General features: G+C 46.4%; 5 protein-coding genes and 1 long non-coding RNA gene across 7 annotated transcripts; 5 read left to right on the plus strand and 1 right to left on the minus strand.

Moving 5' to 3' along the window:
• The first annotated feature begins 19,187 nt into the window (after positions 1–19,187).
• Positions 19,188–51,011, plus strand: LOC135372639 (uncharacterized). Its single transcript, XR_010416044.1, has 3 exons — positions 19,188–19,205; positions 50,681–50,870; positions 50,968–51,011. It is a non-coding gene; the product is annotated as an uncharacterized LOC135372639 (long non-coding RNA).
• On the minus strand, positions 33,186–38,108 carry LOC135372636 (uncharacterized). Of its 2 annotated transcripts, none has more exons than XM_064606147.1 (10): positions 37,747–38,108; positions 37,255–37,358; positions 36,785–37,046; positions 36,382–36,449; positions 36,222–36,308; positions 35,918–35,995; positions 35,466–35,651; positions 35,223–35,351; positions 33,447–33,666; positions 33,186–33,303 (listed from the first exon to the last, which is right to left on the minus strand). In XM_064606147.1, exons 1-10 carry the CDS (start codon positions 37,925–37,927, stop codon positions 33,191–33,193), a joined length of 1,428 nt encoding a protein of 475 aa, XP_064462217.1. In that variant the 5' UTR covers positions 37,928–38,108; the 3' UTR covers positions 33,186–33,190. The 2 variants fall into 2 exon arrangements, with proteins under 2 accessions (XP_064462217.1, XP_064462216.1); XM_064606146.1 differs by having other exon boundaries at positions 35,223–35,354; positions 37,747–38,105.
• Positions 38,329–44,537, plus strand: LOC135372635 (uncharacterized). The gene is made up of 4 exons (XM_064606145.1): positions 38,329–39,979; positions 40,134–40,391; positions 41,016–41,276; positions 42,612–44,537. The coding sequence occupies exons 1-4, from the start codon at positions 38,485–38,487 to the stop codon at positions 43,394–43,396; spliced, it is 2,799 nt and encodes a 932-aa protein (XP_064462215.1). The 5' UTR covers positions 38,329–38,484; the 3' UTR covers positions 43,397–44,537.
• Positions 51,012–63,035: 12,024 nt separating the features above from the next.
• Positions 63,036–63,953, plus strand: LOC135372676 (uncharacterized). The gene has a single exon (XM_064606172.1). It carries the CDS (start codon positions 63,036–63,038, stop codon positions 63,951–63,953), a length of 918 nt encoding a protein of 305 aa, XP_064462242.1.
• Positions 63,954–83,553: 19,600 nt separating this feature from the next.
• On the plus strand, positions 83,554–115,810 carry LOC135372638 (alcohol dehydrogenase [acceptor]-like). Its single transcript, XM_064606148.1, has 6 exons — positions 83,554–83,713; positions 86,892–87,036; positions 90,682–90,845; positions 93,041–93,218; positions 94,337–94,553; positions 115,580–115,810. Exons 1-6 carry the CDS (start codon positions 83,669–83,671, stop codon positions 115,734–115,736), a joined length of 906 nt encoding a protein of 301 aa, XP_064462218.1. The 5' UTR covers positions 83,554–83,668; the 3' UTR covers positions 115,737–115,810.
• A 4,681-nt stretch (positions 115,811–120,491) lies between these two features.
• LOC135372677 (uncharacterized protein K02A2.6-like) lies at positions 120,492–121,913 on the plus strand. The gene has a single exon (XM_064606173.1). It carries the CDS (start codon positions 120,492–120,494, stop codon positions 121,911–121,913), a length of 1,422 nt encoding a protein of 473 aa, XP_064462243.1.
• The last annotated feature ends 22,266 nt before the right edge of the window (positions 121,914–144,179 follow it).

Consider the following 144,179-nt stretch of genomic DNA (forward strand, 5'->3'; position numbering starts at 1 on the left):
ATTCAAGCTTTTTCTTAACCCTCTGTTACAAGATCCCCTTGTGGACTACATGGCCACTAAGCATTCCCGAGCATGGCATTTGCATATTGCAATTGTGCAAGCTTGTTCTTTTTACCTTTTACTACGTGTACCTTTTATGTCATTGTTGCAGATATAATTATTGTAACAGAAAATTCAACTACGCTAAGCCTGTGTGCCTTGTTTTGTATTATTTTTTCGTGCCCTCAATACTTTCTAACAAGAATTTGGATTTCCTCCTCACTACCTTCTTTGTTCCCTTTCTCTAATGTACATCAGTATACATATCTGTACCATGTATGTCTGTATCATGCCTAATGAAGGACAGACTTATTTGAAAGCTTGTGTTTCAGTAAGATTATTTTGATGTTTCAGTCTCTCATGACCGTGAGTTCTGATAATCCTACCTGTGTCGGTAAAGGGAGCCAGCAACCTTTCTAGTAGGTGTTGTAGGTGAGGTCTGTTGAGGTGACTTTAATATTAATCAGCTCGAGTAACCACGGAACCTGGTCAGCAGCAAATACTACAATGTGTCATTTGAATCTGTGAAAACATAAGGCGCTATGAATTTACAACATGGCTGCACTGGTCCCATTGAAAAGGATTGTGCAGGACAGCAGGATGTTCCCTGCAGCCATCTTGTTCACTTCAGGCCGAAGTTTCCAACATAAATTGTGTTCACTTTGTGGTGAGAAGCGTGATGCGAACATCTGTGGCCACCTTGTGAGATGCACCGGAAGTTCTGAATGTGATGCACATTTGATGTACTTCTTCTGGTCTGATGAAGCAGAGGGCACAACACTGCAAAGTAGAAGAGCTTTTGGTATCTGCAATCTTGTATCAGAACGCCATTCAAAACTGTTGTCTTCAGATTTCCAGAATTACTCAGCAGCTGGCTCCACCAGTGGTGCAGATATTGTCATATCATGCATGCATGCAAGGCATGCAGAAGTTAAAATGTTAAACAAAACAAGAGCTTGACCCACCTGTGAGCATGAGTGTATATGGACAATAGATGCTGAATTCATCACTGGATAAAGGTTGAGAGGTGTTGACGGTAAATCATCCATTGACACGCTTTTACTTCTGAGTTTCACATTCTTGCCAGTCACGATGGTAGCCTGTGTCGCTGATATGAATGAAGAATGCGGTCAGTGTCTATAGCACATTTTGACACTTATATCCTCCTGCGAGAACTCAGGGCTCCCCAGGGGAAGGAGGATATTTTGTTTGGTACATTACGCAGCGTAGGCATCACAAAAATCGATTTGAATTTCAAGTGAACCACATATATGTATCATTCCTGTGTATCGGTACATACATACCTCGTCAGCACTGGTGTTCGCATCGTCAGACGTCACACGTTGAAACACTGGTGTCGGGACTGCCGTCCGTCTGAGAAGTTTTCGACCGTCCGCTGCTACCATTTCGTACAACTCGTCAGAGAAATGGGTTGAGCAACTACGGCGTGGCTCACGAATGTCTTGACCAAGCACTTGCAACAACTTTCGTTTTCGTGCATTTTTCGTTGGAATCTTGTGGTACACAACGTCCCTTGTCGAAAGAGCACACTTGGTGTATCCTCGAACATTACAGTAGATACCTGGCATAGCTGTCAGGTGAAGCTTGGTTCAATTTCGGCAGGAAATGAACTTTTTTGCGTACACAAACCTCGCAAGGTCGCAATAAACGCCGTTGCCGTCGCCGTGCAATATGGTTGGGAGGAGAACAAAGAGAGGGCGCTGACCGCGCTGACAGTATTTTGGTATACTGTTTCTTCGATATTTTGAAGAATTGTCTCAGTAATTCTTGTGATTCTAAAAGTAGTGTTTATTGGAGATTAGTAGCCGGTCATAAGTTCATTGTGTATTACTTAGTTATCACGTGACAGGAGTACTCCCATCATGACTTTTTTAGCTGTTACGGGGCGCAACCTACCGTCCGATTTATTTTTTCTGATTTATGTTGTGCAATAATTATCCCGCTTTGAGTGCTTAGGCCCTATGTGAGGCATCACACACTCAAACATTACCAGGTCGCACACAGAATCAGGGGGGGGGGTCAAATTTCACTTTACAGTTCCTTTAAGGTGTACTTCATTACACCCACTATGTTGGGTGTAGCTGCAACGCTTAAACAGTGTGTGCGATATGACGCCCCCAGTTGCCACCAAAAGGTTTTTGTGTGCGGAACGTCAGTACATAGAGGTTGCGGGCTCTTGAGAGTGTCAAATGAAACCTCGTTGAACATTGTCACTCTCATGAGAATAAGTATGCTCAATGGCACGGGTTGCCTCTTTTGTTTTTTCCGCGATTTTTTGGTTTCTTTATTATTCTTCTATCCATTCAGAATTTCCAGAAAACGTTTTTTTGCGGAGATATGACGTCAATTCTCGTCCACGAGCGTAGACATAAATAGTCAGATACCGAGCGTCGTCAGAGGAGGAGCGTCGAGTCGAAAAATGTGCGCCCAACTTTTTTCACGCGGATTGCTAAACCCTGCGAGGCCGACGTTGTCTTGATCAATGAGGTGGCGATGTCCAGTTTACGCCTTGTCGTTTTTTCGTCTCAAATTTTTGCCTGTGGCACTGCTTCTGATTCGCATTCCATTGATTTTGCTAATGCCTGAATCAGTAAGAGACAGTTAAAAGTAGAACGTGGTGGGCAGCAAAAGCAGAGAAGTGGGAGAAATCTGCGCACCACTATAGGTTCATCAACCGCGTCCCAGAAAACAATGCGCGCACTTCCGACAGTTGTGACATCACCACTCGAGTCGCGACGCTGCAAGGATTTTACCTCAGCAGTTTGAAAATTGAATCCTTGCGTTTGGTGTCCGGGTGAAGGTGTAATGTTGACATAAAATGTTCGGAAACTGGTGAACTCCGAGTAAACTCGGAGTTACGACTTCAGTTGTTCGCGTGCGTCATCGTCGCCATAGATTGAGCGACAGTTAAATGAGCAATCAAAGCTAGGTTGAGTCACATGAACATAACGTAGACAACATATCATATGTATTTAGCGCGCCCCGTAACCAGTGCTCAGCTTTCAAGCCTGAAGAGTCTGATATCCCCGTCATCACAATCACGGTCCCTCACAATCGACTTCATCAAATCCAAGACGGGGCAAAAACTTGAGGGAGGCGTGGTAGGGCCCAGCAGTAACACCTCCCAATATAGAACCGGTAGCTATAGACTGAGATAGTTCACACAGCACTGGACACAATGTAAACGTAATATACCGAACCAATAAAAAAATCTTGCGTTTTCGCAGCCCACGTGCGAAGAATTAACAGCGATATCTGTATCGTGCACGCCCAATCACGGCGAGATGAGGCTCACGGTTGTATTGTGCACGCACATGTAGACACATTTTTTTCTTAAAGTTTCACTCGCATTCTGCCGTGAACTCCCTGGCCAACAGTTGGCAGCATTACGCGCGTGCGCATGCCAAGTGGGTCTGAAACCACAGGCCGTCGCAAACGTCACAAACATGTCCAAACTCGTTCTTCGAAAACTTATCTGCAAAATCCGCGTCGGCCAGTGCGAACTGCGAGAGACACGCACTCGTTTCAGGAGCACACATCTGGGAGGGTTTACATCTCTTGGCCTCGGTCTTGCGTTCTCTAACCCCCCCCCCCCCCTTTTTCGAGTCTTGCAAGCTTCGTCTCATCGCAGCCGCTTTGCGTTTCCGTCTTGTTTCCCGTGCCTGGCTGCTGCTTCCATCGCTGTGCTATACGTATACGTTGTACAGCGCGTGCCGAGCCCTTCACTTCCTATCCCAGTCAATAAAGAAGATTGACAGAATCCGAAATACACGTTGAAAGTGAACATATTCGACACAAGTGTGTCTGGTTGGGTGAGAACTATGATAGTAACGCCTGGTTTCTATGGTCTCCCTAAGATCCGCAAGCCCGGTATCCCCCTTCGCCCCATTGTAGACTTCAGATCGTCCACTCTTCGGGCGTTATCCTGCTACCTACACAAGGTTTTATCCCCGCTCACCGGAAACACCCCAACTCATGTACGAAATTCTGCCCACTTCGTGGAGCGCGTCTCACCACTCACCATCAGCGCTGACGAGTGCCTCGTTTCGTTTGACGTAGTGTCTCTCTTCACGAACGTGCCGGTCCCACTGGCAGTGGACGCTGCCAGGATGGCACTTGAGAGGGACAACTACCTGGCGACTAGAACCAACCTCAGCGTTCACGAAGTGTGCCGCCTCCTAGATTTCTGCCTCACCGGAACGTACTTCTCATTCAACGGAGAGTACTACAAGCAGACTACCGGAACAGTAATGGGTGCGTCAATATCTGTAACCGCAGCGAACTTGGTGATGGAATCAATTGAAGAAAGGGCCCTGCAATCCCCCGATATTAAACCGAAAACATTCTTACGGTACGTAGACGATTGCTTCTGTATATTGAAGAATTCCGATGTTGACGGGTTTTTGGCACGCCTAAACCGCATCGAGACATCCATCCAGTTTACCGTGGAAATCGAGAGGGACAACGTTTTGCCTTTTCTCGATGTACTCGTAAAGAGAGAAGGAAGTGACCTAAAGTTCACCGTGTACAGGAAGCCCACTCATACGGGACGATATCTAAGGTTTGATTCCAATCACCCTACGTGTCACAAGGCTTCGGTGGTTTCGTCCTTTTTTCGAGAGCTAAGAAGATTTGTTTGTCGGAGAAAGACAGGAAAAAAGAAGCAGCAGCAATCACTTCCGATTTAAAAAAGAACGGATACACAAGTAGCTTTGTTCAGAGAGTCGCCCGTCGTCAAGCTCGCGGTCTCCGAAACCGACCACGTCCAACTGACGACCAGCCCTGTCAGACTAGACGAATCACCATGCCATATGTCAAGGGAATCAGCGAGTCTCTGGCACGTATACTAGCGAAGGAAGGAATACGTGTCTCAGAAACCCGTCTCAACAATCGGACACTATATACCGCGGCCGAAAGATCGCCCACCGAAAGAAAAAGCACAAGGTGTAGTCTATAAAATTCCATGCACCAAATGCAGCGCATCATATATCGGCGGGACAAAGAACTTCCCCGAAAGGCTACGGCAACATAAGGATGATGTACGGAAGTCGGACATCGAACGAAGCGCTCTCGCTGAACACTGTCAAGTTCGAGACCATCCTATCGACTTTCAAAACGCCTGCATCATCGACCTTGAGGGTAATCAGATCAAAAGAATGTTTGTAGAGTCCTGGCATATACAATACACACCTGGAAACCTTAACCGATCGGTTGGAGCGTTACCCAGCGTATACGTCAGCGGCCTCCGTCACGTGACTGAAAAACAATCCGGCGAATCACGAAATTCGAACCACGGCAAGAACGCTGCTGCCAACGGCCACTACAGTCACCCCTGAGGAAGGAGCCGAACTGGCTCCGAAACGTCGGGTATCCCCGTCCTGTAACTTGGTTGGAGATTTTCGTTACTATCATCGAAATACACGTTGAATGTCGTTGTACTATTCAGCACCCATATTCGCTGGTTCAGCTTCGCAATCTCGGACGTAACTACCTCGCGGACGTCATTCCGTCACGTCACCGATTGGATGCTCCTGTTGACAGCAGACGACGTTGCCTTACTGTCTGGGGCACCTGTCGACGTTTGCGCGGTTTTGTCACTTTTTTGCACATCCCAAATGCGAACACAGTGTATGATTCACTGAAATGGAGGACAATAAGCCCGAAGATGTATCATTTCATCGGCGAATTCCAGGTATAGTTGTAACCATCAATATTGGTTTCCTTCGTGCCGCATGACCCATGGTTGACGCTGTATGTTCTGTGGATGACGTGAACATGATGCAAGGGCTTTGGGATATTTGAATTCACAGTGGCCCTGGCGGTGTCAAGCATAAACGCCTACGTCGAAGCGTCCTGCAAAAATTCATGCTATCTAATAGAAGTTGAAAGAGTGTTTGAGGCTGGGCACGTGTAGACTGTCGAATAAAACCCTCGGACGGCATGGAGTTCCAGTTTGTGGCTTACGGGCATGCAGTCAACTTTTCAGTTCACACGAACTCTCTGTGACCATTATCTGGGACAGACACGTGGAAAGAGCTGCATGTTCTTGCAAAGCAGGGTGAGACTGTACCCAGCGATCAACCAAATGCGCGTCACACCTTTATGTTTCTGAGCACTGTGCTTTCGATTTTCAGGAGCCCTAGATGCAACCATATTGTTGCCATCTTACTACACATCAACTCCGGAAAGGCATTTGGTGTGTTGTCCCAGACTCACGTCCCACAGAAGTGGAACAGGTCCTACAAAGACTCTGTTGTGGTGCGTTCGAATACGACGCTGAAAGCTACAAGCACCAACCACTAGTGCGCGCTGGCGCGTGTATTTAATCATTCAGATTTCGTTCCTCTGCCGTACGAATCGTGACGTCCTTGTACCGATACGCTACAACTGGTGACCCGAACGGCAGCCTAGTCCACAGACCACCTTGTCCACGCTCGCCCAACACGCGCATTTCCCGGCGATGACTGACCAGCAACCAACCCAGCGGGCAGCGCCAACCCTAACTCACGACCCAGCATCGGACACTGCTGTCCGCCTTCCTTCATTCTGGAAGGTTAACCCCAACGTATGGTTCTCCAAAGTCGATTGCCAGTTCCACCTCGCACGAATCACCTCCCAAACTATCAAGCACTATCACGTGGTTTGTTTTACGTCCGAACATCGCCGCCGAACTACCTGACATTCTTTGTAGGTCCACTCCACCTTCCCTGTATGATGAGTTATGCTACGTTCACACTACGTCAGTGAATGCCGCCGAATGCCGGGAACTCGCTCACGGTTTTTACGACTTTCGTGACCCCTTCGTTCACACTGTGTCGCGAGCAACGTCAACACCGGCTTTCCGAGCCAATCAGGGCACGCCGATCTTGACCAATAGGAAGGCTGTCAATATGAGCAGACGACATCTGTTTGAAAACATGGCGGTCAGCCGCCCCATTCGTGACATTCGTGAAGTGGAGATGTTGGAGGCTGAGAACGAACTGATTTCGCTGTATGTGTTGTACCGAAGGCGGTTACAACGAAAGAAGCGCCGGATATGGGTTGAGGAAATCCACAGGGACCGCCCTGTAGACGGCGATTTTCACAACTTGCTGAGGAAGCTAAGGCTCGGAAACGTCACTTTATTAGGAACTTTACCCGACTGTCGCCAGAGCAGTTTGACTATCTTGTGCAAATGCTCGAGCCCCACTTACACAAGCAAGACACCCACAAGCAAGACAGTACTCCGTCCGCAGGTTATGCCGACGCCGGACAAGGCTATGCTGCAAAGGATCGCACAACAATTCTGGTGGAAATAGAACTTTCCGAACTGTATAGGTGCTATCGATGGAAAGCATGTGCACCTCCAAGCACCCCCAAACTCAGGCTCGTCTTATTACAACCATAAACATACGCACAGCATTGTGCTACTTGCATGTTGTAACGCAGATTACCGGTTCACCTACGTGGACATTGGGAACTATGGTCGCATGAGTGATGGTGGAGTTTTTGTTGACTCAACCCTGGGAAAAGCACTGAGTGACCCAGAGTTACTTGTCCCTCCTGAAGCTCCTCCTCCGAATGAAACAAAACCATTGCCTTGTGTTTTCGTTGGGGACGCAGCATTTCCTCTGAAACGTAATTTATTAAAACCGTACCCGGGCAAATACTTAGACAAGTACCACCGCATTTTTAATTACAGATTGAGTAGGGCACGAAACACAATAGAAAATACATTTGGCATCATGTGTGCAAGGTGGAGAGTTCTACGGGCAGGAATGATGCTGTTGCCAGAGAATGCGGAGCTTGTAGCAGGAGCATGCTGCTCTCTCCACAACAATGTCATGCAAGAGGGAAACGTGCAGGGGGGATACTGCCCCGCTTTGTTTGCTGACACTCCCAGTGAAGCAGGCAACATCATACATGGAAGATGGAGAGCAGAAGGCACCCCTGAAACGCTGTCCGATGTTCCCACACTTGGGTCAAACTTCCATGCAAGTTCCGCTGGAGAAGTTCGTGATGCTTATGCAGCGTACTTCAATGGCAATGGTGCAGTTTCATGGCAAGATGATCGTATTTGGAGGCGTTACCTAAATCCACAAAATGGTAATATCCCAATAAGCACGGCAGTAAGTTAAAATGCTGCTCAGGGAGAAATCTGTAATCAGTGGTCATGCGAGACACGAGTAATATTTATGAGATGTTTACTGAATAAACAATATTTCCATCTGTTGAATAATATTAACTTTGACATTTGACTTCAACATTTTGTAAGCAAAATTCAACTACATCTATAACCTGGGAATGTGCAGGAGGCCAGAATACCAAACATATGAGACCGAGACAAAAAAGATTACTGAATTTACAGACTTAAATTACTGACAAATCAAATAACTTAACATCAGACTGACTAAATGAAACATTTACGTGTAGGAACATGTACATTTATGACGAGGCTAAACAAAATATGTAAGCAATATGAACATGCTAAACCTTACAATTATTACACTGAGATTCAGTTGACAACACTGCCCCATAGACTCATCACCAAGGTCAACATTACGTTGAGGAAGAGAATGTTAGATGGGTCCTGAAAACCATAATTTCACAGCTAATCAATATTGTTCAAACAATACACACCCTTGCACACTTGGTTACAACTAAGGTACCCATAACAAACGAAACTCACTTGCACAAAATGAAAATTACCATGAACACGCTACTCATGAAGTCAGGAACTTATTACGGTTCTCATGCTCTCGCACAAAACAAAAGAACTGAGGTACACTTTGCCCAATAGGTTAAGGGCGGACATTTCACTTGGATCTCTCAACCAAATGGCATGTCATATGAATAATAGGTAAGCTATGCAAGCCTCCTTGTCAAACAATACATTAAGGTGCCTTCACAAGTGCCGGACTAGGTAATGTAAACATACACACACACGCACATGAAAAAACATCTCGCATAGCTGCTGCAATAGCATGTCTTATATTTTGTCACAACCCAAAATGACTAGATTGTCTAACCGCACATATTAACATCGCACTTATTAAACTAGACATTAAAGTAGACTTACGTAATGAAACATTAACACGTAGGAACCCATGCTTTTATGATGAGGCTAAACAATATTCTACAAACTCTGTGAACATTTAAAGCTTGATAATTAAGGCACATTTGGAAAAGGGGGGAGGTTGCAGCCAGTTGCAGACGAAGACCTTGCCAGACAATAGTAGACGGTGAGGAACAACATTTCAATAGGTTGTGCATCTTTTTGTAATATTGTACTGTAGGGCACACGGTTATCTAAAATCAGAACTCCGTGGTTTATCGCATCTCAAATACCCAGGTGTTGAAAGACTAATCCTTTCGAGTAATTAACATGTGCTGCACATGGTCCACCTTCAAATACAATATTGGCATAACACCTTCAAGCGCAACCGAGGTCATACGGGACAGTGAAGTACTGACAGGCGATTTCAACTAACTGTGTCCCCAACAGCACTTTAACAAGATTGTTTGACACCGTTTTACCAAGGAACATAACTGATGACTTTACGTGGCAAGACAACTATTTTATACAGGGTGTTCAAAATTAAGCTTTCACGAGCGCTACGCAAACACAGCGATGACAGGAAACCGGATGATAACTTTACGCCAGTGGTTCCCAAAGTGTGGTCCGCGGACCCCCGGGGGTCCCCGAGAGTGTTCGTGGGGGTCCGCGACGATCGAAGACAGCCCGAAGACCGTCTTGGCGAGTGCTGGTCACGTCATCTCTAACGGGGACGCGCGAATCTACATCGAAATATTGAATCGAAATATACTACCTTCTCATTTCCTGCATGGCGGTGCCGTGTTTGTTTGTTTTTCCTTTTCTTTCTTCACGTCCCTTATTTATGTCAACATGAATCGTACTTAACGGGGGTCCTCGAACGGATTCGCAGTAGTTTTGGGGGTCCGACACAAGGAGAAGTTTGGGAAACGCTGCTTTACGCTACTTGTGTAAGAAACAGGTGCTGCTAATTATGCAGCACCTGTTTCTTACTCAAGGAACAGAAAAAAATAGCACCAGTTTTCTTTTGTTCGCCTATTTATAAAGTGCTAGTGAAAGCTTAATTTTGAACACCGTGTATATATAATAATAATAAAAATAACACATGGCTTTACATCATGAGACAACTACGTTATCAAGTGACGGATAACGAACGAGCAATTAGGCAGTGAATTTTCTTGAGTTTGATGATTAGTTACATGGAGATCGACCCACAGCACAGGGACAGGGGGGGTCTTGTCTTTCTGTTGTACGTCTCCTCGTAACTAATCCTCAAATTGTTGAAATGTTGCCTTCATCCGTCTTGTCTTGCATAGCATCTTGTGTTATCTTGCAACGTCTGCATCTAAATTCTATACTCCCTGGAGAAACCTGGCCTCATACAACATCTCTAAGATTTTCATTTTCATTTTTTCTTTCTCCTGGGGTCCAAGGGCTGATAAACTGCACCTCAAGCTCAGCAAAAAGTGTTCGTCATCGTCATATGGTTGTGTCTTCAACTGTGCCAGCTTGTCTCCATTTTTAACTAGCTGTTTTAGCAAAAGGTCCTCACAGTTCTTTTTCTGCTTTTTCGTACGTGGGCAGCTTTGAGGTGTCGGAGACTGCTCTTCTAAAGTTGGTAGTGGTGTTCCGTCCCCTGTTAATGACGGCTCCTTTCGCACTGTCGGCTGCACACGCACACCATTGGCAGCCGTACTTGTAGAGCCGTTCCCTCCGTCAGAAGTAGGAGTCCCGGGTCGCGTTTCAGCCTGCATCATGTTCGAAATTATTCTCTCAACTGAGCTGTTGCTCAACTCTGGTGCAGTCTCCTCCTGCTCCTGAACCCAGGTGTTTCCGTCTGAAGCCACGCTAGTAATTGTGCTGCAATAACGCAGACTTTCAGGTATCCACCCTCCATTACATCGTGTGAAACTATCGGCTGCCCCAGACGGTCATATTTGTGCAAACTTTCGTGCAATACTCGTACTTACACTCGGTTGCGTACTGTGTCATTCAGAAACGCCAGGTTGCCCATCAGCTGCCAAGTTTCGGACGTGCCGGCACCGCTTCCACTCCTCGGAACCGTCCTCCGTAGCCGTATAAATTTTTCTCTCAAATTTTTCCAGCGGTACTCGACGTCGGAAACTGTAATACACGAAGGACCCTGCACGTCAAACTCTACGACGCTTTTCTAAAGTATAGTAAACTCTCCCTTGCGGAGATAGTCATAAAGATATACACATCGTATCTGGGCAAGCGTTTGCAATTCCGGTAGCCTCACCTTCACGCCCCAAGTATGCAGCCACTTCTTTCCATGCAGCAGACTTCTTTTGTACATTCCTTTACTCTTTACACCTGCTGTCATACAGGATACGACGCTCTTTCACAGCTTCTATCAGTAGCTCGTCTGCAAGCCACCCGACAGCCGCCATCTTTGCAGGGGAAGCTGTTTACATTCCAAGCATTCTCGCTCGCGGAGCGCGCTGATTGGTCCAGACTCGCGTCTTTTCCCGGCACTCCATTCAAAAGTAGAAGCAATCTCTACTCTCGCGCTGGGGCTTTCGGCACCTTTGCGGCGTCCGCGGGATTCACCAATTGCTGTGTGAACGTGACAAGTTCACCGGCATCTCCGTCGTTCGCGACATTCGCGGCGTTCACTGACGTAGTGTGAACGTAGCATTAAAGGTTGCCATCATCGAACGAACAACAGCCCCCGAACGACGGCGACTCCAACAACTTTTGTTGGCCGAAGACCTTGGTGACAGACAGCTATCTCGGTTCCTACGTCACATACACAGTCTTTCTGTGGGATGGTGCATCTAATATTGACCAACTGCTGTTGAGCGAACTTCTTCTGCAGCGGCTTCCTCTTACAGTTCAAATGCTGTTGGCCACCGCGACAAATTTGCCTATCGGGGGACTCGCCGCACATGCGGACAAGATCATGGAGGTTGTTGTCCCGGCGATTGCTGCAGTGAACTAATCAGACAGCAATAACGCGTCGTCGGCTGCGAGCATTAACATCATACGATAATAGGTATTGCAGCACGTCTTCTTTGAAAAAGAAGCTGCACCGTGAAAGTAATTTGGCCCTTCATTGAATTTCACATTAAAGCAGAAATTCTTGGGTTCGTTTTCATATACACAGGAATCTGCTGAACGTACTTTTATTAGCCCCATTTGCAGCTGAACTTGCGAAAAATATCTGCTAGATGCCTTTATAGTTGTATTCTCCCTATCTCCGACTAATTCTCTCTTGCCCAATGCCTATGGAGCGCTTAACTTGTAGAACCCTACCAGGACAGTACTTGCATGTCACTCACCCGTCTGGACTGGCTCTTGTGTATGGCTCCTGTGTAAGAGTCCACATTGGTTGATTTGCAGGCTTGTGTGACCATGGTGTAATCCCTTGTAGGTAGACTTTGCTACACACTCAAGATCCACTCCCCGAGTCATTGCACTCGTTTTGTTGGAGTTTGCACGTATCATGCATTCCGCCATTAGTGGATCGCCCAGGGCGGTTCCTCCCTGGGTACCACTAATGGCGGAATGTGGATCCCCCGCTACGTCAACCAACGTCAGGCGCCTTTTCTACGTCGACGTCTCACGACGGCGTACGTCGGCCTACGCCGTTCTTAAGAAACAAGTTTCCGCATACAGCTAATGCTGTAAGATGCGGCATTATGCATTTCAGCAAACTAAGTGCAATAAAGCTTCCTCTCGAGAGAAAAAAAAACAAAAAAAAGAGATGGCTTTTGATTCCCTGCTAGCGCCGCGAAGCAACTGTGGATGACTTTTGAACACTCTCAAATGAGGCACCTGCTGTACATAGACAAAAATACTCTCATATATTTTTGGAGAGCTTCACTTCTTCCCTTCAGTTGAAGGGATCCCTTTTTTATCAGTACCAGCGACAATCACCATTCCCTGCACCCCCCCCCCCCCATTCCTGTGTTCGGCATTTGCCGACAGGGCAGGTGGCAACCCTATAGACGTTGCACCTGGTGTCATAAAATGGGAAACCAGGTATGACGAGCTAATACGTGCTCCCAAGGTGTATGTCGTCTAGACTTTGCGCACCAAGAGTGTCAACGGCCAGGACGACCTTCGATGTTGGCTCATAAATAGCTAGCATAGGATATTTTGCGTCTTTATAACTTGCAGTAATAACAAATAATAGGTTACTTGTGATAACATTTTCGTGAGTCTGGGGACATATCTAAAATGCATATCACCTTTCGTGTGTGCCATTTATGCGTATCTCCTCAGCCTTTCTCCAATGTGTATCACCCTTGGCGATTAAAATCACCATTCATCCTCTCCAACAACAACAGCAACAACAACAACAACAAACAAAAAAAGAGCAGTTGGTGTTGTTACCCGGTCTCGTGGAAATGTTATCAACTACTTATAATTATATCCATAATTGATATACCTGGTGTTTCAGTTAAATCCCCGGGCTAAATAATTCGCGATCCGGTGCACCAGTCGAATAGCTTTCTTTCTTACAAGTATGTGTCCGATATCGCCTACAACTTGTGCAGCGTGTGAATGAGTTGGAGCCGCTCATTATTTAAATAAAAACTCAAATGAGTTTCGTGAAAACACATAACTTCAAAAGCAGGGCGCCGTCAGCATTAAAACGGCTGCTACCCCTTTTTGGTACCTTCTGTGGATACCTTTTGGAGAAAACCGTGCCACTAAAGCGGGTCATTTGTTGCAGTAATTAATTAGTTTCGGTTTACATATTTTTGTCCCCGCTTGTAGCGGTGAAGCGCAAGAAGGACGCTCTTCCACTCATATTTTCTATATTTTTATTTACTTTTTAAATAAATAACAAATATCCAACAACGAATTACGCCGCTTTGCACTTCGCCGCTACCAGCCGCTATGTGTAGATGCACGATAACTGTGATGATGCATGAAACAGTACGAGTAGCTCTATTTAAAAAAAATTGTGCACCTTGGAAACCTTGAACATGCACACGGCAAACCCTCGCAATTGTCCGTTAGCAAATCTTGGAGCACTACGAAACATATATTATAGCAGGGCGTCTTTCAACTCGAAACGATGAGATGATTGCGTGAACACGGCCGATGGTAACCACAGTTGCAGCTACAACTTTATTTTGATGATGATGATTGATTTACAGCTTTTACTGCTCATGGCTCCTGTCTGACTTCTGTGCGACGACCACGGCATATTTATACGTAGTTCAAGCTAAAATACGATTTTGAGATACAAACAGTATACTGTTGAAAGAAGGGAATCACTGAAAAGGTTAGCCAGGTGTAGGACTCGAACTCGTGTTCGATTTCGCTGGAATTCATGAAACAGCTCTCCTGGAAACTCGTTCAGGAGGATAAACTGTTGTCACCCGAATGCATCATAAACAATAGGTCACAGCACACGCCTGTTGGCCAGATATTTGTTTTCTTTTTGTGTTTATCTTCCCTGGGAGACATACTGTTATAGGTCGCGCACATTGACACGAATTAAGCAAAGTCCTCACATGTTGTGTCCCTGTGCTTATAGCCCAACCTGTGGCCAGGTAAGAGTTGACCATAATGCTTTTGCAGGTATTGTCCTTCCTACGTTGAACAATGGGCTTTGCATACATACTAAGTTTTTCAACTGTGGTTCTGCAAAGCTTGCTGAAATTGTTGTCTAACATAACGGATGTTCCACCACCGAGCATCTACTACGAAAATGACATCATTGGACTCAAGAGTCAATATGATTTCGTCGTGGGTAAGTAACACAATCTGTTTTTGCTTGAAACCTCCTGTTTTCTTTTTTTTTTTTTGCAAACATATTCCCCTCCCCCCTTCACTGAGTTTTTCGTGGGAGAACCCTGAGCTTGATCATGATGGTATACAGATATAATACTGCTTCAATATGTTCACGTCTGTTGTTTTATTAAGTTCTGCACTACTTAACCTATATCAGTGATGGTCTGTACTTGAAGTACCAAGTACTCAAGTAGTACTTTGAGTACATTTCTGTGCACTTGTACTTTACTTTAAGTGCATTTTAAATCGTGTACTTTGTACCGTGCTTAAAGTACTTTTTTCGGAGTACTTTCCCATCAAGTACTCAAGTACCCGAATTTCGACTCCAGACAAAAAATCACAAAAGAGTATCAAAAATGCACCCTACTAAAAGCTCTACAATGACAACAAAACGAAAACACACAGATACCGCTATTGCGTGTTTTCGTCTTCCTGCCGTCATTTTAGTGCTTTTAGTGGGATGCACTACCAAGAGTCCCAATCTGACATTTTACCAAAAAGGAGTGTTGTTGTGTAAAGAGTATATTTGTTGAAGCAAATTTATTGTTGAGAGGCTTGAAATGTTGAAAAATTATCAACGCTTCTATGATTATGTAAAACGAATGGAATGCAAAGACATGCACACATTATGACACTGCAACCGGCATCACAATGACTTGGCCCAATTGTCATTTCATTTCTCCCGATGCAGGGTTCTATGCTTGTTTTTTTTATATATCGTTTCCTTCATTGTCAATTAATAATCCTTTTAGATCACAATGTGTGATTGCATTACATGATGAACACTCGGAAAGACACACATTCTTTTATTTTTACATTTTACGTTTTTTTAATTGGTCAAATGGAATGGATTGGTGCAGATCACAGTCGTATAGACATGATGGCTTACATTGTGCTTCATCCGTTTTCACTTTCTTCATCTTCTTTTTTTAAACATGCTGTATTTCAAAAAGCAACATAGAATGCCCAGAAATATACGCTTCCGCGTACGCGGTGGGGTGGGAGGGGGGCGCAGAAAGGAAGACTGCTCTTATTTTTAGGGTGAGGGCACCTTTAAACTATATATAGCTTACGTTCATTAATTAACAAATGTATATGTTTCGTAAGTATGTACTTTCCGTTAATATCACCGTGGCTTCGTCACTTCTGGTGCATCAGGTGAAATAAGTGCACATTATGTTAAACTTTAACATCAAAACAACGGTTCATTGACGTCCCACATTTGTTCCAATATCCTGAGGTGACATCGCAGGAATATACGTGCGACGTTCAAACAGTGCCCATATCATGGTCTCCTGTATGTTGCAGGGATATCTATGGGATATTCAGGCTGCTTCCAAGGATATCGCATTGTCCAAGACGGGATATCCTGCAGACTTCGGGAGGACGTCTGTTGTTTCTTCGGTTAAGGAGGAAACAGGAAAACACAACCTTTCAGTTACGGTCAGTCGTGTTCCGGTAAAGCGAATGCCTCAACGACTGAAGGCGCTTCCCTCTGATTGGCTGACACTGAAAGGGATTCGGAATCGGGAAGTGCCGCTTTCCCACTAAAGCTCTAATGAGCGTACCTCATCCGTAGCTCTCCCGTTGAACCAATAGCCTGTGTTTCCTTAGCATGTGTCCTGAAATCACTCGCTCTTCTTACGAAAATGCGCCTACCCGAAAATCGGTTATACGTGTACGTCGCTCCATTACGACATTCCAAGTTCCGATGAGGTGGTTCACGTACTGAAGCCATCTTGCTGAGCAACCTGATGACCGGACGGTTCAAAGACGGCAGAACATGTGACGCAGCGCCGTGTTCATAGCACTCGAGCTCTCCTTTGCAGATTAGAGCTCACTTTTTAATAACGTCGTGGAACAACTCTAACACTATTTGTTCCAAGCATGTCCGCAGGCACCTTGAAGCCTGCGTTGTGCTTATCTGTGTTTTTTACCATTGCATCATAGAGCCTCAGTACAATACTTTCCAGTATTTGATGGTTAGTCTTTAGATTTTCAGCACTCATTGTTACACAAACGTCTTCCAATGTTCAGAGCAGTCGCACTGGTATTTCTCTGGAACAACAAAAACGACTTTAATGATGTTAGTATTAGGCCGGAGTCACACTGGTTATACACGTGCTCCAAACATGTATGACAACATGTCTTGAAACATCTATAGCGTATGTATAATGCTCGGTCACACTGATTATACAATTCTTGTTTGACAACATCGTTTGGTCCAAACGCTTGTATGATTATACATCGTCTCGAACATGTGTTGTTCAAACACCGGTCACACTGGTCATACAACTGAATTGGAGGAATAATGGGCGTGGCTTAAACCCTGATGTATGGCACACGTCAGTGTCACAGTATCCAACCGAGGAGTTTATATACTTTCCATTCACCGACATCGCTATTCAAAATGTACGAAGACGACGAAGACGGAGTTGCATTTGCTGTTTCTCGATTGTCTCATGCTCCATGTGCGCAGGCAAAAAGTTCGCCATTTTGAACACACGTGCAACACAATGTCGCTGACACAGACTTTACTGGCTTATAACTTAACTCGTGAAGAATAGCTCACGCGCATCACGATGCCGTCGGCTAGATGCCATGCTAGATGCCATGCTAGAAGTCGGCCCAGGACGCGCATTTCCCCAGGGCGTCAGTCGTGACGTTGCCCACACACGTGAGGCCGACAACGGCAAGCCCTTTCACCACCACCACCACGATGCCGTTGACACTGACTCGTGCGAACGAAAACTGTTGTGGCGAATACGCCCGTTTCTCCAACTTGTCCATCACCGTTTTTCGACAGTGCCCAAATACATCGCCGTGTGTTTGACAACATGTTGTCAAACATAGTCAGAGGGCTTGCTTGTATGACGGCACGGTCACACTGGTCATACACACGTGTTTTAAAACATATTTTGCCGGTATAGAAGCAGTATGACCAGCACTGTATGATCATACATGTTTAAGGGATGTTTGCTATACACGTTCGTTATACATGTATGACGGGATGCTGGTGTATAATGTATAACCAGTGTGACTCCTGCCTTAGGGTCCTTTCTACGAAAGAATGACGGCGTTGTCTGTCTGTAGCCACGAAACTGGAGAGGGGTGTCAAGCGAGCAGAGATGAGAGTAGGTTGGGGAGAGGTGAATCGCGTGGGGAAGTAGGCCACGGGGGACAGGAGGACAGGAAGACACAGCACAGCACGTGCGCGCTGGGAGTGGAGAGGAATGAGAGGAAGAGAGGACGCGTGGAGAGCGCGCCGCGGCGCGCCGGCAGTGCACCTGTGGTGGTCGACAGGTCCAGACATGTCTGCGTGGGCGCGCAATGGGTCATGAGAATGGTGCGGAGGAGCGGCGGCGAAGGAAGGCTGAGGCTGCGAGACAGCGCCTCCAAGCTCGAAGTCGGAGGAAGCCCGAAAGGCTCATTTGGCCGCGGATGGTGCCTTGCGTTAGCGTTGTGTTGGGTCGTGTGAAGGATTGTGTAGCGTTTGTGAAGGGTCGTTGAAGGGTTGTCTAGCGTTCTGAAGGAGAGTTCCCAAAGGGTTTTAATGCGATCTACCAATGGATCGGCCATGATTTTTTTAGAGCATAACAACGTGAAAACTATTTTTGTTATTTGTTTATTTCATCATGATTTTATCACGGTACAAAGTCATAGAAACAGTGTGGTCCAATAGCCGTGGTTCGTAACAAGTCCGCTAAAGATATTCATCATTGGTGTTGGCAACAGCAGCATTTCACAATACAATGTGTCAAGAAAATCTCAGAAAGGGACAAGTACGTTACCGTAGGGACGTTGTAGTACATAGTACATAACCACTTGAGAGCATATTGCGAGTAAGCACATTCTAATGTGCTTAATTACTTTTTCTCGAAGGCCCTTTACTTCAAAGTGCGCACTGAACAGAAGTAAGAAGTTATCATAGCCGATACTCGCTCACTGAGGACAATTTCACGTAAAATGGTTTACTTGCACATAACTGGACACCCTCTGTCAGCGAATCCAACATTCGTTGCTCGTGTGAGCACCCGAAAAGGCTTGTCTTGGACCTTTTCTCATCTTGAGCAAATAATGAATTTGTTCTCAAACGTACGCACTCTTCTTGCATGTCCTTGTGTGCTCTGACACAGTGGGTGGCGGGTCAGCCGGATGTGTTGTCGCCAACAGGCTTTCCGCTAACCCAAGCGTCTCGGTACTTCTGATTGAGGCTGGTCGGGCTGAAGATGTCCTTGCTCAAATCCCGCTGGCGAGCATTGTCCATGTGTCGACAGACCTATCCTGGAGGTCACGCACCACCCCGCAGAACACAGCATGCCGTGCATATGAGGGCAACGTAAGTACAAACAACACACAACTATAGGTGAAGCTGGTGACACAGTTAAATAATGGTCATAATATTTCTCGTGTCTGGAATCACAAAATCGAAAATAGTCCTGAACAATCTTCCCCTCGTGGTCATGGTGAGCCCATGAGAGTATGTTTTCAGTCTTCATTGAACATTAAGCAATGGCTCTCACTGCTTATACGATTCACATGAAAGAGGGCTTGTTCTGGACTGTAAGAAGAGAAAAAGAGAAAGAAAAAGTCATACGTTACTCTCTTTGGGTTAGTGAAACCCTCACAAATATAGAACCCCCTTCTGGAGCTTTACCCCTTCTGAGCACTGGAGCTCTTTGTCGCTCGGTTGACTGATAGAAGCCTGTGCCATCAAGTCATTGTGCGTGTGTTTAGGGTCACTCTTTGACAATTTATTCTATCACTTTTCACGGTGGACAGGTTAAGTTGAACCCATGGATAACACAGCCTGGCCATCGCAGCAAACAAACAAGGACCACAGAGATGTTTGCTGTTCAAGTTGAGGCTGTGTTCTCCACGGATTTCGTCCACCATTTGGCCTGGGTCTGTGCATCCTCCTTTAAATTCGACTGTATTATTAGTGGAAATGCATCCCTTTCGCGGTTCGCGGCTTTAAAAAATATCTTGACGACAGCAACAGCACAGATGCAAAATAGAGAGCAGAAAAAATATCGTTTGCATGTACTAGAGATGGGACGAATCCAGAATTTTCCAAATCTGAATCCGAATCAAAATGCACGAGTCCTACGAGTCTCGAACCATTTCGTAAAGAGCGTTTAAAAGTTCAGGGGAGAAGCAATTCTACTGAAAAGTGTTTTGAAGCAGAATTTGATATATTTTGTTAAACGAAAAACAAATAAAATGATAGTTCACATTCATGAGAGAACATAGTCACATACGTATTCTTAAATGTAATTTATTTAACATGTTGTTCGTCAACTACAAGAAATACATAAACTCTCGAGTCTGAATTCTTTCCATCAAGATAAAAACAATGAAAAGCAAAACCATATTCATTTTAAACTGGTAATGTAAGAGCTCCTGCCTGAATTGTTTAGTCCAGAGCAATGTAAAGAAACAAACAAGAAAACAATGCTGAAAAGTTTAAATTAATGCGGATTTTTGTTCCAAAACACCAGGATTTTTGCTTACCAATGATCCAGCCCACTGCTTTTTTTTTATCAGCCGGCACCCGATGTGCTGAAGAGTCCTTCTGGGACTACTGTCGACGGAGGTGTAATGAGTAACTTCTTAGGCAAATCAGGATTCCGGCCGACTCCGGAGGCGCCAATTTTGTGGAGGAACAAACAAACGTGGTTGGTGGATTGGAAAGGATTGGTTGGATTGGATTGGTTGGAAGAACTATTGAAGGAACAGCTACATGCGAGAGAGCAAGAACAAATTCGAGAAACTGAAACAGCGAAAGCCAGGGCCGAAGAAGTAAAACTTAAGATTAAACTGCATTAAACTTAAACATTAAACTGCAAGAGCTACACAACCAGGGTGCAACTGGATCAACGCAGAGCGCTACGCGCGACGTAAGCAGCACGCTGCCCATAAGTCCTCATAGGTGGCTTGCGGCGTTTGATGAAAAGAAAGATGATCTCGATGCCTACTTGCTGCGGTTCGAACGACTGGCGACGGGTCAACGGTGGGCAAAAGAACAACGGGCTACAGCGCTCAGCGTGTGCCTAAGCAGAGATGCTTAAGGTGTGTTTGCCAGGCTTACCCCAGAAGATTCTGCCGATAATGAGAAAGTGAAGCTCGCGCTCCTTCAGCGGTTCCGACTTACAGCGGAGGGGCTCAGAGAGGAATTCCGAAGCGGGAAGCCTACGGAGGGATAAGCAGGTACGCAGTTTGCAGTACGACTGAGCAACCTCTTCGACCGCTGGGTTGACCTCTCCGAAACGAAGCATGACTAGGTGAACCTACGTTATTTGCTCCTGACCGAACAGTTCATTAAGGGTTGCCAGCCTAAGCTTGCCGTGTTCCTGCGGGAACGAAAAACCGAATCGCTGACCGATTTAGCTACACTAGCGGATCGCTACTTGGAAGCCCACTGTCAGAGCAGTCTTGGGAAAAACAAGAGCGAAGAAGTGGAAGTAGTAGGAGAACCAAAACGAACGACAAACGTGAAGCAAGTACGGGACAGAGAAGAAAACCGTAACCCAAGACGTTGTTATTTGTGTAACAAGATAGGGCATGTGGCCTCAGAATGCAGATCGCGACAAGGAAGACAAGTGGGTGTAACGTGCTACACGTGTGGTAAAGCAGGGCACACCGCAAGACAGTGTTGAAAAAGCACCGGCCAAGCCCCAGGCATCGTGCATCGTAGCCCCGAGGACGGCGAAACGCAACTCCACAGAAAACTGCATCACTGAAGGATACGTTGAACTGAAAAATGGAGTGAAGCTGCCAGTGGTGAACGCCTTCGTCTCGCCAAAGACTTTGCTCCAGGTCGAGGGTATGCCAGTGGTCACGGGAAAGTTGGGAGAACATCGCGTGACAGTGCTGCGCGACACGGGAAGCAATACCGTTATTGTCAGAAAGATGCTCGTCAAGGACGAAGACATCACAGAAGAAGTAGGCCAAGTGTACTTTGTAGACGGGACCGTAAGAAACCTTCCAGAGGCGAGGATATCTGTGAAGGCGCCGTTTTTCAGCGGGATCCTGACGGCCAAGTGCATGGAAAACCCCCTCTACGACGTGATCCTAGGAAACGTGCCAGGAGCCTGAGAACCAAGCGACCCAGACCCGAATTGGATTGGGAATCATGTGAAGCGACAGATGCCGAGAGGCTGCAGACGCAACCAGCCAAGGAGGAACTGAGTGCCGCAGTGGAGACGAGGAGACAGGCGAAGGAAAAGGCTCAAGGGATGAGAGAACGGGCATCACTCCGAGTACCGGAGATACACGAATGGCCAGCGCAACCGGGATAAATTGCCAAGGAGCAGCAAGAGGATGTCACTTTGAAGTGCTGTTTTGATCGAGTCCTGCAGAGACTTCAATGCCGCAATGAAAACAACGGTTATGAGTTCGTCGTAAAGAAGGGTATTTTGTACCGGTTATACCGGATGGGCGCTGGAAAAGAACTTCTGCAGATGATCGTGCCAAAGACGTTCTGGGAAGCTGTATTGAAGCTGTCACATGACGGCATTATGTCAGGGCATCAGGGTGTGCAAAAGACTACGGACAGGGTCCTAACGGAATTCTTCTGGCCAGGCGTACAAGCGGATGTCAAGCGATTCGTGAAATCCTGCGACCAGAGTCGACGGACAACCCCAAAAAGAAAGGTGGCCAAGGTAACTCTCGGAAAGATGCCAACGATCGAGACGCCATTCCAGCGCGTTGCCTTCGAAATCGTTGGACCAATCTCGCCAGCCACCGCGAAGGGGAACCAATACATCCTCACGATGGTCGATTATGCAACACGCTACCCGGATGCCGTGACCCTACCTAGCATCACAACGGAAAGGGTAGCAGAAGGCCTTGCAGAGATGTTCACCCGGACGGAAATCCCGAGGGAAATCTTGAGTGATCGGGCACCCGCTTTTGTGTCGGATGCCATGCGGGAAGTGAGTCGCCTGCTGTACCTGAAGCAACTTCACAGCTCTCCGTACCACCCGATGGGCAACGGACTTGTTGAAAAATTTAATGGGACCATCAAGATCATGTTGAAACGCATGTGCGAGGAGCGACCGAGAGATTGGGACCGGTACCTGTCGCCGCTGTTATTCGCCTTGGTTCCGTGAGGTACGAGGAGAGAGAAGAAGCAGAGGGAGGACAGACAAAAGTGTGCAGCGTCGTGTCGATAGAAGAAAATGAAAGGGAGGAGACAGTACCGATGCTCAGCCTGGAGAAGAAAGAGGACCACAACGACATTGTTTTGGCAGGAAGGTTGAATCATCGACAACGCAGCGAAGCAAGTCAACTGGTACGACAGTTCAGCACGATAATGTCGGACGTGCCGGGTAGTACAGATTTGGAAACATATCGGTTGGAGTTGTCTACGGCGAAACCGGTACACACAAGGCAGTATCCGCTACCGTTCGCTGTGCGAAACACTGTGGAAGACGAGATCCAGAAGATGTTGGGCCTGAGCATCATAGAAAAGTCAAGTTCTCCATACAACTCCCCTGTATTGGTAGTGCGGAAGCCGGATAGCACGCATAGGCTCTGTGTTGACTTCCGTAGGTTAAATGAGGTGCTGAAAGCAGATGCGGAACCAGTCCCAAGGGCTGACCATATGTTTGCAGACATCGGGGCGAAGAAGATTTTCACCAAACTGGACTTCAGTAAGGGCTACTGGCAGATACCTTTAGAAAGAGAGGAATCTTTTCGACGGAATCCGGCCTGTACCAATTCCGGTACATGCCATTTGGTCTAAAGACCGCTCCAGCCGTCTTCACAAAGGTAATGCGAAAGCTCTTCGACGACCTGCCAGACGTCCGTCACCCTCTACTATGATGACGTTTTGGTGGCAAGTCACACGTGGAGCGAGCATATGGCGACACTTAAACAAGTGTTCGAGAAGATCCGCGATGCAGGCCTTACAGTGCGGCGAACGAAATGCGAGATAGGCCACGACGAAGTAAATTTCCTGGGCCATAAGATTGGGAAAGGGAAAGTGTCTCCAGTCGCAAAGTTAGTCGAGAAAATCCAAAAAAGCAGAGCGGCCAGTCACTAAGAAGCAGGTTAGATCATTCTTGGGACTAACCGGATATAACAGGGATTTCATACCGCACTACGCAGAGGTAGCTGCGCCGCTAACAAGCCTGACGAAAAAGGGAGGAAGCAACACCGTGGTATGGGAAGAGGCACACGAGGAAGCCTTCAATGACTTGAAGCGAAGGTTGACAGAAGCTCCGATTTTACGGCTGCCTGATCTAGACAAGGACTTTGTACTGCGAACCAACGCATCGGAAAAGAGTCTCGGGGCTGTGCTACTGCAAGAGTAGGGCGTGTTGCATCCGGTAGCATATGCTAGCCGGAAGTTGTTGGCCCGAGAAGCAGCGTACGCCACCATCGAGAGGGAAGGGTTCGCTCTTCATTGGGGAATTCATCGGTTCCACCCGTACCTTTACGGGACCATCAGCCCCTTCTCCACATCAACCGTAGCCGACACACAAACGCACGCGTGATGCGTTGGAGTTTGCAGCTACAGGAATATGATTTCCGTGTGGAATATGTAAAGGGAAGAGAGAATGTCGGCGCAGATTATTAACTCGGATGTAATGACTCGTAAGGGGTCAACGGACTGTATACATTGAACTATAAGTGCCTCGAAATGAATACTGTACTTTATAGTTTCTTGTGCTTCCACATATTTGTAGTGATTATCCCTTATTGTTGTGTACACTTGCGTTGTATAGTTGTGTATGCTTGTGGCTTGCGTTTGTATATACAGTTAGCGTAGTGAGAATGTCATACTATATCATGTGACCCTGTGTTATAACTCTTGAATGTGATGTTTTTGCAGTTGTTTCGTAGTCTCATTTCCACTCTGTTGAGACGTTGAAGTGTATGATACCGATGCTTTGATTTGTCTGCACCTATGAAGGTGTTGAATATTATTGTATAATATTCTTGAAGGGGGGAGTCGTGTCACAGGGGGACAAATTTTCATTCATTACGCAAAGACAGATGCGACCAAGTAATTTTCCATGACCATCACATGCAAGACTCGTGGTCAGCCACAGAGAGAGCACGTGTCCATCAGGACCAGAATAGCGGTACAGCCGTGAGAACGTCGTGGTTCTCACGTAACCAAAAGGGACTTCGGCATAGAGTCCGAGAATGTGCACTCGTGGTGATCGTTTTTCATAGGGAAGAATGGGTGCCCACTCTTCCGAGGGATTTAAAAGGAGCGACCGCCCGAAAGTAGGTTGTCGTCCCATGGTCACCGGATAGTGAAAGTCGTAACGAGATAGCGAACATTAGCATTAACAACATCCATGCCTACAGAAACTCAACACTAGAGCGTCTCAGGTTTTCATCAGCACATTATAGAAACTTAGAGATCAGTACAGAAAACAAGATTATTCTGCACATCACATTTATTTCTGGTAACTGTTCGTTGAGTAATACATGTGTTACTCAACGAAGTTTACAGTGCTATGTTAAACATCCATAATCAACCCTGAGAGTGAGGTACACCAGCTCGTCTGATTCATTGCCACGTTACTATGATGTTACATAGGCTGGAAGTCACCAACTGAGGTACTGGAAAAAGTGGTAAAAGTCCGAACTCAACATGCCATTTTTTGTAATGCAAAAAAAAAAAAAGAATTAATAGAAGTAACTGTGCCACTTGAAATGCTCCTTGTTCTGCTGCTGGTAATCTGTCTTCTTCGGAAAGGAACTGTCTGATCCGCCACCTGGACAGAGCGTTCCCAGCTGTGCAGGCTCCGCTGAGAATGTGGGCCCACTTGCATACGTGTCATACCTACCTACGTATGTCGCATACAACTATATGCATGTGCACCCAGGATCAAAGGCAACTAAAAAACAAATGGAACTGTCGGCCATCCAGCCACAGCATGTATGCGCTAATCATGCAGTGTTTTATGAAAGTAGATATATTCAGCAATGGCAGTACCATGCAGCATATGATTTTCTAGCACTACCACAAGCTGTACATCTACGTATATACAGATTATACGGTACACATGTGTAAGTCCGTCGAACACAAAACGTCGGGGGCGCCCGAACTTGGCAGAGGCCAGAAAACACACGACCACTTCGTAGCTTTGAAAAGAGTCGACTACTTCTATTCTGACTCCGTCAAAACTCGAAGAAACTGACCAGTCAGAAAGTTAAACCTCGCAAAGAGGTGAAAAGGCTGTGCTTATTTCTCCCATAATAGATAGCAGAAGAGAACGTCTGAACAGAATGTTCAACATGGAGTTATGCGCGTGAACTCTGAAGACAGAGATGAAAGCATGACTAATGTGGTGGCGCCACCAAAATCTACTAAAATATTAAAAATGGAGTTGAAGTTAAATACAACAAACAATGTTGCGAACAGGACAGAACCCCCCCCCCCCCCCCGGTATCCCCACGATACCAGACTATATGCACTTAAACGAGGTCATGTGTCCGAAACCTACAGTCACTGCTCCGACGACAACAGAACTAGATCGGAGACTGGCCGCTCGAAGGTTTTCTCCTTGCCGTCTTGGGCCGTCTGTACTTCAACGTTCCGCACCTTTCCATCTTTTCCTGGGTACACAGCGTTGATTCTTCCCATGTACCACGCATGGCGTCCGCTTGCCGCGTCCTTCAATAGGACAACGTCGCCGACCGTAAGATTACGTTGGTCGGTTAGCCATTTGCGACGACTTTGGAGGCTGGGCAGGTACTCATTCCTCCACCGGTGCCATAACGTGTTTCCCAGAGCCTGTACTTGTCTCCACTGCTTGACGTGGATACTTTTGAACTCTCCTACTGGTGCCGTTGGCGGTCACGGTTTCTATGTCAAAATCATTGCCGGGGTGAGAACTGGGGCACACTCCGAGTCCGAAGATACAGGGACTAAGGGCCTGCAGTTCCTCGGTCCGAACGGAACTGCTTAACTGGACCTCTAACTGCGATGAACCTTCGTAGGGCATTAATAAAGCTGGAAGTGTCCATAGATTCTATCCCTTCTATGTGCACAGCACGGACGGCTAAGCACGTGAAGAGGACTGCACACCTCTTGTTGTGGGTTAAACCACCTCTTGTGCGTCGTGAGGCGACCACCCAGGGGCCAAAAGCGTCCAATCCCACGAAAGTGAACTGGAGGTCTGTGCAGAGAAGCCAATCCAGAAGTCAGCGGCTCTAACAACCCCTTCCGTGAAGTGCCTTCCCTGATGCTTCACGACTTTTCATGACTGATCCGAAGCAGTAGTAAACCCACGTGGTGCCGACCGGAAACAATGAGCGGATGTTTTTCTTGCTCGTTCAAGTTTGCATTCCGTAAGCGCCCGCCAACTGTTAACATGTCGTCGTTGTCGATGTAAGGATCGAGCATCCACAGAGATCGTTTGGTTGAGAAGCGTTTTCGTTGAGGTACGTCCGTGCGAAGCCGAACGATGATCTCTGCGAATTCCTCGTGTTGGACACTGCGTAGGATGGCCTTTTTAGCATGCGCTAGTTCGTCCGCGGTCCGAGGTTTGTTGCAATGGTGCCATCCGTGACAAGTGGGTGATGGGTTGAGAAACGATCTAGACTCGCTAAGGCCCTTACAAGTGACGTCCATGACGAAAAGCGCTTGAAGCTATGGGCACCCAGTTGTTGTTTCATCATGAAAGTCGCAGAGACGGAAACTTGTGGCCGTATATCAGGGTCGACTTCTGGCTGGTGGAGCGGGAAAGCTGCGCTTGCCGACTCCGTACTCGAGCGTTCGTGAGGGAATTTGGGTCCTGTGAGCCAGGTTGTACGCGTGAGAGCTGCCGCAGCAACTGGTCGGTGGTGTTGTTGTGGTGTCGCGCAGACGATAGCGCGCGAGTGTAGGAAGCACCATGGGAATCGCTATCAATAAAGGATTCTGGAATGGGATGTCTGGCTGAGCGGACACAACAGTTGTCCGCAGGGCTCTGGTCAGTCGGGACGTAGTGCCACTGTTCGGGTTTCGTGGACCTCCTTATTCTGTTGACGCGATTGCTGATATAGACGTAGAAGCGCCTCGACTGGTTGTTGATGTACCAAAGCACGACCTTGCTGTCCGTGCAGTGCCCGACATATTCGATGCGAACATCGATTTCGACGGCAAGTGCAGCGGCACATAGCTCCAGCCTCGGGGTGGTTTGTTCAGGCCGCGGTGCCAGCTTCGCTTTGCCGAACACAAATCCCACGTGGGGCGTCCCCTTGGAATCTGTAACCCTGATGTAGGCTACAACGACTATTATCTTCTCTGAAGCGTCGAAGAACACGCAGATCTCTCGTCGGCGAGCATTGGTGACGGATTCAGCAACATATCGGGGTGGTACCTCGACTCGCTCAAGGCCGCGTAGCGAGTCCTTCCATGTTTGCCATTCGTCGTCCAGTACGAGAGAGGCATCCCAGTCTGTGGCACATTAAGTTATCTCCCTAAGCAGGAGTCTGCCCTGTACGGTTACCGGAGCCGTCATTCCCAAACGGTCGTAAATTAGGCTGTTCACGGTCGACAGCACGCCCCGCCTTGTGCTCGGAGTGTCCTTTGCAGGCAATCTGAAGGTCAATGTATCTGCCCTCAAATTCCAGCTTAGACCGAGACTCTGCTGCATGGGTAAGTTTCCGCCGCTTAGGTCCAGGTTTTTTAGATCGATTGCGTAGTCTTCCGATGGGAAAGCATCCATGACGCCAACCGAATTTGAAGCAATCTTATGCAGGCGTAAGTTGGCGCCCACCAACATCTTTTGCGTCCTTTTCAGGAGTTCGATGGCTTCCTTTTTGTCTTGACAGAGATATGAGGCCGTCGTCCACGTAAAAGTCCCTTTCGACAAAGCGCCGGACGTCGGCTCCGAATTCCGGCTCTGCTTCTTGTGCAGTTCGTCTAAAACCGTATGTCGGAATGGCTGGAAAACACGTGTTTCCGAAGACGTGCGCGCACATTCTGTACTCGCTAACTTCGCTGCTGGTATCGTTATCAAGGAACCAAAGAAACCGCAGGTAGTCCCTGTCCTCTTCACGTACGAAGAAGCAATAGAACATGCGCTGGATATCTGCGGTTACAGCCTTTCCTTCCTGAAACGGAGTAAAACTCCGACCAAGCTGTTAGTCATGTCCGGCCCCGAAAGAAGCAAGTCACTTAGCGAAGTACCTTGGTGCTTGGCACTGGAGTCGAACACGACACGGATCTGACCTGGTTTCTGTGGGTGGTAGACGCAAAAGCTCGGAAGATACCAGTACTCTTTGGATTCGTCCCTTGGTGGAGCCGGCTCAGCATGACCATTTTTCAGCAGATATTCTATGAAGGCAACAAAGTGCTGCTTCATCTCCGGTTTTCTATCCAGGATGCGACATAGCGAGTTGAACCTAGATAGTGCTTGTTCCCGGTTGTCAGGAAGCTTACATCTAGGTGTACGAAACGGCAAGGGGACCAGTTGCCCAGTCCGTGCATACAGAATTCTCTATTCATAAGGTTCAAGAATTCTTGGTCTTCCACAGACGGAGCAAATGTTTCGTCGTCCCTTGTTGTCTGGAATAGTGGGTCCACTCCGTCATTACTCGGTGGCGATATACTAGGCAGGACGGCTTCTCTGTTGGGATGCTGACAACTGAGGTTTTCCTTTGCGAGAATGTGATTGAGGCATGCCGTGAAGGAAGACGGACGTCCATTCCCCAGTACAGTTGTAGCGAAAGCGTCGACCTTCTCTGGTGTGCGTAATCTGTCGGCACAGACGTCACCAACTATGACCTACCCGAGGTCCAGCTTCTGGGCGAAAGAAGCGCCATTGGGTCCATTCCGTTCCTGGCGCACTTTATGTGCCTGAACAAGGTCCCGGCCAATAAGGAGCAGCATCCGCGCTTTGGGGTCCATTGGTGGAATGACGTTGGCTAGTGCTTCGAGATTGAGATGTCTGCGTGCAACGTCTGGCGTTACAATTTTATGCCTGCTGTTTGGATTCTCATCACTCTCAATCACGTGGGTAGATCCAGCCGTTTTCCCGACGTGACGCTCTCGACTGCGTAGCCATTTGCTAGTCGCCCTGTCGTTTCCACCACGCCGGCGCAGGTTCTCAGTGTGTACGGATATTCACCTCCACGAATACCAAAGCGCTCGACGAATTCTGGCCTGGCCAGAGACTTATTCTCTCGTCGTCAAGCATTGCGTACATCCGGACTGCCTGCTCCGGTTTGTCTTCGGGTACACTTTAACGATGCAAATCTTCGAACATGATATTCGAGAATTCAAGCTTCCGCACACGCCCGTACAGCTTGACGTGACCTCTGAAGATTCTACATCCAAGCAGCTGCTGCCTGCGAGGGCATGACGTTTGTGCATTGAACTTTGGGATGAAGAGCTGTTACATGCTGGTCGCTGTTACACTCCCTACATTGCATCGTCGAGTTACGGTTTCTGGCGCTGTGTGTTATCGCGCACCATCTGAAACAGGCGCCGTAGTTTGCTAACAGCCGTTTTCGCTCATTCAAAGGTTTGTGCCGAAACGCACGGCAGTCCGCGAGCTTATGCGGTTTCTTGTGCAGGAGGCATATCGTGTCCGACTTCTTTGAAGGATTTCCCTTCGTCGTACCGACCAAGCCGCCTTCCGGAGAGGTAACTTGAGTCCCGTGCACTTACACAGATGTCCTCTTCGAGCCATGCGTAGTTGATGGTGTGTCCTTTATGCTTCTGTTGTCGAATACAGACCCGATTATGAAGTTTGAGTCGTTGTTCATTTTAGCTGTGCTTCGGACGAATCCCGAGAAGACAGAGAAAGGTGGGAAAGACACGCGGCGCTCTTGCTTATACTTGGATCCCAGGCGTATCCACTTCTATTGCAAACCTAAGGGTAGCTTCGCTACAATGGGATTAACGCCGCGCGCCGTATCCAGATAAGAAAGGCCAGGCAAGTGAGGATCCGCCTTCGCAGATTCCAGTTCTTGGAGCAAGTCTGCCAGCTCCCTGAGCCTCTCCCTGTAACTACTCGATACTTTGGGGAAGTTCTCCAGCCTACGAACAAGCGCATTTTCTATCGCCTCTGGGCTACCGTAGGCTTCCTCAAGACGTTCCCAGATTGATCGAAGGTACATGCTTGGGTCCTCGATGTACACGGATCTCAGCCTCCTATCGTAGGCAGACGATCCGCTTCCTAGCCACTTCACCAACAGGTCAATCTCCTCTGTAGATGATAGCCCAACGTTCTCAGTGGCGTTACGGAAAGCGGATTTCCATGACCTATAGTACTCTGCACGTTCGGTGAACGTTGAGAGTCCAGTCGTGACCAATTCCCGATGAAGAAGGTATTTAACGATGTCGCCCATGACCGGTGCTTGGTCCTGAGGCATAGGAACACTTGCGTCACCTGAGGGGTGGTCGTTGTGCTGTACCCAACAGCACAACGCATGCAGGGATGCAACGTAAGCAGGGATGCACGGGACGTCGCATTGTAGCGACGCGAGGGTTGCAGCGTGTGCGGCGGACTCTCCTGGGACCAGTGAGGTGCTCTGTGGTACGGTGTGGTGCAGAACGTAGTCCCTAGTTCGCTCTGACGAGTGAACCAGCTCGACTTCAGGAGGTCGTGTGCCACCTTGTACGAGTGCTGCTTCCAAAACCCCAGCTTGTGCTTCTGCTGCGGCAGCTTGTTTGTCTTTCTGTAGTGCCTCGAGGTCGGCTTCTATGCGGGCTTTTTCCAACTTCATTGCGGCTTCTCGCTGGCTGTATGACGTGAGTGTACGTGTTGCTTCTGCATACGCGCGAGCCCTAGCTGCTGCAACACTTGCTGAAGAACTAACGCTAGACTGCACAGAACGTCGTGATGAGCGTACTGAAGATGAGCGTACTGAGCCCCCGGAACGCCGCGAACCCGTCTCACGATGGCGATCGAGGCGTTCTTCAATCTCCTGGATTATGCCTCCTACGAGGTCGTATCGGTCCTTGTCGATTTCCTTCTGAATATCTTGTTCGGTTAGGCTGTCCTTCACCAGACTCGTTCGCCTTCACCAGAAACGTGGAATACCTTTCTGCCTGAAGCTTGTAACGCTTGTAACAGGTAGCGAGTCTCCTGATCTCTTCGTGAGACACTTCGGGGATGCAGATTCTCTCCAGCTCAGACTCTGTTTCCTCCCAAGCATTTGCTAGCTTTGCACGCTGTTCATCCCTCCCGAGTTCGAAGTTCTGTTGCGCCTTTTCAGAGAGGACTACTCTACGTTTAGGCCCTGCGCCTTGCTGCTCTGCAGACGATGTTGGGGCCGTCTCTTCCAAGCTGTTCGTCTGATTAGCAAGTGGGGTACCATCGGTATCTTGTCTGGACATCGTGGTGTAAGCTAATGTTCAAGCTTGATCCCTTCGAACCTTCTGGCACGCCGATAGCAGGGCAGGGACACCAGCCGAGCGAAGCTTTTCGGGTAAATTCTGTTTCTGCAGGTGCTGCTTCAAGACTAGGAGGTCCCTACGAAAGCAGCGTCGAATGTGAAAGCTCACCCAATGACGATGTGGCTGTATGTTTTCGCTGACGTGGACGCCGAGGTGCTTGATATGCCAACGTAGCCGACGATACTTTAGTCTTTTCACTATTCTGACTCCATCAGAACTCGAAGAAACTGACCAGTCAGAAAGTTAAACCTCGAAAAGGGGCGAAAAGACTGATTTCGCCCATTATAGATAGCAGCAAAGAACGTTCGAACAGTGTGCTCGAACATGGAGTAATGCGAGTGAGCTCTGAAGACAAAGATGAATGCATGACTAATGTGGTGTCGCCACCAAAATCTACCGAAATACGAAAAATCAATTGAAGTTAAATACAGCAAACGATGTTGCGAACAGGAGAGAACAACTTTATTTACAAAAAAGGAGGGAGAGACAGAGGCACGAGATACTGTGACCAGAAGCGCCTCTCGGAAGACGTTGCTTTGGGCATCAGGTTACACTGATTCATTCGGGGACGTTCCAACTAGGGGTGCAGGTGCAGCGCCCCATAAATCACACGAACTGGTTGACAAGCCCCCGGGGCTCACATGAACAGTCGAAAAACACAGTTCTACTGGCATCGTCAACAACACCCTACTGGAAATTCCGATATAATTTTTTCCAATATAACGTCATATCGTATTCTTGGTCCCGGTATGGGATACATGCATATCTGCCATATCGGTATAACTGCTGTATCAGCATACATGCCATATCGGAATACCAGCCATATTGGTTTTGTGGAATATGGCGCACCTGTAACCACGGAACCACAGCACACTAGCTAGCGTGTCAAACACATTCACATGTGTGACACTTATCTGTGCTTGTCGAAATGAGCAGACATAGCAAAAACATTCTTTTACTTGCTTTTATTTTTTCCTGTTTATATCAGACAGAAGGTTTCTTATATGGAATGTTACTTGCTTGAAGCGCTCCTCCTTCTCATGTGACCCAGTCCGCTTCAAATACTCCCAGAACGCATCTGAAATAAATGATGTAATCTATCAATTCTGATAGCCTGTACACAAAGCAAGGTGAGAAAGCACAGATCTTAGGAGTTACCTCGAACCCGGTGTACAGAATAGTGTAAAAAAAGTGAACAGAGGCTGCCTCTGTGGAACTTACTTCCTAGCGCATCCATCTTCTTCGGTGTGAGACGTTTTTTGCCAACTGCTCCACTCTTCGCGTATCGGCGACATGCCTCCCCCGTCACACTGCGTTCCGAAAGTTCCTCCCCAGTCCACAGGAGCCTCGCAACCTCCCGACAGAAGAGTGAATCCTTGGCAGCTCCCAGTGCCCACTCGAGCCTTTCCTTGTTCACCGTTATGTTGTCTTCAAGGGCAACCTATCACAGAGAACAAAGCACAAGGTTGGACCTGGAGCCACAGATAAGGTACATAAAAAATAACAAAAAATATCCAGCTTGCTCTCTGTAAACAAACAATAGTGAGCTGCGAATCCAGCTCATTCTCAATGGACAGTGATACAACTGGGTAATTCCATTTTAAATCGACCAAGGTCCGCCGATGACATTTTTTTATTTCAGTGAAAAAAAAAAAGTTATAAATGACCTTGAGTGAAGACGAAATCAGGTTCCCAACGCGCGTTTCCCATTTCACAGGGCCTTCGATCACCCACCGATGACACTTAGTTGTAGACATGTCCACGTCGGCATTCTTATTTACGTGCAACCCTTTTATATGCTGTTGCGGGACCAACAGATGGCGTCTGCCTGCAGCAACTGAGAGCGGAATACTGACTCGCGATATGTAGCCGAGTATAACAACAACTGTTGCAGCAGTTTTGTTAATACTGCACAGGGTGTGTGCTTAAAAAAATTCTGTACTCGAAAGTACTAACAAGTGGCTCATTGCTGGAGGTGCAGTCTTTAATACAGCTGCAAAAACAAGTAACAAAAAAACTGTCCGGCTACATTGTATAGGTAGCATATGCATTCCCTGAGCCCCTTCATTATTTGGTCACTTAGAACGGATTTGGTCGATAAAGAAGAAGGTTGCACCACACCACACAAGGCGAGCCCTTGTCTTGAGAACGTGTCGTTCATTCTTTTTTATTAATATATGTCACAAGTACATGTCACGATAATCCCCACTGCAGAAAGGCATGATACCTATGCAGTGCGTTACTTCTTTTTGCTGCTGTAATAAAGATGGCACCTCCAGCAGTCAGCCACTCGCAGCGCTTCCCAAATTTAAATTTAATTAAAAAATTCACACCTTGTGCAGCATTCACAAAACTGTTTCAAAAGTTGTTCCTATACTGAGCTACATAGCGTCAGTCAGTACTCCACTTTCAGTCACTGCGGTATAATAGACGCCATCAATTGGTCTCACATCATCATGTAAAAGGGTTGCTCGTAAATAAGAATGCTGACACGGACGTGTTCACAACTAAGTGTCATCAGCGGGAATCAACGCAACATCAGAGAGGCCGAAGGCCCTGTGAAATGGGAAACGCGCAATGACATGCTACTCGATGGTGTGGTCGGAGTGAAGGCCGCAACGGGGAGACCTGGGCACAGAGAAAAATTTGCTGCGTTCACCCTACTAAAATAGTGCAACATACTTTTGCAGCTGGATTTAGAGGATACTTTGGCCTTTTAGTAACTCCAGAATTATTGGAACAAGTATTGCAAGGGCTGAGGTATGCCATACCAAACATCAGCAATTTTCTGCTTTCACCTAACTTTACTGACATCTCTTTCGCAACTATGCATTTTTCTATGTTGAACGGTTTCATTTATGAATATGTGACTTGTTGTCAAGGGGCTATCATCACTAGTAAATGTGCAATTTTTGTCATATCTGCTGACGGAATGGTGCCATAGTACCCCGAGGCAGACTGCTCAGCTGGTCATGGACTGATGGAAGAGCTACTAACCTCATCGCCATCAAAGTTCAGGCTTGGCCGTGTTGGCATGCTTTGTGCACACGACCGTCCCAAGAAAGGTCGCGATGCGGGCTTGGCTGCACGACTACGGTGGGGAGTTTGCGGCGTGGAGAGGTTCCTCTGCTGTAAAAAGAAAGTAACATCATAAGTAACTGCCCCCATGACATGTCACTAGCAGTCCAGTAGGACATGATTCAAAATGTTCTGCGCATACGCATACAAAGCATTACACACCTCATCAATGACGACTGTCTGCACTGGTGTGGTGGGCGGTGCGGTACCGAGCGCCATCTGTGGTGAAGTCGCACAAGCAACAATGGCGTCACTTGTTGGGTGTACAGTACAAGGCTCATCCTGGACATGGAGTGAAGCCTTGCTAACAGCTGCAGGCTCACAAACAGCTGTTGGAATTATCTCTTCCTGTAGATTTAAGCACATTTAATGTGAGGAGCCGACACTTTCAATGCAAATGTATTATGCTAATCAGTATAAGCAACTGTGAGTGGTGCGTTGTGTTAGCGATTAAGGAAAAAGGAAGACAAAGTGCATGATCCCCATAGGGGAAGTGTGACAGCTCCTGAGATTCTTTCTTTTTCTGTCGGCGTTTCGGCAATGGTTTGAAGCAATCAACATCGAACACCTGACTATGTTACTAACAATTTACAATGATGTTCGGAATGAATTACCTCCTCACAAGGGCCACCTTCTTCAGGAACGATAGGAGCATCTGATGCAAAGCTTCTGCACCTCTCAAACACATGTTCCTGAAAGACACGTAGTAAATAAATTCAGCTAGTTTACAGCATATTAGAAGATGACATAGTACTGTTAAGGAACACACTGAAACTGTGTCATTACATGGAGATGCAAAAAGAACATGAAAATAAAAAATTAGCAAGCACAGCATTGTTTATCATCACTGACAAATATTCAACAACGAAACATGCTTTCACCTAGCCTTCTCCCGTGCAAAGAAAAAAATGTATTTACATCTGGTGATCTACTGCTATCATTCAGTGGCTCCGCAGTTTGCGGGACAGGAAGCAGAGGTGGTCGCCCACGGATGTGCTCCACATGCTGCAAAATTACATATAACACGTGGGAGTGCTTTAGAAAATGGTAAAACAAACCACAGTGGCATTCAACTAACCATGCAATCACTTTTAGTGGACAGTGAATCCGCAGCAAGCGCAACATTCAAGGAGTTTGTCACTGTTGCTAAAAAATAAAAATAGAGAGAGAAAGCAAAGCCATGTGATACAAGCACAGTTAGATATTGCATCATAACAGTGAAAATTTTAGGTGGGATAGCTTGATACCAGGCCAACACAGAATGACACACATGTGCAAACACATCTGCAATAGCTAAAGCCAAGCAAAGGGCAAGCAAAATAATGATGCAAGCAAATGAGAGGCAAAGAGAATACACAGCAGCTAGCATTGCATGTGCCACCACCAAGAAAAGGGCCGGCACTGTGCGTCGTGGCATGCATTCCAGTGTTTTGTTACGTCTTCAGTGTCAACACTTTTGTGTCAAATGCTGTATACTGTACCATGCTTCTGAAGTAGAACCTGCTGTATCTGGCGGCAGAGTTTACGCTCAGCACTGAGCTCCTCTCTCAGACTGCGATTTTCCTGTTCAAGCTCGAGGCGCTTCTTCTTTTCATGAAGAAATACCTTGCGTGGAACAGTTTCTATGCTCTCACTCCCACCCTCAGCAGCATTTGCAAAATTCCTTTTCCTCATGATTTGGTTCAGCTGTTTGCCTTGGGCTTCCTCTCGCTTTTCCTTCAGGACTTTGGGATTTTTGGCAACCTAAATTAGGGTATTGAGCAACAAAAAATGTCTAACTATATATTATCACAGAAGACCAACGAGATACGTAGGTGCGACTTACATAAAGTAGGCTACATGACAAAAGAGATTTTAAGGTTTCGCATAGAATGTAATACTGTCGAAATGCAAGGCACAACTCAGGCTTCTCATAACTGAAAATAGGAAAGCAAGATAAAATTGTCCGTACCTTTGATGTCATCCCACTGGTTTGTGCGCATTCTGGAGGATCTATAATGTCAGGAATTCGCATCCGCTTGTTTGACATATCTTGAATAAGTTCACCCAGAGAGTCTGAAACGGGAAAATAAGAGCTTCAGGAATCGCGCCATTACAATTTCACGAAGGCTCCACGATCGCTTGGCCTACGTGTTCGTGAATAACAAGCGTCGAGTGAGGTCGACCCAAGCGCAATTGCTTGCAACTCTACGACAGCAGACGCACTTCGTTTACACGAGGGGTATGTGAACCCGAGCTTAAAGAAGGGATTTTGCGTACTATGTGACCAGCCTCACTAAGCTACATTCATGTACACAGTTAAGCGTCTTCAGTACTGTGATGTGATTTCGTCATACAACGCAGCTACTTTCATGTGAAGCATTGCAAACGGCGTCCTTCCCCAGCATGAAAGCCTCTGAATTAAAACGCCGCGACTGGAATTTGCACAGAAGATGACACTTACTTCCAAGCAATTTGACCTTTGTATTGTAGTAGCCTTTCCCGTCGCCGGTCTTTGACTGCCAAAAAGCTTTCCTGGTGGTGCCTTGGTCGAAGTCATCAGTAGTTCGCGGGTTGAAATTCTTGATCAAATGGATCGGCAAGATGGCGTCTACCTCGTCTTCATACCGTACACACGCATACATGTCGCGCCAGACAAAAACAGAAACACTGCAGCACGAAAACCACAAAGACAAAACTGCGGAAAGCAAACCGGCAAACCCACGTGTTAAACCGTTGTTCACTGTCCGGCTATCACCCCACGGCTGTCATGTAACGTTGCCAGACGTGGTAAAAGCGTCACTGACGTTAGCGGGCTGTTACATGAGGCAGCTACTTCACAAATTTATCTTTCTTCGAAAGCTATAGCGACCTTTTACCACAACATAGGTGTAATACCTTTCTATTTGCTCTTGTATTTTTTAACGCTACGCGAGGATTATTATTATTTTTTTTTTTGCATTTAATATTTCACAATGATTCGCAGATGGAAAACGAAACGACTCGGTTGGGATTTATAGTCGTCAACTGGCCAAGCCCAGTCAACGCACACTGTTATGCTAGGATGGCGCTATCATGCTTTGTTTAATTCCTGTTGTTGTCTGTGTTCGATAATATTGTTAACCGGCTGCTTTTACTACTGTTTGGCGATTTATCGTGGACAGCTAGTACAATAGCGGAACTGTATTCCACCTCTGGGAATATGCCTCCGAGACAGCGGAGACTCAAACAATATTTGCACAGAGATGTGGAATTTAAGGTTCCTAGACAAACTCGCTATTATCGACGAAACCGCATGGGAAGAGTCGACTCTGAAGGTGGTGAGCAGCACATTTTATCAACTCACTCAACTTCAACGACTGAATGTGTTCCTCGTGGACGTGAATCCCTGCAAGATGTGGCTGGTGTACAGCATCTCGAAGCGAGTTCCGACACCTACCAACTGCTTTGTGCAGGCTCTACCAACGAAGAGTACCCAGAGGATAGCGTAAACTCTCCGTGTTTTCGGACAAGTGGCGACTCGACAGAGGTGGTTGGCGAACATAACAGTGAAGTGCCCACGAGCGTAACAGCGCAAGAGCATCATCCCGAAATTGGTAGCCCTTCTTCCTGCTTCGAACATGATACTGTTCACGTCACTGATGATGAGAGCGACGCCATGCCCACTGTAACACCAGACAATGAAGAGGACGCTTGCAATTCGGAAATGGAAGATATTTTGTTGCTGTTAAGCGAGAGTGAAGAAGAAGATGCAGGTAGTCCTAGCAATGCTCACCAAAGACATGTACATTCTTCTAATACAAGTGAAAGTATGGATGAAGACCCGGAAGACCAGCTTCCGAGCGGTACACTGCCAGGGACTCAAACTACTGTAGCTGCTGCAATAATAATGATTATGGCATTTGTGGTTGGACATGGCCTTTCATGGGTTGCTTTGCAGGACTTGCTCACCATTATCAACACTTTGTTTGGCACAACCGTGGTACCACCAACACTATACCTGTTCAGAAAACTCTGGTGCAAGAAGAATGCATCACTTGTAACATATCACTACTATTGTGAATCATGTGAAGCACTTCTCAACAGTCAGTTCCGGTGTGACACATGCAGAAAGACATACAACCAGAAGCAGCTAAGGGCGTCTGGGTGCTTTTTTGTAATTGCCAAAATAGCCAAGCAGATAAAGCACCATATCGAACTGTCAAAAACAGAGCTAGTGACTAATCTACTGAAGCTATCATCTGAATTGCAGTTGGGAAATGATATCACTGACATTACAAGTGCAGCAGCGCACCGCAAGCTTCGAGACAATGGCACCTTGAAATCGACAGATCTCACAATAACGTTCAACACTGACGGCAGTCCACTTTACAAATCTTCAAAGACATCAATTTGGCCAATACAGTTCACCATAAATGAGCTGCCACCAAAATCTCGTTTCAAGAACCCAATCCTAGCCGGCCTCTGGTTCGGGAAAACACACCCGAATATGACCCTCTTTCTGAATGAGTTTGTGGATGAGCTGAACAACATGGAGCCTGTCACGTGGACTTGCAACACGGAAACCTACACATCACGAGTGTATGCTCTCTGCTGCTGCGTCGATGCACCTGCAAGGGCAGCTGTGCAAAATTTTGTCCTCTTTAATGGCTACTTTGGATGCCCATGGTGCCTGACAAAGGGAAAGTACACCCAAGGTGGGTACTGAAATGTCACTTAATTTGACTCTGATACACTGTTTCTGACAGGCCCACCTATTAAGGGTGTTTTACGTTGCCTCTTCCCTAGTGATAATTCAAAGCAAATTCCATGGCAAATTCGTAGCAAAAACCATATTTGTTCTTCCTCCAGGGAGCATGCGGTACTTGTGTGATGATCGAGGTGCTGAAAGAACAGCAGACGGTGTGGCAAGAGATATGGGCCTCGCCCTCCAGTTCAAGACCACTGTCAATGGTGTAAAGGGGCCTTCAGCACTCCTCAACTTACATGCCTTTGACTCGGTGTGGGGCTACACTGTAGATTATATGCACTGCGTCCTGCAAGGTGTTGCCAGGCAGTTCGCTGAGCTTTGGTTTGCTTCATGCCACTCAGAAGAGCAGTTTTATATCGGTAAGTATATATTTCATGTCTGTAGTCTTAGGCCACAGGGTTTCAAGACACCAGGCACTATGCAGGTAATGAGAAGGGAATTGAGGATTGGCATTCAAAGTGCATGGACGGAAAGAGACTTTGGAAGGAAGAAAAAATCCACGTCCCAGGTACCAGCTAAAACGGCTGGTATCCTGACAGACGTCCTGGGTTTGTTTCATATCCTGTGTAGTCGCCACAACAAAGTGTATTCAGGTTGAAAAGACTATTAATAGCTTTGTTAATACCTACTTTGGTATATATAGCAGGTAGTGATGCTGGTCACACTGTTACAATTTGCCTGAAGATAATTAGCTTAGTTTGCTTTGAATCACAACTAAAGCCGATAATTGTTACTTATGCTATTGTTGCTTGTTTATTGAAGATATTTGCACGTTAGTGCAAAGTTTTTTCTGTAGTAAACAGCGAGGACTTGCTGTTTGTATTGTTCAGGCTTGATTTATACTTTCTTACCTTTATTCATTATTCGTGTGCAAAAAGTGTATGGGTCTTGGAGGCACTTGCGTTTGAGTACGATACACTGTTTGAGCAGCAGGACACATTTTCATAGGGTGTCCCCTTGCCCTTTGGGATGTCATTTTCCAGGGAACCCTGCTGTCCTGAGCACTGTAGAAAGGCGGCTTCTCAGCATAAAACCACCTCATTGCTTCACACGTCTGCCCAGGACTATCACTGAGCGTGCCTTTTGGAAGGCAAGTGAGTGGCGTCTCTGGGTGCTCTTCTACAGTCTGCCTTGCACCCATGGCATACTCCCAGAAAGGTACTGGAGGCACTTTGCAAAACTTTCACATGCACTGCACATCCTCCTCGCTGAGAAGATCACACATCAGATGATACATAAAGCGGGTAAGGAGCTAATAATATTCTTATATATGCTATACAGGGTGTTTCACGACAATCCCCCGGCTGAATAATTAGTGGACAGGTGGCGCTATCAAAGAAATTTCCTTTTGGTAAAGATCCTTTGGACATCGACCATGAATTGAGTAATGAGCGGCTCATTTGCATACGCTCACTAATTAGATAAAGGTCTTAACTTTTACTTCGCACGCTTACGGAACCTCTGTTTTACGCATCAGGAACTTCAGTGAAAAATATTGCAAGAAAAAAACTGCATCAACACTTAGTGATTTTTTCAGGTAATTAATTGGTTTAGCTTTACACATTTCTTGCGCACAGCAGTGCACCAATGTGCTCTTTGGACAAGCTATCCAGATGTCAATTTCATGTTCATCTGCCTGGTTGACACACTGGGTTGACGGAAGATAAGGAACAGCCGCAAGACCACAGGAGAAGCTTTGATGTTCCCTCTCCTTTTCTATACTCTTAAAATGAACTTCACAACATAGCACGATCAGGGCCAACCATCATCCCCGATGGCAACGCACGTGCCTTGAGTTTGACAAGTACGGGAGGCGTGTGCCTATCTTTTTTAGTACCAATGATGCTGTACATAAGGACAAAAAGAAAGGCTCCGCCTCCCCTGTTCAACAAATTAGACGAGAATGTTGTCATTCGGGATAATGGTTGACTAGCAGCGTACTATGTGGTGTAGTTAATTTTTAAGAGTGTACCGACTAGTTCCCAGCGCTTGCGGCGCATTCGTAATCATTCATGATAACAGCACGCTATCTCACCTACGGAACGACAGAACTGGCTGTGCTGTGTCCTAGGCGCTTTGAGAAGGAACATCAAAACATCTCTTGTGGCTGTTCCTAATTTTCTGTCACCCCCGTGTGTCAACAGGCGGATGAACACGAAATTGACAGTCGGATAGCTGATCCAAAGTGCGCATTGGTGCACTGCTCCGTGCAAGAAATATGTAAACCAAAACAGATTAATTACTCGAAAAAATCACTATGTGACAATGCGTTTTTTTTTTCCTTGGAATATTTTTCTCCAAAGGTCCCGATGCGTAAGACGGCAGTTCCATAAGCGTGCAAAGCGAAAGTTAAAAGTTAATATCTTTATCTAATTAGTGAGCGTATGCAAATGAGCCGCTCACTACGGAATTCATGGTCGACGTCCCAAGGATCTTTACCAAAAAGAAATTTCTTCGATAGTGCCACCTGTTCACGAATTATTCAGCCAGGGGATTTTCGTGAAACGCCCTGTATATATTACATTATATATGCTTGCTCAGTTATTGATTAGTTCTATAATTTTCTTTTGTTTTTCAAGAGCATCTCCTTGAACAGTTTGTGTCAAGAGCAGCTGCCCTTTATGGAGAGGGCTGTATGCGGTTCAACGTCCATCAGCTGCTCCATCTGCCCAAAGCAGCTCGACTGATGGGACCCCTTTGGGCACATTCAGCTTTTGTATTTGAAAGTGGTAATGGGACACTAGTGAAGCTCGTCACGGCATCAAAGGGCATTCCGCTGCAAATAGTGGAAAGGGTTGCTCTATCGCAAAAGCTCTATATGCACCTTGCGGCAAACATGCTCACCAGTCGTACAAAGGCTTTGTGTATGAGAATGCTGGGAGAAAAGAGGCTGCAAAGTGCTACTTACGTCGGAAACGTCTGCATGCTGGATAAGGAAAAGGCCACGTGCCTTACAGCTGCAGAGAAGGCTGAAATTGCAAAGGTGTGTGGCAGCTGCCCAGATGTAGCAAGTGAGTTCAAAAGGGTTGTGTACAATGACCAAGTGTATCATAGTACAGCTTATGCACGTGCTGTAAAAAGCAATTCTTCAGCTATAAGAACTGTGGAGGGGGAATATTACGTAGTTTCCCGGATAATTGCTGTAAATACCAGCTCTGGCCGGAAATGTGTACTGCTCTGCAAGGAAATAATAACCGTACATAGTGCCTTTCCAGACCACATCAGAGAGTGCTTTATAGATCCAGTGCCATCTGTGTTGGTCGTTGACATGCTGCGTGTTCAGAAACCCTGTGTGCTAATTAATTTTGCATTTGAAGAGAAGACTTTTGTTTGTGATCTGCCAAATGTTATTGAACGTGACTGATAACATTCAAAGCCACTCGGCACAACTTATATTAAGTAACGTGAGAGAACTGATGTTCTGCGGCTTGAACAACTGAGGCTTCTTCGTTATATTAAGTAACTTCAACCGTACCTCAGGTGTTTTCCTAATGAAGCAGTATCTGGGACGACATCCCCAGGGCTGCCGTCGTAAAGCTTCTCGCTTATCTCTTTTTTGCAAGATATTCTGTCACAAGTGTCGAATTCTCTCTTCATCTCCTGGTTAATAATATAATACAGCTTTTGCCGACCTTTAAAGGGAGACTCCGCAGCAAAAACGTGTTGAGGTAACAGTGAGACATCAATCCGTACCCTATGGTATTTCAGTCAATACAATTTCTCATCCCCATGTGGCGCAGATGATTAGAAAATGAATCTTTTCCTTCGAGTGATTAGGCGCTTCTCCACGGAAAAGCAGTCAAGCAACGCTGTGCTTCACCTCAACGGTATTCCTCGTGTACAGCTTTCTGTAGCTTTTGCTTTTACCACTGGCGAATATTTTAGAACGAAATCGAGGAAGCAGACGACTGGTCATCCATGCAACCCGAAGTTACAAAGCACGTGCTCGAAAAACAGCCAGTGGCCCACACAAGAGTATTGGTGACGTCACGCATGGTACAGGAGGTAGTAGAGGGTACCTGCAGAAGTTTCGGTTTCGTTTTGAGCTTCCTAGCTCTTTTGCTAACTAATGAGTCCCATATTGCCAAACCAACTGTATTTCTCATTATAAGAGTTTTGGATTGTCCCAGATTCTCCCTTTAAGGTTCTTGTTAAGGCTGTTGCAGAGTTACCTTTTTCATAATATTTCAAACATGAACTCATTCGTGCCTCTCACGTTACCATCACCCACTTTTTTTGGGAGCGTACGACTGTCGCTTTTGTTGCGTTTTAGAGTATATTGATATTTGTGATACTGATTTTACCTGTGCGCATTGTAGTACTTACTGCTTCCAACAAGTTTATATCCTATGTTATTATGACAGTTTTCATTATCATATATGCTTAGGTTCTATGTCATTACTACAAGTGCGCATTATTGAATCGTACCTCATATATTCCCAAGTGATATTTTTCTCATTGAGTGTAATTCGGACTGTGTGAACTTGAGTAAAACTGCTTTCAATAATGAATATGCCGGCTTCCATGTACTGCTGCAATTCCCTGCGATAAGGATGATGTGTCGATGACGACGCAATGCAACTCCTCAATTGAAGTGGCTAAATAAGTATTATTCATGCATTTTATGCACAATACATGTAGTAAAATATGCAGTTAGATGAAACATGAAACACTTCCGATTCATCTCAAACGAATAGCACAAGCTGTCTTAAATCATGTGATGCAATACCAAGGGGAAAATACGCATTTGCATGAAAATCCATACCCTGTATGTAAGTAATATTGGGGTCTGAGCGACAAATCATGGATGCACAAGAGGACAAAAATATATCGCCACAAACGTTCTCTTTTTGACAATCATTTTTTATTCGCAGCCTGAGGAATATTAATTATCAAGTACTGGTGTCGCTTTCAGCACAATTATTTTCCTGACAGCTTCAAGTCATATGCGCAGGCACGAAGAGTCCAGATTACATCCTATCTCCGCATACATGCACTTTGTGACAACTGTCTTTTTCATTCACAGTCTGAGGGGTACTGATTATATGGCACAATTTTTGCTTTCATCACCATTTCATTTCATCAATCGATTCACCACGTTGCTATGCACCCGCACCAGTATTATCGGTATTATCAACAGCCGATATGTTGCAATGTCATGCATATTATGAGCTTATGTATTGCAATATAGGTAATATCAAGGGCTGATATGTCACAGTGTCAGACATATCAGGAAGCATTATGTTGGAATATCGGTAATATCAGGAGATATGCTGCAATATCAGTAATATCAGGAGCTGATATGCTGCAATATCAGTGATATCAGGACACAATATGCTGTCATATCAGTAACATCAGGAGCCGATATGTTGCAATATCAGTAATATCAGGAGCCGATATGTTGCAATATCAGTAATATCAGGAGCCGATATGTTGCAATATCAGTAATATCAGGAGCCTATATGTTTCATATTGCTAATACCTGAAACAGATATATTTATACTTGGAGCTGATATGTTTCATATCAGTAACACCTGTTTTGATGGAGAAATCATATTGGATTTTCCAGTAGGGCATTCTTCATTTCGTGGTTACACGTTGTGTATTTGCCACATTCGCCCATCCTTATAACATTTCGTCCTGGAAATTTCCATCATAGCAAAAACGTACACTTATACATCGGTAATTGAAGACACATAAGGCATATAACAGGCTATGCTCTTAAACACATGGTATAGGTACTACATCAAACATTGAACATGCCATGCTTTCATTGATTAACATAGCATTTCAAAACATAACGTCGGAAATAAAACACTTCAATATGAATTGAACATACGTGGTAAAATGCAATATGTTATACGTTTACTCGGATTCCGAGTCTATGTCGTCATCATCATCGTCATTTCCTGAGCGCTTTTCAACCCCATTGCTTGAGTTGGTCCGCATGCGCCGTAGTGCTACAACGGCGGCCTCTTTGTCCGCTCGTACAAGTGACGCGGTATGTGTCGTTAGGTAACATTGCTTCGACGACCAAGGGACAACGATACTTTGGTTGGATCTTGGTTGGTTTTGCGCCGCTTACTGGTAGTCCTCGCAATGCGACGATATCGCCAATTTCGTATCTTGGAGCTTTCGATCTTTGCAAATTGTGCTGTCGAGATTGCCTTTCTTGTTGTTGCTTTGTCTGTCTTCTTGCTTCTTGGCCGATCGTTTGTATGTTTTTGCTTAAACCCTCGTCGAGATCTAGGTATACTTGTCTTGGAGGCATCGGCAATAGCACAATAGCACTCATATGCTCTGTTTCGTCGTGCGTTGCTCGATATGGTTTGCTGTACACTGGCATCAAACCATCAATTTCTTCGATTTTCACTCCAGCCATCTTTGTTTTCCGACTTCGTGGATGTCAAATACAAAACAATCTCGGCAAGAGGTAATCACTTGGCTCTTCTGTTCTCGTGTTACCGTCGGCCAACATTGTGCTTCGTATTTCATGGTACGTCGCTCACTTACGGTACCCTCGACTGTGAGGACTGGAGAAACATCGTCGACTTGTTCTATGCTCTGCTCCTGTGTCGTGCCTTCGTCAACGTCGTTGAACACGCAAGCGGGCGTGGAAACTGGATCCACTTTCACCGCTTTACCGAATGAAAAGTTATGCTTTTTTGTTATTTCATCAGGGCTTCTGTGTATGATCGGTATTTGCGTCGTTCCATCTCGTAGCCCAAGCAGACGTCCGATATCATGCTCATTGATGTTAAGCTTAACAGTCCCTGAATTATGGCTGCATTCGGCCTTTAAGTTGATCAACTGCACGGAGTTTAGCGATGTTGTAATAGAGCTTTCGTTCCTCAGAGTATATTTAATGTCCCTATCGTCCAGTGTGAAATCCTTAAACGGGCCGTCCTTTCTACTGTCGATTAGTTTGATGGAATTCTTCGCTTTAATCATGACAACGCTGTCAAGGTCGATCAGCGTTCGTCTCACGAGTACATCGTAATGAAGGACATTATCGCTCACAACATAGGCTGGGACTTCAGCTGTGACGTCGTCGATGCATATCTTAATGGCGGTCCTGCCAATTGGCATGGTTTTCTTTTGCGCGAGTCCATATAGCGCATCCTTCTCGGAGACATGGAGAATTTTTAGTCCACATTTGGCTGCTGCGGAAACTGGAATCATGCTTACGGCACTACCTTGATCAATAAATGAAGTCACCAATATTTCGTCGTTGATGATGGCTTGTTTTACGTATTTGCTGGGTCCATTGTCACCAATGCAGAGGGATTGTTTCGTAGCCTTTTCACTTCGTGACTTGCACTCTCGATTTCCGTGACCGTACTTGTTACATAAAGTGCAAAACTTTACCCTCTTCTCTTTGGGACAATGTTTAGCGATGTGATTGGCGTATTCGTTGCAATTGAAACCCTTTCGGTTGCCCTGCGAGTCCTTTGCTGGCCCACATTCCTCCTTTACGGGTCTGGACTGAATTTTCAGGTGCATTGATGCTGACATTTTTCTTGTTTTCGGGCGTTGATTTTTGAGTTCCTGTGTCAAACATGCCATATCTCTCTTTTTCCAATCGATCGTGACGCCTGAGATCATGCAGTAGCTGTTGTAATGAGTTCTGGTGTCTAGGCATAAGCATTTGAAATGCTGGCCTCTCGGCAATACCTAGAAGGATCATTTCTTTCGTTTCGTCTTTCTTTAGCTCACAACGTTTACAGAGATGCATCTTATCCATAAAATAATCAAGCACCAATTCGCCCTTAACTTCAACTCTGTTGCGCATTTCTTCGTACTTACCGTATTTTCACGCGTATAAGCCGCACTGCAGATAAGCCGCAGGACGCGTTTTTAGGAATGTTTTGAAAATTTTCCGGCAGATAAGCCGCACTCGCAGATAAGCCGCGGGCAATACGAGACGACTCCTATGTGCGACAAAGGAGACCTTAGAGCAATGCCATAAACCCTGTGGTCCATACTCCGGGATCGGCATAGTGTACAACAAAGGAGGTCAGTTCTAGAGTTCTACCAAGATCGGATTGTGCCCTTGTTGGGCGCTTTTCATGTATTGATGGGTCAGTGGTCTTCCAGAAGGCATGAATCACTGTCACCACTTTCGTTAAAGCTGCATGGGGCAATCTACTCGAATGTGGACCCATCCCTGTTAGGCACCGTTCGTGCATCAGCAGGGCAGTGCTATTCCAGAGACACTGTCGACTCTTTCGTTAAAATCAGTGTATGGGGAAAATACCTGACAAAAAAAAGTCATCAGATAAGCCGCACCGGTGGATAAGCCGCACAGCGCCCATGAGAAAAAAAATCGCGCATAAGCCGCGGCTAATACGCGTGAAATTACGGTAGTTAGAGGATTAGTGACAGGCACAAACATATTCCGAAAACAGTACTCAAAATGTTCCCACGTATTATTCTTATTGCGATACCACGTTGCTGCAGGTCCCTTTAACTTCGTGTGTACCACGGACCCACATGGACCTCCTTGGAGATATCTGGCATGATGGGTGCAGAAGGGGCTTGACCTTCTTCTAGGGATCTCCTGAGATTAAGTCGTAGAGCATCTTGTCACGAACTTCGTCACGTTCTTGCATATACTTGATACGTTTTTCCAGCTCAGTCATCGTTTTCGCTGGAACGTCGTTGCCATCGTGAGCTTCGATAATCGTTGATGAGCTGTCGCTGGTCGTAATGTTATCTTCGGTGCCGTTAGTTTTCGATCCCTGAGGGCGTCTTCGTTGCGATCTCGGCATTGTCTACCTTCGATGCCTACGGGCTGAAGTCCAGATGAGTCAAAATTAACCTGTTCAACAGCTCATCTGTCCAATCAGTCCTTATCCCACTTCTGATAAAAATGTAAGTCCGTCGAACTCAAACGTCGGGGGCGCCCGAACTACGCGGAGACCAGAAAACACACGACCGTTTCGTAGCTTTGAAAAGAGACGACTATTTTATTTCTAAAAAGAAGGGAGAGACAGAGGCACCAGAAACAGTGACCAGATGCGCCTCTCGGAAGACGTAGCTTTGAGTATCAGGTTACACTGACCCATTCGGGGACGTTCCAACGAGGGGTGCAGGTGCAGCGCCCCATAAATAACATGAACTGGTTGACAAGGCTCCTTGGCTCACACGAACAGTCGACAAACACAATTCGACCAGCTTGGTCAACAACATTCTTCACTACGTTGTTATACGTTGTGATATTCGCAACAGTGTTCGCGTGCAGTGTGGACTAAAGCGCGAAATTGATGCGAAAACGAACCATTCCAGGTGAAATACCCAAATGTTAAGATTAAAGAAATGCGGAATGGTTGTCGATCCTGAGCTAGCATCTTTAAGCACAAACCCCAAACAGACCGTCAGTTCGCTGCTGTCTGTATGGGAGTCGAGGCGGTCTTCAAGCTCTCTAGCTTTTAGTTTCGACTTCCACCAGCTGAATTGGTGGAAATAAACCAATAACGAAATAAGACGCCAGAGTAAATCGTACTCTTCTTTTTTTTTTTAGATCAGGTGTCAAATCAAAGGTCAGCAACGTTACGTCATCCACTTCAAAGGAGTTCGGTTCGTGGCTTACCATCTTTTCTAAGCCGCTATCGCAATGCCATTCCGGTCTGCTAAATCTTCCTAGAAAACCAACGGTTCCTCTCAGCTTATGCGGACCGTTACATAAACGAAAGGGAAAGGGGGGGGGGGGCTTTCTTCATTTCTTCTTGTGTTCTTCGATATCCGGCACTAGCTGATCAAGTTGAACTTGTGCCGCTGAGGCACACTGATAAATGCAATACAGAAATGACGCAAAAAACGAGGGATATGCTGCTGGCAGCAGCCAACCTTCTCTATGGCAAATATGCACATGAACAATTCCATCAACCCAGTTATGAAACATTCTTAGCTGAAAAGCATTGCACAGTGAATAATTCTAAGCTCGCTCAAAGGAAAACTGCGAAGCATCTGACACTTTTGGAGAGGCGTTGAGAAGGACAGTCATTTAGGTCTGAATTAGCATGTAAGATGAAAACCTCAGGGAGTCATTCACGAATTAAAAGGAGCACGCACACGCTGATTACCAGCATTAGCCAGGCAGCTGGGAATCAGCAGCAGCATCCAAGTAGCTCAATCGTGATCATGTTGGGTTGCTGAGCTCCAGATTGCGGGTTTGATCATGGCCGAGGACGGTGGCAATTTGGGGAAGGTAAGGATTGCTTTCAGCGCCGTGTATTGGACACTTCTGGCGCACGTCAAAAGATCCCCAGGTGGTCCAAATTATCCGCAGGCGCACCTTGCGGCACGTGCAGCATCTCGCCACACAAATAGGCCGACTCACTTTCCGTGTAAATCTAATCCCTGGATTAACTAGGGCCGCCTTCATTTCTAGCAACCAAAAGAACAATGAAGGCAGAAACTGCTGAAGTGTCTGAAAAGAAAAGGCCTGAACGGCTCCTGAGCGCATTTTATATGGAACATAGATCTTATCCGCTGCCGTCCGCCCACGATATTTCTCCGATCTTTTGCTCTGCAAGGGATATACCTATTTTAGGGAAGCATCGCGACATCATGATTCAAACTTTTGATATATTTACCTCGGTATTTAACGTAAACCTACATAGAACGGTTACATGAAATGTTTCAGACCTGCCCAACTATCCGTGGTCGTGTTCTCGGCGGCGGAAGCGTCATCAACGCCATGCAGTTTGTTCGGGCCAACCGGCACGATTACGACGACTGGGCAGCCAACGGAGCCGAAGGTTGGGCATACGAAGATGTGCTCCCTTACTTCAAATCAATTGAACGCTTCGAAATTGAACAATTCTACAATGAAGGTAAGTTGCTTGCTCTAACAGTGTACCACTCCTCAATCCGCAGTGCACAATCAACGGTGTTCATTCCTGAACTGCCACGCCTCTTTTGCTTTTCCAGAGTACCATAGCAAAGCTGGAGAGGTTCCGGACAACTACGTGCCCTTTCATAGCAAACTCAGTGATGCGTACCTGCGGGGTTTAAAAGATATTGGATATAATGTAATAGACTACAACGGTGCTACTCAAACAGGTAGGACAATAGTTCAGCTCGGCATCAATAACAATGGCAGAATGTGCCTAGAATATAGTGTAAATGTAAATACGGTAGCAGTTTGTTACCGGAAAAGAAGGTTCTGAAAGGACGGAACGAGATGGCGTTACTAAACTTGCAACAAACACACCAAACAAATTGTAGAGTTCGGCTTTGAGGCCTTCCCATCCATGTTAGTGTTAGGTGTAGCGACCCCCCCCCCCCCCCCCCCGTCCACTCCCTTTGATATCGATGCGGCTTGCGAGAGCGGAACAATCATATTCTATTTCCAGAACAGTTTCTCGTCGTCACTTAGTATAGGCGGAGTTTCTCCACATCGTATTCCCGAAGTGGGGTTTTGTTGGGGACTGCGCCGGTTTCACATAGCGACCTCATAGAAAACAAATCCATTTGTCGTTTACAAAAGGGCAGAATTGTTTTCATAGCGAGAGCTATAGCCTGCTTCCTGTGCGCCGGGGCTTCTTGTTTGCCGACATGGTCGTCGAACCGATGCGGCGGTGATAAGGAATGCGTAGCTACCTGGATAATCACGTGATGCCGTACAGCACACACGCAGGCAGGACAGCAACGGTTCGATACTCATTTGTTCAGCACAAACGAATAGCGCGTGGTAAAGCATTCACCAAAACACAGCAAACAGAGTACTCTGCAGAACGTTCGATTACCTTGGCTGGGTTGTCTCACGGCCCTCGGTGACTCCGAAAACAAAATCGGTAACCACTTGCCACGTAAGATAATTTACAAAACGGACGTCCAAAGGATAATTTTACCGGCCTTACCAAATGACCTTCTGGAACAATGTGAGGGACATACCGAGCAGGGACTTCGACAGTGCTTGAGAACACCCTCTTACAGGTCTCTCGCCCCCCAAGACCTCTTGTAATACCCTTAAATACATCCGACGACATACGACATACATCCGAAGACAAAAAAAAGCCCTCAAGCGAGCAGCTATGTATACAGCTATGACGCAGTCATTGTTGTTGACAAACGCTGATGCAAATGACCCTGTCGCGACGTACAACCCAAATGCTATGACGCAAATGTTGTTCACGAAAAGTTCACCCAAGAAATCAATGGTGCACCTAAGCAGATTTTAGATTGCACACTTTATCCCGAACACGTTTTACCGACTTACTCCTGCAAGGCGCGCGTATGTCTGCACACGTAAATATGATCTTGGTGGGTGCGAGGCGACGGGTGATATCTCTCAGGTGAACCGACAATGTAAAAAACGCCAATGTAAAAAAGAGAGACGCCAACTCAAGCGTCACTTGCAAGGATCCATAGTACAGTTTAAGCTAAGCATGGCAGTACGGCCGCTCGTGTCTATTTGTCTTCCAACAGTTGAAAATGTTTTTCGCTTGCCTCCACGGCATTCTAATAAGCATGGGAAACGTTGCGCATATTTTGTTTGTCCAACTCTGCCGAGACCTTCATTGTCGTTTCGCCGAGGTTGCTAACAGGTTTTTCCAGGAAAAAAATCTATAGTGACGTGAACTCAAGTTAGCTGCACCTGCATAGCAAGGTCCCCTCGAGCGGGACCCAGCATTTGACAGACTTTTTTTTTTTGCATAATCTTCATCAATTTTGGAATCGAAGGTCCATGACTGCAGCTGTAGAGTTTATTCTGAACCATCGAAAAGATGTTTCTACGCAATGCCGCTGTACCTAACTCAATATTACGCTGTCAGTGGTGTCACCGTTGACGCCCCGGAACAGAATTTGTCTTGTGGAGATACAAAAGGTTTGTTTTGCTGGAATGCACAAGAGCAGGGTTTGTTACGAAAATAATAGTGCGCCCGTTCCTCTTCGTGGTACCTACGAAATTCGAGCTTTCGTTTCCACTTCCATTAGTGTTTCCAGACGACCTTCAGTAGCGGTTTCCGTGTCGTAAGCGGACTTTTGTTTACGTTTCGTTTTCTGGGAAAAGTAACGAAAATAGTTTCGTTTCCGTTTCTATATTTGTTTCCTGCTGAATTGGGGTATTTAGCGTTTCAGTTTTCGTGTCCGACACCAAACCCTGCTTTCTATGTCATACTTGAAGTAGCAAAGCACAGAGGACGTATATGACGGCAACTGATATTCGGCACAGATTCAGACCCCAACCTCGCACAACTTCCGTACAAACTTGAGCAAAGCCTATACAGTTGCGCGCTTATGGTGTCGCGGGTTCATCCGGATTGGATTCAATCGGATTATTTTATTATCCCGATAAAGTTTTCTCTTCTTTGCTCTTTCGGTGATGTCGCGTATATCCATCAGAAACAGTGACAGTGGGGCCAGCTGCGTGACGTCAATTGAAAGGAAATGCAGACCTTTTGTTATCTAGGTGGATTTGGCTTAGCTTACGCCTCCTACATAGCGGAAGGCCTATTCCCAGGTGACACAACGTGCTACAGGAAGGCCTGATGTGGATGCTGATATGACATGAATGACAGAGCGAACAAGAATTAAGTTAGACAGGCATGCACGTGTGATGCATGTGATGTGCATGATGAGTACCCATGCCTGATACTATTTCCGAGGTGTTCGCTCAGCACTGTTTCAATTGACGTCACGCACGTGGCCCTACTGTGGCTGTTTGCGATAGATGTGACCTGATTAAAAGAGCAGAGAAGAGAGGGGCTCTCTCATTTGAAATGTATGGCAACCTGCCAGGTGTGTGACGTTATCGAGGTGTTGAGGCCTTCTGTTATCTAGGGGCTGCTATCTAGGAGATGTATAAGTCGTGCTCGGCCTCTTTTACATACGCTCTGAGTGCGTTGTTTTCCATCTGATTGACACAGCAGCGTCCGTCTCCGGGAACATCGAAATAAAACATACCCCGTAACGTTGATCGAGCTGCCAAAATTAAAGAGTTTTAGTACATCGTACGTTATGGCCTTTGATTACGTACGTAAGGAATATCACTGATGGCCCATGACAGAAAGAGCTTCTCGCAGTGCGTAGTATACGCAAAGGCCGTAGCGTACGAAGTACTAAAACCCTCTATTAGAGAGTTTTACTGCATCGTACGCTATCGTCTTTGCGTACGTAGGGGATAGCATTGGTGGTCCTGCACACGCGCGAAACATAAACAGAGCTATGCGCAGTGCGCAGAAGCACCATGCAATTCGTTACGTACACTAACGTGGTACTGTGCGATGCACTAAAACCACAGGGGTGACACAAACCCGCCATTGTTGTAACTACCCTCAAGCGGGTGCTTTTGGCAAAACTGCCATCTTGTTCTGGTCGCACGTCATAGAAAACGTCATTTTGAGGTCATGTGACTTTGTTTACATGTCGTTTTGCCGCTTATCGACATATTTTCGTCGTCAAAACACCAAGAGATGAACGTATTTTGCCAGCGTAAACTATGCGGTGCTTCTTCAGCTACATGATAGCCCATTTCGCCTTAGTTTAAGTACATCGCATCGGCTCAGTGAGTCTTAACGCGCGGTCGTCATCACGTCTTTGATAGTTATCAACAGTACAAGGCTTTATGTCTAAAACTGCGCGTTTTACTGCGAGATTATCGGGTAAAAATAATTACAGTGATCAAAAGACATCCAAAACGTCATGCAGAAACAATAATCGCATTGTTTACAAACGGTTTGGCCGCCGATCACGGGCGCCGCCATCTTTAAGGTCACGTGTGCCTCGACGTTTGCTGTGACGTGCGACCAGGACCTGTCCAGGATGCATTGCGTTCGCCCAGCACGCTTTCGTCTACGGAGCAATACATTGGATGCCACCCCTGTGACTAAAACTCACTATTTCTACTGGAACGGTATTTGTACCTGGAACGATCATTGACGTGAACAGCTGTTTGACCATGCGGGATTGTTGTATTTAGCTGTATGGTTATGCGTGGAAAATGCAGGATTCTCGAAGAATAAATTGCATAGAAAGAAGCGTCGTTAGGTAAGAAAGAAAACTCGAAACGCGTTCGCAAAATGAGACCCCTTCGTTCAATTGCAGTATCATTGAACTTTGTCTAAAACATTTATTTTTATTTCATGCGGTGTAGAGTATCACCCGCAGCGATCAAACGCCCCAGTGATCATTATCATCCAATAAGGTAGTTGGTAGAAGTGCAAGGGCGCAGGCGAGCTGGTACATTGTCAATCAAACGTCAATATAAAAAAATAAAACAACTGCTTCTGAAACTCAGCAACCCATTTCAGCATCCCATTTGGGTTGGAAATGGGTTGCTGAGTTTGAAAGCAAGAAAACACAACTTGTTTGTTTTCTTTTTTCTGTGTCGTGTCTCAGGTTTTATCGTCGTTTATAAAGCAGTTGTTCTTGGGTGGTGCAGTAGGAGACTGGAGTTTGCTTGGGTTCAACTACAGCAAAACGACTCTAAACACGTGCTACGCGCTCTCAAGTACATTATTTATTATTGGCACACGGCCAAATTAGGTGACGATTTTAAAAAAGGAAAGAGAACAGGAATACGTTGCGCTATAGAAGTTTGTTTATATGGAACATACTCCACACTTTTTGGTGATTAATTCAATCTCAAACACGCGTTTTAGGTTGGATTATTTGTTCCAACCGCGACCTATCACATACTAGGTGATAGGTCGCGACCAACCAAAAATGACGTCCTTCGAGGTATTTCGTAGGTGAGCTTAGCGACAGGGGCAAAGGTGGCGTTATAGTCTTCCCGGTATTGCTGTGCGTATCGCTGGGCTACCAATCTTGCCTTGTAACGTTCAACCTTGCCGTCTTTGTCTCGTTTGGTTTTAAATATCCACTTGCCTCGAAACGGCTTCTTTCCGTCTGGTAGATCAGTGAGAACCCCCGTGTTCAGTTGATGGAGTGACTGGATCTCGTAGTCAGCTGCCTGGATCCACTTCTCTTTATTAGATGCAGGCAGCCTCTGCATGTCTTTCCAACTAGTAAGATCAGGCGTGGACTCTGTGTGAGCAATGTACGTGAGGCGGTCCGGGGGCACTTCTCTATTGCTGCGGCATGAATAACGTGGTTCCACAGGACTATCCCCGCGAGGTCCTCAAGTGCTCCTCCCGTCCTCGTTGCGTAACGGCGGACTTTGTTCTGTTCTGAAAGGATGCTTGGGAGTACATCCACGACAATCGCTGTGGAAGGATCCGAAGTGTGCTCACCGAGTGCCTCCGATCCGCAGCAGAACTTCTCCATGACTGCACTTTCATATGACGTTCTTCAAGTGGTCACCGCCTGATGCTACACAGCATTGAAGCCTTTCGCTGAAGTCTAATATCACACGCATCAAGACGCCGTTGGGAAAAAAACATTCAAAATGTTCTCGTCAGCGATCAGATCCAATATTGCCTGACGACTATCGACCCGTTGCTGCATCTGTGTATCGTTCAGTGATTGCACAACTTGGATGTTGTAAGAATGAAACAAGAGTGTTTCAACATGCCGGACAAACTTCGTCGCGACAAATTTAACGCAACAGCATGCCTCACTGTTGATCTCCTTGAACTCTGGGGTACTGATGACAAAACGCGTTGCTCATTTTCCCCATTGCATACAGAACGACGTCTTCAGCTTCGATGCGCGGCTCTAACGGGATCTTTGTTACGGAACTTGGACACCCACAACAGGATCGACTTGCAGGATGGAGCATATAAATGCTGCAGATCTGTGAATGCTGCAGATGTTTGATGACCTTACGGTCATCAAACTCGACATGCTATTGTTGTACAATCGCCGATCACACATGTAGGCTCCCGTAGGTATGCGAAGAAATTCATTCTGATGTTCGGAGGCACAAGAGTGAAGCTGTCTTACATTGGCGCAGTCGACACTCCTCCAAAGAAAGTGAGTTGAATCCCACAGAAATGTAACCCTGATAGCCCACAGGTCACCAGCTGCTCCGCTGAAGGTGAGTAAATTGATTTATCCATGTCGAAGGGCCAGGATGACCTCCTTGAATATCTACTGGCCAAGACAGAGGGAGGCAACGTAGTAAAACTTCACAAAAAACAGAAGTCGTTGAGATAGAAGACTTCTGTCGACTCATCCCGTGTGTGGCTCACGGAGACCAGGCTTGCGTGACTCACAGCATAGAACGCTTTCGCCACGTCGATACACACGCCGCTACTGGTGTTATTCCTGAACAACAAAACCAAATGGCAAAGCAACAGCGCATATTAACAGATTTCTTATGCTGAACATTCACTATGGAATGTCGTCGGTCCGATCTCTTCAAGCCCGACTGTTTTGGAAGTCGATCGCAAAGCCCTGACACATGGCTCTCTCTGTATGAACACGCTTGCGAACGGAATTGATGGACCACCCAAGCAGTCAAGGTAGAGAATCTCCGCTCCTTCGTAACAGACACCGCAAGGAACTGCTATGACTTCCGCATTTTGGCCAACGAAACTGACTCGTGGGAATCGTGGAAAAACAGTTTATCGAAGTCATTCCAAGAAAACATAGTGGATAATGGAATAAAGCCGTCATTTACAAATATCACAGTATATCAGTAACTGATTGCTTCTTCGAAAAAAGTCTAGTTGTACGGCCTTTCAAATGACATGCGTCAACTCATTAAAGTCCGTGAGCCTAAAGATCCCCAGCACCGACTCCACGGTCTTCGAGATCCGTGCACTGAAAGCAGGACGTCGTTGTTACGCGGATCAGTCACCCTTCCGCCATAACAAAGAAATACTACAACTTCCAGAAGGTCCCCATCTCACTATGATGTACTCATTGACAAGAAACTATGGCTGTTGCGGACCAAGACAATTAAGAAGGCAAGTCGATGGAAATGAAAAAAACAAAAAAGGCGAATAAATGGGGGTCATAGTTTCCACCCTTTGATACCAAATGAAACTGTCTACTTCAATAACAGCAAACTTGTATATGTGAACCTCTTTTTGAATGGCAAAGAGGTTCCAGCTCTGGTAGAGAGTGGAGCCTCCGTACCCTTCGACAACCGTCGCTTACTCCAACACCGAAATAACGACAGAGGCCCTCGTAACAGACGGTGTTGATTATGGCCTCTTACTGTCCCACCGTGACAGGAAGAAGATGCGGCTAAATATATACTGGGACGACAACGTCTGCATAGACAACGACCGACTCAAGTGTCTAGTCACCAGGCCTTCTCAAGATATCCGCAGTAAGGATGACGTTGCAAAGCATCACCCGGAACTTCTTCCGATATTGTGCGATCCTTCGGCAACCACAGCATTAAAAGTACCCATTGAGCTCGCTGACGCAACCACTGTCCGACGAAAACCATACAACATGACACGTAAAATGGAAGAATAGCTCAAGTCTGAACTGCAGGAGACGCTAACTGCTGGCATTATTGGGCCATCAACTTCCAGTTTTGCATCTCCAATTACTACAGCCCCGAAGGCAGACTGGTCGTTCCGCCTCTGCACTGACTACAGGCTAGTGAACAGGCAAACTGACATATTCCCTTTTCCAGTGCCCAGAGTGGATGATATTATCAGTGACACAGGCGGATGGGCATTTTTACTGTCTTGATCTATGCTGAGGCTTCTGGCAAGTACCATTAACTGTACACACCTAACAATGCACTGCCTTCGTTACTCCATTGGACCTGTATGAATATAACACGCTACCTTTTGGATGGAAGAACTCTTCTGCGTGGTTGCAGAAGCTACAGTCCCGTATAACAGACGCAGTATAGGAGATCAATGAAAAAGTCGTTTGATCGCCGTCACAGTTCAAGAATCGCATACATCAATGTTTGGGGACGCGAAAGACAAGGACTGAAGGTACACACGCACACAAGCGTCGCTCACAACTGAAATGTATTGCGGGAAAAGAAGGCATAAATACACAACCGGTATCAGGCGGCATGTGCCGAGATACAAGATACATACGCATCGCTCCCTGTAGATAATAAGGTGTGTAAATTAGCTGCTTCTTTATCAGAGAGTGCGACTGATGGTTGGCTAACACAGCTAATTTACGCACCTTATTATCTCCTGGGAGCGATGCGTCGCTCCGCATGTATTAATTCTTGTATCTGGGCACGCCTGATACCGGTTGTGCACTTATGCCTTTTTTTCCTGCAATACAGTTCAATTGCGAGTGACGCTTGTGTGTGTGTACCTTCAGTCCTTGTCTTTCGCGTCCCCAAATATTGCAGCATGCTATCCCACCAACTAGCCCAACTTGCTGCGCTTGTTCAAGAATCCCACACGTACAAGTCGGCGACCTGGTTATGATACGCTCGGTACAAGTAACTCAGACGGCATACAAACAAGGAAATTTGAAAGCTATTGCCTATACTCATCCTAATGGCCAATTCCGCCTGGCAACTATTGGCAACGTTTTTAAAAACCATCCCACGAGTGATGGAGCAAAAAACGCCGGGCCCATGCAGGCTCCCGTAGATATGCGAAGAGGAGGAGCACACTAAAATTCATTCTCAGCTTCGGCGGCACGAGAGTGAAGCTGTCTTACAACCTACTCCACAGACAGTCGGAGAACTATTACTCTGCGGTCTTCATAACACGGCATTCCCGCAATTAAGTATAGGTACTGGACCCTACACTCTAAACCCAGTGACGGATAGGTGCCGTCTGATCAACTGCGAAAGCTGCAGGTGCCCTGTGCCCCCCTGAAACAACTGGTACGACATCCTTGCTGATGCCAGGAGCCACAGTGTACCGGACGTATTGAAGGGTTACTTGTACCCACTAATGCGCTAAACACATTGTGCCTCTCGGGTTCCCTAACAGAAAAATTACCTCTAGGCTTTGCAAAAAAGAAAAAGAAAGGAAGCAAATGCTACAAGGACATCCAACATGAAACACAAATTTTTATTGAATTGCACATACCTTTAAATTGCATCCAGTACACCATCGCTTGCCGAATGGAAAGCATACACGGTTCACTAATCCCAACACAAACATATGGAGCACACGTCGCGCGGATACGCTACCCGTCCGATGCACCAGAAAGTCCTCGAAACGTCGAACACACAATCCTCGAAACTTCGAACAGGCTGGCACTGCAAAGCTCAATCAAGATCATCCTTAGTGACGAACACGACAGTTCCTCAAACGAAAAGGCCGACGAACAATTGTCCAAGCAAGTGGCACCAGACACGCTTCGATGTGAGAAGCAGTTGCAATTTTGTACACCTATGTGTGCCCGTTGAGACAGGAAACAACCTGAAAGGAAACCAAAGTGAATATCAACCTGGCATTGTTCCAACGTGAACGCTGGGATAGTACATCATTTTGTAGCTCACGTCCTTGAAATCGATAGAGTCCCATGGTTACACCTGGCTAGTTCCATTTTAAATCGAACAATCCGGTACACTTGATGTCTCGAATGAACGAAAAAAGAGAGTTGAAACCATCGGTGAGTTAGAATAAATAAACGGATAAAAAATAATTCTCTGCGCTGCGCGGTTCGTGAAATAAGAGAGGTGGAAAAACCTGCCTCTCAGAAGACGATGTCGTCGCGCGCAGGTTTGAGCACTCCCTACAAGGTTATTTCTTGTCGCATTGTAGTAATTTTGTGATCTGGCCTTAGACCACTTAGGACGCAATCGGCTCCTGCGTTGACAGTGCTGTGTCGGATTTTGTTTGTCTGCATAAAAATATCAAATTTGACTCAAAGTGCCCAAAAGCACCATATTCACTGAAACTTTGCTGACGATGTACAAAACGCATAAGATTGAGCATTATGCCGTTCGATATGTCATTCATGGGGCTATGGATTTATATATAACTTCTTACTCTCCTCTGTTAGGAACGTAAGTGACACCTCTTTAAGTAGCACCATGCTACCGAAAAATTACGAATTTCGGAAGCCTTTATCTAACAAACCCCACCAAAAACTTCCTCAAAAATACTATATGTTGTAGGTACATACTTAGTGTATGCACAGAAGAAAAATCAAAATTCCGACTTGATCGGTAGGCGCACTGTGAATTTTTTGCGAGCCCTATACCTGGAGCGCATTCAGCGGTGACACAGTGTCCCGCGTGTTGCAAAATCGAATTTTCCAAAGAGACTTTCAACTTCTGTGTTCACATGAAATGTAATTGGTATGGTTTGAAACAGTTCTGAGCGTTTGCGTTTATAACAGTGTTGTAATCGCTGAATGTAGATTGTGGAGCAACCAGATGTGCTCACATTTTTTGCGGGATGACACACATGCATTGCAACTACTGGGAGCCCGTTAAGAACAGAATGCTTTAGAATGCCTTAGCGTCTTTATAAGAGGTATATTTGTAAACGGTTATCATATCGAAGCATATTTACAGCACACAGAATAAAAACAACTTGACAGCGAAGAAGACAGGGTAACGAAGCTAAGAAGGTACATAAGTTATGCAGAGCATTCCGGGTGGATGAGAGTGCTCGTGTCATGAACTGCTTTAGGCTGCTGTAGGAGCCACTTTCCTTAATATTACTTTCGATGGCAGATTCATGTCATATTTTGTTTATTGGCTCTTCTCACGTTACATGCTAACTCGTTGCAATCCTGGCAGGTACTCCTGAATGTTCCTCGCAAGACAACACCGAAAGCGGCTTCTGGCTTACGGCCTGTCTTTCTGCCAATTTCTTCTCGTATTTCGGAGTGTTTCCGCTATGCATATGCCTCCACCGACTTCCTTCTTGGCTTAAGCCGTGTGACGTTAATGGCTTCAGATGATATATACTCATTGATTTCTTCGACACCGTCGGGCTCGTGCATAAACGGCTCACTCTGCTGCACCAAACGGCTCACCTTCAATTGTGGGCGACATTGCTGCGTGCTGTGATTCAGCCACATTTGTTGTGAAGTACTTGAAGCAGCTTCTGCGCAGCTGGGCCATTTCTGTTACACCTTCGGCTGGATCCGCTGGAACCACATTGCTTGTGGCAGCTACGCCGATCTCCGAAGCAAAGCGAAAGTCATTTGTCCGAACCACTTTTTTCTTGTGTACCAGGCGGTAGCCAGCGTAATACACGCGTTCAGCGTTGTACAACGAAGAAGCCGTTGAGGTAGATGTGGTGCCAGGACGACACAATAGCTACAGTAATGCAGATGTCTTCAAACACTCTGTGTAAGCGCACTTCGTGCACTTCTGTGGTCCAGGATTATGCGAAACCTTGCGCAAAGTGTCTTCCGGGAGTTAATCCGATTAAGACCTTCCCATGGTCGCAGCATGTCGAACCTAGAGTCATTAAATAAGCGTAGCTTATACAGTGACTCTAGTCGAACCGAAGAACATATTGGACGGCGGCACCGGTCGGGCTGTTTCGGCAGTGTTCACAAAAGGCACCATGAATTAGCCTTGAGTGTGTACGTAAGACACTACAGAACGACACTTTCCTCAGTGCGACGATTCCTCAGTCCGAGGTCATGGAGCCGTAGAAAGAATGCTGGAAGTCACTGCGTCTCTCCTGACATAATGCCCCGCAGGGGGCACCGGCTTCGGCTGGTGTTTGGTGAGTGGCGCCACCACGGACCCCAGCCCCCAGTCCCAAGGTGTTATCCGTACCGTGCCGAGGGGATGTAAGGCGAAGGGTAGAAACCTTGAACGGTGGCGGTCGGGGCATTGGTCGAGCTCCGGCTGATGGGTTGTCAAAACTCCGGGACCTTCCCGTATATATGAGTATCAAGTACGGGCGACTCTTTGGAATACTCGTTTCAACAAACTTGTATGGGTAAATTTTCTTCTTCTCTTGAGATCGTGGCCGCGAAGCGACCACGGACCGAAGTTTTACAAAGTACTAAACAGTTCATTGCCAAGTACATAGTACTGTCTAGTGCAGATTCTCAAAATGAGAAAAACGTACCACTGGGAAAGATGTCACCATTTTTTTATTGAAAAAGCGGTGGCGTCACTGTATAAAGATATAACGGAAATAAAACGTATCAGATCTGGGGACTTGCTGATAAAATGCACGAATGAGAAAGACTGCAACCGCATGTTAAACGCTCATGAAATGATGGGAGTAAAGATTGCAGCTTCGATGCATAAAACACTAAACACTTGCAAGGGTGTCATCTCAGTCTTTGAGCTGGTTGACGTGTCACCTGAAGAAATCTTGATGGAGATGATGGATCAGGATGTCGTTGATGTACGCAAAATCAAAATCCGTAAAAATGGGTTGTACATCACCACACGAAACCTAGTACTGACTTTTGACAAGCCCACACTTCCAACAAAACTAAAAGTAGGCTACCTGTCAGCAGATGTCCGACCTTACATTCCGAACCCGTTGCGCTGTTTTCGGTGCAACAGGTTTGGACATGCTGCAGACGGGTGCCGCGGCTCTGCTTGTTGTGCACGGTGTGGAAAGTCTGACCATGAGACCAAAGAATGCAAAGGGCCAGACTGCTGTGTCAATTGTTCTTCCAACCACCCATCCTACTCGAGGTCATGTACAAAGTGGAAATATGAAAAAGAAGTCCTGCACGTCAAGGTTACACAGGACATCAGTTACCCAGAAGCCAGAAAAAAAGTAGCTCCCATCTTTTTCGAAAAATCCTTTGCCACAGCCGTAAAACAGAAAGTAAGACTAGTAACACAGTACACACAGACCGAGCAATCACTACTGACAGAGACAACCACAAATGAAGTCCAAGGAGGTGCACGTCCACCTCCAGTCCCCGAAACTCCAGTGGCGTCGCTAACACCGACGCCACTTCTGTCCTCACAGTCCACGGAGGTCACATCCATGGATTGCGAGGACGAGACGAGCTCTGAGCACTCCTCTGCGAGCACGAGCTCCCAAGTCCTCCAAAAGAATAGAGCTAGTCTGTCGGGGAGTGGGTCACTCCCTGACATATCTGACAAGGAGCTTGCGGCTGCTCGGAAGAAACCCACAAGGCCGCGGGTCACACCTCCAACAAAAAATAGATAATGAAAGCTCTTCAAAGTCGGCATAAGTTTCTGACACGCTTACTACTACTTCTTAGTAATGCAACTATTATGCAGCACACGATCCTCCAATGGAATTGTCGTGGGTTTCCTTTCTAACTTAGATGATGTCAACGATCTCTTCGAGACATATAATGCTACATGTTTTTGTCTTCAAGAAACATATTTGAACAATCAAACACAAAATCTACTGCGTAGACACAACATATTTCGAAGAGATCGAAGTGACGCCACCCGAGCATCTGGTGGTGTAGCGATCATCACACGACGATCTCTCCGAAGAAAAGCAATTCACCTAGTTACAAACTTGGAAGCTGTAGCTGTGCAGGTGTGTTTAGACAGGATCGTCACCATCTGCTCGGTATACTTGCCGCCATCAGACACTATTACACAAAAAGAGTTAGAAGATTTATGCAGCCAACTTCCAAGTCCTTTTATAGTTCTAGGTGACTTTAATGCTCATAATCCACTTTGGGGCAGTACAAGAACTGACACTCGAGGGAAAATGTTAGAGAAATTTTTATTATCAACATCCATCTGTCTCTTAAACACAGGGGCACCTACATACATACATTCTTCAAGTCAGACTCTTTCAGCCTTAGACCTGTCTTTTTGCAGTCCATCCTTGTTTCAGGAGGTAGAATGGACTGTAAAACAAAACCCACTTGGAAGTGACCACTTCCCAGTTGTGTTAAAATACCTTACTCTAGTCGACACTCTGACGACACGCCTTCCCATGTGGAAACTTGAAATAGCCGACTAGAATCAGTTTTCTGAAAAATGTGACCTCTCTCTGATTCCTATTGATAGGGTGACAATCGAGGAAGCTAGCAATCTTATTAGTAACATCATCCTCGATGCAGCAACACAATTCATTCCCAGGCTTCTGGTCGTCTCCCAAACCCTGGTGGAACAGTGAATGCGAAGAAACTCGCAAACTGCAAAATCGGGCGTGGGGCACATTTCGGAGGTACCCCACATCACAAAATCTCCTACTTTTTAAAAAGGCAAGAGCAAAGGCCAGGGGGACACGCAAGCAAGCTAAGCGGTCCTCTTGGCACGCCTTTGTATCGTCGTCTCTGTTTTGTAATACCCCATTCAAAGTAGTATGGGACAGACTTCGCAAAATCAGAGGAGAACACATCGGTCATTCCGTCCCTCTTTTAGAAGTGAACGGTCAGGTATGTGAAAGCCTAGAAGAGCAGGCGAATGCTCTTGAGGAGCATTTCCAAGTAATTTCTGACTCATCTCATTATAGTAAAAACTTCCTTAAGATCAAAGACACTGCAGAAAAGAAGACAATTAGAATGAATGGCGGGGACGGCAATGCATATAATCAGCCGTTTACCATGATAGAGCTTCAGAGGTCCTTATCTTCAGCAAAGGTTACCTCACCTGGTCCAGACTGAGTGACATATTCCATGCTTCAACACTTATCCGAAACATCAAAAGAATGCTTGCTTCGTTTCTTCAACCGAATCTGGGCAGATAGCACATTGCCATCCGCATGGAAAACTGCTACCGTTGTTCCACTGTTAAAACCTGGAAAAGACCCTGCAAATCCAACTAGCCATCGACCTATCGCTCTCACAAGCTGCATCGGCAAAACGTTTGAGCGTATGGTGAATGGTCGGCTCGTCCATTTTCTAGAGGAAAACAAATGTCTCTCTGAATTGCAGTGTGGTTTTCGTGCCGGGCGGTCCACAACAGATCACCTCGTTCGAGTAGAAACAATGATACGTGAAGCTTTCGTCCGAAGACAACACTGCCTCTCTGTTTTCTTTGATCTTGAGAAGGCATACGATACCGCTTGGCGGTATGGTATCCTGCAAGATCTGTACTCTTTTGGGATCAGGGGGCGGATACTCAGGTGCGTCATGAACTTCCTACAAAACAGGACATTCCAAGTACGACTTGGAACGACGCTATCTCGTGTTCTGGTTCAAGAGAATGGAGTAGGAGTGGAACAGGGATCTATTCTGAGCGTTACTCTCTTTCTTGTGAAAATCAATTCAGTAGCCAATGCAATTCCTCGTTCTATGGCATACTCCTTATACGTAGATGACATTCAAATGTCATTTTCTTCTACAAACCTAGCAATATGCGAGCGACAGATGCAGCTAGCTCTAAACAAGCTCACCACATGGTCCCTCGAGAATGGGTTTAAGTTCTCGCACGAGAAAACTGTCTGTGTTCACTTCTCTAGGGTCAGAGGAATGCTTCCTTCACCTACTCTTAAGCTGAATGGGCAGGACCTCACTGTTAAGAGTGAACATAAATTTCTTGGGGTCACGTTTGATAGCAAACTTACTTTCCTACCGCACATTAAGAGCCTTAAAACTAAATGCATCAAGTCCCTAAGCCTCTTAAAGGTGCTGTCACACAGATCCTGGTGCGCAGATCGTGACACGTTGCATAGAATTTACATTTCGACAGTGAGGTCAAGATTGGAATATGGGTGCATTGTCTATGGATCTGCCCGCGAATCTGCTCTGAAGATTTTGAACCCAGTTCACCACCAGGGGTTGCGTTTAATAACTGGTGCCTTTCGTACATCGCCAGTTGAGAGTCTATATGTCGAATCCAAGGAATGGTCGTTGGAGAGACGTAGGATCTACCTCTCGGCATCATATGCGCTTAGACTTAGAGGCTACCCGGAACATCCTGCACTCCAGTCTGTGAGGGAGACACGGTTTAAACAGTTCTTTCTCAGCAAACGCACAGTTATACCTCCTTATAGTATGCGTGTGCTACAGGGAATCGAAACGTATGAGTTCATTGAGTATCACACCCCAATTTTGCAAGCGTGTGTGGGAGCTCCGCCGTGGGACGTACTTCCAGAATGCAATTACTCTTTAGCTAGATATAACAAACATGGCACTCCGCCATGTGTGCTCCAACAAGAATTCAGTTATGTAGCCGAGAGCTTTGGAGATCACACTGCTTTTTATACCGATGGGTAAAAGACACACACATCCGTTTCTTGTGCAATGGTTACTGAATCTTGCACGAAGTCACAGCGGCTTCCAACCTCTGCGTCAGTTTTTACTGCAGAGCTATATGCAATAATCATGGCGCTTAGCTTCATCTTAGACCGTCAGATCAGATCAAGTCTTCGATCATCTACAGCGATTCACTGAGTTCTCTTAAAGCCATCTGTACGATACAGAAACAGAAAAATCATCTTGTATTAAGGGCCCGATATCTTGCGACCAAGGTAATAAAAAAAGGTCTCTATTTAGGTTTTTGCTGGGTGCCCAGCCACGTTGGGATACTCGGTAATGAACTCGCAGATGCAGCAGCTGCAGCTGTGCTCCCTTCTGAAGTGAGCCTTTTGGAGAGACCCTCTCAAGACCTTAGGTCAGTCCTGAGGAGGAAAATTAATGTAAAATGGCAACGAAAGTGGGCTACGCGAGAAAACAACAAGCTTTGACTGTCAAGAAACACAATTTTGGGAAGCATACCGAGTTTTAAAAATCGTCTCCATTCAATAGTTTTTAGTCGTTTACGCATTGGTCAAACACACCTCACACATGTTCTTTTACTGCGCCGGGAGGAACCACCGGAATGCACGCACTGTGGGAGCAGCTGTCTGTGCTGCACATCGTAATCACGTGTCCTGCACATGAACCTCATCGTCACTATCACTTTAAAGAGTTTTACAGATATCAGTTGCCGCTTCACCCAGCCTTGTTGTTAGGTGATGAGCCTCTTTTACCCTTCATGAGAGTTTTTAACTATTTTAAAGATATTGGCTATTTAAACGCAATATAGTTTTACCCAGCTTTGCTCACGTATCGTGTTTTAATATCTAAACATTTCTAAAACGATGAATTTAGTTTAATCTGCCTGCTTTTACATAGTCACCAACCACCCCCATTGTCTTTTCACCATAGCTTTGGTGCACTATGACCTTAGTTGTCCGTGCGCCATAAAAACCTGAATCATCATCATCAGCAGCAGCAGCATCTCCTGACATAATGTGTACAGTAAATATGCTTGTTTATAATCACCCTGAACAGATGTACCTCTTTCAAAGAAGTAAAAGCATTCTGTTCTTCACGGGCTCGCAGAACTTGCAATGCATGTGTGACATCCCGCGAAAAATGCGAGAACATCTGGTTGCTCCACGAACTACATTCAGTGATCACAACACTGTTATGAACATAAACGCTCCATAGAACGGCTTCAAACGATAGCAATTACTTTTCATGTGAAGACAACAATTGAAAGTCTCTTTGGAAAATCTGATTTTGGAAGACGCGAGACACGGCGCCACCACTTGAGTGCGCTCCGCGGATAGTGCGGGCAAAAAGGTCACACTGCGCCTACAGATCAAGACCGAATTCTGCGAATTCTGATTTTTCTTCTGTGTATAGTCTGAGGGACTACCTACGACATTTAAAAATTCAGATACAGGCTTCCGAAATTCGTCATTTTTTCGGAGGTATGGTGCTACTTAAAGAGGTATCACATACGTTCCTAAAAGAGGAAAGTAGCAAGTTATATATAAATCGATAGCCCCATGAATGACATATTGAAAGGCATAATGCTCAATCTTATGCGTTTAGTACATCGCCAACAAAGTTGCAGTGAACATGGTGCTTTTCGCCACTTTGAGTCAACTTTGATACTTTTTTGCAGACAAACACAAACCGACAGATCACTGCCAACGCAGGAGCCTATTGTGCCCTAAGTAGTCTAAAGCCATATCAAGAAATTACTACAATGCGACAAGAAATAGCCTGGTAGGGAACGCTCAAACCTGCGCGCGACGACATCGTCTTATGAGAGGCAGTTTTTCCTCCTCTCCTATTTCCCGAACCACGCAGCGCAGAGAATTACGAAAGCATTTATTTCTCCTAACTCACCGATGGCTTCAACATATATTTTGTTTTGTCGCGCTTATGCATCTCTTTCCAGCGACAATCCAAAATCCGACAGCTCTGACTGCGCCTTCGGTGAGGTAACGTCCCCGATGTCTGACAACGTCTTCGTGGTAGTGTCGCGTTACCAACGAGCCTATATGATGGCTACCTGGAACGATGGGAGGGTGTTTCTCCTCCTCGTCGAATTCTTTTGAATTTCATAGGCGACCTCAGCATGTCGCCATTGCCGACGACGGGGTCTATAGTTTTGACGGAGTGCAGTTGGACGGAGCACCCTTGCGGTGTCCGTCAGTACGAAGGCTCAAGAAGACGTCTGCGAATGCTTCACATAGTGAACAGAGTGAAGTATGTCCTTCTTTGCTGCCTCGAATTCGTCTACGGTCCCTAGCTTGCTGCAGTAGTGCCAACCGCAGCAGGCATCCTGAGGGTCGTGAAAGGAGCGAGTGATGTGTATCAGGTTCGCTATGGCGTGTACGAGAGAGGTCCACGAGGAGAACCGTTCGAAGTGATGAGCTCCCAGCCACTGCTTTTCTATGTGTCTTGCGGAGACTGTCACTAGCGGCTGGACGTCTGACTCATCATCCGGTTCGAGTAACGGGAAGGAAGTCTTTCTCGAGTTCATGCATTCCCCTGTCTTTGGAGGAATTTTGGTCCTGTCAGCCAAGTCATACGGCCGAGCGCGCTCACACCCACAGGTCCAGTGGCGTGATCCACTGGATTTCGATCCACTGGGACGTAGTTCCACTGCTCCGGATTCGTGCTCCTTCGAGTGCGGTGAACCCGATTGTTCACGTAGACGTAAAACCGCCTTGACTCATTGAAGATATATCCCAGGAAGACCTTTGCGCTAGTGTAGAACCTGACATCATCGATCGTTGTATCAATTTCGCCTAGGATTAGCTCTCCGATTTCGACAGCGAGCACTGCGACCAAGTTCTTGGTCACCTGTGGCCCCGAGAGCAAAGCGTCGTTCAGCGATACCCCAGGGCACTTCGCGCTTGAGTCAAACAGTACTTGGATTCTGTTTCCGTGGGGGGAAAACGCCGAAGCCTGGAAGCTGCCAGCACGGACTGGATTCACTTCGTGGCAGGGGCAGACTATGCGTGATCCTTCTTCATCAGGTCTTGCATGAACGCTTTCAAAAGAAGCTGAAGCTTCCTTGACAAGGGCGTGGTTGGGGGACGGCGTGAACCAGAAAGGCCGTCCGTTTTCCAGCATGGCAGTAGTGAAGGCATGGACCTTCTAACGCGTGGGCAGCTTGTCCACGCGAACGTCATCGTTTCATGTCACGAATTGTGTCGTGACGTCTTGAACAGCAAAAAAAGACACCTCATAAATATCCTAACTTGTGCAAATCAATGAATTCGTTACTAAAGCTTCCCTTCTACTGCTTTCAGGTCACTCGTTCATGCAGTTCAATTTAGACAATGGAGAGCGTTACAGCTCAAGCAGAGCGTTTATTCGCCCTGTCGTACAGTCCCGAAAAAACCTGCACATCACTCTTCGAAGTACGGCGACTAAGGTAAGCATTATAGGCTCGGCGCCGGGCATATTTCCATGGTCACTCCTGCAGATGGTGGCTACCTGAATGGTGCTGTCGTGTTAAGGCGACATCAAACAGTCGTTGTCGACACCAAACAGTCCACGTATTATTTCGTGATCCTCTTGCGTAGATTTATTTTTTATGTGTTTGCATCAAGACGGACGCAGACTGGTGCGAGCTAGATGCATCCCGGAGAATTCTTGTTGGATTTTTCATGTACACCCGCGATACTCAGGGCATTTGGGGTGAGAAGAGAGTTGTGGCGACCTGTGCAAAACGACGACGACACCTTGCTACTGTCGCCGGCCATAGCATAAGCCATTCAGTTCTATCGGCGCACTCCCGGAGCGAGGCCAGGGCTCGAGAAGCCCCCTCCCCCCAGCACATTCCTGAAGCACACTGCTCTTGGATGCGGTCGACCAAGGGTGCTAGACTCGTCAACGCTTAACTTAGTTCAATAAACTTAGTTCGTCGCGCGGGGAGGAACTTCCAAATTCCCCACTTTCAAAATAAATGTTTCCCTTTCACGGCCACTGAAGTTGGATATGGGTCAATGCTGGTCAAAACCAGTGTGTCGGTCCGTGGATTAATTCAGCCTACCTGTGGGTTCTTTAAAATGTGTCGAAATCTCAACACACTGCACATCGCATTTAACGTCCCTCGTAGAAAACGTACTGTCTGAGCAACTTGTACGCTGCAGGAGTCACCGAAGCCGATCAAAAGGAAAGGAAGCAAACAAACGAAACACACACACGACAAACATGTTACGCTGACTCGGCAGATGTCACAGTTCAACTAAGGAAACGCTCCTCATCCTCACTGAAACTGAATCAAAGTGTTTCGGCGTCGTAGCATAAGCTTGTCGAGGGCACGTACGATATATACGTACGTATATATGTATATATATATATATGTATATGTATGTATGTGTATATATATGTATATATATATACGTATATATATATGCTTATATATATATATATATATATATATATATATATATATATATATATATATAAAGAGGGGGGAAAAGCCATTAAAATATAAGTAAATGATGCTAGACGTGTGTGAAATTCAAACTTACAGATTAAAATGGCTTCTATGGCTGCACGTAGAGAAACAGATACTCATTGAACGAGGCGACAGCACCAGAGGACACGTGTTTCGCCGTGTTTGCGGCTCGCACCCAGCTACCCAGGGCCGACGAGCCGCAAACACGGCGAAACACGTGTCCTCTGGTGCTGTCGCATCGTTCAATGAGTATCTATATCTATATCTATATATATATATATATATATATAAGCACATGTCCTCTGTTGCTGTCGCATCGTTCCATGAGTATCTATATATATACGATATATAAATGTTTGTAACTCAAACGTCGCCATGCCAGTACTCGACAGCTGTTTCGGCCTTCTTGGGCCTCATCAACAGTACGCAGGCAGGCAACGTTTGAGTGGACGGCGTCAGAAGGTCACGTAACACGTGATTCCTCCCGTCAGGGTGAGATAACTCACTCACTGAAAGCCCAGTGCAAAGCCAGTGAATTATATACGATATATACGATATATACAATATATGTATATATATATATATATATATATAAGCAGGAAAAATCAGAAGACGACAAAGAGCTTACAGGAAAACACAAAGGGGAGTTCATTAACACATATAGGGATAGGGGACGACGTTTCGGCAGTCAGCGCTGCCTTCGACGGGACTAGGGTTTGGTGACAAGAACAAGCTTTATATATGGGAGAGGGTTATGTACAAGGGAAAGAGAGCAGCGCATGCGCTTTTGTCATGACTAACACAGGTTGGTGACTAAGTGAAAGGGGAATGGCCGGGTCTGTGCAGCAGGACCTTGAGGAAATACCAGTGAGCCTGAAAAAGAGACAAAAGAGCGTATGTATTGTGCTGGATTAGGAATGCAGGTTGCGAATAGTAGAAAGGATTCCTGGATCTTCGTTTATCTGACACTGGAATTTATGAATGAGATAAGATTCGCGCTGTTCCCTGAGCCGTTGGGAAGGAAAGCCTGACTGCAGGATGAAAATAGATATATTGGTGATTGGGTGTCCTGGTTTACTGAAATGGCGCGATACTGGCAGATTAGGTTTCTTCGCGACGTCAGATTTGTGGTTATTGAATCGCGTTCTAAATGACGTAGCTGTCTGTCCGATATATTGGGCGTTGCATTCATTGCATTGAAGAAGATAGACAACATTGGAAGAATTACAGTTAAAGTCGCCATTAATGTTGACCCGATAATTAGACTTCGAATGTTAGAAGGTTCGAATGTTCGAATGTTAGAGGTCGAATTAGACCTCGAATGTTCCGTATTGAAACCACTTGTGTACAAGAGATTTTTAGATGATATATTTATCATATGGCCTCATTCTGAAAGCGACCTTCTCACGTTCATCAACCGTTTCAACCAAATTCACCCTAACATTCAATTTACCTCCCACTACTCCGCCTCCACTGTTACCTTCTTGGATGTGGAAGTCAAGTTACAAAACGGCAGTATCTCAACCAACTTATACCGGAAGCCTACAGATGCTCAGCAGTACCTATCGTTCCGCAGTTGCCATCCAAGACATACTAAGTTAGCCATACCTTATAGTCAGGCATTGCGCTACCGCAGAATATGCACTAACGATGCCGAACTAGACAACCATCTCCAACGACTAGAACAAACCTTCATTGATCGTGAATACCCGGACAAACTTGTGAAAGACGCTATAGCCAGGGCAAGATCCACAGATCGCCAACAATTGCTCCAAAGTTCTCCTCGAACCAATGGAAATTCTGCAGTAAATCTCACTGTCACATTCAATGGCAGCGTTCCTAACATTAGCCGGATACTCAACCGCCACTACACAATTCTTTCACAATCTGATCGGATGAAGGAAATATTCTCACATCCACCGCGCGTAAGTTATCGCCGGGCGCGGAACATCCAAGACAGACTAGTAAATGCCAAAATTAACAAACTTCCAGAAAATAACATTGGCTGCCACCCTTGTAATGCAAGTAGATGCCAAATTTGTAAATCAATGCAGGCCGCTAACTCTGCAGAAAGTACCAAGTCTAATTATCGGGTCAACATTAATGGCGACTTTAACTGTAATTCTTCCAATGTTGTCTATCTTCTTCAATGCAAGGAATGCAACGCCCAATATATCGGACAGACAGCTACGTCATTTAGAACGCGATTCAATAACCACAAATCTGACGTCGCGAAGAAACCTAATCTGCCAGTATCGCGCCATTTCAGTAAACCAGGACACCCAATCACCAATATATCTATTTTCATCCTGCAGTCAGGCTTTCCTTCCCAACGGCTCAGGGAACAGCGCGAATCTTATCTCATTCATAAATTCCAGTGTCAGATAAACGAAGATCCAGGAATCCTTTCTACTATTCGCAACCTGCATTCCTAATCCAGCACAATACATACGCTCTTTTGTCTCTTTTTCAGGCTCACTGGTATTTCCTCAAGGTCCTGCTGCACAGACCCGGCCATTCCCCTTTCACTTAGTCACCAACCTGTGTTAGTCATGACAAAAGCGCATGCGCTGCTCTCTTTCCCTTGTACATAACCCTCTCCCATATATAAAGCTTGTTCTTGTCACCAAACCCTAGTCCCGTCGAAGGCAGCGCTGACTGCCGAAACGTCGTCCCCTATCCCTATATGTGTTAATAAACTCCCCTTTGTGTTTTCCTGTAAGCTCTTTGTCGTCTTCTGATTTTTCCTGCTTATTTCATTCTCGTGGTCAACCGCCCTCCTAAGCTTCTAATATATATATATATATATATATATATTCTAATGAAACGCACATCCGCATATACATGTATGTATTCGGATCAGTGAACACAACGATTCGCTTCATGTTCGGGTCACCAACAAAACTGTTTTATTCGTATTATGTTTGGCTATATGCGTTCCTTTCTCTTTCAGAACGAAAACAACAAAACTAATCTAAACTTGAGCACATACAACACAAAACTGCCCTCAGTGCGAGGACACCACCAGTTTCTGGCAAAACGCAGGAAAAATCACGTGTCGGTCGGAAAAGCTCCGACAAACTATACATAGAAAAACTCTTTTCTTTGTGCATGTCTCGGTGGAAAACCTTATTTTTGTACAGCAAGGAGGCCACACGATAACGAGGGAACATCTTACGTGGCGAAAACAACAATATTGCGTGCAGTGCATGCGTGCATTCCAGTGTTTAAGTCAGGTAACAAAGGTGACCCCAGAAACTATATGCCTATTTCTCTAACCTGTTTGCCGTGCAAGTTCCTGGAACATATTATAGTGTCACACTTAACTTCCTTTCTCGAGGAGAACAACTTTTTCCTTTCCTCTACATTATGGGTTTCGGCGTGGTTATTCTTGTGAAACTCAGTTGGCTGGACTGACCCATGACATTTTTAGTTTTCTTGACCAGGGTTGCCATGTGGACGCTGTCTTTTTGGATTTTGCGAAGGCTTCTGATCGGGTGCCCCACGTCCGTCTATTTGCAAAATTATCTAAACTCGATATCGACCCCTTCGTTCTCTCATGGATTCAGAATTTCTTAGGCGGCAGGTTACAGTTTGTGACAGCCAACGAGACAGCGTCTTCTGTGGCACCTGTAACCTCAGGAATCCCACAGGGTTCGGTGATAGGCCCTCTTTTATTTCTCATTTTCATTAATGACATCTGTAACGGCTTAACTTCTTCTGTCCGTCTTTTCGCGGACGACTGCGTCATCTACCGTAAAGTATCTTCCACCCTTGACCCAGGTGGAAATACTTCCGCCTTGGACTGTGAAACACTCCAAGAGGACATTGTACGTATATCATCTTGGTGCTTGACATGCTTACTGCCTGTCAATACTCATAAATGTAAAGTTCTGTCCTTCTCACGGTCCTTTCCTCCCAGGCAGCACAGCGCGACGACCCAACGTCGTTGCGCCGGCGGCGATCGACCCAACCATGGTCCGGCATACGGGTTGCATCACGGGGATGTTAATGGTCCGTTATCGGCAGCCTGTATCGTACCCCAACGATTTCCCGAGGTGCAGCCAATGCACACTTCCGGGTACCTCCTACCCCCAAACAAGAGTTAGTTTGTGCGATTTTGTAAAACAAAATCAATATGTCACTGTAGAAAATTCTTTATTGCATCATAGTCACAAGGTACATGGGTTCTTTATGGCATCACTTCACCAGCAATGAAAAAAAATGAGTATTACATTGAAAGTATACAATCACCAGTCCCGCATATGTACTATTTACTTCACAAATATTCACTTAACGGAGGTTATATGGAACAGAGCTAGAAGTTGGGACTCGTTGCCAGTTAAGTTAGACTGTTGAGAGATAGAAGTCACTGAAAAGGTTAGCCAGAACATAATTGTAGGCCGGTTCCACGTTAGCTCAGACAGGATTTTCATTATTTATATATATATTTAGAAGCTCATCGTACATGATGATCAACATTGATAAACTTAATACTTTCCGTGCAAAAAATCGAGAAATCGGGCCCTGAATTCGATTGTTGCAATTTCGCCGTGTTTGTATTGTATAGATGCTGAGTTTCAATAGATAGAGTAGTGAAATCTTTTTATGCTTCACTATGCCTACCTACCAGCAGTCCGAGCGCAATTTTTGGCACACAGGTGCAACACTGTGCTGTATAAAAAGCGGCGAACATGCCCTGTCGCGCAGTTTTGTTCCAGCTTCGACGCTTCTTGCTCTGGCTGTAGATATCTCCGACAGGTTCGTACGCAGTAGGGCCGCGTTTTAAAGCGCTAATCACCGGTATACGCCTTTGGAGAATAATTTTTGCGTTAGATGAAAGGCCTATGAAAGGCGTTAGATGAAAGGCATCGGGCTATGTCCTTGCAAAATATATACGAAATCAAGTGCGACACTTTTGAGAAATACGCGCGCAAAATCCATGTTTTTTCGAAATACGCCTAAACATTTGCCTATTTGAGCACATGCCGCTAGGAAGTATATGCAGGATAGATATATCAGATGAAAGAGCATTAAAAGCTGAGTGAACTGATGCCAAGTATGGCAATCAGGGACATCTATAGCCAGAGATATCACGCGTCGAAATTGGGACCAAACTGCGCGAGAGGGTATGTTCACCAGTTTCTATAGCACACAGCGTTGCACCTGCGCGCTAAAATTTGCTCTCTGACAGCTGGCCTGTAGGCATAATAAAGCATGAAAAAGTTCACAACAATATCTTCTAACACCCGGGAGATATAAGCGTACAAACACGGCCGAATTCAGGACCGGATTTTCTCGATTTTTTTTTGCACGAAAGCTACTCGGCAAAAATAATTCATTTTTCCGCTGTTGATCATAATACACGATGAGCTTATAAATATAAAAAATACTGAAAACCCAGGAGGTCGCTCACCTCCCTGCCTGAACTCACGTGAAACCGGCCCGTAACTAAATTTCAAACCCACTTACACGTAATAAAACGTAATAAAAATTGACGTGAAGTTCCTAAGCTACTTTAGAAATGTATCAAGTTACCTTCAAGGTATTTGCTACTCAATATATATACTTTTTAGTTCTTGACCAGTCTATATGGTTAATTGCGATCTTGCTGTCACAATGGACGATTCAAGACGTTTCAAAATAGTCTTGAGATACAAAAACAGTATCAATATCTGCTACGACAAAAGATGCCTACATTTATAGGCTTCTTTAGGGAGGGATTTGATGATTTTGATATCGTAATAAGGTACGTGAAAGGAGCACAAAGCGCACATATCGTACAACCGTGCCAAGTTTTAACCCTGCTACTCAATGCCCTCTAACATTATAAATATACTGCTTATCGTTAAGATGCGCGGTACCTCAGCTTCCTAATGCTCGGCTAAAACATAATTTGTAACATTCACCATGTAACAACGGGAGTTAGACGCGCCGTGCACGTGTCATCTTTCATCTCAAGTCATGGGGGGGAGGACTCAGCCTGCGATGTTTGTAGACCAGAATCGAGCAAAAGGAAATGGGAACTTTCTTCAAGTTACTTTGACAACCCCCACCCCCCACCCCAAAAACAAAAGAAAAAGGGAAAGGAACGAAGTCCTCAAGAAGTTTCTGGAGCTCAAAAGCAAAGAGCTATGCAAAAAGTTACTGAAACTCGCTAAGCCGAGTAGCCTGGTTGCAGTACCGAGTTACCCCCAACAACATGGAACACGTGAACAACTTGAGAACCCGTACTACATGCGTCATGATCGTTCTATACCCTCTTGAAGAAAAAAGAAGAAAATATATGCGCACCTTTGCTAATACGAGGGCAACAAACATACAATTTGAGAACCACAATCTAAGAAAAAATGGTGTGATAAGATAGTAACTTCCTTAGCTACCTCCTAGGTCAACATAGCGTCTGATAAAGGGTGTAAAAGGGTGGTAAAAGAAATTATCATCCATCCAAATTGCGACAAAAAGGCGTACGCTTCCCTCGCTCACCGAATCAGAAGCGGTAGATCTATCATTCGTAGGTAGCAGGTAAAACTTTGCAAACTTTTAGGCACAACATATGCGGCAACTATTACCTCCTAAAAGGTGTAATTGCTCCACCTTTTTTTTCTGAGAGTGCAGTATGGCGCATGTGTGACTCGTACCTTTGTCTTTAGGATACTGTGAGAAATATTAACGTATCAAGATGATGCCTTTTCTTATACATTGGCTTTCTTGCTATGAGGGCCTCTTATTATGGATACCCGAAGTCCTTTTAAAAGAAAAACAACACAGCATACCAGATTGTATTCCCTTCAAGCAACATCACAGCGCGATAGACTCATAGTGTTGTAACCGAAGTGCGAAATGCGGGGTGGATTCTGAAAGTGGAAGATAGCTTGAGGTCAGGGTTACACTGAGAAAAGTACACCACAAGACGCACACGTTATTGAATACAGACCAAATAGCAAAACGTACAGTTTTCAGCATGTAATGACGAGATCCGCTAGAAACCTCTTGACCATCATCACTGGCTCTGAGGCAGAGATCTGGTGGTAGGCACTTCTGTGATACCTTCATCAAGGCATAGGCAGGCTTTAAGCTCTGGTAGTGGTCCAGCATGACATTCTGAATGAAAAATCAGGATAGCTTTCATTCACTCACAATTTCAAACAAATTGACATATCATATGCGCCGATCATATTACACAAACGGATTAAAGCGGAATAATTTATTCACTTCAGAAGTTCTTTTTTTTATTTAGAATGAGTACAAAAACGAACCGTGAGCTGAAGTCCAGTATTCCAGTTTTGTAGGCACGCAGGAGGTGGAAAGCAACAGCTGCAGCACGCAGTCGTTCTGAGAAATGGTTATATTTCGTTTGATGTCAAATACACACTGCATACGATTCCACACTTTACTCAACCACATGTTCACCGAAACGTAGTCCATTATCCTAAAAGCAACGCATAAACCACAGTGGATCACTGAAATCGAAACTATGCGATGCTGCGATGCCAAGTTTCGAGAGAATCCCTCTAGAACGGTGTCACTCATGTTGAAAAGCATCCATGAGTAACGTTTATCAATGCGAGGAATACCACAAGAAGAAATAGCACTTACCCATCGATAATTCGCTTAAAAGTGTCGGAATTCCTCGAAAGTTTCGGGAGCACGGTCGGATACGTTCGTTTCTCGCAGCGAGGGCGACGAGGAGTGCGACAGTGCAAACACGCATGGACGATCGAGGAACTTAATTGGCCAGATTCGAAACTGTCAGTCACGTGATTGCAACACTCGGCGCCTCACAATCTGGGAAGAGAAATCCGTTGCTGCACCCCGGTCATGTGACTGATTATCGTGAAGTGATCAGATCAGCATCGGGAGCAATCCTATATTTTGGTCACATGACCAAGATCAGTCCAGACCGGGAAATGATCAGAGCGGCATCGGGGAGCGATCCTATATTATTGTTTACATGACCAGAAGGAGACCAGAGCAGGAAATCATCAAGGCACCGTCGGGGGACTAATTTATCTTCTCTTGCGCTCTACCTCCTCAGTTCCCACACCGCTGGGAACCAGTCGGGCACTATCGCCCGTTCAGGAGCCGAAGCCCCCATTGCGTTCTCATTCTTTTCCCCAGGGTTTGTGCTACCTGGGCTCTAATTTCAAGTTACTACTTCGGCACTTCTCCTCTGGTCCGCGCCGAATCTTACAAATACTTAGGTATAGCACTAACTGTAGACCTTTCATGGTCCCAACACATTTCCGATATTGTCGCCGACGCTAACCGTTCCCTTGGCTTCCTTCAACGCAATCTTAGGCTTGCGCCCTCTCATGTAAAAAAGCTTGCTTACACGACTTTCATCCGGCCAAAACTTGAGTATGCTTCGCCTATCTGGACCCCTACCAGGACTACCTTTCTTCTGCAGTTGAACGAGTACAAAATCGAGCAGTTCGTTTTGTCACTAACTGATATGGCTACGAGACTAGCATTTCCGCTCTTCGGAGTGACCTTGCTCTCCCTAGCTTATCGTTGCGCCGTATCCAATCGGGATTTTCGCTTTTTCACAAAATCTATCACAACCATTTCTTAAGTACATCTCTATTACAGCCTCCGTCCTACGTATCTGAACGTCGTGATCACGAAAATAAGATTTGCTTACATAAGTAAAATACCCTTTACTGCTTCCAGTCGTTTATTCCGCGATTGTCAAGACTCTGGAATGACCTTCCCCGCCATGTAGCACTTTTCGCTAATCATCCCCAGTTTCAGGCGGCCATCACCAATTTGTTATCTCTCCCCTAACTCGTCTTTACGTTTTCTTTTTCTCGCGCTGTTGTTCACGGCATCTATAAATGTACACCCTTGCTGGTTTTTGCTTTATGTCTTGATGCTATGTCTTCATGTCTGCTTTATGTCTCTTGCTAGTGTTGTATTTCCTTTTTTTTAGTATGTTTGACGTTTCTTTTGCTGTTTGCCGATCATGATAATTACTTTTCCCGTTTTCTACAGTATTATTGCAACCGCACAGATTTCGGCTTAGCCGCAGTAATGCGTTTGATCTGCGTAGAACGTCTTACGTGTATCTTCGCTCCGCCCTGAACACGGAGGAGAAGTAAGGAGACCGAACTCGGCTGGAGAATGACGTCCCGATTCCTCGAGTCTATTGTTGGCCGCGGCGCGGCGCTCGCGTTCCCTCCGGTACTAGCTCCGCGAAATCTCCTGGAAGGCAATGCGCTGTTTGTCCTCGAATACTCTACTAAGAAGCGTTAAAAACGAGTGTTTGTGTAATAAAAATTAACAACGATTTCTTCAATAATGAGTTAATGTTTTCTGGTCAGCTCCAATCTTGTTTTGCAATTTCTGTTGCCTCGTTTTCGTGTCATATGTGGGACCTACTCCAAAGGAAGCAAAGTTTGTGCTGAAAAGCAACATTTAAATGCCGTGGAGGGAATGATGTGTTTGAAGATCTGTAAAGTTTCCGGACGCGATCTTTTCGGAATATGTGGGAATTTCTATGTGGTGTCGCCGCATAAGCTGGGACTAGGAAAGTTTTAGCTGCGTACGTGTGAAGCAATTAAGAGAACTTCGTGTATGGCGACAGTTTTAGTGACACGCTATGCTACGGTTTTGGGAACAGAAAAGAAAGTCGGTATGTAGTCTGTAATGTGTGTTGTCCAACACTGACATCTTGAATAACACTGAGTTTTGATGTTCAGTTCCATGCCTAGGAATTTCAATTTACTTCAGCACAAGCATGCTGCTCAACACGCTACACCAGGTATTCTACCCAAGCTAAAAAAGACCCAAATCCAGTAGATATGGGCTTCACAGCCCAACCGGACACCAAGATGAAAATCGTCTTCGGGAAAGTGAAGTACGTGTCCTATACCGCGTTTGCAAACCTGTGACAGAAAGTGCGAAAGTTCTGGCACCTTGGCATTAACTCCATGTGTGGTGTCATGTGAAATGTAACTCTATCCTCTGTACACTAGCGGATGCTTTACAATTACGACAAAACGTTCCCGTTTGCCAAAACGTTCTGCACGCGACGCGGGTGGTAGAAACGCGCGCTACGATGCGTCGTGCAACAGCTGGAATCCAGATGTGCTCAATTACATCATTTCCTCACGCTGCGAGATGTTCGTGGGAAGTAATAATAATCAGTGCACACCATTAACAATGTAGATCTCGCAGTCGTGCCTTGCCAGTCATGCAACTTATACTCATCCTGTACGATGTCAAACAACAACCTTTGTGCTCCTTCGGGTGTCTTTTTATCTCAAATAAAACAAAACGTACTTCCGCGATTCTTAACAACTTCCTAACTGCGAGAGCACTACGCTTATTTACCCATTCAAGCCTTCGAGCAAACGCGGATCCCCCTTGACGGCGGCTTCCCCACATTGTAAAATGAAAGCCTCCCGCTTTGCACCAACAAGGACTCCAGGCGAAAAATGCAAAGAGAGATCGTTCCTTGATACACGACAATCGTGTTTCCTTATCAAAATATGTTTTCCTGCTTGCACTGGACACACTAGTAAGTCTGACACAGCGCATTACAAGCACGTCATTTCAGAGGAGCAAGTACCTGACCAGAGCCGTATATTAAAAGGGAGTCTGGCCATTGGGAGGAGTCACAAAAAGAGGCTCGACTTGTCAATCACAGTTTCGCTCCACTGATTAGTTTGCTCTTTATCAAGGGGGTCGCCATAACCCCTCACTGCCACCCAAAATGGCGACGAAAACAGACACAGTGAAGCGGGGATTTCGTGACAAAAAATTTTCACAGACTACTCTGATTTTACGCTGCAAATGTGCATCCTCATATACGTTTCTTGGAAATCAGTTTCAACTAATGCTCATCCATCGATATCTAACCGAAAGTAATACGTTTTGTCGCCGGTGTTAGGCCTAGTGAACACGGCGATCACAACGAAATCATAATAAAAACGACGCTATGCTGTACAATCTTATATTTAATTGCTGGATTTCAAGGATATAAACATTCTTGCCTCTTATATTCCAACTATTCATGTAGATTTGATTAAAAATCATACCGACAACAGAGTGTGTCCCAGCAGGTGGTTCAGCCGGCAGCGGTACAACGACGGAAGCAGACGACAATTCCCGACGTGCCTTACGCTCCCTAGGTGGCGCTCATCAAATTGGCACCAAAAATCCACCAATTTTGCAGATTGCGAGAGCTATCCATTTCAATCCCATCCAATCCACATGCCACCCAAAATGGCGCTGCCCATGTTGGATAAGGGGGCAAATAGTAAGGATAGGCTGATTGATAGCGCCCCATAGTTCAAGACTTCATTGGTCGGAAAGCTGAAAAAGTGGGCGGAGCTTGAGGTATAGACATGACCCATTAATGGCCAGACTCCCTTTTAATATACGGCTCTGTACCTGACGGAGCGCGAGCGCCGCGCCGCGGACACAATTAGACTCGAGGGATCGGGACCACACTTTTTCAACGGCGGCGCGGCAAAGTTCGGTCTCCTTACTTCTCCTCCGTGGTCCTGAAGGACGTTGCATTCCAATGACTGGCTGTCAGCGGACGTAAGACGCAAACGTAACTGTGTGAACCAGGATTTATGGCCAGCGCACCGCCAGCGCACTCTCTTGCCACTCTGGACAAGTAGAGGAGCCCATTTCCGCTCAACGGTAGGCGTCGCACGGAGAAGAAAATACTGCTCGCAAATTCCGAAAAGCTTTTGTCGGGACCTGTACCATACCATGGATTCAACCCGTTCATCATTTTCATTTTTTCGTTTCCTCACTGTGTGACGGCTAATTACTTCTTTTTCCACATTACCACCAACACTCTCCACGTAGTAAACTACAGTTCTTCTTGCCGTTTCTCTGATTCCGGTAAAGAAGGACCTTTGTATGCGTTCCAGCTTCCGTTCCCTTCCGCTTAGTACTTTCATTGCAATGAAACAGTTTATAACACCCTCTGTTGGGTTAGTTGGTACATATCACTCGTATAGTCAGGACCTGCGCTGCCCGTCCTGTCCACTTGTTTTTCTATTGGGTCTTCGTTTTGCGCTCGTCCTCCTGCAGCTCGAAACAATTTACGTTGTGATCCCTCTTCCTCTTGTTTTTTTCGACGTGGTTGTCGCTTTTTCTTTTCAGATACGTTTCACAGGCAACAGAGCTACTGGCGTAGAATACGTTAAACGCCCTTTTCCCGGAACTCGTTTAGCAGAAGCAAGGCTCGAGGTGATCATCTGTGCAGGCGCCATTGGCACTCCTCAACTTCTCATGCTGTCTGGTATCGGACGGAAAGCTGAGCTACAACGGCTTCAGGTTTGTTAGAGGTGTCTTTAATGTGGAGTATCTTTTTGTTATATAATAGAGGGTCTCAAAAGCTGGTGTCTGCAAAAAGAGCAGCAATGGAGGACCCATTATTCACTCGATTACGTAAAGAAATAACACAGGAAATGATTGAAAGGGTTACATATGATTAGCAAAGGAGAGCTGGCCAAGTTGATGACGGATGATTCAACATGAAGGGCACTGCAGTGTTTCTTTCTTTCTCTGTTTTCTTTCTTTTTTTTTTCTTGCAAGACGCTCTGCGAATAATCACTGCATATCCGGGATTACCGTACCGGTGAAGGACAAAACCTGTGTCCAGCAGCAGAGTGGTACAGCAGGCGACTGTGAACACACGAAGGAAGAAAACAAAGGAAAAAATAATAATAAAACAAAAATAATGATACATGCCGGGTTTGCCAGTATCGTGTATGATCTATTTTTCTGTGACGTTAAGTGAGGGCGGGGATATCGTGGTCACTGACGCTCTTTTGCCGATCACTTGATCCAATCGCATTGTGCTCCCTAAAGTCGATAATTAAAAAGTTGATTAATCTATTCCTGTTAATTAGCCCCTAATCAAGATAGATGTAGCAGCCACATCGAGTAATTCAATGTCAAAAGTCAAAGCGTCCTATGGCAACTCCCTTTTTTGATGAAAATTCGTTGCAGATAAAAAGAACTGCGCTGTATATTGACGAGCACGATGTTACTGTATCCAACATCGGATACTTCTGGGCTTTGTAAGAGACTCCATGTACGAAGGCATTTCACTCTCCTTCCAGAACACTCTTTTACACTCCTTCCTTGACACTCTTTTACAGCTCATTCGATTATACCTTAGAACTACAGCCATGTAAATTCGACGGCAGGTTGTACAGGGAACGCTCAGCAAGTAGTCCCGACAACGCTTTTGAATGAAGGGTGAATGAATGCCGAAGCTTTTAAATACCAATAATAACAATTAATAATTAAGGGTTTACGTCGCGAGACAACTGAGATCATGAGCGACGCCACAGCGATCGGTCTGTGGATTGCTTTTGCCCACCTGAGTGTTGTTTAACGTGCGATGAAAGCTCACCACAGGGCAGCCCGTAATTAACGTCCCTCGCGGAAGACGGTGTGTCTAGGTAACTTGAACCCTGCCACTAAGTTGCTAGCGTCCTAGGCCGGGTTCGAACGCGCGATCTCGCAATCAGAAGGCGAACACGCTACCAACTGAGCCACCGAGGCCGGTGAAGCTTTTAAGTATAGCAATATACTGTAAGTATAGTATTCTTCAATATAACGCAACAATGAGGAAAGTGATATCGCAAGGTCACTATGTCATTATACAGGGTGTCCCAGAAAACATGTCATTGAATTCTAATAAATAAAAAAAAATACAACCTACAGTCATGCAGTCAATGGCATTTGTTCTTGCTGGGTTTTTGCCACCTCCTGATGGGAATTTTGTGTAATATAAGTTTAATTATGTAAATTTTTGCGAGCTTAAGTCGGAAATTCGCCTGCTCAATGAGCGGAAGTCATCCCCATATCATCGTCATCATGTATTTCTCTCTCTCTCGCGCGCGCACTTTTTTACCCCACCAATGTGAAGAGCGTGTCTAATTTACTCAAATTAATGATAATTGACAGGGATATTCAGGAGCTATCCCATCGAAAAAAAAATAGCCTAACATCATGCTCTACGGAAGTCGCACAGAATAGCGCACGATGAATTTTTCAACGCAGTCTTTGTCAGTCCGACGAAAGGTGGTTGGAAACACAGCCCACTCCGGCATCGCAGAAAGACATAACACAGACACGGCTTATCACGTCCGACTTTCGCTGGGATAATGCTTTCCCTCTCCCAATTTTAGAAACTGTTACTTTTTCTACTATCACTCTGTGGGCTGGGTTCGGAACCTCCTTTCGTCGGACTGAGAGCGATTGCGCTCATAAACCCAAGCAGCAAAATGTACTGAAAGTCGAGGCAATACGGGTGGACGGGTAGGTGGAAGGCCTTGAACAGACTCGAGAAACTAAAGAACATTGATAAGACACATACCGTCCACCCCTATTGCACTCGACTTTCAGTACATTGTGCTGCTTGGGAAGTCATCGCGCGTTATGATACGGTGTTCCGAAAAGCAAGATATTCGGCTATTTTTTCCAGTGGGATAGCTCGTGAATATCACTGTCAATTATCATGAATTTAAGTAAATTCGGGAGGCTCTTCACAGTGGTGGGGTAAGAAAGTAACCTTTACTTGGCAAATTTCCGAGTTCAGTTCGCAAATATTTATATAATTAAACTTGGGGTACATGACATTAACTTTAGAAGGTGGCAAAAACCTTATAAGAACAAATGCCGTTGACCACATGATTCTAGGTGGCGTAGTTTTTTTTTATTATAATTCAATGACACGTTTCCTGGGACACACTATATAAGGTTCTTCTTGGAGAGCAGTTGGCGAAACAGTGAACGGGTGAGAATGAGCAATATTAACAGTTGGATTGAGCTGAATGCCGCGAATTGGAACTGCAACAAGCATGTCCGAAATTCAAGTATAAATTCCTACAATGAAGTAGAGACTCGCGCAGGCACAAACACTGAAAAACACCTTACTGATGACATGTCGGAAAGCATTTGAGTCGTGTCTTTAGTTTCCTTTGCACATTAAATCTCGATGCCGCTCTCGTTAGCGTACCCGCCTGCTGATCTGAAGATCGCGGGCTCAAATCTCGCCGACGACAGTCGCAACTTGGCGGAAGGGTACAAGTTGGCTTGACACGCCGTCTCTCGTGAGGGACGTTAAATACGGTGTGCCGTGTTTGCCGAAGGAGTATCAGCAACGCGTTTCGGGATTTCGACACATGTTCGAACCCTCAGGTGGACAAAATTAATCCGCAGGCACGACCAGATGTAAAGCCCTGACTTACATACTTTAAATTTTTTTTATCTAAAAGGAGCCCTGCCGAAAAATAGTTCGAGCGAAGTAAAAGGAACTCTGTCATATTTGACGCTTTAGTATCGTTTGGCACGACGTAACAAGCAAACTCCGTCAAAGCACACATCTCTATTGAACGGGTGTGGTGCATTGAAACCCACATGGAATGCATAATAAAGCTAAAACACATCGAGTGAACAGGGCTAAGCGAACGTCGTTGCTATCTCATCTACCCTACAGATTCCACTGCTCGCAGACCTGCCAGTGGGCGAAAACCTTCAGGACCATCCTATTATCGGAGGAGTATCAGCAACGATGTGCGGAAACCATGGCATCGACACAAGAAATCTATCTATGGTTACGGACTACATAATCAACAGATCTGGTACCGTCTACTTCTGACTATACGCAAACGCCGCTTGTTAATATATAATATTTGTCTAGTCATCGCCTTGTTACATGGAGCAAACTGTGCTCTAAACGCAGACACTCAAGGTTTACACCCCTCACTCACCGGCCGCGGTTCTTTGGTTACTCGTGCGGTGAGGAGGAAACGACCGGAGGACAGGGTCCCCAAATGACAAAAGGCTGCACGTACGCCAATCTCGTGCAATCTCGTACGCATATCGAACTCTACGTCAATTGTCAATCGTCATCGTCAATCGTGCGCCAATCGTACGCACAAGCTCCAATGTCATATCCTGGGTTGAATGCGACGACTGCTCTATGCAATACGTTGGTGAAGCCGGCCAACGAATGAACAACCGCCTTACAGGCCATAGAAGCGTGGTGGTGGTGGTGGTGGCGCAACAGGTATGCTCATGTGCGATGTCTTCCGGGAGACTAAGGATACAACGAAAGCTCTGAAAACGGGTGGTGTCGCTGCTGTGTCACTTCCGCTCCATTCATATCAGTTTGCTGAATGCTCAGCCACGCGAGAAGGTAGAAATGGGTGAACATGTCAGAACATGCGGATAAGGCACAATAAAGCTTGCACAATACTTCTGCCTTTTATAACTTGAATTGTAATTACACGATAATGGCGTAAATTCCTTGCACGAAGTATGCATGGAAGCCGTAGCTCTGCTACGTAGCGTAACGTTGAAATTTTGCGTGGACAGTTTTTGCTCCATGTTGGTGTCTGCCCCTGCTTGGCGGTCCCTTTCGGAGCGGACCTCTTAAAATGTAACAACTGCAAATTAAACAAAGCACACTTAGCTACGCGCTACAACGACATTGTACGCACCTTCAAGAATAGTAATCTTCAATGTAAAACACACAAGAAAGTCCGCTGTGGTAATAGATAGGTGTTCGATGCAGGACAGAACTTTACTTTTTAATGCTGGTCGCGGCGGGAAAGAAGAGTGAATAAGACAGGTAGTCCCAAAGTGATATTGTACTAGATGTTGCTCCTACTGCATCTTTGGGTACCATGAGACCTTCAGGTGCATAATATTTGGTTAAGGACACACCATAGACCCTTTAGGCTTTGAGTTTGATGAGCTAATTGTATTCTGCTCGTTGTAACATTGGAGACGAAGAATCATTACGGAATAGTCGGAATAAATGAAACCGTCTGCTCTGCTGTATTTACAGTACCGGAAATAGTGCACATTGCTTACTTACACAGATGTTGTTTCGCCGGACACTTTCGTCATCAAAACGAAAACCTTAGTTCGCCAGGACAACGTTTTTCAAAATGTTCCATTCACTCTCTAAAACGCAATTCTCCATACCGAGGCTCTCATACGTGTTTGAACTTCCACACGCGCACCACTTAATTCGCGAGGGTGGTGAAAGGGCTTCTGTTGTCGGCTAACTGGGGGAACGGCCGACTTCTGAGGGAGCCCTGACGGCATGTGCCTGAAAGCGTCTGAGGGAAAGCTGTGGTATGAAAACCAAAGACAAAATCCAGACACTGAGGCGTCGCGAGGCCAGCTTGCGCCCGTGACAGGGCAAATCTGAAGCGCCCCCTCCCCCCCCCCCCCGCACTGCCGACAGAAGCGTTGTAAACAAAGAAAAGAAAACTCCCATTTCCAATGCCGAGACCGTAAATTCAAATTCTGTTCATTCCTACTTTATACTGCCCAGCCATCCTATGAGGGCTGTTCGGCGCCCTCTCTGATGAAGGCGCCCAGGAGGCTGCCCCTCTCGCACCTTCATCGCTACGGCTCTGTGGTCGGATTCACAAATGCGATCGTAAGTAACGCTAAGATGCGCTAAGACGCCGCAGCCTACGACGCGCGTACGACGCCGGCGTAAGCACGATTCACAAAGCTATCGTAGTGGAGAGGGCACCGCCTTTGAGGAGGAAGAGGAAGTTGCTCATTTCCTGTCACACGCAACCAGGAGAGAAAGAGGCAACGAATGCGAGGCTATGTTTCACTATGGTATCGATGACGAAAATCGATGCGATCACACCAATAATAGTCCCGTTAGAAGAAGAAGGAGTCGCCTCAAGTGTGCTGTTCCTACACGTGCTCTCGCTACATAGGTCTCGCTACACGTGCTCTCGCTACACCCATATTTGCAGCTTTTATGGCTTTTTTTTTTGACAATTTTATGACAGTTTGGAAGGGTGTTACACGAATTTTGGGGGTGTCTTAGGGTGGAGGATGCTTGAACAATCCGGAGCACAAAATTTAAGCATTTGTAGAGGGTTATCAAGCAAAAAAGTGCGTCATTGACGCCACGGGGATGGTCTGGAAGCTTCTGTGGCAAAGTGCAATGCGTGGGCGCGTATTACGGAGTCCTTGTCTGCGGTCTCCAAATCCACCGCTGCCAAATACACCGTCATCTTTCTTCGTAAGGCTGCTCGGGAGCTCTCGCAGCATTCCGCCGTAAGCTGCGAAGATTTTGCCACGCGCGCCCTTCGTGAACCTACACTTCGTCTTAGCTTTCCCGTACGACAGAGTTACTACAGATTCCGTCGCACGAGCTTTTTGCGAATCCGACCCCTGTCCACGCAGCGCAGCTGCCACCGGGATTCCTTATCAGCTCGCGTGGCTTAGTGGTTAGTGTGCTGGCCATATGATCTCGCGAGGACATTCTTTCCTGCGATTATACACGCATAAGCCAAGCATTTGACAAGTTAACGACAGAAGTGCGAGAAAAACTAGGTCACAAACCCAAAGCATGTGAGCGAGTCATACCACCTTGTTCGCACTTGGCCGCTCGTCGTATAGAGCCAAATATGTGCGATTTATTTCCTGAGGTCACCCGACGCTTACAATACATTTCCCTTCGCCCAGTTTGAAATATTTACCTCGAATTATATCGCATCCACTTTTGGAGCTTGTCTGAGAGATACTTCTTTCTTTTCGTTCTTCATTCATTCCGTCGTATGATATATTTACAGTGGCGTGCACTGGCGTTCATTAAATCCCAATGTGTTAACAGTTTACGAGTTTTCCAAGGTTTACGGCATCAAACAAATGCACCCATGCCATAACACGCCTTGTGATTAACTCAAGTCTGCTGTAAACAAGTTTTAAGAGATTTGTAGCTAATAGCTGTCGGAAATATGAATATAAGGGTGCACACTAAAAATACAATTGCAAGAATGTCCTGTCTGCCCCATGCTTGAAGTAGAATTTTCGTGACGTGGTCGGCCAGGTGCATCAGGGTGCGAGCCTGCTGGAGGACGGATGGATCTGTTTTCATGATGCGGATTGCATAGATTTGTTATTGTGTGTGCCTTCTCCCGAGATTCGAGTGATCATGCGACCAAGGTGCTCTCCGCAGGTGGGCGACATGAACCCACGCGTAGGCCAGCTGTGGTAATGGCTTATTATCATATCCGAAAGCAAGTCAGAAATTATTATCATTGTTATTTTGTCTCGTACACTGTAATTTTACGTGTGGAGACTGGTTCCAATGGAAAGGCATTTCTTGCGATACCATTTTTTGGCTCGTTCCGTTTAGTGCATAGAAAAATATGATGGCTGTCTTGTATTTACGCGGCTTTCGATGCTTCGTCGAGATTCTTCTCTGTCGTGGATTCTCCTCTGTTCAGCTCAGTCCTGTGCAGGTCCCTTGACTGTTGCGGCTGGTGCGGAAAATCAAGCATTCCTCAACAGTGCTTTGGCCTCTTCCGGACTGGATCGTCCTGACACGCAGGCCTTCCTTGTGTCGCTTTCGCTAGCAACGGAAGAAGGGGAAGTTACATCCAAGTTCCTAGGCGTCAAGCAAGAAGTGAGTGAACACACTACACTCGTGGATATGTGGAATAACATTTAAAGCGACGGTCTCGCACAAATTGAATAAATGGCAAACTGGAACTTCATTCACGGGTACTACCGTTACTCATCTGTTTATTCTAATTCCGAATAGTGAAGTAGTGAAGTAGCGGTGGGTTCCTCGAGCCGACTTCATCGGAGTGTGTCCGCCGCATTTAAATGTGAAGGGTCAGGTGTTTTTCGAGAAATAATGCACAAAGTCCTCCCAAGGCCCCTCTGCAAGTTACTTCAGTCACTGTTACTTAGTGGAAAGAATAATTCTGGATAATATGAAATATGAGAAGTATGAGAGGGACGCCTGACTTTCATGGGGTGGTCAAGACGTATGAGACACGCGGTGCAGGCAGGATGTAAGTGCCAGAAACGGAGTATGCGTGAAGGAATTTAAGGGGAAGAACACCGGAAGAATCTGCGACGTAAAGCGAGAAGACTGGGTGGTTATGTAAAGCCTTATACAGCAAAGACAGTTGAATGATAAGCATAGTTTGAGAGAATAAAGCGAGTCACCCTGTTCTGAGTAGTTCCTGTGAGGACTATGACTCATGAGGGTCCTATTAGGAAAATTCATATCCTATCATGTACGCAGCAGATTACCTGGTGACTGCTTGCGTTCCAAGTGTTCATATCAGTGAGTGCTGGCAGACACAGTAGTTATTTCTGACGATGTTTTATATATAGATCTAACAGCGACTGATGGAATACAACTGAAACCGATGTAGAGTCTCTCCTTTTGACGAAGGCACGGGTACTTGGAAGGATGCCCGATTTGCCACTAAAATGGAGAACCCCATAGCCATCTCACGTAAACTGTGCTCTTTAAGCAATATTTATAACACGCAACAGCAGAAATCCGCAAAACATTCCACAAACACACAAAAGCATACCTTTGAAAAACATCTATCAGGAAATGCATTTGTTGAATGTACGGCCAGTTCACGCTTCATTCAGAGACGCCTTCGACCACGTCTGTCCCAACACCGCACCTACGTGCCTTTTTGAGGGTTTTCGAAGCGCCTGCCAAATCTGCCTTTTAGGTTCTTCCAGCGTCATTCCACTTCATCAACCACGGAGAAAAACAGACGAACGGCACTGTACTTCACAGTGTTCCGCAACGTCACGCTAACTTACCAGCCACTTCAAGGCTTTCACATTTGCTGTCACAACTGCGCCTTCAGTTTTTCATTTTTGTAGCTGGGACTGTTGATGTCCCACAACGCTCGTAGCTTCTAAATCTATCGTAAAAATTGTAGAATCTCAAGCACAGACTTTTTAAGAAATGCGGCGTTTACCTCTGCAAAACTGGATCTTGACTACAAGGTTGAACTAACACATTGCCACCATGATTTCTTCCTTAACTCATTTGGTTGTTACATAGCGAAATGTTGGAATGATTTACCTCGTAACATTGCAGTGCTTCATGATCCTTTAGAATTCAAAAAAGCAGTCACCGCACTCATCATAGGGGACAATGTGGGCACGACAGTGTGTAGCTGAAGTTGGTACTTTTTGTGTCTTTGTAAATTTATAATTGTATAACACATGTTAACCCATATAGTATATGCATAGTGTGTTACATATTCTTATAGGTTATTATATGTGCTGTGTCCGCCGTCCGTTATGTAGTGCCCAAGGGCCTTTAACGTACCACGAAATAATAAAAAAACTTGTGCAATAACCTTCTCATTCACTAGTACACAGGTCGTTCCGAGAGTCCCCATTTTTGCAGGATAGAAAACAAGAAACCCGCGCAACTGGATGCTGCTCTTCAACTCCTCTCTGATTGGCCACTTCTTGGGCACCGCTTTCACCACCGGTGGTTCGAAACCACGCGCGCGTATTGTTGCACGACGCCTTGGCTTGACGCTTGCCAAACGCCGCGGCAGGATGCTCGATAAACGCTTGAGAAACGTATCATGCGGTTGCGAGGGAACTCCGAGCCTCACCGTGCAGCCGCAATACATTCCTAAAATTACGGTCGTCATTTGCAAGCCGTCTCCAGTCGCCTTAGTCCTCCTCGGTGGGTTGAACAAGACTATAGCGGGGATTTTGTTTGTGCGTTAAAGTGACCTGAACGGGGTGCCGTTCAGTATTCCCCCGTGAGTTGACTGATGATTCCTCAGTCATATAAACTTCCTGTTGATCGTGTTACAGGTGTACGACAGGTACTACAAGCCGAACAGGGACAAGAATTCCTTCATGATCGTCCCAGTAGTTTTGAGACCAGCTTCCAGAGGCCGGGTTACACTGAAAAGCGCACGTTATACGGACCATCCCATCATTGACCCGAGATATTTCTCTGATCCTCGTGATCTGCAGACTGCTGTTGAAGGTACTCTACGTTATAGATGTACACACACACACATGATGTCCACCATAACAACAGAAGTAATTTTTAAAACTAGAAAAATCACTTTTTCCCAGTTTTACCCAATGGCAATGTGCTACACGCCTAAAGGTCCACCTTAACAGGGCACAGGCAAGCTTCTCTGTCGACGCATTAATTAATGTTCGTTAATTAACTTTTTAATTATCAACGATAGAAAATTGACCCAATGAGAACATCGGATCCCTTGGAGTCACTGGTAACATTACCGTTTTCAGAACAAAAATCGAGAGTTATAGCGCGAGGAAAGGGCCTGGAAGTAAGGCGATCTGGTAGTCGTTTTCCGAAGCTCAAGTAGAAGCGCTCCCGTTTTCCTTTCCTCTGTGTGTAGGGGAGGGAAAACACTGTCGCAGGGGGGACAGATTGCATGCGGACAGATTGGTTCGACGGATATCTCTCACACACGCATACCAGGCTACGAGCGCTCAAAAACCGCATTTTTTCGAACGTCACGTGTTGTTGACGCCTACGTGCGAGACAGCAACCCACCCTACACACTTAACTTTCATACCAAATTATATAGCCCAGTCGCCGCTACATGGCAATTCCTTTCTCGTTTCACCGGCATCTACACAAGTGCCGCAATAGGCGCAAGAATATGAGAGATTTTCGCCGTCGCCTCCAACTTTGCGTATTTTTAGCTGCAAAATAAAAAAAAATCCCCACCGGAACTGGACCCACGCTCTAGAAGCCAACGTAACTGACAGTGCGGGAAAAGAAAATCAAAGCCGTGAACGCGTTCATTGAGAAGATATTGAACGCCAGATTCGCTATGCCTGAAAGTGCGTCGGACATGCCATATTCTTTCGGATTTTTGTTTTCTCGGGAACTACGGAAACTAGAGAAAAAGTACTTGTGTTCCGTTCTCAATCTTTGTTAGGCTACAACGTATATCTTTTTCCATAAAAATTACTGATGGTGTCCGGACTACCTTGACTAAGTTAAGATGGAATCACCCAAAAACGAATCAACCTAGGGGAAGGTTAAAATAAACCGCGCCTGTTCCTACGAGTATATATTACGCCTATTTGCCTCAATGTTAGGCGTATCGCATTCAACTGTAGGGACAAAGGAGGCCATGAAAGTCTTGGACACGGCACCAATGCGGGCTCTGGGTGTCGAGCGTTGGAACCTGACAATGCCGGGATGCGAAGACAAGAAGCTATGGAGCGACGACTACATCGCCTGCCTAGCCATGCAATTAACGGAGACCGCCTGGCATTTTGCCAGCACCTGTCCCATGGGAGAAGGTGTACAAGCCGTCGTTGATGCCAGGCTCAGGTATGCAGAATATAAGCTTCATAGGTGAAATGTTGAAAAACATTCTAGTTTGTGCGCGCGTTTATTGGTGGAGGCTATCGCAAATGCAGGGATACCCGGGGCTACCCGCAGACACTGGTGATAGCAGTGGCGTTTTGTTGGTAGAAATTGTATGTGGCGGGCAAAATGCGGGTGTGCCCCCTAGACAGTAAGCGAAGGGTTTTCTTATCATCTGCAGCTCCTTTGCTTGCCCATTAAGTTTGGTTATCCTCGTTTTCAACGCGAAAACCAACCATAACTCCATCCGGCTGCACGCGAGCTGCTAATCTGACCATCTCACAATGTCGCTAGTATGTTGTACCAGCTGTTACCATATCAGTTGTTGTTTCCAATACTTAACGAAAGTCCCGTGGGCCCCTATACAAGGGCGAAACGGCAGCTCATCTGTCATAACAATTTATGAACTTGTTCAGTAGCGGAACGAAGTAAGTAGCATAAGATCTGCAGATATTAGGGTGTGAATAGGATCAAGGGGCTGCGGCATGTAAGAATACCGCGTAGGGGCATCATGTTTGCTGGTGTTTGGTGAGCGACGCCAGCACGGCCCCCACTCGGTGTTACTACCGTGACGAGGGGATGTAAGTTGAAGGGTAGAATCCTTTAATGTTGGCGGTCGGTCTCTTGGCCCTGCCTAGGCCGACGGGTTTACCTTTCCTGCTGAAAATGGTCCCATTGAAAACTCGTCAAAAACTCGTTGAATCCTGTTGGATATCACGCTGCGAAATATCATTGAAAATGCGCTGAGATTCCAATTCCCAATAGATGATTTGGAGCAAACATTATATTAAACACAACTGGCATTTTAATGGGTCTCAACGCAGACATTTTGTAAAAACTGTTGGATAACGCTAACAACGGATTGTTTTTCTTTCTCTTCGTTTTATCTGTGGTGCGAGGCTCGCTCTCTTTGCACGTTATTCTATTAAAGTACGATCTGCTAACAGGTTATGGGACTAGGAGCTCTTGGTTAGCGGTACAGGTAATCCCGAGGACGGTTTCAGTCTAGCTTCGGCAAGGTTAACATTTTTCCAGGGGTGCTAGACTCGTCAAAACAGAACTAAGTTCAAAAGATGACGTCGAGCGGGGAGGAGTTTTGAACTTCCGAAGTTCAAGTAAAATGTTTCCCTTTCCCCGCAACTGAAGTCGGGTCTACGTCAGTGCCTGATCCATATCAGTATGTGCGCGACCCGCCCACTGGCTCGAGCGTGATGGAATGAAGAACGAGAAAGCGCACCGCTTCTATCCGCTCCGGTGAAGAGTGAAATGCAGAGCAATACATCCTTGAAGGACTTAAGGTCAAATCATACATTGCCAAATATGTTTGGGCTGTGCGAACATTAGAATATTTCAGATCTCGAGGCGCATAACTGTTCCGAATCGAATACGAAATTATGTGTTAAATTTTTAATCGAATCAATATTTCTTCCAAACTGAATACATTCAGGAGCAGCATGACTCGAGGCCTGATCCCGGGGCATCACAAAACACCCGCGCTACTAGGTAATGGCAATAAGGAAACGAAAACTGTTGTACGATTCACGGGAATTGGCGACCGTGCAGTCGCCCGTCAAGTTATGCAAACGCAAAATGAAAAAAAGTCGAAAAGACGAAGCACCCGGTGACACGGCTTTTCTTGTAACCTCCTCACTGTTGCTTCAGATGGCTGCGTCGTTTCAACCTTGCTGCCGCTATCAGCAGAAGCATGAAAGAGGGAACTGAAGGGGAGACTCATCGTTTCTTTCCACAGTGTTCTACGTTACGTGACGGAGTAATTAACGTGGTCGAGATTTTGCGCGAAGGAAATTTGCCCCAGCTATTTTTATTGTAGTAAGGTAATGTGTTTTGTGTTGAAAGTGGTTGAGAAAACGAAATTCCCTTTCTGTTTCCGACAAGAAAATACACAAAGAAAGGCAACAACAAACAAACGAAAAAAAAGTTACGCTGACTTGACACATTTCAGAGATCTATTCAGAACATTTATCGTGACTGAAAATCGAACAAGTGCGCGCAAGTCACACCAAAAGTTTGTCGATGACAAGCGCCAGTGACACCCCGAAGTAGAATTTTAAGCCTCTGTTTTGTGACACATTATATGACACACCCGCTGAATCGGCATGTGTGCTATACGTGTATTCGGGATCAGTGAACACAACAACGCTTCGTTTGAAAACTATTTGTTTCCTATTTCCTTTTTCTATGTATCTGCTGGCTTCTTTCTCAAAATGACCCTGTGTAAATTTGAGCACTTATAAACAGACTAGTGCCCGCACTGCGACGACACAACCACTTCATGGTAAAAGGGACGGAAAAGGCGCGTGTCCGAAAAACCCTGGGTCCGTGCTCTTGCAAGCGCTCATTTCGAGGTGCTGCTCCGCTGCATAGAAGAGCACCGACGCTTTCCAACGCCCTGCACGTGCAGTGTTCATATCTCTGTTGTGTGCGTTTTGTATTTAGGATGTATCTCTCAATCAGAAGGAAAGCTGTTGTCTTCCTCCGCGTCTCAATGGAAAATCTCATTTTTGTACAGCAAGAAAACCACATGAAAACAAGAGAACATTACGGAACCTGCGGCCATGGGAGGTACACTGTCATGCGTGGAGAACACAACAATCTTGTGCGCAGTGATATCATTATCCGTGATGAGAAGTGCATCTTGGATTAATCTTACAATCTCAGAACAGAACTTCACCGCATAGCACGTTATCCGCAAACCATTGACACGAATGATGGGATTACCCATTGTGATTCGAAGAGCCAGAGGGCCAGGGATGGGCAGTAATACGCATATTTTGTATTATAATACTAATACATAATACTTCCTAGAAATCGGTATTATAATACAGATACAAATACATTTCAAAAATGAGTATTATAATACATAATACTAATACTTCTGTGTATTACACGAGTAATACTTGTAATACGTTTGTAATATACTTAACTTGGGAAGAAAAAAAGGAAAAGAACAGAAGAATTACTTAGATATATGCCCATTACTTATCGAGACAATCATTCTCCAATGACGTTTTATTCACGCTTACATTTTTGCACATGGCCTGATCTTTCCGAATAAGATCAGATAGCGCTGATCAATTCGATCGCAGTGAACAACTTGCTCTCACTGTGGCAGAGCCCTGATTTCATCCACTCTGGACGATAAAATGTGGGCCGTTCAAAAACCTGTGACTGCCCATAGTGCAACCACGTACAGGGGTGACTGGCTGCACGCACTCTTTCATAAGACAAAGGGCTTGTACTGGTATGACTCATCCTTACGGATTCTGAAGTAGAAGGAATGCGAGGAAACCTCCAGTAACCTCTGGCCCCAAAGTCACTCGCTTTGGGATAATTTGGGGCAGGGGAACACTGTAATAGGAGCCTTGTTCGTGTTCAAATGTTTGTGGGACCCGAAAAAATACTGATAAAGTGCACGGGTGACACTTTGCAGGTCGAACTTACGACCTCTGGGAAAGTATTACACCTTCAAAAGTATTATGATACATGTAATACCTCGTTTTGTGTATTATAATACAGATAGAAATACATTTCAAAAATGAGTATTATAACACATAATACAAATACTCAAAAGTATTACAGTAATAGTATTATAATACAAAGTATTACTATTACTGCCCATCCCTGCAGAGGGCGTATAGCATTTTGGATATATGATAATTGCTATAAAAATGCCTATGTCCCCCTCTCTCTTCAAATTGGAAGCGATAAGGATATGATTCGTGTCTAGTCGGCGCACAACATGCTATGCGGTGAAGTTCTGTTCTGAGAGTGTAGGCTCTGCGCAGATGGTCACACAGCGAACGAACAGCGTTCTTCGACACTCGGTAAAACTGGCAAAAATCCTCGTTTGGCATTTCAAACGATACTCATGATGAGTGTGGAGTCAGAGGCGCAGTATTAAAGGCACGGAAGTAAAAGCGCCCGCAACTCTTTCTAACAAACTTCGAAGTTCGCCTCTATCTTACCTTGAACTTTTCTCGGTGGAAAAAAAATGTTGCGCAATGTCAGGAATGGTGGAACCAAATAAGTTCACCCTAGCGAAGCTGGGAGACGACAATTATCAGGCGTGGAAGTTCAACATGCGGATGCTTCTGATAAGGGAAGGTACCTGGAAGTATGTCGAAGAAGAGACGCCCACAACTCCTTCAGCGGAGTGGATATCGAATGATCAAAAGGCACAGAGCACAATCTCGCTTAGCATCGAGGACAATCAAATAATCCATATCTGCAAGGCGACGACAGCGAAAGAAATGTGGAAAGCGCTACAGGGGCTCCATGAGCGGATAATTATGACAAACTGTGCCTGCTGCGTAAGCTTTACCAGTCGCGGCTCAGTGACGGACAAGAGATGCAAGACTACATTAGAGAGACTTTGAGTCTTGTAGAGCGCTTACGAGGGATGGAGCAAGAGATCACCGATTTCCAAGTAGCTGCACTACTGCTGAGCGGACTCCCTCTCGATTATGCGAACTTGATCACAGCGCTTGATGCACGTCCTGAAAGTGAGTTGACACTCGAGTATGTCAACGGTGAATTCAGGAGAAGATCAGAAAACCCGCAATGCATGGAGTCAGTGCTGAAGGCACAAACCACACAGTTCAAGGGTTTCAGCGAAGCAGAGAAAGAAACTAGGGAGTGTTTCTTTTGCAAAAGACAAGGACATGTCAAGAAGGACTGCTACAGATGGAAGGCAAGCAAGAGAGGAAGACAACGTATTTCGAAGGCCACAAGCGCAATCAACCAGGACGAAGAAACAGCTTTCGCCGGTGCTGCTGCTAATTTCCAGGGTGGGTGGTGTATAGACTCCGGAGCCACGAGTCATATGACTAGCGACAGGAACTTTTTCACTAAATTTACGGAGCAGAAGTCAGATTCAGTGGTTGTGGCCAATGGTCAGCGGGTTGCATCAGAAGGCATTGGAAGCGGTTTTATCGAGTGGGCTGCTGTATCAACAACTCGCCGCATACAAGTACACGACGTACTATATGTTCCATCGCTTGAAATGAATCTCCTCTCGGTCAGGAAACAGATCGCGGCCACAGGGTAACATTCGACGGTGGCGTCTGCACTGTCACAAACGGCGACATTCATCTAGCCAAGGGTTCTTTAAGCAATGGTCTTTATCAGCTGGAATGCAAGGAAGACCGATGTGCTGCAACTCGAAGAGATCACGCCGAGTGCATTCATACATGGCAGCGGTGGCTTGGTCACAGAGATCCGGAAGCGGTGAGAACGCTCGTCCACGATGATCTTGCTGAAGGCATCCACATACGGGACTGCGACAAGCTGTTGAAGTGCTTAAGTTGTCTGAAAGGAAAGATGACGAGGAAACCCTTTCCAGAAGTGAGCAAGAGACAATCTCGAGAGCTAATGGACTTGGTAGACAGCGATGTGTGTGGTCCAATGCAGACCACCACAGTTGGCAAACGGAGATACTTCATCTCATTTATTGACGAGTATTCGACGTATACGGTTATTTACTTGCTACAGTCAAAGCTAGAAGTTTCGGACTGGCTAGAAGAGTACATAGCGTATGTGCAAAATAGATTCGGGAAACGACCGATTGTACTTCGCAGTGACAGTGGGACAGAGTACACGGGCAGCAAAACGCAAGCAATCCTCAAGAAGCATGGAATTCAATTCCAGTCTACCGTACCCTACAATCCAGAGCAAAGCGGTGTCGCAGAGAGGAAAAATAGAACGCTTTGTGAAAGCGCTCGTAGTATGCTTTTTGTGGCGAAGCTTCCGGAGGTGTACTGGGGGGAAGCTATTTCAACTGCGTGCTACTTACAGCATAGGCTACCTGCAAGGGCTGCGACGAACACACCTTTTGAAGTCTGGAGTGGACAGAAGCCCCATATCAGTCACTTGCCAATTTTCGGCACCAAAGCTTTTTGTACATATTCCGAAGGAAAAGCGCAGGAAGTGTGACAGATGCGCGGAAGAAGGTATCTTCGTGGGGTACAGCGACAGACAGAAAGCATACAGGATTCTCCATCCTGGCAACAGAGTGTCTATTAGCCGTTCTGTCATAATCGACTAAAATTCCGTGGAACCGGATTTCTACGGGTGTCCAAACGTCATAGTAATGGACGCGCCAGTCCTTCACCGACCCCTTGAAGTGGAACAAGACACTGTGACTAACGGTGTGGAGGTTACAGTAGGAGAACAATCCGCACAGCAAGACGAGGAGAATGTAGTTCGGCGATCGAAAAGAACGAACAAAGGTGTACCGCCGGAGCGCTTCTCCTACGTCGCTTTCGAAGGAGATCTCTCAGATCCGGAATGTTGGGAAGACATACAAATGATGCCAGAACATGAAAAAGAGAAGTGGATAAAGGCAACAGACGAAGAAATGCGATCCTTATGCAGTACGGGAACCTGGGAGCTTGTCTCATTGTCAGAGGGGTGGAAAGCGATAGGTTGCAAGTGGGTTTTTAAAAAGAAACGCGACAAAGACGGGAAAATTGAACGGTACAAGGCGACACTTGCTGCGAAAGGCTACTCTCAGAAATATGGTGCTGATTACGACGCCATATTTGCACCTGTTGCAAGGCAGGTCACTTTTAGAGCAGTACTACAGTCGCAGCCGCACAGGGGATGAAAGTCAAGCATTGTGATGTAAACACAGCCTTTCTGCATGGAAATCTTGAAGAGGACATCTACATGTCACAACCAGAGGGTTACGTAAAAGATCACCTCGTGTGCAAACTGAAGAAATCCATCTACGGACTCAAACAAGCCGCTAGAGCTTGGAACGAAAGGCTTAACGAAGTGCAACTTGAATATGGCTTGTGCAGAAGCAAAGAGGATCCTTGCCTCTACACGAAGTACACAGACAGTTGGTTGTATGTACTAGCATATGTGGACGACATAATCATTGCACATGAGAATGACGGTTGTATTCAAGAGCTACAAGAACTGTTGAATCACGGACGGGAGTTTCCTTCTCAGTCAACGCAACAAAATCGGCGACCTCCTAAGTCGATATGGCATGGAGGACGCAAGGGGCGCTGCCACTCCTATGGACGCAGGCTATCTCCAGTGTAGAGGAGACGAGGATTTGTTACCAACAAGTCATAAGTACAAAGAAGCAGTTGGGGCTCTACTGCATATATCGACGACAACACGGCCAGATATAGCGTTTGCGCTAGGCGTCTTGTGCAGACGAGTTAGCTGTCCATGTCAGAGAGACTGGAACGCACTAAAACGAGTACTACGTTACCACAACCATACTAAGGACATGAAACTCAAATTACCAGTAACTGCAGTACTCAAGCTTTCCTGCTACGCCGACGCTGATTGGGCAGGAGACCCTCAAGACCGGAAATCAACATCGGGTTTTTTGTTTAAGCTTGGTGAGAGCAGTGTATCTTGGGGCAGCCGAAAGCAACTCTGTGTTGCATTATCATCCACCGAAGCTGAATATGTTGCCGCAGCGAGTGCTTCTCAAGAACTGCTTTGGTTACGTCAGCTGTTACTGGATTTGGGAGTGTCACAGGCTGAACCAGTGGTTATTTACGAAGACAATCAAGGCTGCATCAGGCTCACCGTAGGTGCCGCCTCCAACACTCGGACAAAGCACATAGACGTTCGCTACCATTTTATTCGTGACTTGGTTAGTCAAAAGGTAATTCGACTCGAATACTGCGACACCAAGAATATGGCGGCGGACTGTTTCACGAAAGCTCTTTGCAAACAAAACTTCGAACGACTGAGAGCTCAAGTGGGAATTATAGGGAATCGTTGTTAACGAGTTGGAATGTTGGATAACGCTAACAACGGATTTAAGTTTTTCTTTCTCTTCGTTTTATCTGTGGTGCGAGGCTCGCTCTCTTTGCACGTTATTCTATTAAAGTACGATCTGCTAACAAAAACCAATGGGGTCCAATTCCAACCACACTGAATAAAGCCCATACAAACTCACTAGCGATGAATCTTGTTTCTCATTGACTCTATGTGTTGCAACAAGGAATTTCCCATCCAAGTCACCGATATAAGCAATAAATAGTGTCTGTTTTGGCTCCGGAAGATAATTCGAGTACCTCTCCTAGTGGGTTTCGCGGACTTAGTGCCCCTGACAAGATTTTGATTATCACTGGAACAAAAAATGCTGCCATAACTCTGGTGTCATTGTAATTTGATGTGACTTGTGTAAGCACATGGCGAGTGTGCGGGCCAGAAATAGCAAAGGAAAACAAGTCGAAACAAGGAAATCAGGGAAGTTATCTCCCCCATGTGTACTTAAACTGTCCTAAACTGACCCCTGAGGATGAGCGAGGGAGCCTGAGGGACGTCATCTCATATATGCCAAAGTGGCAGTATTATGATACTCTGAGGATCAGGTTTTGTGATCTCAGGGCTGCCATCCCTGCCTCATCTGACAACTTTAGGATAGCCCTGGAATGACAGTGTGTTCTTGGGATTAAGTAACACTCGCGATCCTCAGGGCGTCCCGAAAGTGCTATCGCGTTCTCGTCCGTGATGTAATGCTCGGAGGAGATCCAGAGAGTGTCATCATGGGAGCTTCCAGTGATAGTCATTTGCGTACGTGTCCTGCAGCCGGAGGACATAGTATACAGGTGAAGTAAATTAGTTTAAAACGGCGCTGTTTATTTCAATGCTTGAACTCATTAATTAATCAGAAGGAAACGGTGCCAGTCTTATTGGTAGTGGTTTGAAAAGTTAATGTAGTTCTGCTAACTGGTAATGCAGTTATGTAGTGACAAATTTTCTTTGTGTTGTGTATTAACTGGAACACTGCTGTGACCTTGGATAGAGCAAAGCAGGCATACTTATTTTTGACATGCTTCAGTACGGTTTCAGATCGATTCATGCTGCGAATGCAGTGTGCCGGCAAGTACCGTCGTCTAAATGCTGGTCCTCTTATAAGACTTCCTTTACGCGTACCTTGCCGGCGCTATGCGTGTGAAAAAAGAGATTTCGGGAACAGAAAGTAGCGGGACTTCACCGCTTTATCAGCGTGGACGCAATTTGCAAGTGTTCATACATTTCCCCTTACTCTCACTAAAGGGTGCCTGGTCACTAAAAACGTCAATGGCAGCTGTAAGCCACTAGCCACGCATTTCCTGATAAAAGCAGTTTTATGGGAGATATAAGATGGAAGCGTTGAACCGGTCCATCGATTTTTGGCGTGGTCGAACCGGAACTGAAGCGGAACAAAAAGCAACCACCATGAACCCGAACCGAACCCGTATCGTTGGGGTTCGACACCCTGGTTCGAATGCGTCTTAACTAAAGTCTCTGGATTGGGAAAAGTAACGCCATCCTTTGATCTTGCCCCCTCGACCTTGTACCTTCATGGTGGCCACAGCATAGGTTGGCGTGGTACGACCGCCATGAAAGCTTGAAGGTATATACATATAGAGAAGGGATTGATGTACTTTTCCGACTTGAGGGAATTTAGTTTAACTATTTTGGCTATGCCGCAGGCGATTGCCGTGGGTCTCTGTGCTGTTCCCGTTGCACTCAACAGGGCCTCGAGAGTGTAGACGGCCCCTCTTGTTCTTGGTCCTGCATGAAATGGAAACATGAAAAAAGAACTCCAACACAACAACATAAAGCTATCTCGCTGCGTTCAGGCTTCCTGCTGCTTTCAGGTTGCTCGAATAAATGGAACAACAACAACTTTATTTTGACTTTGGAGATTGGGGAGGTTCATCGCCAGAGGCGATACTCTACCCCATTCCTGGTGGGGAATAAAATAACGAGCCCCTTCACAATAACGGTCGAAGTCCGATGGTGTCCAGATAAGTCAAAAGAGCTTTGAGCGCAGATCGTTGCTCGGCTGGATTGGGCCAGGGACCAAGCAATTTCGATAGGGAGAAGGGGAGAGAGCCCAGCTGACGAAGAGACTCGGAGAGTGCGATTCGTGAAGGTTGGTAGTGGGGACAATTAAGAAGAATTTGCTCCAGATCCTCAAGAGCACCACAGTGGTAGCAGGTGGAAGAGTCAACTTGTAACAAGCGGTAACGCCACTGAGCTGTAAAGGCCACATCGAGGCGCATTCGGTGGATTAAGGCAGCATCTTAACGAGAGGTTTCGTGGCATGCGGAAAGCGAGCGTTGGATCAACTCTGCTCAACATAGATGGGGGGAGAATGTCGGTTGTTCATTGGCGGGAAGCCAGGGGTGTCACGAGGCGTCGCAGAATGGAACGGTGGTCTCCTCTCAGCAGAAGAGTATACTGGTCCGTTTCCGATACGAGAGTGCTGCTTCTGCGGCGCTGTCGGCCTGCTCGTTCCCTATACGACACCACAGTGGGCTGGAACCCACTGGAGAAGTAGCCTGTGGCCTGCTGCGTAAACAGTGTGGTAAGCCATTAACACATCTGTGACTAGGGGTGCGGATGGGCCTCGTATGCGGGCCTCGGAGTAAATGGATATGTCCTCTGTGACTACGGCAAATTGGTGACGAGCGATTCTTCTTCTGCCGAGTCTGAGAATGGCTACCGCTTCAAATGCAGGGGATCACCAGGATCAAAACAACAAGCGTTCTACGGAACTTCGCTTTGAGAGGCCTGGAATTCTCGATCGGGGAAGGGACGAGTGGGAGCTTTATTCAGAGCCGTTTTCCAAGTTGCGCGACTACCTGCTGATATCGACAACAGAAGTCTGCTCATTTTCTCCTTGGATGCGGCCGTTCTCAAGCGGTTGTACCATCTCCACTAGCCGAGGGACATCACAGACGTCCCAATCGAAGACTTGGTCATTTGCTCGTGTTCATAAATGTGACTTCATTTCTACGTTTAATGGCTACGTACATTTCGTTCGTTATCCATGGCTTTTTAATTTTGTTGCATTTCTTGCGTTCTTTTTTGGGAAGCATGAATCATGTATAGTTCCAATCTTCGAATGGAACATTTTAGACTCCTTATCTGCATCAATTTCCTTTATGATTGTACCCCAGGCTTGGTTCGAAAACATATTCTTAAATTTAGTAATGTGCGGTGCTAATTGCGGTACTGGTGCGGTGATTGCGGTGCTGGTGCGGTAGTAATTGGGTGGTGCTGTTCCAGAGACACTGTTGGCCCTTTCGTTAAAACCGGCGTACGCGTAAAATACCAGAGCAAAATAGTCATGAGATAAGCCGCAGAGCGCCCGTGAGAAAACAAAATACGTGTGAAATTACGGTATTTGTTTTTGACGAACTGTAACCGATAATCGAAGAATGACTGCAGCAGCGATGACAACTTTGCAAGGCATTTACAGGGGCGTATTTTAATAACTGAGGAACCCACTCACACCTTAATGCCTTTCGTGTTTGTTCCGTCGACGCCCGTCCGGGATCCCGACGCCCACGCTTGTTGTTCGTTGCTCCGGGCGGCGTCGGGTCACAGGGATGCCAGAAGGGCAGGAAGTCCCAGACCTTGTAAGCACCCCCAAGCGGTCGCTCTTTGCAGTCAAGGGCGCTCCACGGGACGGCCGGCAGAGCCCATCTCGAAACCGAAACCGGCCAAACACAGCGGACGGCCAACCCAAGCCAGCGAGCCATCAAGTGGCGCCTCCGCCAGACGAACTCCCCAGCATTGATTCAAATTCTTCGCTCCTCTTATGAGCGCTATCCTAGTATGACCTAGGCACTCAGGCCTATTTAACTAGCAGTTGGAACAGTACTGGACGAACACAAAGAGTTCGAAAGGGCAAAGTTATTCTTTACTCGACAGGAAGAAAACCAGACTGTGGAGGATTTTCTGAACCTCCTACGAGACATACTTGGGAGTTGTGAATGCGAACACCGAAGCAGACATAAGCGCCAGTTCATTGCTCACAGTCTTCATAGTCGACATACGAGATCAGCGTCAGTGGTAAGAGTGCGAGGGTGCATGCGAGCTGGTACATTGTAAAACGACGATAAAACCTGAGACACGCAACAAAAAAAGACAACACGACACGTTCTCACTTCGTTCGGGTATTTGAGCGAAGCTTGTACTCGAGAAGAATCTCGCCACTGGGACTGGTTTACGGCTTGCCGAAATCTTGCTAGCAGATGAAGCTGGATCCAGTGATCTGAACTCCTCAGTAGTGGCTAAGGTCTCCCAGTCAACTAGAACTACAGGAAAGTGTTTTCGCTGTGGGAATTTCAACGACGATGAGGCAGCGTGTCGCATTCGCCACGAATCGTGTTACGACTGTGGCAAGCCAGGACATATTGCCATCATGTGCACGCACACAGGACGCACTTCACAAAAGTCCAAAAACAACTACAACAACACATTACTTACCTATCCATTACAGCGTTTATTTAGGTTACTTTTTCGAACTCGTTCTGGTTTTGGTTGTATGCAAGGTGAACGGATGAGTAATCCGCTTATACAAGCAATGTGTGCCATAGAGAGGGTTTTTCAACAAATGTGTGAAAAGAAAAAGAGAGGATAGTACGCCACGGAAAAGCTGGTGTTCTCCTGCATTTTCGTGATTGGCGCGCTTGTTTCACTATATGTTTCAACCAACACGCCCTTTTCGTTTTATCTCTGCTATGCGATCAACGACACTTACTCGTAATGAGCTTTTGCCAATTCGGTTGGCAACAGCTAGGCGTCCAGCTCGGACGCCTAGCGGATCCTGAACAGTAGGCCGCGTTGCCATGAAATGACCACCCGAATTCCCCATTATTCGAATGACTTGTGAAGCGAACGAAGTACAACATACACAAACCTGTATACAATAAAGGAAACTATTAAGAACGTGAGAATGGTCGCGATGCGGACAGGGGACCATGCAGCAGACGACTGGCCTGCACTTGTACACTCTTGCTTGTTTTGGAACCGCCAGTGTGCGCCCCCACCGCAGCAGTCTGCGGCGCACACTCTTGGCACCACAGCGGAACTCCCCTGAGCTAGTGCCGACGGTGCAGGCCAAATCGAAGAGACGTATTACGTCTCTCCAGACGCCATCGGTGACTCAGTCGGTAGCGTTTCATTCTGCTGATCCCAAGACCGCGGGTTCAAATAAACACGGCCGGGGACGATGGGATCTTGGTGGTAGCTCATACAGGCCGTCTTAAGCGAGGGGCGTTAACTTTGGTGTACCGTATGTCGAGATTTCGGGCGAATGTGCGTTCTAGGCCGACTTCTAAGTCTCCGAGTCGTCTTCTTTGTCCTCCAGGAAACCTATCGAAACACACCCACACCAAATCGCATTCGCGTACATCATTTGGTTTTGTTGACATCGACTTGACACGCAGACGCCCGGTGGGGAGGGGGGGGGGAGTCCCCGAAATCCATCATTAAAAATAAACGTTTAAGAATAAAACATTCGAGAATAATCCGCTTAAAATATACACGGTTAAAAATATATCTCCTAAAATAAACCGCTTACTATCCCCGCTTAGAGATCACCGTTTAATAATCCACCATTAAAAATAAACTGTTCCAAAATCCCCTCACTATCTAGCACGGAGGCGGACTGATTGCAATTTACGCCTATAGCAACCGTAGGGTGGATGGGTGTATCCCGTTTGAAACCAGTAAAAATAATCTTTTCAAAACAAACGCGTAAGTACCCACTGTTAAAAATATGTCTCCCAGAATATACACTTAAAAATCAACGCACAAAAATATTCGCCGAAATATCCCCGTTTAAATAAAAACGCTAAGGAATCCACGTTTAAGAATCTATCGTTCAAAATAATTCGTTTCAGAATCCCCCAAATCCACCCTACAGTTGCAAGTCATGTTGTATGGCCCAAATCAAGGTGAACTGCAAGCAAGCGGCTTAAACTAACGTCACAGGACCAAACTAGCCTCAGCTATCCCAAACTAACCTAACCTAACATAACATAACATGATATAACCCTGCGTAAATTGCAATGAGTCCGCCTCCGTGCTAGATGGTCAAGGGATTTTGAAACAGTTTATTTTTAATGGTGGATTATTAAACGGTGATCTCTAAGCGGGGATAGTAAGCGGTTTAGTTTAGGAGATATATTTTTAAACGTGTGCTTTTTAAGCGGATTATTCTTCAATGTTTTATTCTTAAACGTTTATTCTTAATGGTGGATTTCGGGGACCACCCGGGTGGATTTGGGGGGATTCAGAAACTATTTCGTTTTAACGATATATGCTTAACCGTGGATTCCTTAGCGTTTATATTTAAACGGGGATATTTCGGCGATTATTTTTGAAAGATTATTTTTAATGGTTTCAAACGGGATACACCCGGTGAGGGGACTTTGAAACAGTTTATTTTTAATGGTGGATTATTAAACGGTGATCTCTAAGCGGGGATAGTAAGCGGTTTATTTTAGGAGATATATTTCGAACCGTGTATTTTTTTAAGCGGATTATTCTTGAATGCCTTATTCTTAAGCGTTTATTACAAATGATGGGTTTCGGGGACCCCCCCCCTCCCACACACACACACCCAGTTACCGATATGGAGGTCGCTACTGAGAAGATGTGCCTTGACATAATCAACTAAAGTAAAACTTTCTTGGCGAGGCGACACTGCTTATTCCTGAAGAAGCCCCGAGACGAGGGACACGGAAAAATGGGACAAAGACAATGAAGTATCAATGGTTTTTCGTCTCGGGGTTTCTTCAGTATTAAGCTATTGGCGCATTCCATTGGCAGAGCTGGGACAGAAACTGTTCCATTGGCAGAGAGAACATGCGTTGAATGTTCCATTCGTAGAGGAGGTGCAAACCTGAGCGGGAGACGACACGGAAGAGGAGGCAGGCGGGCGATAAGTGAGGCCATGAGGTTCGAGCTTTCTATTGTTTTTCTTTTTACTCGTGTGTCACGCAGGTGGTCCTGCGTCTCCTGAACAGTGGACATAACGGTGCGTACCGCTGTGTGTCATTATATTGTGCAATACCGAAGCAGTTTACTGAAGCCCACGTGATCAAAGCAAACCGGAAAAAGCACGCGTGTCACACGCTAGGCATCAGCGCGCATCGTACCTTGAATGCTAGCATACCGTGGACAGAGCAAACCTGTGCGACCCCGCTCGGAGCAAACACGTCACCCCAGCCAGCGCGGGGCGAACATAGCTCTCACAATGGAATTCGCCATATATCACCAGCTAGTTTGCTTCCTAACTACTCTATCACTGCATATTATTTCTCTTTGACTGGGAAAATCTATGATTCTCTATCCTGCCGTGTACCTCTATCCTCCTGTGTGCCGATACGCTATCCTGCAGAACCTCACTGTTCTGTTTTTTTTTTCGAAACTATATCTTTACACTATTATACAGTACGAAGCAATCCGAAGCTATTGTAATGGCTGTATAAATAAGTTTGATACGCCCTTCTGAAATGAGAAATACAGTTGGTTTGGCAGTCGGGGGCTCGTTTGTTGCCAAAAAGCTGGGAAGCTCAAAACAGCAACGAAACTTCTGTTCGTTGCTGTACGAAACTTCGCCAGTTCTACCTTCTGTATCCTGCGTGACGTCACCAGTAGTCTTGTGTGGGCGTGGGTTGCTATCCAGGCACGCGCTCTGTAACTTCTTCGTGCAACATGAATGACCAGTCATCAGCTTCCTTGATTTCCTTTTAAAATATTCGCTTGCGGTAAAAGGAAAGCCTGCAGAAAACCGTACATGAGGAATACCGATGAGATGAATCCCACTATTGCTGGACTAATTTTCAGTGGAGGAACGCTTAATCAGTCAAAGGAATATACCCCTTTTCTAACTTTCCGTGCCACTTGGAGATGAGAAATTGTATTCACTGAAATATAATACTGTACGGACAATACGGTATGAACTGATGTCGCCCTGTTACCTCCGCACGTTTTTGCGAAGCCTCTCCCATAGTGCATCTCTGATCACCTTCAGCAGATAACGTTCAGAATTCAACGGGGAACAACTTCATCCCGTTCATTCCTGCAGCAGAACGGTGTCGGCAGGGATTCGTTCTCAATGTTGCATTATTTCTTGTAAATATCAACACTGTAGCCAGTGTCGCTCTAGCATCTACATCATATTATCTGTATATAGACGGCCTTCAAATATATTGTTGTTCTACCAACGGCTCGATATGCGAACGACGGCGAATATATCTTAAAATTGTAAGGTTCGGGGCGGACTAAAGATGTTGGCGCTTTTCTCTCTTTTGTCATTTCCACGGAAAGTACGCTGAATAGTTCTGCATAAGCTCTTATAAACACATCTTGTCGGAATTCTCGAACTTGCAGATGTATACAACGCACAAAGCAAATCCGCCACACAAACCTAACAAAATATCTTATACCTCTAAGTGCTCAATGAACGTGGTGTCTCTATACGTTTGCATTGCCCTACAGCTGTAGATCTGTGATAGTGGGTTGTGATCCCTGTCGATTTCTGTGCACGATGCAAGATGGAACTCTCAGTAACAACAACTTTATTTGGAGATGATGAATGGGGAGTTTCATCGCCAGGGGCGATACTCTATCCCATTGCTGGTGGTGGTGCGGAGAAAGAAATAATGAGTCCCTTCACAATAAGGATCGAAGTCCTATGGTGTCCAGAAAGGCGAAGATACCTTTGAGGGCAGAACGTTGGTGGGCTGGATGTGGCCACGGACCAAGCAATTTTGTGACAGAGGGGGGTGGGGGGTGGAGTGAGAGTCCAGCTCGTTAAGGGATCCTGAGAGTACGGTACGGGAAGTTTGATAGCGTGGGCAATGGAGAAGAATGTGCTCTAGACCTTCTATAGCACTGCAGTGTCTGCATTGGGGAAAGTCGACTTGCCTCAAGTGATAACGCCACTGTGCTGTAAAAGCCACATCGAGCTGCTTTCGATGATTTAATCCGGCATTTTGGGGAAAGGTATGTCAAAGCATGCGGACAGCGAGCGCTGGATCAACTCTGCTCAGCATGGCTGGGGGTGAATGCCAGCGGTCCATTGGCGGTAAGCGAGAGCAGTCACGCGGCGTCGAAGTATGGACCGACGATCTCCTCTCACCAGTGCAGTACGCGTCCATCTCCGGGACGAGTGATGGACGCGGCGAGAGATCTGCGGCGCTGTCGGCCAGTTCGTTCCATTCGACGCCGCACTGGGCTGGAACCCATTGGAGGACAAGCCTGTGCCATGCTTCGTAGACAAGGTTGTAAACCGTGAATACATCAAACACCAACGGTGCGGATGAGCCTCGGATGCCAGGATTTTCGACTGCTTGCAGCGCAGATGTGGAGTCAGTGAATACGACCCATTCCCACGGGTTAAAATCAACGATGTGCTGCAGAAAGAAAAGTATGACATAGAGTTCTGCAGCTGTGGATGAGGTTTGATGCGAAAGGCGACGCCCCTGCACTACGCCTTCGGACGGAATGCCAAATGCCGTGGCGGACTTGCCATTTCGAGAGGCGCCATCACTGTATGCTGCGGCAGAGGTAGAAAATTTCAGGTTTACCATAGTATAAAAATGGGCTGGAAGGACTTGGGGGGGGAATCTGATCTCTTCGCTCATGGAGGCAGGGCCGGCGATAGAAGGGGGGGGGGGGGCGAGTAAGGCGACCGCCTTAGGCCCCGCGCTTGCATAGGCCCCGCGCACGAAGCCCTCAACAAGGATTACATTCTTTTAAATATCAAGTATGCACTTAATTGTGTGAAACAGGCCCCGCGATGTGCCTTTGCCTCAGGGCCAGCACGCCCCTACCACCGGCCCTGCCTGTAAGTCTGGAAGACAACGAAGGTGGGTGGCAGAGCAGAGACCAAGGAGTGTCCGGTGGTATGACGTCCTTCGCTATGAAGCCAGTGAGAGCCTCGCGTGTCCTCTGCGCTATCCGAAGGAAATCACTGTCAGGAGGGTATTGAATTTTTCTGAGGAGTGGATGACGGGGAATGCGGGCACCCATACGCAGAAAGTGTCGAGCCGTTTCACGCTCACGGAGAACATCCACCGTGAGCCCACCAGCTTCAGTCAGGACTTGCCGTGTTTCGGCTATTCCTGGAACGCCAAGACAGCGACGAAGGCTTCGAGCAAGCAGTGTCCGAAGCGTATTTAATGACGTTGTAGACATCCTGTGCAAGATTGGAAGGCCGTAAAGCACAGTCGCCCTCACCAAAGCCGCGTGAACCACCATCGCTGCACTTTGTTACCAAGGTGCTTTAGGTGGCGAGCTCAGCGCAGGTCCGAGTTCATGATCACACAAAGGAAGGAAGAGGAACGAACAGGCTCGAGCTTTTTTGCACCAACCCAAAGAGGGAAATTTCCCATAACCTTGCGGGTGAAAGGGAGCTCGACGCACTTTTCGGGCGAAATGTCCATCCAGAGTCGCGCGAGGTAGAGATGGGCATTATGTAAGGGTAGCTCCCAACGGCACTGAATGGCTGGTCGTGATTTGCCTACTGTCCAAGAGGCAACGTCATCGGCATACACACAGAATCCTACTTTGCGAGGAATTATCGATTTTAGACCTGCCATTACCACATTGAAGAGTATAGGACACAGTATGCTTCCTTGGGTTACACTTTGATGACCAGGATATGTAGGACGTTGGTCGTGGGATGTGCGGAAAGCTACAGACCGGTCCGTAAGGAAATCGTCGAGCCAGCTGAAGAGTCGACCAGATACTCCAAAAAAGCACAAGGCGTCCAGCACACAAACGTGCGAGACGGTATCATAGGTCCGCTTGATGTCCAGGAAAACTGATACATCGATACGCCGGTGTCCACGAGCGTGTTGGCGAGGAAAGCCTGCGATTTTGTGACGGAACCCACATTGCTTCTCGAGCCACCGATCGAGACGATGCAAAACCATTCTGTCCATTATCCGAATTCCCACACAGCTCATTCTCTCCATTCCCACACAGCTGGTCAGGCTCACAGAGCGGAAAGAGGACAGGGTATTTGGTGGTTTGCCTGGATTAGGAACGGGAACAACTAACGCCTCCTTCCAGGTAAATGATAGGGATCCCTGTTGCCAAGACGTATTATAAACATGAAGGAGAGCTTGGAGTGACCGGCAGTCAAGGTTTCAGAGTGTGGCATAAGTGATGTTATCTGCTCGCGGGGATGAGCCCACATTCACAAGTTTCAACACCGTCTTTTGCTCGATTACAGTGTATTGGCGGACCGCCAACTCCTGTGGACGAGGCCAGTCTTGCTGAATTTCGGCCGTCAAGCTCTGAACAAAGCTGCTGTTGTCGAAGCAGCCGCCGATGTCGGATACTATTTTCTCCAACCAGTATCATACGGGTATAGCTGCCACTACGAAGCTGGCAAAAAGCACTAAAATTCGGATAATTCATTATGAACTTGCAACACATTGGTAGTCTGCACGTGTAATTAGTAGGACGGAGAAATCTGTCGCTGGTGTGTTTTCGTCTACACCCTTAAGAATTGCCAATGCCACGAGAGGATTCTTTTATGGGGATGCATCCTTCAGAGCTCAGATTGTCCTCCAGATCTTTGATGCTCTGTGAAACGGCGAAAGGTGTCGACAAAACTTACGCCAAGGCTTTCGGTCTTCTTTCATAAGTTATCCTGTTACTTTGGCTTTCACCTAGCGGTAGGAAGTTGCCCTGTTCGACGAGCCGTTCTTTCTAGTCTGCGACGTAATGCCATAAGGCGGTTAATTGCTATACAATGCCCAACATGACCTGTCACTCTTTTAGAGGGGACCACCTCGTCCTGAATAGCACAACGAATGGCTTCCGAGAGGGCGTCTTGGTACATACCAGTGTGCACAGATGTTTGGAGGCCGGCAGGAAATACGTAGTGTCCAGTTCGTTCGTCTGTTGTGCGAAATATATCGGGGAAAGTGGTCACCACATCCGGTGTCGACATCAGTAGCGGAACTCTCAGTACTGTCAAAGTCATATCGGGAATGTGTTGCAGCTGGCGCATATACTATTTTCTGCAAATAGTATCTTACGCGTATAACCGCCACTACGAAGCTGGCAAAAAGCACTAAAATTCGGATAATCCAGGATGAGCTTGTAACCAGGGAAGGATAACGAACGTATTTTCGTTACCGTTTCCATTTTCGTTACTGCTATATTTTCGTTTCCCTTATCCGTTTCTGATACCAGCTTTTAATTTCGTTTCCGTTACGTTTCCGATACTGCTTCCGGCAATGGAACGGCTGTTACAGAGCTGCGGGTGGACAGCCCGTTCGGCTCTGTCAGCGCCCTGTTTTGCCCAAGCGTTGCTTCGGTGTCACGCGTACACACTAGACGAGTAATTTTACGTCGTTGGGATGCGCACATCTTGCAAGATTTTCAAAGAAGTGTAGGAACATGTCTTCAGTCACTCTGAGTTCAGCAACCCAAGATGGGCGTAACCTTCATCCAATGTCGCATTCATAGGCGGACGCACTCAGTAGTACACAATACTGGCATAGCCACGGTGAAATGAAGAAAGTAAGAAAAAAAAAATCATATGGCTGTCATCCTCGTGCTATGGTGGAGTAGAGTGCGTGGAGTCTATGTTGTGTAATTCTCATGTCTTGATATTGTGTAGATAGGTAATGTCACGAGTAGGCAAGCGAGTGATGCACCCTCAATATCCAATACTGCGCTTTGTTTCATGTTCTCGTGTAGTACTTAGAGTATTACAGCGAATGGAGTCATTAAAATACAAAAATGTAATGAAAAGTCACTGAAATGTCATCGCACAACAGTAATAGCCATTACCCGAATTCAATACCGGTGATACTTTTCGTTTCGGTTTCTGTGTCCGGTAATGGACGACAGTGGTATGCGTTTCCGTTTCCGCTATCGTTGCTATCTCCACTTTCGGTAATATACCGTTTCTGTTTCCGTTGTCATTACCGTTACCCTTCCCTGCTTCTAACACATTGGTAGTCTGCACATGTTAACACTGGAAATGTCGCGTAGTCGTCAACCGCAACACTTAATCTGGAAAGCTGCATCCCTTTTTGTTGAGAGCGTGCAGTCAGATGAACAACTTGTGGTATATTTTAGGCTTTAGATTTTGCTCTTGTGCTCTTGCGTCCCTATGTCAAGAAGACTATAAGCAATATAACTGTCTTCATGATCTCCTCTTGCTTGTCCGACAGAGTTCGAGGGGGCATCCATAATCTTCGAGTAGCAGACTGTTCAATAATGCCCAACATCACCTCTGGAAACACGAACATTCCCGCCATGATGATTGGAGCCAAGTGCGCCGCCATGGTATTGCAAGACCACGGTATACAGGACCCGAACCCTGTATGAAACAAGCTGCTGCTTCGCAAATAAATGTATTTTCCTGGAACATAAGACAACGAGAAAACAAAGTTCATCATCCCGCCGTTGGACGAGGACACCTTGTTACAAACGAGGTGATTATCTCGAGCAACGGCTGTTGCGCCGCTTTAAAATGCAACTTGGCTCATAATTCGAGCAAAGTTTGTGTGACAGCGTCTGTGGACAGTGTGTGCGAGTGACTGGCGGAGTGTATATGTCACTCGTTGCTCTTATGGTAGTTATCCTTTTTTTTTTCCTGAGAGATGAATGAGTAGTCGGCAATCGTAATGAGTGTCTCTTTCTCTATGTTTTTTTTTTCTTGAGTCTCAACTTAACTGAACTCAGAAAGATCGTACCAGTCAGAGCAACGGTGTGCGCCAGTTGGTACATACTGACACAAAAACAGAGCAGACGTCATGTCCTGTCTCTGCGCTGTTTTTTGTGTCATCGTAGCAGTGGCGCCGGTCTTGTGACGGCTACGGAAACATCATATTACGCCACCCTGTGACGCGCCTGTTTCGATATTTCACCGCCTTCTCTAGCCGGCAGAGAAGCCGGTCCCAACACAAGAATATTATGCGAATAATATTTACAAACAAACACATGTGCGACAATGATGAAATATGACATACACAATATAAGCCAGAATAGGACTTTTCAACTCGCAGTGACACCGTAGATTAAATACAAATTTGTTTCCACATAATACACATAGTCAAATTTGTGGCATCTATTACACTAAAACTCCAAATTGAAACAAAGATAAACAAAGGGGGGATATGTTTATTGAGAAAAAAAAAACAAGAAAAGGTTAGTCAGGCAAAGGCCGACTTGCTATTCCTTTCGTAAAAAGGAACGGAAAAGGAACGGAAAAGGAAAGGGGACGAAAAGATAGGAAGAAAACGAAAAAAGGAAAGAGGGCGGCAAGAAACAAAGGTATACATATTGCAATTGCAGGAACATGCAATATAAAATGTAAATACAAATAGCATAAACACATGGTCACATTGCCCTGGAGACAATACACGCTTACGAGTGAGAGCATCTAAGGTAATCTGCTCCTACTTTCTCGCTCCCTTTTAAATATTGCACGAAAATCATACTCCTGCAACTGTAAACTTCAGCGCATAACACATGTATTCGCGTGTCTCTTACGGTTGATATATACAAGCGGCTGATGATCTGTTTGCAGCACGAATCTTTTTTCATACAGATATGCATGAAATTTGTGAATACCACAAATGAGGGCTAGACCTCCCCGTTCGACTGTTGCGTATGCTGCTTCCCTTGGCAACAGTCTGCGACTCGAATACGCGACGGGGTGCACAACGCCATCACGCTCCTGTAAAACGATTGCTCCCAAGCTTTTGGTCGCGTCGGTCCGCAAGATGAACTCATTTCCTAGGTCATGCAGGCGCAAGATCGTTGCCCCGGTCAGCAAACGCTTGAGCTCGTTCAAGGCCGCTTCATGCTCATCCCGCCAATCTACATTGTTGCTGCTCCCCTTCTTCGTTAACTCTGTCAGAGAAGTTGACACTTCAGCATAGTGTGGGATAAAATACCGATAATAGCCCGTGAGCCCGAGAAATGTCCGATCTTGCCTTCTGTCGTTCGGCGTTTTGCATCTTCTCCACCAGCTTCGTCAGTGGAGTTACATAACCTTTTCAATTATATGCCCCAGAAAGGTAACCTCTTCGAGGCCTGTTTCACATTTAGTTGGCCGAATTGTGAGTCCACCATTTCGGATCTTTCTAAATACTGCCCTGAGAGCCACAATATGCTCATCCCAAGTGTCGCTAGTGATGATGACGTCGTCGTAATAGTACTTGTAGCATGTAGCGTCGTAATACCATGTCATCAAATGGTTTCCGCATCAGCCTCATGAAGATTGCCGGCGCCGTCTTCAATCCGAACGGTATGTTTCTGAATTGATACAGCCCAGATGCTGTTGAAATTGCCGTCATCGGCTTTGATTCGTTGTCCAGCGGTATTTGTCAGTAACCTTTGCTGAAGTCGAGCTTCCTGACAAATTTCTTCTTCACAATTTCCGCTAACAGGTGATCTGCTCTTGGGATAGGTTCTGCGTCTGCTTTTAATCCATCATTCAATTTTCGGAAATCAACGCACAGCCGATGAGTGTTGTGTGGCTTGCGTACAACCAGAACTGGGGGAATTGTAAACGGAAGGAGACTTCTCAATTATTCCCATTCGAAGCATGGCCTGTACCTCCCCTTCTACGGCCTTTCGAACTGCAAATGGCAGTGGATACTGTTTGGTATGTGTATGATACGCGCCTTATCGTATCATGTTGTTTACCTTGATGGTATCAAGTTGGAAGTATGGGGGCGTGTACCGCTTCCGTCAAAGTGCTATTTAAGTGTTATCGACGGAGAATAAAGTTTCCTTTTTTTCCCCGGCTCGCAACCGGCCTCAGGGTACGCTCGTGTTACGTCGAGCCGTCCTGACGGTACGGCACATAACATAACATGGTGTCAGAACCAGTTGGAAAGACTTAGTCACGCTTAGACTTAGTCACACACTTAGTCGTAGGAATGTCATATATGAACGTGCCGTGTTCAACAGCAAAGTGCAAGCAGAAGCAGAATCAGTTGATGATTTTGCGACATCACTTTACAAGCTGGGGGAGACATGTGAGTATACGGTAGCCTGAACGAAGAGCTGCTACATGACCGTTTTGTGGTTGCACTTCGTGATAAACGACTTTCGGAGAAGTTGCAGTTAGATTCGACGCTAACATGGGAAAAGGCTTTGACAACGGCAACGCCAATACGAGAGCGTAAAGCTTCAACAAGCAGAAATGCACCCAGTCGCCGATGATGCTGAGCTTTCTCGTATCGCTATCAAGTGCGACAAGACTCTTGCCAATACTTCAAGGGCGCCGAAAGAACACATTCAACAGCCTTCTTCAGCCAATGGCCGTAAGTTGAACTCCAGCAAGCAACGAACGTGCGCATGGTGTGGACGCACTTCTCACCCTAGAACCTACTGCCAAGCAAAGGACTCGACGTGTAATAAGTGTCACAAACGAGGTCACTTTGCTGCTGTTTGTCGTTCAGGAAGACCATCAGTCGCAGTGCAGGGGTTCCTCGGAATTGCATCATCATCTACATCATCATCGAAATGGGACCGTAACGTTTCTGTTAACGGGGCCCCCGTACCATTTCGCATAGATACGAGAGCAGATGAATCCGTCATATCAGGAACATGTCTCAAGAGACACTTTCCAGAACTGACTTTGCGCCCGCCTCATCGCACACTATGTGGGCCCGATGGAAAGCAACTGGAAGTAGTCGGGGTGACAACACTGGACATTGTCTGTCAGGATAGGGCGTCCGACCAGAACGTCTTCGTCATCCGGAATCTGAAGAAAAACCTACTAGGCAAGCCGGCAATTCAAAAGCTACGTTTACTTGGCCAGCTGGGCAGCGTCGAAGCGAACCCAAGGGATCCGAAAGGAGACTACCCACATCTATTCCGGGGACTTGGAATACTGCATGGCGATTATCATCTCCGTCTGAAACCGGAAGCCATACCTTTTGCGGTAACGTCGCCAAGAAGGGTTCCGCTGCGTTTATATGACTCAACACGCCAGGAGTTGAAAGACGTGGAACGTCTAGGGGTAATATCAAGAGTCCAAGAGCCGACCGAATGGTGCGCGCCAATGGTCATAGTACCCAACAAAAACGGCAAGGTGCGTGTTTGCGTCGATCTCACGGGGAACTGAACCGCTTTGTTTTAAGAGAATGGCATTCCATTCCTTCGGTGGAGCACACACTGGGACGATTGTCGGGGGCAACGGTGTTTTCCAAGCTTGATGCCAATGCCGGATTCTGGCAAGTTCCGCTAAGCCACAACAGTCGCCTACTCACAACCTTCATAACCCCCTTTGGCCGGTTCTGCTTCAATAGACTCCCGTTTGGAATTTCATCAGCGCCCGAACATTTCCAGAGGCGTATGTCGGAAATCCTCGAGGGACTCCTGCGAGTAATATGTCACATGGATGATGTGCTTGTCTTCGGTTCAACGCAGCAAGCCCACGACGCAAGTCTCCATGAAGTACTGGACCGTCTAACACGGACAGGGATGACTCTAAATCCAGAAAAGTGTATCTTCGGAGTGGACACGATCGACTTTCTGGGAAACGCGGTTAGCAAGGATGGCGTATGTCCAAACAGAAGAGCACTGGAAGTCATCAAGAACATCGCCGCCCCAACCTCGAAAACCGAACTGAGACGACTCTTGGGCTTGGCCACATACTTGGGTCGTTTTGTTCCACGCATGGCGGACCTTCTAGCACCGCTCACTTTGATGCTAAGCAGTAAACAAGAGTTTTGTATGGCAAAAACCACAGCAAGAAGCCTTTTCACGATGGAAGAGTATCCTGTCTTCGGCTGCTCCGGTGCTGGGAGTTTATGACGTTAACACAGAAACAGTGGTCTCTGCTAGACGCATCCTCGTATGGCCTGGGGGCGGTCCTCCTCCAAAAACAAGACGACGGGTCGCCAGTTGCGATCGCCTACGCTTCGAGAACCCTCCCAGAAACAGAGCGCCGCTACGCTCAAATTGAAAAAGAAGGCTTGGCCCTCACCTGTGCATGTGAGAAATTCCAAGAATACCTCATAGGGAAAGAGTTCCGCCTTGAAACCGACCACAAACCCCTCGTCGCGATCCTAAGTACGAAGTTCTTGGATGATCTCACGCGACGGCTTAAAACGGATCAGGATGCGCCTGATGAGATACGCGTACACCGTAGAATACGTTCCTGGCAAGGAGCAGATCGCTGCAGATGCGCTTTCCCGCAATCCACTCCGATATGCAGACCCTTCGACACTGGAGCAAGAACTTCACTGCTACGTCAATCTGCTCGAGAAAACCCTCCCTGTGACGTCAACGAGTCTGAAGGCCATCGCCACGGAGCAAACAAAGGACAGAACTTGCCAGACGCTGGTTATGTTCAGCACTCAAGGATGGCCATCTCGGCGTGACCTAAATCCGGAACTCAAACACTTCTGGGAATATAGGGACGCCATCGCCTTCGAGAACTCCTTGCTGATGTATAAAGGTAGAATTGTCGTACCCCTATCATATCAGAAGTACATCTTACAACAGATCCACTTAGAGCATCAAGGCATCGTAAAATGTAAAGCGAGGGCGAGGGACAGCGTCTACTGGCCCGGGATAGGACATGATATCGGTATTTTTGTCAGCAGTTGCCCTGCGTGTAAGCAGCACGCGCTGAATAGGAAGAAACCGTGTTTGACGACGAAATTCCCCCGAAGACCGTGGCAGAAGGTCGCTATGGATCTTTTCTTCATCAAGGGTCGTTGGTGGTTGGTTGTGACCAACTATTACTCACGATTTCCTGAAATCGCCCTGTTAAGAAGCACCTCATCGGAAACAGTGTTCGAACACTGTAAGTCCATCTTCTCTCGCCACGGTATTCCTGATGAGGTAATCTCTGACGACGGTCCACAGTTTTCTGGTGCGCAGTCATCAGCATTTAAGAACTTTGCCGCCACATACAAATTTCGTCACACTACATCGAGTCCGCATTACCCCCAGAGTAACGGCCTCGCGGACGCGGCAGTGAAAATCATCAAGAATTCCTTGAAGAAAACAGATGATCCCTATGAGTCGCTCTTAGCATACCGGACATCTCCCCTGGCCAACGGTTACAGCCCTTCGAAACTTCTGATGGGCCGCAAGTTACGTAGTACTATCCCAATCTCTCCTGAAGTACTTTTGCCCAAGACGCCGAACTACGATGACCTGAGGAAGCGGGAGGAGCTGTTAAAGTTCAAACAAGCCACCTGGTACAACACCCGACATGGTGTTCGACATCTGCCACGAGTCGAAGTTGGAGATAGGCTATGGATAATAGACCTTAAACGCCAAGGAGTCGTCAAAAGTACAGCTACAACTCCTAGATCGTTCTGGGTGGCTACGAGGGGCAAAGAAGTACGTCTAACGCGGACCCATCTTGTAGCGTATAAGAAAGACACCTCTAACAGTGACGATGCCCTCTCCGTGACAAGTGATACTTCAGTTTCTCGCCAAGAAACCCCGAGCTCAGCCACGGGTTTGCCTGATTCAACGAACCATGCAGGGACAGCAAGTGAAGCAAGCGACCGTGCCAGTGACTGAGAACATTGATGTCATGTGTTCAGATGACTCCCACAGGCACACGAAGAGCCGACGATGTATTAAGCCGCCTGATATATTTGGGTTCTGATTGTATTTCACATCTACAAAGTAGAGATGTTTTTCGATTTGTTTAATAGTACATGGTGAATGTAAACAGCGTCAGCGTTTCCACTTAGCTTTGGAGGGAAAGGGGGATGTATGATACGCGCCTTATCGTATCATGTTGTTTACCTTGATGGTATCAAGGTGGAAGTATGGCGGCGTGCACCGCTTCCGTCCGAGTGGTATTTAAGTGTTATCGACGGAGAATAAAGTTTCCTTTTTTTTCCCGACTCGCAACCGGCCTCACGGTACGCTCTTGTTACGTCGAGCCGTCCTGACAGGACGACACATACCATAACAGTATGTACGGGCGTGGGAGTGGTCATCGCCAGCTGGCAAGTAGTTACGCAGGTCTGCACTGGCACATAAGACATGATTCCCTGGAATTTATGTACAAGCTGCCCAGCTTCCTTTCGTTGCTGCTGCGTCAGGTTTGGTTGAACATCACATGCCTATAATCTTTCTTTTTGCTCGAGATTGAACATAGGCACAGAATCATGCCCTTCGCTTCCGTCAACGGTGAGAACACTGCATGCTTCCGTACTTTTCCCTTCACACTGCTGCTCCTTCCTCTCTTCATATCTTTTGAGCATGTTGACATGAAACACTTTAGTTGTGTGGCACAAATCCACTGCGTAGTCAACTTCGCCCGTCTTGCTCTGAATAGGAAACTGCCCCTTCCACTGCATGAGCAGCTTATTGCGATCAGTTGACAGCAATATCAGCACCCGATCTCCCACTTGCAACTTTCTCATCCGAGCCTTCCTGTTGCAGTACTAGCGGTACCTTGCACCCGCTCTCTCTAGCTCCTCATGTGCCACCTTGCACGTTTCATCAAGGTTATTGCGAAGTTCAAAAAACGTCGGCTTGACGTCATTCTCGATGTCACTATTTGTCCATAGTTCTCTCAATACTGATAGGGGGCCTCTCAGATGGCGACCATACAGCGATTCAAAAGGTGATGACCCTAGAATCGCATGGAGCCCTTCACGGTAAGCAAATAGTAAGGGCGCAAGATATTTGTCCAATTCGTTTGACTTTTCTTGGCACATCCGCTTAAGCATGGTCTTAATAGTACCATTAAATTTCTCCACGAGCCCGTTAACCATTGGGTGGTATCGCGTCGTATGGATTTGCTTGAGCGAGAGAAGGCGACTTTGCTCATGGCCTCTGAAACGAACGCAGGACCCCGATCGCTCAAAATCTCCTTGGGAATTCCCGTTCGAATCAACATTTCAACCAGGCCTTCAGCCACATGTTCAGTCGTCATGCCTGGAAGAGCAACAGCGTCCGAATAACCGCGTTGCGTTCTTTCTTAATTCATTCTCTCAGCGCTGCGCCTTCGAGCCCCAGTTTCTCGCCCACCAACAATAGCTCTTGTAACTCCATGTTCACTTTACAAGGTCCTCCTCTCGTGTGTTTGCCCCAAACCAATACACCAGTTGTCGCCCACGGTAACAGATCCTGTCGCGGAGGCCACTAATTTGTCACGGGAGCGATTCGCGCGTTTCCGGATCAGGTTTTTGTTGACCTGTCTACACGGTGGCAGTGGCGGATGCAAGGGGGGGGAGCGGTTGGGCGATCGCCCCCCCCCCCCCAAAACGTCAGCTTACACATTAGATTTCTCTCTCCCCCTCCCCCACTAAGCGCTCCGACAAAGAAACCGCCCTCCCCCCCAAACCGACGGTCTGGATCCGCCCCGGCACGGTGGGGACTGGGAGTTAGGCGTGTAAGCGACACGAGAGAGGAGCCATGTTTTCAACAAACACAAGAAACATTTATTTGAATCACAAATATGACCCAACTTCTGCAAATCTCTTCTCTGCCACACAGGCGCTTCCGATTAGCACAGTTACCAATACGTAGCCGCACAGGTTCTTACACCAACCGTTGCCACACAGGCGCTTGCAAAAACTGGCAAACTGCCACACAGGCACTTACAAAACTATATTCGAAATGCCACTCAGGCTCTAAACGTCAATACAGCAAGTAAAAGTATTATCTGCGGGGTGGGAAGACTTCCGAGTTGGGCTCGCCGGGTCCTTGCTTCTTCTTCCTTCACAGTCCTTGTTTCCTTGATCTTCCGTCGCATATCACTTCACTTCACACCACAAGCCAAATCACGCTTCAAGCTCGTTACACTTTGAGCGTACTTTTCACACCTTACTGTAACGTACCCGCTCGTCCATACTTGCCCCGACCGAATGTCGCCCAAGCCCCGCCTGATCTGCGGGCGGTTTCTGCCTCCAAAATCTTGAGGTTTTCTCTCGCTTCCGTCAAGGTGGCGTTTCCTTAAATGACATTTCGCCAGACACAAATAAATGACACACACACACACAAAACAACCTCTTCATTGAAACCACCTGGCCATTCGGCCATCCGACATTCCTGCTTGCTTCCGCTTCCGCATGGCGTGGCCTGAAGGACACTTTCCCCAGAATTTCGTCCCTAAAGCAGCTTTCACCCCTTTTGTTCATCTACAAACAAACAGGTGTGTTTCGGTGGTGTCTAGACGGTTAGCAATCGAGGAAGTGGTCCCACACGGTAACCCAAGGTAAATCACGGATCTGTTGCAGACAACTTGTCTCCACTATCTCTGAAGAGGTGGTTTCCATTAGGGAAGAACTCGTTCCAAAGAGAATACAGTTGGAAAGTCGTAAACATCTAAAAAAATAATCCACGTGATTGGCGCACATGTGACACCAATGCTAGAACGTCCCTCCACAAAGGTATTGCATTTATCTCCAACGCGGAGGTAAACTTCGCCTCCTCGAGGTACTGGTACGAAGCACACAGAAAGAGCGACAGGTAATCCATGTCAGATGGGCACGTGCTTTGTAGTGATGGCGCTGACTGAAGTAGAACCTGACCTGTTAACTAGGTATACCGCTGCCCGACACCAATAATGCGAAGGTCGTGTTCTGTCTGCACGAGCGCTTGTGCCTTTCAAAGAATTATTTTAAGGAATAAGGACTAAAGAATTAGAAATAAATATAGACTTGAAATTTGGTTTGCCCTCCCGTCTCAGCAACGTGGGTTACATCCCGATTCTCATTTGCATTTTGGCTTTAGTTTCCCAACCCAACATAAGCAAGCCGATAAATGTGCAGTACCGGCAGATAGCCAAGTGGGCGAGCACCTGGCTGAGTTATTCTGTATGGGAAACCTGCAAACCGAGAGTAACTAATTCTAAAGAGAAAGAACGGACAAAGGACAAACGGACAATTTTTGTTGGCATAGCTGTCACTGGGGGTTGCGAAAGAAAGGTGAAAAGGCACAGTTGCAGAGAAATATTTGAGAAAGATTTGAGGCTTTGTATGTATTTGTCTTTCTATGTTGTTCCAGCCTTAGAACATTCTCATTCATTAGAAAGTTCTCTCAAATATTGTTTGTAATCAATATGTGAGGGTTTATAACATAGAGGCTCTACTGGGTTGTGAAAAGTGAGTGCAATTATAAATTATATATCAGATTGCAGAATTTGCTGAAGGCACGCATGTTTTGTGTATGTGTCTGTGATGGCAAAAAGCTGCTACACAGACACTGAGAAAAAATGGTGTCGTCACTGTCGTACCTTATCATGCGGGAAGAACATGACAGGCAGGAAGCCAAGATACCAACAACTGTCTTTCAATGTTTCTTTTCTTTCATACCCAACAAAACACCCCCAAGTGGTGGGTGAAGCATCAACTTGCAGTACAAAAATACGACACTCCTCTTCACTTAATTTGGACGTGGGGTACCCAAACGGTCATGAGTAAACATATACGGTTTCTGGCGCTCACGAGATGAGAGCTCTCTGGTTGTATTACCCTCATCAGTTTCACTGGTACTCAGCTGATCACTCGCGTGGCGACCATAACCCTGATCGTCAACATGAACTTTTTCATCACTTGAGCTTGTACCCTCTTCACTTGAAGATGTACTTCCGTCTGACATAGAAACAAATTCGGTGTCACATTGTCCAACAGTTCCGATGCACCATGCTAGTCTGCACTGAACCTGACTCGGAGGTGTCTTTGAAGCATCGCACGTCAACCGCACAGGCTTACTAGGATAATACAGCTGCGACGCTTCTCAACTGCACAGCAAGTTTTTCACTTTCGAAAATGCTGCTGCACATTCGCGTGACCATACCGAGCGTTTGTCTTTTTGCAAGTGTTCGTATAATGGCTCAAGGATTGTGGCAACATGAGGTAAAAATTTCGAATAAGAATTAACAAGCCCGCCCCCCCCCCCTCCCCGAAAAAAAAGGAACTCAGTTACAGCACTCAGTTACAGCACAGTTACGTAGCAATGAGAAGCTTCATTCTCTCACATCAGTGGGAATCCTTGTCTGTCGCACTTTGTGTCGTTGCTGTCCTGGCTTCTTCGCATCTCTCCCGTGTAGCTGATGCGCACACTTTTTATCTACGCTGTCTGAGAGGGTACCCTCCCTCTCGGCGCTTGCGATTTGCGATAAGCGCGCCCCCACACCATAAAAGAGAGGAAAAGTGGCAACAACTAAGAATAGGTGAAAGTAGCAGGAGCAGGTAAGCTAGCTGGTGTTGAATCTGCTATCTGTTCATCTCGTCCTGTGTTCGCCCTGTGTTTTCCCCCTCAAACTCAAGGCAATGTTAATGCTAAGAATAAGTATTTGGTGCTGAACTGACTGGTTCCTGCAACTGTGGAAGTAATTGGTGGGATGAAACGTTCCCTCTCTTCTGTATAATGTACGTCTGAGCTGTACCACTTTTTTTTCTCTAAAACTTTTGCGTATCGTTCACATCATGCGACTTGCACAGCAGGTACAAGGCGATCTCCTTCATGAAGTGTCTAGGCAACTTGTGCATTCAGACCTCGCTGTGGCTGAAGCCCCTCTGGTACCAACTCCATTTGCATCCTGTGAAGATCAGGAGGAGTTCAACGACTCCCTTAATGAACAAATGGAGACACGTTTGGTATGTAGATCATCTGATTTCAGTGGGTCACGAGGAATATATATGAAGTACGCTGACCTTGGCATTGCATCATGCACATGACGTGAGCTGGTGACCGTTAAGGACGCTCGCTGGTTGGACAAAGAGAGTCCGAAATATGGAATGATAGACTGTACGCCGTCCCAAATTTTGAAAGTTGTTATACATTAACTCACAGGGCCTGTTCCCGTCTGCGAAGTCGTCCGAATAATCGGGTATGCCCGAAAAATTAGTCGACGACTGTAATAGCATAGCATAACATAATTTACTAGTTTAGGTTTCCATTACAAATCACAGTTCAGCAATGTGCTCTTCCTGGGACCAGTTCTGATATAATTCCCTAGCTGTTCGAGCTGCCTGTAAACGCTGTAGTCGTGCACCATTCACACATCTTAAGATGTGTTGAACTAGCAACATTTTGTATGATACAATAATGCATGAAATGCCTATGTTCTGTGTACACAGTTTGAAAATAATAATTGTCATTGCATAGTTTCTGTCCACTCCAACTCTATAATCCAAGGAGCATTAGCACTAGTGAATCATTTCTATCAGACATTTTTGCTACTTATGCGGAAACCGCTAAAACTATTGTGTCAATACATGAGCTCATTTCACGAGCGAAAAGTTTTTGGGAAATAATTTTTCCAAATTTGTGGGTAAACATAGGAGAAATAACAATGTGCTCTAAATTCATGCAGATTCCAGGTAGAAACATTCCTTTGTGCTAAATTTTGAGGGAAATTTGGTGTTGCTTCAACGAACTGTGATGGTTTGATACGAATTGTGATGTAGTTGTAATTGTTGCGAAACAAGCCAGTGTGCATCTTTCCAGTACCACGTTTTTCAGTTCAGTATCAGCTTCACCGAATGCAATTCTATTGGTAAAACTCAAGATTGATTGAGATTGAGAAGACCGGATTTATTTTCGTTCAATGTGGACTCAAACTAAAGAGGCAACCTTTAATTTGGGGGTGCAAATACAGGGAATAATCTGGTTAAACCCTAAAATATCGGGCTCTGCTCATGGTGAACACAGTATATGTAGGGCCTGACTCTTTAGGGTTATACCTGACTACGCCAGATATTTTGTAGGATTCTGCCCCCTTAAATCCCACACGGGGTTGAGTCCAACCCGTCTTTTGCCCAACCGCTGCACCGGAAGACACCGACAGCAGTGGAATGAACAGACTCTTTATTCCTGGGAAACCCCAGGCATAGCAAGATTGTCTCTTTCAACTAGTATACACTTAATAGGAAGCATGCCGTATGTGTCTATAAGTTAGAAGAAATTTCCTTGTGGGACCTGTATGTTTCAGAGAGGATAAACCGCAAGCTGTCGATTCCAGACAAGCACGCCACAAGCTGTACCAGTTCATCCACAAGACAAAGGCAATGTGTGTCAGCACAATTACGTTACCAGTAAGCAGGACTATATTTATTTTTCAAACCACCACCAGTAATACAAGCACAGTTTTTCGTATGCTTCTTCTCCACTTCTCATGTTTCACTCAAATGATGTTAGGACTCAAATTTTTACTGCTCGCATATAAAGAAAAATGTTGGGTGCTTGCTTAATCACATATTCATCCAATAGAGCTACACAAATAGTCTACTCCAATCCTGCGTTATTCGCTGGACGATGGCAGACCACTCACCTTTTAGAAAATAGAGCAGTTGCAGGACAGTCACATCGTTTGCTTGGAAGCCGAGCGTTTGACAAGCATCCGCGTGGCATCTCCCCTCTGAAGAGCAGACACCACGACGCTCAAAGAGACAGCTGAGCTTCGTGTTAAAAAGATGCTGTGCCCTATGATTGCAGAAATGTGCATATTTTGTGTTTCTTGCTCGCGGACACACGCACATTTCTTAACGTGAGTTTGCGGAATGGTGTTACGCAACAGAATTCTTGGGGTTTTAGCTATTGGACTTCTTTTGGGGCCTTGAACGTGTTTTCATTTTTCAGGTAGCGTGAGAAAGAACATCAGGATCTATGCGGCCACTAGGTATGAAGTGTGGAGCGCGATCAAGACTTGGCCGCGTCAGGCAAAGGAACGCCGCATCAGCTATCGAGCAGTGACTGACCACCTAGCTTCAGAACAGGACAGAGGTGTAGCTCGACCCTCTTAGATTTTGCTGACGAAAAGTTGTATACATTCCTTTATGGGTGTGGACGTATATTATAAACTTCTTTTCTCCAGATTTTGCTTTCTTGAGCATTGGGGGCGCCTCGAACTTGGCCCAAACATCAAAAAGTGTTGCCCGTTCCGCGCGTCTTTCTGACACATACAGACGACATTTCTGCGCTTTCTTTGTCTGGTGCTAGAGGGGAAGAGTCCATCTAGCTTCCCAAAGAGCATATGGAACGAGAATAAATCTGGTGCCGTCGTAAGAGCTCAATAACGGAGCGCGCTTTGGGCCAAGTTTACGATACATTTTTGGCAACTTACCATTTTCCCAGAAGCCCGAGATTATTTATGCTCATAAACTACTGTATGGAGATTCGCTTCACATAAAAATTTGAAGCTGACCTGTATTCATTGCTTAACTAAGCAATCGAAAATATCGAGCATTCGTGAAAAATGATAATTTTCAGATAATATTTTCACATACCTGAGGTCGTCTAGGAAGTGAAACAAATCGTGCCATTTGTAGAACAAGTCGTCTCCCGTAACATATTGAAAATCTACAGGTGTATTTTCCTTAAACGAGAAAAAAATACTTTTCTCCCTCACCATACTCCGCTGCAGCTCATTCGTTAGTTGAGATCTTCTAGGAAGTAAAATAAATGTGCCTGTGTGGAAAACATCCTCTCTCATAACATCTTGAAAGTCCACATGTGTATTTTTTCATAAACGAGAAAAAAAAGTCGTAAGCGCGTTCATATCCCATCTGTAAGGCATCATTATCACAGTTTGAAGGAAATTCGCCTTCTGCTGTTAGTTCTACCGCGAGTACAAACAGCCGACTCTTCGTAGCAGCTTCGTCGTCGTTTCTGGTTGTCTGACTCATGATTCATGACAATGTTACGGTGCACACTATTCGCCACTTGTTTATTGAACAATGCCCGAGAAATGTACTACTTCCATGATGGCACGTCGCAATAGAAACAGAGAAATTACAATTACTGCTGTTGCGTACACCTGCACAGCTGTTCCTCTGGGTGAAAAAAAAAGCTTAACAAGGGATCATGCGTTGTGACTTAACGCCGAGGCCGTACGGTTAGAGATGGAATTGCTGAACGTGTAGCACAATGAGGTATGCTCCATCCAGGGCACGAGGAGGTACTGTTACTTAGGGCCTATATCTTCTGTTCAGGCATATGCAGCAGAAATGTCTACTTCCAGTGAAACAAAGACAGTGCACGTACAGCTAATTTGTATTCTTCCTTTTTTTTACTTTCTGTTATGAGAGAAGTACGCGCGAGACTATAACAAATTGTTTCCAAAGACTGTTACATCGTGTTCTGACGTGCTGTGATTCAATAGCTATGGCCAGCTGGCGCAGTAAGATCCGCAGCAAACAGTGGAAGAAAAATGACGATAATGGTACCTCTCAGAGCGGATGCAAATGCGTTGACGAACCTTTTTTCCCATTTAAGAATAAATACGCCAGCAGATTTTTAGTTATAGGAGATGGTCTGTTCTTGAAATGGTGTGATTTTTTTCACTTCCCAGATGACTTCAGGTATGTGAAAACAATCATAAATGACGACGAATCTGTAACGAAGCAGCGACTGTGAGTGTTAAGTTGGTAGAACTTGGCAGGACAGCAGAAGGCGAAATTAGTCGGAAGGGTCATAATGGTACCTTACAGACGGGATGCAAGGCGGTGACGAATCTTGTTTTCTCGCGTAAAAAAAAATACACCTGCAAGTTTTCAAAATGGTAAAGGAGAGGGTCTCTTTTCACAAAAGAGGGTCACAAAGTTATCACTTGTTACCTCCTAGACGACCTGAACTAACGAATGAGCTGCAGGGAAGTACAGGGAGGGAAAAAATATTTTTTCTCGTTTAAGAAAAAATACACCTGTACGTTTTAAATATGTTACAGGAGACGATTTGTTCTACAAATGGCACGATTTGTTTCACCTCCTAGACGACCTCAGGTATGTGAAAATACTACCTGAAAAGTGTCATTTTTTGCGAATTGTGGATATTCACGATCGCTTAGTTAAACAATGAATATAGATCAGCGTCATATTTTTACGTGAAGCTGAAGCTTTTTACCAGAATGCTAACTTGCTGAAAATTAATCATAAACTTGCCCCAAAACCCGCCCCGTTCTTGAGCTCTTACGACGTCACCGGATTTATTTTCGTTCAATGTGGACTTCCATTCCTCCTCTAACAAAAGGCAAAGAAAGCGCAGAAATCTCGTCTGTATGTGTCAGAAGGACGCGCCGAATGGACAACACTTTTTCATGTTTGTGCCAAGTTCGAGGCACCCCTAATGCTCAAGAAAACAAAGTCTCGAGAAAAAAAGTTTATATTATACATACACACCCCTAAAGGAATGCACACAATTTTTTTCAGCGAAATCTAAGGTGGTCGAGCTACACCTCTGGCTGGTTTTGGCTGGAATGGCCGACCTGTGAAAGTGCAGTTTTTTGTGCACGACATTCATCTTTAGATTTTAGTTGTATCAACTTCTAGCTTTATTTCTGGTCTCAGCACGTTCCTGTGCGATGTTTATGAGAGTTTGAACTGATTTTGAAGCCTACAGTTTGAAATGAGACACTTCCACTAAAGCCAGTGTGGAGAACTTCCCAAGTGTAACGACTTGAAGGTGAACATATTTGGCACAAATGTGCCTGGTTGGGATAAACTGAAGTGGAGGGAAAAGACTGACGCCAACTAATGTTCAGTCAAGAGAGGGTACCGGCGTTTCTAAATGTACTGGCTCTTTTTCAGGGGCGACATTTGAAGCCAGACAGAGACGCTTTTATACAAGTGTGTTCGTCGTTTTGTCTATCACATGGCCAGTCCATTAACATAGACTGGGCAGTGCGACTGGGTGTCGATTGAACGTGCCAGGACTGAGTGAGCAGCAGCAGCCCGAGGTTTTCTCAAGCTCAATGATATTGGCATTCCCAAAATCAACGACATGATCTTTCATTCGACAGTGTTCAGCTAACGCACTTTGTTCCATGTCACACTTCGCTTTTGTGCTGTAGTCCACTGCTTTATCTAATTGTACGATTCTGTTGAGATTCCGTGTGCCGAATGTGCCGGTGCTTATACCGGGTATACTAACAACTTCCCGCAAGGATTACGTAAACGACGTCAGCAAGTATGACATGGAACGAAGCGCCTTAGCTTACCCACAAAACCACAAACGTACCGAGTAACACGTAAACGCACAGCAAACGTACAACAAGCAAACGTACCACAAACGTACATCCCTAACTGATCCAAACGTCTCGGTCTTTAATGGACATTCTAATGACGTCCCTGGGAAATTGCCAAATGTCCAGAAATGTCAATGAGTGGTCCATTTCTGATGTAATTTTACGAATATCCGCGGGATGTCAAAGGGATATCCATTGGGCGACATCCGCGTTTTTTTTTTCTTCTTGAGGGCCACTGCGGTGCAATGCAGTTATATCATTGCAATTACCCATATGCATTATCATTTTTGCATTTAAGCATTGCATTAAGCATTGCATGGATTATGCATTAGCATATGCAATTATATATGCAATGCAATGCACTTTGAACACATGTCCCCAAACGTCGCCACACGCAGAAACAGCTGTTCAATGCTGGCGTGGCGACGTTTGGGACTTATATACATGTGTTCAACGTGCAGCCAAAAAGCCTCTGCTAATTTTCTTCCCCTAAATCTTTACTGGCTTCACACAGAGCTTTCAGAGGCGAGTTTCTCTTCCTGGCGGGAGGACATCACGTTCCAGGTGACCTTCCGACGCCACTCGCTCAGACGTCGCCAACCTACGCATTGCTGATGAAGGCCCAAGAAGGTTTTCATATCACCCGCATTCTTTCGCTTTTTCTGCCATAAAACCACACGCTAAGCTTCCTGTCTCTCCCCTCGTATTCGTCTCAACATTTGGTGGAGGTGCGACTTCGTCATCCCTCTTTCGTTACCCGACCGTTACAAACACCTGCTTTGTTCTCCCCACTTCGTATTGGAGTTGCGTTCTGGGCGTTCACTTCGCACGATGGCTTGCCCCAACGCCCGACGACGCTCCGACATCGCCCGCGGGACAACGCAACGCTCCCGCAGCACGTCAGCGTGATCCGCCCGTATTCTCCGGCACGGGCACTGAAGACATTGATGATTAGTTGGCCGCTTACGAACGAGTAAGCAAGTTCAATGCCTGGGACGACTCCTCGAAACTAAATAATGTGGCGTTTTATCGGGTGCACCTCGCAAGAACATGGTTTCTGAAACACGAAATCGAAATCAGCTCTTGGTTTGTGTTCCGCTCCCGTCTCGCTGATCTCTTTGGACGACCGGCGCTGAGGAAAGCCGCCGCAGAACATAAGCTGTCACAGAGACTTCAACTGGCGAACGACACGTTTACGTCATACCTCACCGCTCCTATGTGTTTGTTCACTCCAGCAAACGGCGAAGTGGCTATACCAATTACTAATCTACTAGATGGCCCCGTCCTACTCCCCACAGGATCTCTCATTGCGACGTACGAACCGCACTACACGCCCGGTGTTATCGCTGTCATAGGTCCTCCTGACCCCAAATGCCTTACCGGTCGTCCTCCTGGTCGCCAGCCTGATTCCATATTTCATTTTATGATGTCACCGTCTCTGCTTTCCCCTGAAAAGCACCGGCTCCTTGCTCTTCTTTCGACAAGACTCCTCCCTGTTCGATATCGGCGCCTCTCCCATAGGCGTCTCACGCCATAGCGAGCAACGTATCGACACCAGGGACTCCGCACCCCTGTGTCAACGACCGTACCGAGTTTCAGGATCGGAACGAGAGGTTATCGAAGGTGAAGTGGAACAAATGCTCTCCAAATACATAATTCGACCTTCCTGAAGTCCCTGGGCTTCTCCAGTCGTGCTTGTCCCAAAGAAAGAGGGAAGCATACGATTTTGCATGGATTACTGTCGCCTCAACCACATCACCGGCAAGGATGTCTATCCTATGCCGAGGATCGACGACGCCCTTGACACCCTACGCGGTGCAAGTCACTTCTCGTCCCTGGACCTGCGAGCTGGTTACTGGCAGATGACCATGGTCGAAACCGACAAGCAAAAGACTGCCTTCACCGCACCAGACGGCCTATTTGAATTCAACGTAATGCCGTTCGGTCTGTGTAACGCTCCAGCAACTTTCGAACGCATCATGGACTCTGTGCTCCGTGGCCTTCGGTGGAAAACTTGCCTCTGCTATCTAGACGACATCGTCGTGTTTGCATCCACGTTTGACCAACATATCCAACGGCTCGAAACAATATTCAGCTGTCTCTCTCGCGCCGGCCTCCAGCTCAATAGCAAGATGTGCAATCTTGGACATGACACAATCAAAATACTCGGTCACATCGTTTCTAGGGACGGTGTCGCACCGGACCCCAACAAAATCAAGGTGGTATCCTCATTTCCCGTTTCTACTACATTCAAAGATCTGCGCAGCTTCATCGGTCTCTGCTGCAATTTTCGACGGTTTATCAGGGGTTTCGCGGATATCGCCGCTCCTCTTACGTCCCTCTTCAAGCAAAACGGCAAATTTGCCTGGGCCACGAAAGACACCAATGCTTTCATGCGCCTGAAGACAGCCTTAACGTCTGCGCCAATTCTTTCGTACTTCGACCCGTCCGCAATAACTATTACACACTGACCCAAGTGGAGTGGGCATCGGAGCTATTCTTGCCCACCGTTTACACAATGCGCCGATGAAGTCCGCTGTCGCATTTGCCAGTCGCACGCTTTCGCACCCCGAGCAGAACTATTCGACAACGGAGAAGGAGTGCCTCGCTGTTGTCTAGGCCGTTAAAAAGTTCCGTCCTTACCTCTGTGGGCGCCACTTCATCATCACCGACCACCATGCTTTATGTTGGCTGACCACTCTGTAAAACCCTTCTGGTCGCTTAGGCCGTTGGGTCCTGAGCCTCCAGCCATTCGACTATGCCATCAAGTACAAGTCCGGCCGGAAACATCGTGATGCCGACGCGCTATCGCGCTGCCCATTGCCCGTCATACAACCTTCCGAAGGAGAAACAGATGGCACGAATAGCGTTCTGTCCCCACCTCCTATCGATCTGCCCGTCCTCCAAGAACACCAGATTCTCGACCCAGACTTATCGAAGATTGTCCGCCATCTGAACGGCTCCTCCCCTTCCCCTGACCGCAAACTCCAGCGGCGGTGCAAAAACTTCATACTAATGGACGGAACACTCCACAAGTGCAACTACGATCCCGAAGGTCAGCGTTTGCTGCTCGCCGTACCACGAAACCTCCGTCAGCTAATCCTAAAGAGCCTGCATGATGACCCTACGGCCGGCCACTTGGGGTTCTTCAAAGCATACGAACGTATTCGGAAACGGTATTTCTGGCCTAGGCTGTACACAATGGTCCACAAATATGTTTCATCGTGCCTCTCATGTCAACCGTCGAAGCCGTCCCTTTCACCCTCGGCTGGCTTCCTACAGGCATTGCCCGCACCCCATGCACAATTTGATCGTGTCGGCGTCGACTTATACTCGGCCCCTTGCCTGTTTCGCCAGCTGGAAGCAAGTGGGTTGTCGTCGCCATCGACCACCTTACACGTTACGTTGAGACCGCCTCGCTCCGTAGTGGTTCTTCAGAATAACTTTTTCATCCACAGCCTCCTCCTCCGCCATGGTGCACCTCGTGTGCTCCTCAGCGACCGAGGCCGCCCGTTCCTTGCCCGTCTGCTTCAGGATATTCTGCGTGCGTGCTCCGTTGCGCATCACTTCACTTCTGCATACCATCCGCAAACTAACGGCCTTACAGAGAGGTTCAACCACACTCTTGGTGATATGTTGTCCGCCCTATGTCACATATGCCTATAACACCGCCATTCAATCCACAACACATTTCAGTCCATTCCGTCTCGTATACGGCAGAGAAGACGTCTCCAACGTTGACACCATCTTTCCATATCGTCCTTCCACCGACCACAACCTCACAATGGCCGAAGCAACATCTCGAACTTAGTATTGTCGCCAGCTAGCACGGTGCCGCACATTCGGTCAGCAGGCCGCCGCCAAGCTGCGTTACGACGAGCGTCATAGACATGTATCCTACGACGTCGGCGACCTCGTCTGGCTCTGGGTACCCGTTCGTAAATCAAGCCTCTGCGAGAGGCTCATTAGCCGCTACCTTGGTCCCTACCGTGTACTCTTCAAAAACTCTGACGTTAATTACTCCGTGGAACCTGTTGATTTACCATCCGACCGCCGTTGCCGTTCTCGGGAAAATGCTCACGTATCCCGCCTCAAGCACTACAACCACCCTTCATCCTCTGATGATATCCCAGCCCGGATGGCTTCGTCTTCGGCCGGGGGGAAGATGTCAGGGAGAACCACAGCCATGATCATCGCCATCAGCCGTTTAGTGCGAGTTTTCATATCACACGCATTCTTTCGCTTGGCTGCCATAACACCACATGCTCAGCTTCCTGTCTCTCCCGTCTTATTCGCTTCTTAACAATATGTTCAACGTGCAGCCAAAGAGCCTCTGCTAATTTTCTTCCCTTAATACTTTACTGGCTTCGCAGTGGGCTTTCAGAGGTGAGTTTCTCACCCTGACGTGAGGGCATCACGTTCCACGTGACCTTCCGATGCCACTTGCTCAAACGTCGCGCACCTACGCATTCCTGATGAAGGCCCAATAAGGCCGAAACCGCTGTCCGATGCTGGTGTGGAGGCGTTTGGGACTTAAACATATGTTTAACGTGCAGCCAAAGAGACTCTGCTAATTTTCTTCCTTATATATACATATAACTCTTGCGTGGCGGTGGCTTGGTGTGAAAGGGGTGAGATGATGAGTGATTGGGTGATGAGGGCACTACAGGTTTATTTACATTACTATTTACAGTTAACAGATAGATTAAATAGAAAGTAGTGAACTGGTTGTGACGATGGTTGAGAATAGACTGCCTGGGGCAGTCGTTCTCGCCCCCAGGAGGAGGGAGTTCTCGCCCCCATTTCTCAGAACTGTGGTGTCGCCCTTCCTGTGACACAGCTGTGGGGTGGAGATGATGAGGTTTGGGGGATAGCTATGTTACACACACACACACACACACACACACACACACATATATATATATATATATAGGTATTCAATAAAGATCAGAAGTGGAGACGGTGCTTCTACAGGATAAGGAATAAAAGGGGGACTTTATTAAAAACTAAGAGGGGGTATTCGACGTTTCGACAGCAGCGCTGTCTTCAACAGGAATGGGATACTATGGTGACGCAAGACAATTGCAAAGAATGAGAGGGGAATATGTACAAGGAGAGAGGGCAGCACACGTGCTTTGTCAAACAAAGGTAAAGGGGTACAATGAATCATAGGCAGTCAAGTTCTTCGCCGGAGGGCAATGATTTCCTGGGGTGACCAACCGGGGAGTCTGAAAGAGATACAAAAGAGTGTATGTATTCTGAGAGAATTAGGAATTTAGGTCGCGAACTGTTGAGAGGACGCCGGGGTCCTCGTTGATCTGGCTTTTAAATTTGTAGATCAGGAACGATTCTCTTTGTTCTCTAAGGCGTCGGGATGGAAATCCCGATTGCAGAACGAAAATGGCTATGTCGTTAATTGAGTGGCCGGGTTTACTAAAATGTCGAGACACTGGCAGATTAGGTTTCTTTGATACGTCGGACCTGTGGTTGTTGAATCGGATTCGGAAGGATGTAGCTGTTTGACCGATATATTGGGTATTGCACTCATTACATTGAAGGAGATAAAGGACGTTAGAAGAGTTGCAGTTAAAGAGACCATTAATTTTGTGCGATAGTTAGAATTTGTGCTTTCTACTCTGATAGCAGTTTGCATTAATTTACAGATCTGGCATCTGCGTCCGTTGCATGGTTGACAACCGTTGTGTTCCCAGTGCTTTTTTGTTCCCATTGCTGTACCATTGACCTGTAATGGTACAGCAATGGGAACAAAAATGGCCCCTAACTATGCATATATCTTCATGGCATCCGTGGAAGAACCGTTCCTCAGAAATTGTGCACTGAAGCCACTCCTATATAAGCGATTCCTAGATGATATATTCATTATTTGGCCCCACTCCGAATGCGACCTTCAGTTGTTTGTTAACGACTTTAACCGAGTACATCCCAGTATTGAATTTACATTCAATTACTCCTCCTCAGCTGTTAATTTTCTGGATGTGGAAGTTAAACTACATAATGGAATCATAACCACCAGTCTGTATCGCAAGCCTACCGACTCCCAACAATATCTATCGTTCCAGAGTTGCCACCCCAGGCACACTAAGCTAGCTATCCCTTATAGTCAAGCGCTGCGTTACCGGAGAATATGTTCTAACGATGATGAACTAGACAATCATCTTGAGAGCCTTGAAGAAACTTTCGCAGATAGAAAATATCCTAATCAGGTCGTAAAAGATGCCATAGCCAGAGCTAGATCAACCGATCGAGAGAACCTATTCCAAACACAGCCCCGAGCCGATAAGAATTCTTCGGTAAACCTCACTATTAGCTTCAACGGTTATGCCCCGGACGTAAACCGCATACTTAAACGGCACTATGCAATCCTCACCCAATCTGATCGCATGAGTCAGGTGTTTCCGGAACCACCCCGCGTTACTTATCGTCGAGCAAGGAACATCCAAGACAGACTTGTGAACGCTAAGTTAAACAAGTCCTCGGAACACAACGGTTGTCAACCATGCAACGAACGCAGATGCCAGATCTGTAGATTAATGCAAACTGCTACCAGAGTAGAAAGCACAAATTCTAACTATCGCACAAAAAATAATGGTCTATTTAACTGCAACTCTTCTAACGTCCTTTATCTCCTTCAATGTAATGAGTGCAAGGCCCAATATATCGGTCAAACAGCTACACCCTTCCGAATCCGATTCAACAACCACAGGTCCGACGTATCAAAGAAACCTAATCTGCCAGTGTCTCGACATTTTAGTAAACCCGGCCACTCAATTAACGACATAGCCATTTTCGTTCTGCAATCGGGTTTTCCATCCCAACGCCTTAGAGAACAAAGAGAATCGTTCCTGATCTACAAATTTAAAAGCCAGATCAACGAGGACCCCGGCGTCCTCTCAACAGTTCGCAACCTAAATTCCTAATTCTCTCAGAATACATACACTCTTTTGTATCTCTTTCAGACGCCCCGGTTGGTCACCCCAGGAAATCATTGCCCTCCGGCGAAGAACTTGACTGCCTATGATTCATTGTACCTTTTTACCTTTGTTTGACAAAGCACGTGTGCTGCCCTCTCTCCTTGTACATATTCCCCTCTCATTCTTTGCAATTGTCTTGCGTCACCATAGTATCCCATTCCTGTTGAAGACAGCGCTGCTGTCGAAACGTCGAATACCCCCTCTTAGTTTTTAATAAAGTCCCCCTTTTATTCCTTATCCTGTAGAAGCACCGTCTCCACTTCTGATCTTTATTGAATACCTTTATTTTTCGTGGTCAACAGCATTCGTTTATTTCAACTTATATATATATATATATATATATATATATATATATGTGGCAACGTTTGGGACTTATAAACGTATATATACATATATATATATATTTACAGTTTGACCGTGCACTCCCAGCCGAGTACAGCTGTTTCGTCCTACTTGAGACTCGTCAGCCAGGCGTAGGGAAGTGATACGGTCTTGGGTCGGCCGGGCTGACGAGTCCCAAGTAGGACGAAACAGCTGTACTCGGCTGTGAGTGCACGGTCAAAATGTAAACATGTGCTCAACGTGCAGCTACAGAGCTTCGGCTATTTACCCTTTGTATATGTACTTGCTAGCTTGCACTGCGGCCTCCACAGGTGACGCCGTCACCGTGGAACATTGATGTCTCGCCGAGACGCACTGTTAGTGCCGACCCAAGACCGTGTCACTTCCCTACGCCAGACTGACGAGTTCCAAGTAGGAACGGTAGACGACGAAGCCTTGAGCACCCACCTTGTTTCGTCGCTTTGTTGTGAGTTCACCTTTCCTTACAAGCGAAATCGAAGTTGCGGGGGCCGCGTTTCGGCGCGGACTTCCTAGCTCGCTGATATGAGCTCATCTCCGCCACTTCGGGTGTGGTGCTGCGGTGTCCGCGTGCCGGACTCTGCCACTATGGACGAAGTCGTCGATGCAGTGTTCGATGTCGTCGGCAGCGGAAATTTTTTCGGGATTTCACATCGAGGTTGAAACCTGTACGAAATAAGATTGTCTACGCGGTCAACAATAGACCGTGTCTTAGAGTACGGCCTCAAGGTCGCCGATGAGAAATGCACCATTGAACTATTTGGTCCTCGGGCTGTCACGGTCACTTGCAAAATAGTTCCACTGTACATGAGGGACGAAAACCTCGTTCGGGCCTTATCCAAATACGGAAAGATTCTAAAGATAGACGATGTCACCTTCGAAGACCACAAAGGACGCGGCGTTCTGCGAAGTGGGAATAAAAAAGTGGTCATGCAAATGGGTGAAAAAACGCCCCTTCCGAACTTTATCCGTGTTGCAGAGGCATTGATTCAATGTGATTACCCGGGAGTGAAGCGCGTATGTCGCAGGTGCAAGCAGGAGGGCCATTTTCGGTCAGCCTGCAAAGTGCCCTTTTGCGAACGCTGTTCGATGTTTGGCCACAGCACTGATGATTGCGGCTCCCGATGTCGTCGGTGCCGCATCAAACACCCACAAGGACTATGTCCTGCACCAACTTCGTACGCTAGCATCACCAGTGCTGACTTTCCTGTCTTACCCCGTGTGCAAGACCCAACAGATACCCCATCAGCTCCTGAAGTTACGAAGACCGTGCACCTCTGTCCTTAGGGTCCAGTTACTGAGCAAGGCTGTCCACCGTTATTAAGCGCAGCAAACGCGCCTAACGCAATCGAAGAGCAAGACAACGCCTCTAGTTCACATACTCTCGTGTGCGACCCTGACGTGTCGTCTTTGTCCTCTGTAAAAGAGAACGTGAATTGTGTAGTGCCCGCTGTGCCCTCGTCGGACACAAACTCGCGTCCAGAACCTGGGAGCGACCAGACTATGTCAGACAACTCAACGATAAGCGCTACAACACCGGACCCTTCTGAACCAGCCCACCGAGGGATCAAGAAGATCACGAACCCACTCGTGCGTGAAGTCTTCGGTTCCGGAACGGACAGTTCTTCGGACTTTTTTGAGTGAAGTCGTGTGAGTTGCACTTTTTCACGTTATCAAAAATGTACTGTGGATGCACGTGTCTATTACTACTTCTCACAATGCGCATAAAAGTAGTCACGCTAAACGTAAACGGACTGCGCAATGTTGAGAAACAAGCCGATGTTGTTGCATTTGGCCGAAGACTGGGTGCCGATATCCTATTGTTACAGGAAACTCACTTCTATTATTTACGAGATGTGTCCCAATTTAAGGCGCGATTCAATGTTCATGCGCACGCTAGCTTGGGATCTGCACAAGCCTGGAGTGGCCGTGGTAGTTTTTAACCGTGCACTGTTGAACAAGTTTTTTTACACGCACGACGCAGATGGTCGTGTGTTATGTTTTGATTTTCATACTAGAGATCTAAAACACAGAATAGGTAATCTGTATGCACCTGCGAAGACGAACCGTACCAAAGGTTTTTTTTTTTCCGTTCGGTGGAATCGAGTCTTGTTTCAGCTGAAAATGTTTTCGTCGCAGGTGATTTCAGTTGTGTAACTGATTCACAGGTGGATGTCATTGGTCGAGGCCAAGGGCGTTCTGTATGGAATGCGCGTGAACTACTGCGAATTGTCAATCAGTATTGCTTCGTCGACGCCTGGCGCGCAGTTCACGGGCCGCACGCGATAAACGTCACATGGCAACGTGGGACGTCAGGTTCACGTATTGACCGCATATATCTTCCCGTCAACCTGCGTGATAAGATTATATCCTGCAATCACCACAGCATTCCGTCCACAACGAAATATAAGTTTGATCATTCTGCCGTCCTTTTGTCAATCGACCTTGATTATCCACCTGTGTTACACCATCCATTTTGGTGGTTAGATAAGACTTTGCTTGCTGATGAAGATGTTGACAACGCAGTTCGTTGCCTGCTTTCTGAGCCCGTCGCGTCATCTTTGCGGCTCTGGCAGAAACGCAAACACGAACCTCGTGCGCTTTTCACCGACAGGGGAAAGCGTAAGGCTAGAGCCAGAACGCAGGAATTTAATCGCCTTTGCGATAAAATCCGAGTTGTCAGGAGAGGCGGAACATTAACGATGCAAGCTCAGGAAGACCTTAACAGCTTGATCGCCAAACGCAATCTTTTGTTAAGCTCCTCAACCTGCATAGCACGCATGGAAAGATCACGCAGCCGCTTTGTTTCCGGCATTCAGGTATATCGTTTTTTACAACACCGCAAAAAACAGTCGAATACATTCCTCTCCTCGTGTGTTCTTCCAGACGGGTCTGAAACGCACGACCCTGCCCAGGTGTTTGAGACCTTCAACGAATATCACTCACGAGATCTTTCCGTAGGATGCCCCCCTTGTGACCTGGAAGACTCCTTCTTTGACATTCTCCCTCATTTGTCGTCTGAAGATCAGGAATCGCTTTGTGCTCCCTTGTCATCCGAAGAACTAGATGTTGCCCTCAGGCGTATGAGTCTCGGCACGGCCCCTGGCCCAGATGGGTTGACGGTCGAATGCTATCGAAAGTTTTGGACTATATTGCGCCCTTACTTACTGACATTGTTTGCGTCACTAATGACAAGTACAAGGGTCCCCGACTTCTTCAGCTTTGGTAGAGTCATCCTCATTCCGAAGAAAATGTCAACCTATCTCACCCCAGTTTGTGGCGTCCTATAACGCTACTTAACACCGACTATAAACTTTTTATGTCGGTCCTAAATAACCGTCTACGCAGTGTGTCTGAAGGCGTCATTCACCCGGCGCAGGGGTGCTCAGTTCCTGGGAGAGGAATGTATCCGTCCTTGTCGCTGACCAGGGACATCCTGGAATACACGAACATAAGTAACCTTAGCGGCAGCGTTCTGTCTCTTGACCAAAGCAAAGGTTTCGATAGAGTGTTGCATTCCTTTTTGTTTTGTGTTTTGGCAAAGTACGGATTTCCAGCTGAGTTTCGCACGACATGCAGAACATATACAACTCTCATACAAGTAGCCTAGTTTTTAACGGCCGCGAAGGTCCGACCTTCAGAGAGCCATGTGGTGTTAGCCAAGGGTGCCCGATGTCCCCTCTTCTGTTTGCTTTGACACTTGAGGTTTTTGTACGCCAAGTCATCGCCCATAGAGGTATTTGGGGTCTCCCGTTACCGGGTAATGACACCGTGAAGATAAGTGCATACGCGGATGACATTACTCTGTTTTTGCGTGACGAAATATCTCTCCGCAACGTTTGCCAGGTCTTTCAGCATTACTAACACCTTTCGGGAGCCCAACTGAACGCCACAAAGTGCAAGATCATGCGTGTTGGTTCCTTCGCTCTACCACCCGCTTTTAGTTTTACGAAATGTACATCTCTACGCATTCTGGGAATCAAGTTTGACCAACGTGGTGCGCAGTTGGGTAACTGGGACGATGTGATTCTTTCTATGAAAGCAATTGTCTTAGTAGCACAACCTTTTTCATTTAGTCTGGTGGAACGCATCTATTTTATTCGTTCCATTCTCTGTACCCCCTTATGGCACTTAGGCGAAGTGATGCCTCCTCAGCCCTCTGTCGTGGCCCGTCTGAACTCAATAATCTATTCGTTTTTCTGGTCTCATAAGCAGGCAGTTATAAATCGGGCGATAGTGCAGCTTCCCATTTCTCAGGGTGGCTGGAGCATCCCTGACGTCTCCGTTGTCTGCAGATGGCTAGCCTTGAAGGCGTTGCTAACGGTACTCCGAGACGTCTGCAGTCCCGGACACACGCTTGCCAGGTACTTCTGCTCCGTGCAGACACGCTTTCTGCCAGACATTCCTTCGCTATCCGAGCGAGTGCGAGCCGAACGTCCTCTCCGGCGTTACGCCTCATTGGTTGCGCTGTATCGCAGGGTTGAACCTCTCCTCCGGGACCGGGAT

Source organism: Ornithodoros turicata, unplaced genomic scaffold (assembly GCF_037126465.1).
Source record: "Ornithodoros turicata isolate Travis unplaced genomic scaffold, ASM3712646v1 Chromosome16, whole genome shotgun sequence".
In the NCBI taxonomy this organism is placed as follows: Eukaryota; Metazoa; Arthropoda; class Arachnida; order Ixodida; family Argasidae; genus Ornithodoros; species Ornithodoros turicata.

Bases quoted from the DNA above. Each gene is read 5' to 3' on its own strand.
- LOC135372636 (XM_064606146.1), bottom strand. From the start codon at position 37,927: ATGTATGCGTGTGTACGGTATGAAGACGAGGTAGACGCCATCTTGCCG. The intron at 35,996-36,221 runs GTAAATACATTT...CGTGTCTTTCAG, and splicing joins ATAGCAGTAGATCACCAGAT to GAACATGTGTTTGAGAGGTG. The intron at 33,667-35,222 runs GTTAGTAGCTCT...TCTCTGTGATAG, and splicing joins TGAACTTTGATGGCGATGAG to GTTGCCCTTGAAGACAACAT.
- LOC135372635 (XM_064606145.1), top strand. From the start codon at position 38,485: ATGCCTCCGAGACAGCGGAGACTCAAACAATATTTGCACAGAGATGTG. The intron at 40,392-41,015 runs GTAAGTATATAT...GTCATTTTCCAG, and splicing joins AGAAGAGCAGTTTTATATCG to GGAACCCTGCTGTCCTGAGC. The intron at 41,277-42,611 runs GTAAGGAGCTAA...TTGTTTTTCAAG, and splicing joins TCAGATGATACATAAAGCGG to AGCATCTCCTTGAACAGTTT.
- LOC135372676 (XM_064606172.1), top strand. From the start codon at position 63,036: ATGGGAGTAAAGATTGCAGCTTCGATGCATAAAACACTAAACACTTGC.
- LOC135372638 (XM_064606148.1), top strand. From the start codon at position 83,669: ATGCTGTCTGGTATCGGACGGAAAGCTGAGCTACAACGGCTTCAG. The intron at 83,714-86,891 runs GTTTGTTAGAGG...TCTACCCTACAG, and splicing joins CTGAGCTACAACGGCTTCAG to ATTCCACTGCTCGCAGACCT. The intron at 90,846-93,040 runs GTGAGTGAACAC...ATCGTGTTACAG, and splicing joins TCCTAGGCGTCAAGCAAGAA to GTGTACGACAGGTACTACAA.
- LOC135372677 (XM_064606173.1), top strand. From the start codon at position 120,492: ATGCGCCTGATGAGATACGCGTACACCGTAGAATACGTTCCTGGCAAG.